The 134,513-nt window shown below is 36.9% G+C and overlaps 3 protein-coding genes across 10 annotated transcripts; 2 read left to right on the top strand and 1 right to left on the bottom strand.

The window, feature by feature from the left end:
• The first annotated feature begins 24,817 nt into the window (after positions 1-24,817).
• LOC6037566 (histone H3) lies at positions 24,818-25,491 on the top strand. Its single transcript, XM_001847412.2, has one exon. The coding sequence runs from the start codon at positions 24,979-24,981 to the stop codon at positions 25,387-25,389; it is 411 nt and encodes a 136-aa protein (XP_001847464.2). The 5' UTR covers positions 24,818-24,978; the 3' UTR covers positions 25,390-25,491.
• Positions 25,492-31,273: 5,782 nt separating this feature from the next.
• LOC6037569 (tyrosine-protein phosphatase 10D) lies at positions 31,274-126,486 on the top strand. Of its 8 annotated transcripts, XM_038264547.1 has the most exons (14): positions 31,285-31,370; positions 31,911-32,530; positions 87,555-88,080; positions 88,562-88,606; positions 88,778-89,878; positions 99,296-99,727; positions 99,788-101,221; positions 105,510-105,530; positions 105,633-105,870; positions 105,938-106,124; positions 106,198-106,455; positions 106,520-106,778; positions 106,837-106,956; positions 124,674-125,302. In XM_038264547.1, the coding sequence occupies exons 2-14, from the start codon at positions 32,447-32,449 to the stop codon at positions 125,165-125,167; spliced, it is 5,199 nt and encodes a 1,732-aa protein (XP_038120475.1). In that variant the 5' UTR covers positions 31,285-31,370; positions 31,911-32,446; the 3' UTR covers positions 125,168-125,302. The 8 variants fall into 8 exon arrangements, with proteins under 8 accessions (XP_038120481.1, XP_038120476.1, XP_038120474.1 ...); XM_038264553.1 differs by lacking the exon at positions 124,674-125,302 and adding an exon at positions 125,781-126,486 and having other exon boundaries at positions 31,274-32,530; XM_038264548.1 differs by having other exon boundaries at positions 31,274-32,530; positions 105,513-105,530.
• Positions 126,487-132,700: 6,214 nt separating this feature from the next.
• Positions 132,701-134,171, bottom strand: LOC6037571 (ubiquitin-like protein 7). Its single transcript, XM_001847415.2, has 2 exons — positions 133,882-134,171; positions 132,701-133,817 (listed from the first exon to the last, which is right to left on the bottom strand). The coding sequence occupies exons 1-2, from the start codon at positions 134,024-134,026 to the stop codon at positions 132,808-132,810; spliced, it is 1,155 nt and encodes a 384-aa protein (XP_001847467.1). The 5' UTR covers positions 134,027-134,171; the 3' UTR covers positions 132,701-132,807.
• Positions 134,172-134,513: the final 342 nt, after the last annotated feature.

Below are 134,513 nucleotides of genomic sequence, written 5' to 3'. Positions count from 1 at the left end.
AGTGAGAACAGAAAATTTTGCAAATTCCACAGAAAAAAAGGGAAAGGAATCATCATTTGGAGTGTTATGTTATACGATTTGATGCATTTTGCACTTGCACGACAAAGTTGGGATTCAATGCACACTGCAATCAATTCACACGGATCAATTTCAGCAGCGTGAACTATGCAGCAGATTTCAAAAACAAACTGCATGCATTTCCTAATCAACCAGCACTTGTATCTTTCTGCTTTTCATAATCTGTTTTGAAACTTTATTCGCCTAATCCATAATGTTTGTGGAATACTTTATTCACCTAATCCATAATGTTTGTGGAAAACTGAAAAACTGTTATATCGAAGCTATAATAGTATTCTTGAGGAAGAATTTTTTTAGACGTTCTATTCGAAATAATGATTCTACTGCATGTAAAAATGTAACGTAAAAAAATGTCTTGTAAAACCTCTCAACTTTTCCAGTTGTGTTTGTGTTTCTTTGATTTTTTGCCCGGAAAAATCTATTCAGTAAAGGACGATCCCTTTATATTCAACCTGTATATTTTTATCTACAAACAGAATCCAATTTTATAAATGCTCAAGATTATTCATCTACACGTCCTTCAAATAATGCTCTTTACTCTTAAAAAACATCATGAAATTTTGTTTTAGAGAATGAATGCAGAATGAATGTATCTTTAGCACTATTGTAAATATTTGTTAGGACTATTAAAAGATATCGTTTTTTGGATTCTTTGATTTTTATTTTTAATCCCTAAAACATGTAAAACAAGTTTAAGGGAACCAAAAAAGAAATCTGTAAAGCCATGGAAAATTACTGGCAAACAATTTTGCCGGCAAGTAATTTCTTCAACAAACAGTGAATAAAAAAAACACAGAAAAAAATTAGTTACGAATATAGGGCATTTCGTGGTTCGCATTAACGATTTCGAGAATTGATTTTTTTCCGTGTAGATGTGTAATCGAAAAAAAAAACTTTTTTGCAACTCCATTGTGACACAATTAACTTTTCCTCTTGTTCAAAATAATATTTAGGGTATATGACCCTATTTTGGACCTAGTACCTATTTTGGACCTATATTTATTAATCGAGGTAGTTCAGGCTTTTAAAGTACGATTTTACTGAATCCAACCAACAGTTAAGTGTAAGCAGGATCGTTTTGTAGCTTACCTCTTCCAAAAATGTTAACATTTTTGATTATTTCCGCTTTTTCTGCCACTTTTTCCAATGCCATTCGTATTTCCTACCATTTATTCGCAAACATATTTTGAAGATTTTTTTAAATCAAAACTGAAAATTTTAAGGGCGTAATAGTGATGTTTAGACTCTATAGAATAGTAGTTTTGGCATTGAAAATTAATTTAGAAAAAAAATTAGATTAGAATTCATAACATAGTAACATAGTTAGAATTCATAACAAAAACACAGTTTTGACAATTGTTACGCAAACGTATATTGTGGATTTAGCTGGTAGCTGGATTTTCTGGCATCTTTTCGCGGTCATTGGAAACGGTCGTGGATAGACCTAGGGGTTCCCAATTGGAGTGAAAAAGTTCAAATCATAAAAAATGGATTATAATTTTGTTTTCTAATCATAAGGTATTGATCGTACAGTATCCAAATAATTGATAAAACAGGATGAGGTGTCCGGGTTTCAAAGTGTCCAGGAATTCGAAGCATTACGTTATTGTACGATCAGTACCTTGCTGGACTCGGTCGTTGGAAACCGACGAAAAAGGTAGCGGGCCAGATGCGGGCATAAAAATGTCAAAACATTTACCCCTCTTACTTCGTCTCACCTGCAGCTTTGTTGACAAGCAAACGGAGCACGCGGTTGCATGATGGCGGCATCGAGCCAGAATTAGGGGTGATCATGTGGTTAAAAATGAAACTTTTTTTTCAAGAAAAATAATATTTTTCCGACTGAATAAAAAAGTTGCGAGCATGTTCAAACAATTATTCCTGATGTCGGAAAAGTGATTAAAAATCTAAATTTTAATCCATAATTTTTCTTTGACTTGAACTTTTTCACTCGAATTGGGAAACCCTAGGTCTATCCACGACCGTTTCCAATGACCGTGAGAAGATGCCAGAAAATCCAGCTACCAGCTAAATCTACAATAACTCAGGAACGAAAAGACTAATTTTCATCGTTTCTTAGACGAACTAAATAAGACATTTTCTGCTTTTTGAATATAATAGTTCCAGAAATGGACTCCTAAGGACACCTAAACTAAAAATGCCAATAACTAAAAAACGGTTGTATATATTTTTTTCAGCACACAGCGAATCATGTGATTGGGCAACTCAAAACCCAAAACAGTGTCGAAAGAATTACTTTTTGATGCAAGTGCTGAACAGTTGAACTTGTGTCTGAAAATTTGTAAATGCAAGTAATGGTGAGATAATTTGTAACCTGAAGTTGGAAGTACTTCACCGATGTTTGTATGGAAAATGTGTATTTAAATAAAGACTGCGCTTGTCACAAGCGACGAACCACCCAATTTATTTAAGCTGAGCAATTCTCTACCAAAACCGGAAATGGATTTTATTTGTATTTTTTTATTTGGCTCAAACTTTGTGGGGGCCTTCCCTATGACCAAAAAACCCATTTTACATCATTAGTTTGTCCATATAAATTTCCATACAAATTTGGCAGCTGTTCATACAAAAATGGTACGTAAATATTCGAAAATCTGTAACTTTTGAAGGAATTTTTTGATCAATTTGGTGTCTTCGGCAAAGTTGTAGGTATTGTTAAGGACTATTTAGAAAACAATAGGTACACGGAAAAAAAATTTCCCGATTTTTTTATTAACTTTTTTTCACAAAAACTCAAATTCCCAAAATGCGTATTTTTTGAATTTCAAGATTTTTTTATATGTTTTAGGGGACAAAAATCCGCAACTTTTGAGCTATAGAGAAACATGGTCAAAAAATCTGCCGCCGAGTAAGTATTTTTAAAAACGGGTGATTTTTGGAAAAAATCGAAATTTCATACATAAAATTTTTTTGACCTCATTTTTTTATGCAAAATTGAATTTGCAATCGCAAATTACTTTACAGATTTCTTGATAAAGGGCCCCGTTTTCAAGATATAGCCACCGAAAGTTTGATTTCAGTGAAATATTTGCAGTTTTTCGATTTTTAAAAATAGTGAACATGAGTGACCATTTCTAAAAATACTTTATTTGAAAAGTTCAGAAAATTTGCTATAAAATTGTCTAAGAGACATTGAAGATTGGACCTCTGGTTGTTGAGATACAGCGGCTTAAAGAAAAAGAAACACGAAAATTGAAGTTTTCTAAGTCTCACCCAAACAGCCCACCATTTTGTAATGACGATATCTCAGCAATTAATGGTTCAATTTTCAATGTTAATACATGAAACATTCGTGAAATTTTCCGATCTTTTCGAAAAAAATATTTTGAAAAAAATTAAATCAAGACTAATGTTTTAAAAGGACCAAACATTGAATATTATGCCCATTTAAAATGCTAGTATTGATTTAAAAATTTTCAAAATATTTTTTTCGAAAAGATCGGAAAATTTTACGAATGTTTCATGTATTAACATTGAAAATCGGACCATTAGTTGCTGAGATATTGACATTAGAAAATGGAGGGTTGTTTGGGTGAGAATTAAAAAATTTCAATTTTCTTGTTTCTTTTTCTTTAAGCCGTTGTATCTCAGCAAGCAGAGGTCCAATCTTCGATGTCTCTTATAGCAAATTTTCTGAACTTTTCAAAAAAAAATATTTTCAGAAATGATCACTCATGGTCACTATTTTTAAAAATCGAAAAACTGCAAATATTTCGCTGAAACCAATCTTTCGGTGGCTATATCTTGAAAACGGGGCCCTTTATCAAAAAATCTGTAAAGTAATTTTCGATTGCAAATTCAATTTTGCATAAAAAATGAGGTCAAAAAAATTTTATGTATGAAATTTCGATTTTTTCCAAAAATCACCAGTTTTTCAAAAAATTATAACTCGGCGGCAGATTTTTTGACCATGTTTCTCTATAGCTCAAAAGTTGCGGATTTTTGTCCCCTGAAACATATCAAAAAATACGTATTTTGGGAATTTGAGTTTTTGTGAAAAAAAAAGTTAATAAAAAAATCGGGAAATTTTTTATTCCGTGTACCTATTTTTTCTAAATAGTCCTTAACAATACCTACAACTTTGCCGAAGACACCAAATTGATCAAAAAATTCCTTCAAAAGTTACAGATTTTCGAATATTTACGTACCATTTTTGTATGAACAGCTGCCAAATTTGTATGGAAATTTATATGGACAAACTAATGAGTTTGTTTGAGCCAAATCAAAAAATACAAAAAATAAAAATGGTCGAAATCGGCCGGTTTTGTAGAGAATTGCTCAAGCTGACCTTAACATTTAACAAAGACAGTATTATTTCAAAAATACTAAAGGTTTTTCATAACCGACATTATTTTTAATGGGAATGCTTGATTTTGTAGTTCTATATTTAACCAAAATTTACAAGACTTCACGAACACTATCATATCCCATCTATTTTATGTGACTGCAACAAAACCGCCTTCTAATCATGCACATGTTCTGTACCCAGACCAGCAAAGGTCCGCTTCTGAAATCGTACGTTATTGTTTTTCACATGCGACCAAAGATCTATCTTCCCATACCCAAAGTAAACCGAGCAAACACGCACCCAATGTTCAGTCATGTTTGCTGCTGTTGTCATGTCTGTATTCTGTGTGAGAAAGTCGACAAGTGAGCAAACTGCAATTATGATATGTTGAACAAAACTCTCTGTGATGTCACACTTTGGCGCTTATACGGTCGCGTTGCGTCACTTTGATTAAGTGGAGTAGTTACAAACACACAAACATTCCTGTCTAATTGTGACCAAAATGTGACGCTATAGAAAGTCGCGCAAAGTATGTGTGTAGATTAAATAAACCACATGTTATGCGCCGTGGACCCATTATTCGCAAATGACCGAAAGAATGTGCTGCAGCACCGGCCACAGCGGCAGTGCAAAAGGGAAAATAAACAAACTTTAAAAGTAGGTAATTTAACCCCAAAAGTGGTTAGTATAACAATAAAAGCCGCCATCATTTTGCATAAGCTCTCCCACTTACACAGATTCTGTCTCCTTATACATCTTAGTTATTTTTTTCTCATCTCATTTCACATGCTCCTGTCTCTCTTCTTCTCTTGGTAGATTAATTTCTTTCTTCCTCTTTTGGCGCCTAACATAATAAGCCGGGGATGGTGCTTAGTGCTTAATGAACATTAGGAGAAACCGTGCAGATTGGCGTGCACCACGTGTCACAACTGGGTGGAGGCACAACCATAGACTGAATTGCTAGACAGGGTTGGTCTCCACTGTTTTGGTACAATTTTATTTCGTGTATGGTTTGGTTCTTGTAAACAACAATTTGACCATATATTTTTCCCACCTTTTTAAAACTGAAGTAAAGCATCGATAAAAATGGGTAAATATAATCTTCAAACTTTAGATCATCAACTTTAAGTCTATGATTGAATCAACTTGAAGGAGCGTTGGCTCGTGCAGCCTTTGCGTTTGCCGGGCTATTACGGACTCCCGGCCTACGCGCATTTTTTGGGCATTAATGCCAAAATAGCCAAAGTCAAAGAAAACTGTAATTGAAAGAAAAGTAAAAAGAGTGGCCGCCCAAATTATGCAACATTGAAAACTGTATCAAACTTAATTAAAATATGCAAAAGACAGGGAAATTCTCCCCGGTCAAAAATCATGCAATTTAAACGGCTCCCAACGAACAGTTAGTCAACGTGAAGTACGGATCTAAAACAATGGAAATCTCCAATGTGATGCACCTTGGAGGAATGCTGTGTTACAAGTCGTGCACAGAGGCGATAACGTATGAAATTGGCCGGCCGAAGCGGTGTGCGCAGTCATCAGCAGTGGCCACTGAAAATCGGAAAAATAATGACTTAACATTGCCCGGGCTCCGTACTGGAGTGGTCCGTTCCCTTACAAAGCTCTCGGCAGCACGTGCATTACAGCAATTATTGCATTCGATCGCACCGGAGAAAGCGTTGAAATGTTTCAATTGATTCGATGACAACGTTGACACAAGCATGGCATTAACAATGACCACTGGCTCTGGTTGATCAGGGGGAAATGATCGATCGATGAATGGAATCTGCGGAAGGTTGACCACCATTAATCATCATTTCTGCGCGCCAATTTGGTTGTTAACAATACGTATTACGTCGGGAACCGATATTGATCAAACAATAGATTATCCTTAGCCAAAAAGCACTCCTTTTTCATGTAATGTCGGAACCAAACTAAGCACAATGATCTAATTGATATCATGCACCTTTGTACTTTAATGTCGTGTTTGATACCTAGAATTGAGAGCTCAAACCCGCCAATTTAGCTGCAAACAAACTGGGGAAAATGCAAACTTTTGATAAATCTCAGTGATCGCATTGAATAGCATTAGTACAACAGCCTTCCTTTGTATGATGCCGGTTGGGCTTTCCAGTTAGTTTTTCAAATTTCATAACACCCCTGCCAACATAATAACGGACAATTGACGGTACAGCATCAAAAGATACAATAAAGAAAGCTGAATCGTCCGATGGTCCAGCATTAGTACACAGGCGCTGGACGTTTGGACATGATGTTATAAACGATAATAAATGACACCGACCGTAAGTAGTTGGTGGCAGTACACTCCCGGGTGACTAAAGATGATGGAAAAGCTACTTTGCCCAGCAGCACTATTAGATGGAATTCAAACTAGTAGTAGCTGGAGAAACATACCGGCTGCTTTCAAGTTTTTTTTCTTCTCCTTTATTCGAGGTTGATGTTTTTGAAGTTGCTGAGCAGTTAGATAAGGTTCTTTTACTAATATCTGACCAAATCCCTCTGATTGAAAGAAGAAACAAACTCTGTCTTCGTTCACGAAATCCGAAAAAGCTGTCCCGACTCATACTACATTTTTAGGAACTTTATTCCGTTTGAAGATATTGTAAGGAGTGGGACTCAAAGATGTAGTGATAGCGTGATTGCCTCTCACCCCAGCTGGCCTGGGTTCAATCCCAGTTGGCTCCGGTGGCATTTTTGCGAGACAATATTTTTGTGAATACGCGGATGTGAAGTAAATGTTGGTCCCAGCCTCACCTAGAGTCTAGGTCGTTAGGTCAGTTCAGATGTAGGAGTCGTCACCCTGGAAAAGGTATAAACCTGCTTCGGGTAGAGTCGCTGGTCGCCAGTTGGAATCACAATCCGTAGATCATCCGTTCAAATTCCTAGATGGATTGTAAGATAAGGTTTGGATTGCCTCACCATTTCAAGCCTTCCAACTAGTGCGTTCATACCGGGAATTTTCGGGATCTTTCCAAAACCGGGTATTCCCGAATCCCGGGATTTTATTTTGTATTATGTCCCGGGAATTCCTGAAATTGAAAAAAAACAATTTTGGTCTGAAAATTCAGATTTGGTTGTGGAAATAGATGAACAGTTGAATACTTAGTAATCGATAAGCATTAAAATTAGTATTTGGCATATTTCAGCATTAATTATGCTTTTGATTTGATTTGATTTGATGTGATAACCAACAGGTCCACAAGGATAACCTATGTAGTGGTTGCCTAGAATTACAGACGGGAGCATCTTCAAATTACTGCCGTATGAAGGGCCCAGCGATGGAATAATCATCATCAAAAGAAAATCATTGAACGTTCATCTCTCCTCTCTCGCGCACGAAGAATCGGTTAAAGGAATCTAAAAAAATCATCATCTTGATTATTCAGCAGAACATCTTTTTCACTACTACACTTGCATGTGTAACGTCAAAAGTAGAAAAATGAACTCCCACTTTCTGTAGATGGGCAATGAGTGTAAACAAAGCGAAATAAATAATTTTAAGTGGTGCTAACAAGGAAATTCACAAAAAAAAATCATCAACATAATGATTTTTTTGAGAAGTTCGGGAGCAATTTTCTTTTGCGTGATTTGCCTCCTCTCTCTTTCGCGGGTGAAAAAAGTTCGCAAGCGAAAATGATTTTTTTTGCGGTTATTCCATCCCTGGAAGGGCCAAAGGGGTTTTAGAACGCGAACAAGCATTAATTTTGCTTTTAAGGGAAAAGTGTTATAATTTTAGTTTACGGAATCGCGAAATGCCTAGCACTTTAAATAGTTTCTATTTAATTTAATTTTAATTATTCTTAAAAAAAAATTCGTATTATATTTACGTTTATTTATAATTTTAAACTTTCAAAACAATAAGAACTCGTACTCGTAAAATCTCCAGTTTGTATTCAGACTGTAGTCCCGATTTCCCCTAGTTGGCAGTAGAGACTTAGAGATACTTTGTGAAATATGCTTATATATATATATTAGGGTGTTTCAACCAAACAAAAAAGTTCTCAGAATCAGGCAAACCGAGGTTCCCCTAGTAGAGGATACCCATAGGGACTCTCATGCCAAATATCAGCCCATTTGGTTGAGAATTGGCCTGTCCCCAGCGGTTTCAAGTTTACATGTAAATTACTATGGGATTTTTATGCTTTTCGTTCAATCGTTCCTACAGGTCTGGGGACAACATAGATTCACTCGGAATAAAGACAGGTGTGTAGGGGATGGTCCAATGAACACATTCCAGAAGGAATTAGGTTTGTCCATTCTGTCCCCAAGGTGCGCATTGGATCGACGTCCGGTGTCTCCAGAATCAATTATTCACCCTTCAAATGTACGCATTGTCCTTAGTATGCTATGACGGCTAGGTGAAAATTACGACGCCCCATGTCAGACGATGAACACGTGGCAGAACATACACTCAAGTTTTGGGTCAGAAACATTCTTTAAAGTAATAAAATTACAATTATTGATGTTCCTGTAACAATTTGAACTATTCTTAATAACGTAACATGATGATTTTGTAATAATAATGCAATCGATGCTTCCCCACGTGTTCACCGTCTGACATGGGACGTCGTAATTTTTACCTAGCCGTCATAGCATACTAAGGACAATACGTACATTTGAAGGGTGAATCGTTGATTCTGGAGACACCGGACGTCGATCCAATGCGCACCTTGGGGACTAGAGGGTGACGATTCTCGAGATTTTCAATTTCCCGGGAATCGAGAGTTGAATTTGGCCATTTCCCGGGAATTCCCGGGACCCGGGAGTTTTTTTTTTCTATGCCAACAGTGGCAATAGTTTAAAAGACAATGTAATAATATTGTTTTTTTTTTTTTTTCAATCTATTAAGTTACATTTATATCATACTCATTCTAAGAAACGGTAACTTCAGTATCCTCTTTATCTGAGGAACTATATCTACCCTTTGATTTTTTTTTCTGAATCTGCAAATACAAGATCGTTTCAATGTCAACGAATCTTTATTCGCACTGAGTGATTTTTAAAAAGTTTCACAAGCTTGTCGCATGATTTTTGTGAAGTAATAACAAATAGCTAATATATAATTTCCCAGTATCGGGATATTTGAATATAAAAAACAACGGATTAAAAACAACAATTTAAACTTTTTTTTCCTTTTAAAGGTTAACTGTAAATATAAATTGAAGAAATATTTACAGTTATCAGGAAACCCTGAATGTTAACAATTGTTTTTCTAAAATATAATTGAATATTGAGGTTGACATGAAACACAAAATGACTTATTGACCTCTTAGAATTAATTAATAAATATAATTTAAAAAAACGTTACTTAATCCACCGGAAGGTGGTTGCTGCCTTCCTCCTAAAAGCCTTGCAACCACACACTACGAAAGCTTTGGCTAACGCTTACTTAGTAAAGACACTATACATCTGAGTGCTGCCATCTAGGTATGATAAATTTAATGAACCATTTGAAAGCACTGCAGTGTTTGTGTGCGTGCACTGAGCGTAAAGTTCCGACAGCTATCCGCCGGAGCTTTCAAATTATGTAAATAATGACCCTTTTTAGTATCAACCAAAACAGTTTTTCAAACATATCTTTTAAAGTACTGCACCAAGCCGGATGAAATTTAAAAAGACTTAAAGAACCTGAAGGCAAATCCAAAAACATAGATCCGGACAAAATCGGTCGAGCCAGTACCGAGAAAAGTGAGTGAGAGAAAAAATTCTACGTCCATCCACACGCACAGACATTTGCTCAGAATTTGATTCTGAGTCGATATGTATACGTAAAGGTATATCTGGGAGGCTTATTTAAAAAGTTCAATTTTTGAGTGATTTTATAGCCTTGCCTCAGTGAGGTGAGGAAGGCAAAAACTTTAGATTTCATTTCTGGGGTGTAACTGCTAAGTATGCTTCAAGATAAATTTTGGGGTCCAATTTATTAATTTTTTGGCTTCTCTCAATTATAGTTATTGGTATTTTTGACAAGTTAAATTTTTAACTTTTTGAATAAGAAGATCAGAGAAGCATTGGTTTATTCGTACTTGGACATCGAACATTGAACTTACAATGTTCTATACAATTAAGAGTTGTATAATTTTGCTTCGATATTTATAAGTTTAAAATTTCCCGGGAGTCTCGACCGAATTTCCCGGGAATCGAGAGGTCCAAAAATGGTCGATTTCCCGGGAAATTTTTCCCGGGAATTCCCGCTCGTCACCCTCTATTGGGGACAGAATGGACAAATCTAATTCCTTCTGGAATTTGTTTATTGGACCATCCCCTACCCACCTGTCTTTATTCCGAGTGAATCCATGTTGTCCCCAGACCTGTAGGAACGATTGAACGAAAAGCATGAAAATCCCATAGTAATTTACATGTAAACTTGAAACCGCTGGGGACAGGCCAATTCTCAACCAAATGGGCTGATATTTGGCATGAGAGTCCCTATGGGTATCCTCTACTAGGGGAACCTCGGTTTGCCTGATTCTGAGAACTTTTTTGTTTGGTTGAAACACCCTAATATATATATATATGTTACATTGGCTGGGTTCATTTTATTTGTTCCCGATTCTTGTTTTTTTAACAGATCAAAGATTTTACATAAATAAGAAACTAATTTATTTGAATCATATTGGATTGAAAATTGTATTTCATTTTAAATCCAAAACACAACAAAGAACAAAAAAAACATTTTTTAATGTTTTTAAAGCTTTTTGAAAACTGCTGTCGATGTTTAGATGTAAGTTAAAAAATAGTATGTTTCCCGTTTCCCGGGAAATTCAACACCTGGAAATTGGACACCCTACTTCCGAAACCTAGATTTGGGTAGAATTCTTGCAGTAGAAACCACCAGGGACATGCTGTAAAGCCAACTTTTTCTAAGGTTGTGCAATACAGTCCCATTATTTTAAACTTATTGTGTAACTTATCAAGTGATTATTTTTTATATCAAAATTGTTAACACTAACTTTATTCACAGCGTGTGTGCAACCAACCAAACGGGACCACGCGGCCGCTTCTTACAGATTGAGTTGTTTCCATGTATTTTTTTAGATCTACATTCTATACATGCAAATAACTCGCATAGGCATTTGGAAAGGGTTAGCGCTGGCTAGCCGAGCGCGAGGTACTTCAGCTTTATCGACAAGCCCCGCCCTGTAGAACGTTTGCATCAATCGGATTCAAACGTTTTTTTAGAACTTCCGAACCCTTGTCAAATGGACAATGACCCAGCGCGTATATAGTTGATAGTAACAGTATTCCGAATTCTAGTCATATCTCACCAAGTCACGATGACCTAGTAGTTAGCCTTTTTGCTTGCCAATCTAAAGGACGGGTGATCGAACCCCGACTCAAGCGACTTTGATTTTTCGTTCATGTTCAGAGTTTCAAGATTTATATTTCCTATACTTTCTCGTTGAGAGCAGATGGGAATCAAACCCAGGACCAAATCGAACACCGTAGCCAGTCAGCCACAGCCGCTCCCTTAACACTTACTTTATTCACAGTTAAGCTAAATTATATTTGAAAAAAAAAAACATGCCAGCATTGCACAATTTGCTTAAAAGTACAGTTGTTATGCCAAGATAAGATTTAGCTCGACATTAGCTATCACGACCCTCCCTTAAATAGATATGCTAAATGTCTCGTGAGACGACGACTCTTTGATGGATGCAAACCGTCCACCGCAGAAACCCTATCATTGCTTAGGCAGACACCGTTTTGTACTTCCAGAGAGCCACATCATCGACAAAACAAAACCATAACCGCCATCAACCAGCCAGACTGTCTGTCGGCCAGTGTTGGTCTTAGTGGTTATTTCGGTTTTGTAGTAAATATAATTGAGAGATCAAAGACCGACGCGCAACCGTTAATTGCGCCGATTGGCGGTGACCAGAGTTTAAATTTTCACAACCAATTTTCAACCAGATGCCCAAGAAGCTCTGTTGGTTTGCAGAAATATCGACATCATCGTCAATTAAGCCCCGAAGAATTTGGTGCAATTTTGCTATATTGATGTCAACTTTTGTGCAAGGATGGGCTGGAAAATCGAACGAAAGGTCGAAATCAAAGTTGTTAACATTCCAAGTAAATCTCTCTCTCTCTCTTTCTTGGGTTGTTGGGCTAATTGGTTGGATATGAATTGGCGGAACAACGCAGCATTAAACTAAGCAATTCCAATCTAGTTAAACTGCGTCCGGACCTACAAACAATGTTCTTTATTATAAGTATACAGTAGCGAGCCCCTCATATCGCTGTGAATGGTCAAGGTTAAGAAACAGTTACGCAGATCTGTTTCTTGCCGGTGGGGCTATCCTCGGTTCAACTTTGGGTTCCCAAACAAACCATCGACCCATGAACATGGCGTTGCTCTCATGACCTCCACCAGATTGTATGCAGCTGATATGAATTAATTTTGCAACTGAGCATTGTTCATTGAGAGTGTCTCTCGAAAAATGGTTTACTAAGAAAGAAACACCACAAACCCACCACCGGCAAAGTACAATTAAAAGTAAAACAATTCCCAGCCTACGATTTGACAAATCATCATCATCAACAACAGATCAGCTATCCACCTCGCCACCCGCAAGAGCAAGGTGCTACCGTTGGCAATGCGTCGTCCATAGATCCGTCATTCCGAAGAGAATCGAGACCACCTCACTGCTTCGAACCCAAAAGTCTTAGTTGCTTTATTTACCTTAGCCTAATGCGCAATGTATGTACTACAGTAGTTTGCTGTGTGAACAGCGAAAAGAACTTGAAGCCTTCAGACCTAGCCGCCAAGCGACGGACACATCTTCCCATCGACCTCCCCCTCCAACCAGCCTCATTTTTTTCAAATGGTGGAGGTCGCCAGTAGTGCAACCAAACCGTAGTAAACTGGGGTCCCCGGGTCTTAGCCGCAACGATGTCAGGCCCTCTACCTGCAACCAACTAACCAACCAACGATCAGTTCGACCTTCAGCGTGACATTTAATGCTATTTTAATCTATTTTTTCCTCACTTTCGTTTTTTTTTCTGGTGCATATTACCATAACAGACGCGGGTCTTACCAGAGGGTTACAGCGTTATAGTGCGGGAGAATTAATCCAACTGCTTGGGAAAATTCGATCTGAAGGTGATCGTGTTTTTAAATTAATTGGAGAAAAATTACTTAACAGAATACTAAACGTTACATGATGTGGTAGCACTAAAACTTTAGATACCAACTATTTGATTATGTAACGTAATGAAATCTCGGTTTAAATTGTACAATACATATCACCATCTCAACTATACACAAAATTTCAAAATTCAAATCAACCTTTCCCTATATCAAGCTTAAACTCGATTGAAGATTACTAACATCAAATCAAACAAGAATCTTGATTTTCATCTAAATCAGACCAAACCTTAACATTCAAACTGTGATATCTTGCAAAATACAAATCTCAGAATGATTCAGGATTTGAATTTGGATTTATTGATTTAAAAATGTTTCAGTGTGTCTTGCGTAAATGGCACATTGTTGTTTAATTTTCACGTTGAGCGCATATTTTTACTCCTTGGGCATTACCATCGTCTTCCTGGCAAAAAAATGAATAGATTTTCCAATTTTGATCAATGTTTTACTTTAAGAGCTCAAATTAGAAATTTTTCTGGTACTTTTGCACCCGCCCCTCTCCGATTTCAATGAAACTTTTTAGACATGTCATCCTAAGCCTACACAGAAAAAAATATGTGAATTTACTCGACACGGAAAAAAATGAATCACATGTACATTCAGTTGATGTAAACTTGAGATTCGATGTGAACGGTTGAATCACACGTAAAATCATGTTTAAACGTATAATTTGCTGCAAATTTACATCAAATTGCATTTGAATTTAAATGTTTCATGACGTGCAAAAGTGTTACATGAGCAATTCTCTACGAAATCGGTCTTTTTTCTTCAATTTTAATTTTTGTATTTTTTAATCCGGCTGAAACTTTTTTGGTGCCTTCGGTATGCCCAAAGAAGCCATTTTGCATCATTAGTTTGTCCATATAATTTTCCATACAAATTCGGCAGCTGTCCATACAAAAATGATGTATGAAAATTCAAAAATCTGTATCTTTTGAAGGAATTTTTGATCGATTTGGTGTCTTCGGCAAAGTTGTAGGTATGGATACGGACTACACTGGAAAAATAATACACGGTAAAAAAATTTGGTGATTTTTTATTTAACTTTTATCACTAAAACTTGATTTACAAAAAAACACTATTTTTAATTTTTTTATTTTTGATATGTTTTAGAAGACATAAAATGCCAACTTTTCAGAAATTTCCAGGTTGTGCAAAAATCACTGACCGAGTTATAAATTTTAATCAATACTGATTTTTCAAAAATCGAAATTTTGGTCGTAAAATTTTTCAACTTCATTTTCGATGTAAAATCAAATTTGCAATCAAAAAGTACTTTACTAAAATTTTGATAAAGTGCACCGTTTTCAAGTTATAGCCATATTTAAGTGACTTTTTTGAAAATAGTCGCAGTTTTCATTTTTAATTAGTGCACATGTTTGCCCAGTTTTGAAAAAATATTTTTGAAAAGCTGAGAAAATTCTCTATATTTTGCTTATTCGGACTATGTTGATACGACCTTTAGTTGCTGAGATATTGCAATGCAAAGGTTTAAAAACAGGAAAATTGATGTTTTCTAAGTTTCACCCAAACAACCCACCATTTTCTATCGTCAATATCTCAGCAACTAATGGTCCGATTTTCAATGTTAATATATGAAACAATTGTGAAATTTTCCGATCTTTTCGAAAAAATATTTTTGGAATTTTCAAATCAAGACAAACATTTTAAAAGGGCGTAATATTGAATGTTTGGCCTTTGTGAAATGTTAGTCTTGATTTGAAAATTCCAAAATATTTTTTCGAAGAGATCGGAAAATTTCACAAATGTTTCATATATTAACATTGAAAATCGGACCATTAGTTGCTGAGATATTGACGATAGAAAATGGTGGGTTGTTTGGGTGAAACTTAGAAAACATCAATTTTCCTGTTTTTAAACCTTTGCATTGCAATATCTCAGCAACTAAAGGTCGTATCAACAAAGTCCAAATAAGCAAAATATAGAGAATTTTCTCAGCTTTTCAAAAATATTTTTTCAAAACTGGGCAAACATGTGCACTAATTTAAAAATGAAAACTGCGACTATTTTCAAAAAGTCACTTAAATATGGCTATAACTTGAAAACGGTGCACTTTATCAAAATTTCAGTAAAGTACTTTTGATTGCAAATTAGATTTTACATCGAAAAATGAAGTTGAAAAATTTTACGACCAAAATTTCGATTTTTGAAAAATCAGTATTGATTAAAATTCATAACTCGGTCAGTGATTTTGCACAACCTGAAATTTCTGAAAAGTTGGCATTTTATGCCTTCTAAAACATATCAAAAATAAAAAAATTAAAAATAGTGTTTTTTGTAAATCAAGTTTTAGTGATAAAAGTTAAATAAAAAATCACCATATTTTACCGTGTATTATTTTTCCAGTGTAGTCCGTATCCATACCTACAACTTTGCCGAAGACACCAAATCGATCAAAAATTCCTTCAAAAGATACAGATTTTGAATTTTCATACATCATTTTTGTATGGACAGCTGCCGAATTTGTATGGAAAATTATATGGACAAACTAATGATGCAAAATGGCTTCTTTGGGCATACCGAAGGCACCAAAAAAGTTTCAGTCGGATTAAAAAATACAAAAAAATCGAATGACCGAAATCCTAGAGAACTGCTCACATCATAAATGATGTAACAATCAGAAATATTTTTTTGTGTGTATTAATGGACGGGCTTTCTGAAAATGATTTTTGTATTTTTTTTGATACCCATACATCTTGGTTTTCTATAAAACCTACGTTTTTAAATAGCAAAAATTACGAAATTCCATACATTTTTGGCAGGTTGCTCAAACGAAACCATAACAACGTTTTTGCCTATGTATTTAAAAACGTGGGTTTTATAGAAAACCTGGATGTATGGGTATCAAAAGATCGGAAATTTTATGCCCTTTCCGATTCCACATAGGTTGACTTGTGAATTGTGGACCGGTTCAGATGCCGGCGGATTTTCCGACGACGTAATTCCGGGTTGGTACGAAATTCCAACAAAAAAATCTATTCTATCGATACAAATACCCCCAAAACGGTGTTATACCCACTCCAACATGTTTATTTAGCAATTCTATGGTAATATATTGACATTTAGTTGAATTAAAAGTTTGCAAAATTAAGTTTAGATAAGTTTTATATAGAATTTCCAGAGTTATATAAACTTTTATACTAAGTAGTTAGTAAACTTTATATTCAATCCAAATTATTTTTTTAATCAGTCAAGGATGCCTATTTGGAGTTGGGAGGGGTTTATTGTGATTTGTCAACAAATAACATTATTTATGTTAATTTTTCGAAAGGTGTACAAACTTTTTTTGCACCTTTTTTATTTTTGTAATAGTATTTGTTATATAACTTTTTATAGAAATCATCTTTTGATGAGCTTTTTGTAGCAAAATGTTTGGCATGAGTTTCTGAACAAAACGTAGTACTAGGTTCCTGTCAAACTTTAATTTTTTTACATGTTTCATCGCAAAATGTGCATAGTGCCCAAGGGGTGTAAATACTTTTTTTACATACTGGATAACATGTCTAAAAAGTTTTATTGAAATCGGAGAGGGTCGGGTACAAAAGTACCAGAAAAAATCCTGATTTGAGCTGGAATTGCGGTATGGTATTAAATTTTTGGTGTTTAATAAAAAAAATACTCTACAGCAAGGTTGTACAATTTTTAGGTTCTATTTCAATATTTTACCGTTAAAATGACATTTCATCTGTTGTGTGCTATCTTATGACAATGACCATTTAATACTTTTCAAGAAAATTAAGTTTAATAGTAAATATTTTCGTAATAATTGATGATAGAGTCAAACTTTTTGAAGCAATCAGTTCGTTTATTATCGCTCACCAAACGCTCCGAATTTCAACTAATTTGGTTATTCCAGTTAAAAGCTACAGTTGATAATTTTAAACAAAATTCAAAAAACACGTGTCACAAGAGTGCCTTGAATGTGAAAAATGTACTATGTGTCACAAGTTGGCAAAGAATTCCCATTCAAACTAAAATAACCTTAAAATTTAAGGTTATTTAATAAAAAGTTAAACCAACTATATACAGCAACGTTTAAAAACAAAAAATGGCATCGCTTTTAAAAAAATGTGTATCAAAATAAATTTGTGAAACATAAGAAATAAATTCCATGGTTCATGTTCAGTAGAGTGTCAAGAAAAATAGACAATTTTGAAAAATCTTGAGAGATACCTCCTGGCTCGATTCTTTAAGCAAACATAAGTAACTGTGCCAATTTTGAATCTAATCAGTTAAGGTTTAAGGGTCGCTTTTTGTCGTTGAAGTTTGTATGGGAAAATTTGCAAAAATGTATGGAGAAAGCAACATTTCAAAATTCCTCCAAAAGCTGGTGTTAAACATCCAATGTGGCACAAAATTGGCACAGCTATGTACATATTTTTGCCTGTGGAATCGAGTCAGAAGGTATCTGATGTCGCTTTTTTTTATTGTCACCCTAATGTTCAGTGTTCTGATTGGTGCGCTGGAAGTGGGGACGCGAAGTCGTGATTATTTAGGTTAATTTTTTGTGTGTGCTTTTGCATCGCTATTCGTATGGGGTGAGTGCATAATTTGTAAAGGTGGTGTAAACATAATTCGGAGTGAAAAGTGATTTTTTTTTTTGCGTGTGACTTTGGTTGTGAATTGTGTGTGTCTTAATTTATTGTTTTGTGATTTTCAAAGCCCTTCCTATATCATCGTTGATCGAAAGGCATGGCGTCGGGTGGATTGTGTTTAAATTTTTCGGGATTTTATTTATTTGCGATGAAAAAGCCATTTCTACATAATGATCGAAAGACGCACTGACAATTTGTATCGTCGAGTTAATAGTGGAGCAAATAACTGTGTGTGAGTGATTTTGTGTGCTAACCAGAAAGACCTTCCCATAGCACCGTTGCTCGGAAGGCTCGCCGACGGGTCTGTTATGAAAGTCCTCCCCATAGCGCCGTAGCTCGGGAGGCATCGAAAAGCCAATACCTTATCCTACTAACCCAAAAAAATATTAATCACGTGATGCTTGAAGGAGATGCTGTGGATTCCACGGTCTCAAGCGGTATCAACAAGTATATAGCGAAAAACTATGTGCTTGATGAGTCTGCAACTTCAACTATCGGACTAACATTCCTCCCTTTCGTTGAACTGCAGGTTTCTTGGGAGGGCGCCGGTATTGACTAATAAAGTAGGGATCTTCAGAGGTTAAACAGTGAACGGATGGTTGGCTCCCACTGATCATTTTAGATTCATTGTTTAACTTCAGCTGATCTGTCAATAACGGAGTAGCAGCTCATTGGCAGTCAACCATGCTCATGCTCACCCTAATGTTCAGTGTTCTGAGTGTTTTAAAGTTCCCGAACATCTTGTGATACCAAAAGGTCCCAGAGACATCACTTCGTTGAATCGTTTTGATATGCGATTGATTCCAAAATCTGTAATCCAGGATTCTTTGGGATGAACTAGAATACCCCACAGGTGTTCGAAGTCTTGGTAGGATCGTGTTGTTACGTTAGTAGACTCCAAGATCTGTATTTCAGATTTTTTTACTGCTAAATTTCTGTAACGGTAATATATGATAATACATTTGTTAAGTTTAGTTTTTGGATTGTTAAAACGAAAACAAGCTTGTTCGCTTTAAATATTTAATGCCTCGATCGGCTAAGATCGACCGTACTAATCGCTCTCAATAATGTTGCGAACAGCGCGAACTGCATTGGCCGATGCAAAACCGGATGAATTGAAACATTGCAATGAATTGCTGTTAGCTGATGATGTTTGCTCTCTTTTTTTACCCCGTTTTGCCGTGAGTATTCTTACAAGCCCATGACGACGGGGCAAAGTAAGGCAAACCAATGGCTTCTCCCAAACGAAGCCCACGGGCCTTGCAGACTTGGACTATAGGCGTAGTGAAATGGGAAGCAATCGCCGCTGCCGTCGCCGTTGAGTAACGTAACTAACTACCTTTTGCATGGGTACATTTAGTTTGCTTCTTTGTGTTTTTATTTTTATTTTTTAACCACTTCCCGCCTTACTTGCTGGCTCTGGTGCTTCGCTTTACATCATAAGACACTGACGGACTACAGATCAATTTCACTTTCAATTCCATTAAAAATTCAAACAAAAGTTCATGTGCGAACTGTGTGTGCGCGCTTTGCGTGTAAGGTACAGGTGAATTTTTGGATTAAATAACGGCAGAAACTGAAAATTATTAGTTTTTTTTCCCCCGAATTTATGCGATCAATCGCTATTTTCTAGAGTTGTTTGAACCACTTTTCCCACCACCTTTTCGGCTGGTGGTGACCCAAAGTACATATTATTTACAATTAAGTTGTGCGTGAATTACAGCAGCAGCAGCTCTGCCCGTGCGATATCTCGCCACGATTTAGAAGAGGAAAATCAATTTTGCTGGCCCGATGCCATTCACAGCAATTTGACGCCAAATTAGCGTTTTGAAGAGCGCGCTCGCACGCCTCCAAAGATAAGTGGTCCGCGTAAATAGAGTTGGTGTTTGGAGGTGCCGATTCGTATCTGAGCTTGTCAGTTCTCAAGAAAAATTTAGCATTTTTTAGAGTTTGAAAATAAGAGCAAAAATCCTTCATGAAAAGTAATTTTGATGTTCGTTTATACGATAATAGTCAGTCATAACAAACCAAATTTCAACACATTTTAAACAGATTTCGATTTTACTAAGAACTGCTCATCTGGTTTAAGAGGAGGGTGTTGCTAGCAACGATGTAGGCCACTGTGGCTCGCCGTGGGTTTCAGTAATGTCTGCTAGTTACAACTTCAGCCGCTTCTTCTTCTTCATCCAAACATGCCACCCAAACCATCGCTAGACGGCGATCACAATTCAGAAGAAAAATTAAAAACAACCGGCTTGCAATCCTATCCATTGACAACGGAGAGACCCAACACTTCATAGTAGAAATATTTGCCAAAGATACACTAACAAAGGGCAAGTCTATCGGATTTTGTCAATAAACAGTTGCAGCACATGTTTGCAGAACTAACAAGGCACGTGTGCTTTGAATTGGTTTCAAGACATCGCGTTTACTAATGCCATCATCAACGGTCATTTTGTTGCAAATGATGCGTTTGATTGGCTCAGACAGTGCTTATTTTCCGAAGATTTCAGCAAGATAACCAGTAAACAGTGGTTTCTCAAAATCAATATCAACCCCGTCATGTCTGGTTGTCAGCACTCGTGCCCAGACACAGTTGCACTGCATTTACACATGATTGATTTATGCTGCTACCATGCTGAACGTATGACAACGCAATCTAATGCAAAACGCACAGCGATCAAACTATCCCGTCGATGTCATGCTCTCTTGAAGAGAAAGAAAAATTAACTTGTTCACAGACATTGTTTTTCGTAAAAATCAAGTTGATTTCAAAGAGACTTGTTTTAGACATTTGTGGAAAAAGTGGCGTATGCGCCAAAAGGTCATACCACTAACAATCTGTAAAATACTTACTTCCTCGTGAAGCCATACAAAATGGCGTACACAAGTTAGTCGACGACGCAAAAACGGATCTACTCATACCGTTAAAGACTGTTACTAGTAACGGCTAACGTTAGTATTTGCCACCACGCCAACTCAAGCCGCTCAGCCGGCGGAGTGTGCCCACACCGGAGCAGGGTGATTGGTAATTTTACCTTTTGCTCTGAACTTGCAAAAACGGAAATGGAATCGATGTTTGCACACTTTTATTGCCAGGGTGGCTAATTTTGCTTTATGGCGGCAAACAAGCGGTAAAACCAAATGGCAGCGTGTTGCTATTATTTGAACTAATTTGCGATGATTCGCTACAGCTTGTGTGCTCCCGTGACCTGTATTGCAATGTAAATAATAGTTTAGTTGCAAAAAGAAGATTTTTTCAGCACGAGCCGTACATTTATCCAACTAGGTTCACCAAGTTGGCTAAATACGGCGAGTGCTGAAAGAATCAAATTTTGCAACGGAAGAGTTAAGAATACATCATTTTTAAATTTATTATAAATTGTTATTCAAAAAACACCCTTTAAATTGTTATATTAGTGAAACATTTGTTTCCTCACTCACACATTCAGATTTGTCGTCAGTATATGTGTCAAACTCCAATATAGTATCGAACAGTATTACTTTTCGATACTGGCTCTGAAAAGTTTAACTTTTCAGCATTGAAATGGATGCAAATTAAGAACTATTAAGTAGGGGAGAATAAGAGGAAAAATAATTAATTTCATAACGGAAATAGTAGTTTATGCAACAAGTTGCAAAAAGAGGATTTTTTCAGCACGAGTCGTACATTTATCCAACGAGGTTCACCGAGTTGGATAAACACGAAGAGTGCTGAAAAAATCAAGTTTTGCAACGAGTTCCATAGGGTATTTTAACCATTAGTGGACCCCGTAGTAGAGCCGAAGCGCATTTTTTACAATTTTTCAATATTTTAAGCACTTTTTCATAACCCTTTGTACAAAACAATGAAATCTGAAGTCTTTTGAACAATTTTGACTATTTGTTTCATCAGCTATTTGTTTTTGAACAGAAAAATAGCCATTTGAAAAAAAAGTTTTTTTTTCCTGTCATGGACCCCCTTTTCCTATAGTGGACCCGGGTCCATAATCCGATAGTGGACCCGGGTCCACTATAGGAAACTGTTATTTTTATACCAACTTTCACCGATATTTGATGTTTTGATGCATGGTGTAGGTCAATGATAGATATAATTAATAAAAGATGAATTTTGCTCACTTTTCCTCATAAACAAATATGTTTTGTTAACAATTTTCGCTTAAAACAACAAAAAACCTAACAGACATTTAAACACATTTATTTCCGTATAGGATCAGAGAAAACGTTTCAAAAACTACTGTAAACATGAAAATGATTAAAAAAGTAATTTTGATGCATTTTTTTTTCATATTAATTACATATACAATTACAAATAGTTGACCGAAACAAAACAATAGATTTGTTTACAGTTACTGATAAAATCTCGCGTGTTTATTTTCCAAATATGTTTTGTTATTGATTTATCATTATAAAATATCATATCAAACTACAATTTTGATGTTTCAGTTGAGTACAATTAAGTATATAGTTTTGATTAATGATAAATTCTTATGGCTTCAACATTTTTGATACTTTTAACATGAAAACAACTATTTATACTCATAATTAAAAAAAATGCAATCAGGTTGGTTACAACAAGCATTTATTGTATGATTAAGAGAAACTTTTGCTTAAATACACAGTTTTCTTCATTTTTGAAGGTTAAATTTACAGGGGTCCACTTTTGGAAAAGTTTGGATTTTCGTTGTCCTATATTGGACCCCCCTATTTTTTGCTTGAAAATGAGCAGTTCTTCGTTTTATTTTAATAAAGTTACTTAAACTTACATTATATCGACTTGCTGAAGTTAAATAATCAGTCAAAAAATGATTGGATAGCTAATTCAATCATAAAATATAAATGCAGTTTTGTTGTGAAAATGCTAGTGGCCTTGCCAGATTTCAGATGTCGAACTCAAAACACTTATTTTGGTGAAAAAGACAATTCAATGTTAGTCAACATTGTTTTAAATGATGCTGAACAGCCCAAATAAAAGATTTGTACACAACAACATGCTTGAAATTGTGATTTTATTGAATTTTTCATCAAAAACCCATCAGAGGGTCCACTATAGGAAAGGGGTCCACTAATGGATAACGTACCCTACCCATTTTTTGCAATTCCAAAAAACACACACTGAGTGAAATTTTATGTTAAATTTTCATGTATTTTGTCAATAAATCGTTTGCATCGGCGCCAACCTAGCTATTGCGAGCTTTATGCTCGGCTAGAGTACGGTCAACTAAGCTAAGCTAAGCTAAATCGTTTGAATCAAAAAAAATGTTGAAAAGTGTTACTTTTCAGCATTTATTTTGAAAAGTGTTGCTATTTGATTCTGTTATTTTTGGTACAGAAAAGTAGGCTATTTCGTCGTTCAAGAATGACAGGAAAAGTAAGTAGTTTCACGACGGAACTGCAAAAAAATGGATTTTACATGTTATTGGTAGCATCATTTTACACATTGTGAATATTTTTCCATTTCAATTTGCTATTTCTGGACACATCCGAACTATAAAGCAACAAAAAATTGAAGTATGCGCGACTTAACCACTTTATAATTTATTCAAACATTGAATACATAAGAGTGTGTCGCGAAACGGATTGGTGTGGGACACTCACAAATCCTCAAAACTACCTTCCTGGCCTCTTTCGCCATCACTCACAACAATTCCTGTTTCACCAGCCCAGCGGGATTTGGCAAATTCCGCATCAAAATCCGGATCGCCAATTAAAACCAAAACACTAGTTTTGCTGCCTCTGATATAACACTTTTTAAACTCGTTGATGGTCGGTTGCTTTTAAATCACTTTTTAACCGTTGGTACAGAGCACACGCACAAAACCCAGATGTAAATGTGGCAAAATATTGGATGTACATCAGCAACATGCTTGTCATCTGAGGACCAGCAAACAAGTTTGCCAAATTCAACCCAACATGTTTGTGGGTTCAGGAAACAGGATTGTTATCATCAAGGGGTAGCTTGTTAGTAATTCCAAAATGTAAACGTATGATTTGAGTTGACGAATATGCTTGTTGAAACTGTAATTGTGGTCGTTTCGTTGCATAATCTGAATTGTTGTTTGGAATTTCGGATCATTCTTTTTTATTGTTTATGATGAATTCAAGAAGATTTTTACATGTTTTTTATGTAATTGCGCAGAAAAAGTTTAAAAAATGTGGTGGAGTTATTTCTTTATTGACAAACAAGATATTCATTTGTTTCGGCATTTTTTATTTCGTTTTAAAAAAAAAACAAGATAAATGATACAGTGATAATAATATTCAACGGAGTGCACACAGATTTTTGTAAAACGAATCAAATAGTTTGATATTTGGATAATTTGTCTAATCATTGGATAATCTGTCTAATCATTGATAAACGCATCTTTTAACTCCCGATTTACACGAAATCAGATCACCAAGAAATCTTCAAAAAAGGGTAACTTCTGTAAAGGATCATGTTTCCTATGTATCAAGAAAACCGTTGCAGTTTTTTTATTTATCACTTATGTTCCTTCAGGGTATACCAATCAGTCCCTTTAAATATCCTGAAAGGTTTTCACTTTTTTTCTGTAAATGCATCATGTAACAATATAGCATCGTCCCTAGAAAATGTCTTCCGAGGAGTGCAAGAATAGAACCCCTTTAAATTTTTGCACCCCAAAATTCTGAAGAACAGATGTTTCTTGAACGGCAGATGTTTCGTCCTTTTTACCTGGGTCTCAATGAATTTCCTCCTATAAATACCGTTGGCACATCCTTGTTCTTCATCAGTAAGATTTGAAATCGTCACCAGTAATCATCTAACGAACCCTTGAAGTGCAACAGCGATGGCCCGTACCAAGCAAACCGCTCGCAAGTCCACCGGAGGAAAGGCCCCCCGCAAGCAGCTGGCCACGAAGGCGGCCCGTAAAAGTGCTCCGGCCACCGGTGGAGTGAAGAAGCCTCACCGTTACCGGCCGGGAACGGTTGCCCTGCGGGAGATCCGCCGCTACCAGAAATCCACCGAGCTGCTGATCCGCAAGTTGCCCTTACAGCGGCTGGTCCGCGAGATCGCCCAGGACTTCAAGACCGACCTGCGCTTCCAGAGCTCGGCCGTTATGGCGCTGCAGGAGGCCAGCGAGGCGTACCTGGTCGGACTGTTTGAGGACACGAATCTTTGCGCAATTCACGCCAAGCGAGTCACCATCATGCCCAAGGACATCCAGCTGGCACGGCGGATCCGTGGAGAGAGAGCCTAAGTCGTTTTTCACGGCGAGTCGGGTAACTATACCAAAAAATGTGTGAAATACTTTTTCTCTGCAGGTTTATTTTCAAACCGGCCCTTTTCAGGGCCCCACAAAAATAAAAGAGTTTGTTGAGAAAAAAATCAATCAATTGAATATTAAATTATAATAATTCTTAGACCAACCTCGGTACCAACCGGTTCATTCAATATGGGCTTCATGGAAGTAGCATACAAGGGGTATGAAAAACATTGAATAAAGCTACATGAAAGAGAAAATGAACAGGCCAACCGTTGCTTCGATTCAAGTCGGTTGAATCACTTTTGTTGCAAACAGCAGTACAATGTTGCATGCAATATCTGTGCACTAGGGTAAATTGGCGCAATGCGATTTTTGAATAATAATTACTATGGGAAAAAAATAGATTTTTACTCTTTTGACAAGAGATTTTTTTGTTTTTTTATGAAACTAACGATGAATAAGTATAGTCTATAATTTCCTGAGCGAGAAACAAAGCGGATAATAGTCAGTAAAAATTGTACTTTCTGCCATACAGTCCCATAAAAAAATCAAACCATCCACTTTAACGACCCCCAGGTCTTTGTGGTCTTTATTGCAAGTTTCTGCTCGAATCTACCCAGTCAAATCAATCCGAATTCTGAAACGGAATCTAATTAGAATCGTATACAAATTCCGTTTCAAACGCAACAACCGGTTCCGTGTTCGAATCGGTTGTTGCGTTTGAAACGGAATTTGTATACGATTCTAATTAGATTCCGTTTCGGAATTCGGATTGATTTGACTGAGTAGGAGTCCAAAAGCAATGGGGAAAGCACCCAAATTCTTTTTACTCCAAGGTACCTTCCACCCCAGGATTCCAACTGACGTTATTTGAGAACCGATTCCATCAAATACTCCATGAAAAACGTGGAACTGTTATTTTGACGGTCAAAAATGTGAAAATTGAGCCAGAGGGGTTGGGCATGGTATAGATATTAGGCCTAAAAAAAGTTCTCAGATTCAGACAGTGCCTGGTCACGAAATACACTCAACCCCCGGTGGTTGATCACTTTTTTGTTTGGCACTTTTTGCCTTCCTCACCTCAATGAGGAAAGGCTATAAAATCACTCGAAAAATGAACTTCTTTATTAGACCTCGTAGACCCACCTTCACGTATACCTATCGACTCAGAATCACATTCTGTACAAATGTCTGTGCGTGTGTCTGGATGTGAGTCCGTGCACCGAAAAATATGCACACGATTATCTCCGGATTGGCTGAACCGATTTCGACCGTTTTGGTCTCATTCGATCTGTCTTGGGGTCCCACAAGACCCTAGTTAATATTATGAAGTTTAGTAAAGTACTTCAAAAGTTATGCTAAAAAAACGATTTCGAATAAAGTCCGGAAGATTGTAAAAAGGGTGGTTTTTGTAAGAAAACCCGTCATGCTATACATTTTTAAAAAGTTATTTAAAAGACCTTTCCAACGAGCCCAAAACGTTGAAGATCTGACAATCCTATCAAAAGTTATAATCACTTAAGTGTTATTTATGCACTTTTCGGAGGCCGGATCTCAAATATGTTGATTAAAACGTTGTCCGGATCCACCATGCGACCTGTCTTTGTATAGGTAATCAAAAGACCTTTCCAATGATCCTAAAAACGTTGAACCCTATCAAAAGTTATAACCACTTAAGTGTTATTTATACACTTTTTTAGGCCGGATCTCAGATATTTTGATAAAAATAAGTCTTATTTATACTCTTTTTGGAGGCTCTGTTGTGTAACTTTATGAAAGTAAGGAAGGCACCACCCACCTAAAGGTGGATTAAGCAACGTTTTAGTTTTTTAAAATCTCAAAATATGTATTTTGGAAATTTGAGGTTGTTGGACTAGATTTTTTTATTTCATTGATGGGTAATTCTCCGCCAACTCACACAGCAGTTGCCCCGACCCCTTTTCGATTTGCGTGAAACTTTGTCCAAAGGAGTAACTTTTGTCCCTGATCACGATTCCGAGGTCCGTTTTTTGATATCTCGTGACGGAGGGACTGTACGACCCCTTCCATTTTTGAACATGCGAAAAAAGAGGTGTTTTTCAATAATTTGCAGCCTGAAACGGTGATGAGATAGAAATTTGGTGTCAAAGGCATTTTTATGTAAAATTAGATTACGCAGAATTCCGAAAAAAAACGTATTTTTCATCGAAAAAAACACAAAAAAAGCTAAAAAAAAATGGCAGACATTTTCAAATTTTTGAAATTGTCTGCTCTACAACTTTGTAGAACATTATTACACTTTAAAAAAAACCCTGCAAAGTTAGATAAAAAAGAAATTTCAAAATGAAAATTTTGTTCCAAATGAAATAATTACCTTTCTGGGATTCGAAAAGTACATTAAATTTTCCTTAAAATGACATGTTCCATTTTTTTTACAGTCAAGTAACGGAAAATGGGAGAATTTTCAAAACTTTTTTAGTGTATTTTTTCGGTGAAAAATACGTTTTTTCGGAATTCTGAGTACGCCATAAAATCGGGATTCTAATTTTACATAAAAATCCCTTTGACACCAAATTTCTATCTCATCACCGTTCCAGGCTGCAAATTATTGAAAAACACTAGATTATAGATTAAATTTTCAAAAGTTCCTATCTGCACAGGAAACCCATGACTACGTTGTTTTGAAATTTTATTCCAGATTTCAGTTAAACTTTTGTTTCCCCGCTTGAATTATATTTAACGCCAAGATAAGTTTCAAACTCAAAACAGTGCTGAAATGTTTTAAAGATTCAGCACTGAAATAAACGTTAAAAACTACATTATAGTACTGTTATATTTGACGATGAAAAGTTGAACGATTCTTTATTCGATAATGACAGGGAATGAGCTACTTTTGCTCTACAAAATCTTACATTGCACAAAACATTGTATTGTTTTGTGTTTTTCTTGTTACGTTGTTGTTGTTGTTAATTGGCTCATATTTTTGCCTTCCTCACCGAGGTAAGGCTATAATCCTGCTCTAAAAAAGAACTTTCTATCAAAAGCTCCTAGACCCACCTTCTTGTATACATATCTACTCAGAATCGAAAACTGAACAAATGTCTGTGTGTGTGTATGTGTGTGTGTGTGTGTGTGTGTATGTGTGTGTGTATGTGTGTGTGTATGTATGTATGTGACCAAAATTCTCACTGAGTTTTCTCAGCACTGGCTGAACCGATTTTGATCGAACCAGTTGCATTCGACTTGGTTTAGGGTCCCATACATCGCTATTGAATTGTTTGAAGTTTCGATAAGTAGTTCAAAAGTTATGCATAAAAATGTGTTTTCACAAATACCCGGATCTCAATTGTATGCATGTAAACGATGTCCGGATCCATCATCCGACCCATCGTTGATTAGGTAATTGAAAGTCCTTTCCAATGAGTCCAAAACATTGAAGATCTGGCAACCCTGTCTCGAGTTATGACCACTTAAGTGATATTTATGTACTTTTTTGAAGCCGGATCTCACTTAAATGTATGTAAACTATGTCCGGATCCATCATCTGACCCATCGTTGGTTAGGTAATTAAAAGGCCCTTTCAATGAGTCCAAAACATTGAAGATCTGGCAACCCTGTCTCGAGTTATGACCACTTAAGTGATATTTATGTACTTTTTTGAAGCCGGATCTCACTTAAATGTATGTAAACTATGTCCGGATCCATCATCCGACCCATCATTGGTAAGGTAATTGAAAGGCCTTTCCAATGAGTCCAAAACATTGAAGATCTGGCAACCCTGTCTCGAGTTATGACCACTTAAGTGATATTTATGTACTTTTTTGAAGCCGGATCTCACTTAAATGTATGTAAACTATGTCCGGATCCATCATCCGACCCATCATTGGTAAGGTAATTGAAAGGCCTTTCCAATGAATCCAAAACATTGAAGATCTGGCAACCCTGTCTCGAGTTCTGACCACTTAAGTGATATTTATGTACTTTTTTGAAGCCGGATCTCACTTAAATATATGTGTACTATGTCCGGATCCATCATCCGACCCATCGTTGGTTAGGTAATTGAAAGGCCTTTCCAATGAGTCCAAAACATTGCAGATCTGGGAACCCTGTCTCGAGTTATGACCACTTAAGTGATATTTATGTACTTTTTTGAAGCCGGATCTCACCTCAATGTATGTAAACTATGACCGGATCCATCATCCAACCCATCGTTGGTTAGGAAATTGAAAGGCCTTTCCAAAGAGTCCAAAACATTGAAGATCTGGCAACCCTGTCTCGAGTTATGACCACATAAGTTATACATTGTGTTCTTTTTTTCTGGATCTAAAAAAATGATGAAACCACCATTTTTGGTAAAAAGTGAGGAAGGCATCAACCACATAGGTGGATTAAGTTAGTTTTTTTCAAAATCGAGATTTTAGCTCCAGGTGATAAAGGATGATCCATTGCAAATTGGGTCCTAAAATGAAGCTTAGATTGCTGATATTATTGTTTACAGCGATAAAGCTTATTTTTCTGAGTACAATGACCCTTTGTACGAGCACAAAGAGTTTAAAATGGATTTTTAAATCAATTTTGAAAAATTAACCTCGCGGTCCTTCTTGACAGAAAAGCTCCTACTTGACAGCTCGTTCCAAGGGGACCATAGTTGATCCATCGGAAAAATGTTGTCTTGTCAAAAAAAAATTTTGCATTAAAATGAAAAAAAAAGTGATCAGAAATGGTTTTTTATCGTGTTTTTTACCGTTGTACATAAAAATTGACATAGGGCTTTAATACCCAATTCTGGAACATGAATTTCACAAAAAAAAAATTTAATTTGGGTTACCGGTCCGAAAAACTCAACGGTCAATATCATTCTAATAGGAAATTGCCTAAACGAAAGTTTGGTGACGAACATTGAAACGTGTTTTTCTCGGACTAGTTGATTCGGCATGAAAGTCGAATTTTCATAATGTTGTAATGTTTAACGATAATGTAGAGTTTAAATTTTATCAATTTTATTTTTTTGGCATTTCTAGTTTATTAACTAATTTTCGCAGTAACGTATTGGTTTGTTATTTGTTTTTCTCGTTATTCTCGTTATTCTCATGGACTCATTTAGAAACAATGCCGACATCGAAAATCGAACCTATCACCCTTGACATATTGATTCCTCGCCTTTGTCCGTTATTTATTGGTCACCACGGATAAATATGTGATGGTTAATTGTTGATCTCTCAGTTAACTCAGTTGTGTAAACTGTTACAATGAACGAATCAACACAATTAATTAAAAGTATGCGTGTGAGTGGTTTATTCGCAAACCAATGCACACTGTCTCTCTAGATTTATTGTTTATTGTTAAGATATATAAATATTGTATTTTCAAGTAAATATCAGTTTTACGAGCATAGTATGTTCCAATACCAACACATTAAAAACACTTATTCTAAATCACCTCCATTACTCAAGCTCGTTGCGTCTATCTTGTTTATCTCCTCTTTCCTTCCAAGTGAAACGTGAACTCGTGAGCAATGAGATGTGAGCTGGTTAGTGCACTCGTTAAAGCAAGTGTACGCTCATGTTGCCAGATGTTTTCATAAAAATAATGTAAATTGTATTTATATCTTGCTATAGAACGGTATTGTTTATCTCTATCAAGCGAATGAAAACATCACAATGTGTTTAAAATTCACTGATGACATGATATCATTCACTGACATACAAGCTGTGAATCACAAATGGGATTCTAATAAGACTATCCGCCCACACGCCACACTTGTTTCACTTGGAATTTTCCCGTAAACTTCATTCAATTTCTCGCCGATGCTACTCCATTGGCAACTCTGTCCGTAACAACTGTCCAAGTGACGTTTCCAATCACCGAGTGAGCCACCCATCGCCTCAGTCAGCTCGTGAGCAGTATTTGCACATCAGTCTGAGAGAAGCACGCGAGCGGAGCTGAGGCCGAATCCGCGTCCGTCGTCGTCGCGAGGAATTCTGTGTATTGTAGAGGTGAAATCTCTCGCAATAAAAAAGAACGAGTCTTTTCGTCCCATTTTTGGGCACTTTAAACGGGGGGCCCGTCGGAGTTTCGTTTTTGGGAAATGTTTGTGAATTCGTGAATTTCACAAGTCGAGTGCGAGTTTTTCCCTAGTTTCGTGTGGGATTCATGCTTGCGTGCGTGAATTTCCCGTGTTTTTGTGCAGTGTGATCCTTCGCCGAGAGCGCCATCATTGAAGGCAAAGTCGGATCGGATCGAAGTGTTCAGCAAATACCTATGGATACGTGATTCCACGCGTACACACGCAGCGTCGTCGTCGATCGTTCATCGTCGTCGAATGGTCGCCAAAGGGAAAATGGCAATTATTCTGCGTGGCGTCGAATAGGTTGACGGATGTGTGTATAAATGAGGCAGAAATGAAAATGAATGAAATATCAAATTTCAATCAAGCTGCTGCCAACAGAGGCAGTCGTGCCCGTGTATTGTCCACCGTGTAGTGTCTGTTGTCTCCTCTCATTCTCTCACCCTCTTCAACTCGCTCACATCATCAGTGCGAGGCGACAGAGTGCGAAAATAAAGAAAAGAAAGCAAAGCAGAGAAAAAAAAAATAAATAAAAAATAGTGAAACAATGAGTGCGATTACGAGCAAAATGAAGAAAAGTGAAAATGTTTTAAATGGAATTTACCAGTTGGATCATTTCTGCGAGGAAAATTTGTACAGCTAGCTATTTGTTAGGCGTAAATAGTGAGAGAATCCCCCAAACCCCCCTCTCTCACCACCAGTCCAGTCAAGTCGCTGTGTGTGTTTTAGTATGTGTGTGTATGTGTCAGGTCAGGTGTAGATCGCACGCCTCTGTTCTGCTTCTACAACTCTGAGCGCTTATGTTTTGTGGCATTGTGCCGTCTTCTATCCCGATGTTTTCTTGTCGCAACGACAAGTCTTGCTGAAAAAAAGAGTCACCAAAAGGAAGGCGAAGGAAAATCTGGAAGATCAAAAGGAAGAAAAAAGGGAGAAAGGAAAAATATAATTCCAACGCACCAAACAACACACACATCTACATACTTAAGTCAACAACAACATATAAACATGTATTCAACTGCTGCCATATTTGGATATAAATCGTCGTGCATCTCGCTCACCCTAGTGGCATTGATAGCCACTTTGATACAGGTATGGTTTATTTTTGTTCATTTTTTTGTTATTCTGACTCAATTGCTGATGTTGTTCCTCATTTGGGATTCCGCATGTTACTCATCCGATAGGGTAGGGTTCGTGGATTGATATTCACATTCGTTGAAAAATGTGTCGTTTGTGGAATCTAAATGGGTGGTGGAATTAAATGATATTTATTACAAACTGGCTGTGTCGTGTATATGATGTATCCATTTAATATCATCCCAAAACGACATAAACTTGTACAATAAAAAGGAGAGCTTAAAGGTTGTGTTGATAACACGTATAATACATTACTAAAAGAAAAATTTGGTTGTCAGGATATTTGAAACGGCAAAAAATATCTGTCTAAAAAAGGTAATTAGAATTTAATACCTGTCAACACTAACGTGCCCAGATCCTCGAGGAAGGTGGTGCAACAATTTGAGCGGTTTGAAAATTTCGACTAATTCTAGAACATTTTTTTGTCCTGAGTCCTAAACAACTCTAAAAAATTTGGGAGCGATTGGTTTTGTCCTCACTTTGCGCAAAGCAATTCAAATTCGTATGTGAAAAACCATTTCTTGGATTTTGATATTTATAAAATTTACGTTTCACGCTACATTAAAAGCGGACTCGTATACGGAAGCTCTAGAAGGTGCTCTACAACTTTCCCGAAGAAAATAGAAACAGCGTCCTCAAAGCTGGTTTAAAACGAGATTTTCGGGCAAAAATACCAATAATTGGAATACCGACATTAACCTACCGCATTGGTGCCTAAAGCATGGCCCGAAATGAATTTTCGTGGCCCGCGGACCCATTTTGAATGATCATGTAAAATACCCGTTGACCACTTGTAAAATGATTTTATACTTTTTCAAAATTTTGATTTATTTTAAACTTTTTTTTTTTTGCTAAGGCTGGTACAAATATTTTTTAAAGTTTTTGTCACCCCCTTCAAAATTGGCCCGAAAAATCAGGGGGCAAAAAAAATATTTTTACAATAAACTTCAAAATTTCAATGAAAATTCAAGTGCAACCAGCTGAAATCAAATTAAAATACATTCTTCTGCGTTTTAAATCATTTTTAGCATGTTTGGGTTTATTAAAAAATCTTAAGATTTTTTGAAAATTTTCGATGCAAAATCTTTTTTTTCGATACAATTTTCGTTTTTGTCAGATCTTAGATTTTGAAAACTAATGATTGCAAAACAACTGAACAAGTGTAAATGCATTTTAAAACACATTTTTCATTTAAATGTGTAGACTATGGCTTGTTATTTAAATTTTTATATTTTTTTATTTTTTTGCCCCCCCCTTGACCTCGGCCAGGGCCGAGGGACAAAAACTTTTTTAAATATTTGCATCGGCCTAATCATTTATTATTTTTTCTTTATTAAAAACTAATGATTTATTATTTATTTATTTTTATATAGTTGCAAAGATATAAGTATTCTATATTTATTTGAAAGTCATAATAACGCTTTTATGAACTGACCCTCAAAATTACTTTGCACTTAGAATCATTCCCTCGGGATTCGAACTCATGGCAGTTGGACAACGAATCTGACTACCATCAAAAAGTTGAAATCGGAGGAATAAGGCTGATGCAAATATTTCATAAAGCTATTGTCGACCAACCTTTTTCTCCCCTCATTAATAAAAATTGGCCCGAAAAATCAAAAGCAAAACTTTTTTTTTCAAAAAACTTCAAAATATTGATGGATTTTTTTTCCTCTGCATTTAGAATCATTTGAGCTCGGGAATGTTCAAAAATAATTTGAATTTAAGTGAATTTTCATGAATCTTACGTATTTTGAAAATGATGATTGCAATTTAACTTTGCGGGTGCTTAAAACTTATTCAAGCATTTTTTACTGTAATGATGAAATTCATCTTAACGATTTTTCATTAGTCACCACTTAAATACAAGATAAAATTAAGCCGTTACATGCATTGTTCAGATGTCAACATTTTCGAAATATGAAAACAAAACTTTAACATTTTATCGAAAACAGTGACACAAGTACATTTAGCTACATTTTTTTTCAAATACATTAAACAATAATATTTACAATACCGAAAAAAAACTGTCATTTTATGCTTTCTTTTATTTTAAATTATCGAAAATATTCAAAAAAATACAGAAACTTATAGATGTATTTTAAGTCTTTTAAATTAAAATATAGTACCGTAAACTGTGGTGGCTTTGAAAGCCCGGGGTGACTTTGATAGGTTTTTCAAATACCCGCCAAATTAATATCTAAACATTTTTGAGAATTTTGAGTATGTAAACATTAAGGGATAGGTTATTATCGAACGTATATGCAAAAATTTGACTGTTACATTGGATGTATCAAAATTGGTGGCCAAATAAAATTTCTATCAATGTCACCCCGGGCTATCAAGTCACCACAGTTTACGGTATTTTTTTTCAATTATCTATTTAGAAAATTTGGCCCGCAAGCTCATTAAAGCTTAAAATTTGACCCGGCTTCTACTGGTGACCTTTTAAAGCGTTAGTGTTTTAGGAAAAAATGTTGAGCTGCTTATTTCAAGAAATTTTGACATGGTTGGAAGACAGGGTGGAACATTTATAAGGTGGTAACCCATTTCTAGCATCTTTTCGACAGAAGTAAGTTTTTCACTAAGAAATGGAGAATTGATTGCGCAAAGTTAAAAACACCGTACGTATTTTGGCAACTTTCCGATTTTTATATTTTTTTATTCCTGCAATTTGGTTAAATTTCAGTTGTTATTCCCTTGTAAAATTGTCTGACCTTTCCGTGTCAAAATATCTAAAAATTTAAAGAAATGTAGTTATTTTGGCCAGATGTCCCGATGATTTTTAACCAAAAAAAAATTGCACTTTGGATGGCAACATAGAGCCTCTTTTCATATTATAGAGCAGGGAAAAAATATAAAAAATTGGAAAGTTGGCGTTTAAAATTAAGATTTTGAAATATCCTCCGAAGTACTGGCAATGTTGGCAAGAAACATAATTTTCTGCACTTATCTTAAAATATCTCTTTTGTAACTCTTTATCTTTTTTCAGAAGCAAGATAGGACTAAACATTCTTGGGGAAAGTTTTAGAGGACATTCAGTACAATACTTCTGCTGTGATAGTTTTTAAATTTAGTGAAGCATGAGAATTATAAAATAAAAAAGGAAAAAAGAAGATTTTCCCATACAAATCCTTACAAGATTTCCATTCAAATTCGAACCGCATTGCGGAAAGCCAGGTAAAAACAAATAGTTGTTTGGGGGCCCAAAGGAAACCGGAAAATGCCTGATCTGAAATATGGATCATGTCGAGCCGGGGACTGGGCCATTCGGCAGAAAATTATTCGGCAGAATGACATTCGGCGGAAAGCCGAACGGCAGAAAAACAATCGGCGGAATGGGTCATTCGGCAGAAAAGGTCATTCGGCAGAAAATACGTTTGGCAGAAAAGCTTGTTTGGCAGAAAATCAATTGGCAGAATGTCATTAGGCGGAATGGTACAAATGGCAGAATAACTCGTTAGGCCGAATAAGTCGTTTGGCAGAATGTCGTTGAGCGGAATAGTACAAATGGCAGAATAACTCATTGGGCCGAATAAGTCGTTCAGCAGAAAACCATTCAGCAGAAAGCTTTGTTTGGCAGGATCTCTTCTTAGTTGGAAACGTTCGAAAACAATACACAAAACAATAATGAATTAAAAAATCTATTTGTTTAGACTCAAAATCAAAGTACAAAAAGATCACATTTTCGCGGTACTTTTGTACACCTTGCTGAGTCCGTCCATCGTTTGTCGTCCGTGCAACCGTACGACGTCAAAATTCAAAATATCAATATTTTTCGACATTGTTAAGCGGTTTTCTAGCGACGACGCACGGTTTTGTTATTCAGGACCATTGTGGTGTGCTGTAATTTCGGTTTTCAGGTCAATCATACAAAACAAATAACTTGTTCGAGCTTCAGCATTATCTTGGCGTTTCTCTATTGCGTGATTTCTACTCGAAACTAGGTGTCCACAGGTTTGAAACGGTAAAGGTAAGAACAAGATTATTCGTTTGACGCAGTGGTGGACGCAGCACTTTGCGCCAGTTCGATTTTTCTGTGATCTGTCAGTTGAACAATCTACAGAGCATACTATGTTCAATGGTCGATGACAGGCAGGCTATGATGACAGCCGCAAAGTTCTGCGTCCATCACTGCGTCGAACGGATAATCTGGTTCTTAGCTTGAGGTGAAGCCGTTGATCATTTTCGAAGAAAATTGATCATCATCATTATAAAATACAAGCCTTACCCGACAAACTTCGTTCTGCTTTTTTCGTTTTTGACGTTTTTGCTTTTTTGCTAATTCAGCCTCCTGTGATCAAAATTTGAGTTTACGTACATTTTTCCATACAATCTGCAGATGCTCCGGAATCGCTCAAAGAGTGGCCAAAGTGGAAATTTTTAGCATATAAACCTTCCTTGGGCTTACACCAACCTAACGCAACAAAAGCACCTCGATCCGACACTCCGTATTGAACTGATTCGCGTTCGAACAATACCGTCGAATTTTTTTATATATATAGATTCTGTATTAAATTCAATTTAACGAATTTCAGCACCAAAAGGAATCAGCATGTGCCGGTTATTACCTTCTTGAAGCCACTGAAAGAATTTTTGATCTAAATCAAATGTGCTTCAAAATTTATAAAATTTTGTGGCACAGTCATTGACGTCCTACTTGGCAGTCATTGATTAATGACGATTTCCATAAATTTTCAAGGAATGGGATAATCGTTACCAAAAGAATCAGCATGTGTAGGGCACTATTCTAAACAACTTGTTGGAGGAATTTTGTCAAAATAATGAAAGCGACGCAAAATTTATATCTTTGAACGAAAAATCATGACAATGATGGAAGTCTTCACGTTAAGATAATCCAAACCTCTCTTTACAATTATTTATCGCTGTCGTGCTGTTTTGTCGTACGTCGTATTTGACGTTCCGAGAAAAACGAGTTTTAAAGTTTGATCTTGAATAAACAAAAACGAGAGCACGCAATGTAAACAATAACAATTACAGTATGTTTAGTTGACCATTCTGTGCATTGCCCCGAAGTTTGGCTGAATTTGGTTGCCGGAGTCCCGAAATATAATTGAAAATGTTTACGGTAGTCGAGCTCGTATCTGTGTCAAACGCTTTCTGACCTGAAATCCCTTTGGCCAATTGGGTCCTAAAATGATGTTTAAATTTGTGATATTATTGGTCATAACGATAAAGCTTATTTTTCTGAGTACAACGACCGCAAAGGATTTAAAATGGATTTTTAATTCAATTTAAAAAAAACCCTTGAAAATGATATTATATATAAAAAAACAAAATTTTCGTTTTACTTGCTACTGGGACTGATAAGCCGAGAACTAAATTTGAGAATTGATCCACCAGTTAAAACATTAACTTCACGGTCCTTCTTGACAGGAAAGGTCCTACTTGACAGCCCGTTCCAAGGGGACCATACTTGAGCCATCGAAAAAATGTTGTCTTGACAATATTTTTTTGCATTAAAATGAAAAAAAGTGATCACAAATGGTTTTTTATCGTGTTTTTTACAGTTGTTCATAAAAATTTACATAGGGCTTTAGTACCCGATTGTCGCACTTACATCAAATTTCAGGCTGTGTCAAGATAGCACGACAAGTTTGAAACTTCTTTCATATGGAAAATGACAAAAATGCACGAAGTTTTTTTGGTTTTGTGGAATATCTCAGTATTTAAAACGAATTTTGGGGGTCTGTTTCAGAATTTCGATTGATTGACTGGGAATAATTTTCACTTGTACTGCACAAAATTTCACAATTCTAATGATAATGGCAAACACGACAATGTAGGTTAGGGCAGAGTAGTCATCAATGAGACACGGAGAACAATGATAAAATGGCTCTCACAAGTAGTAGTTTCAACCAAACAGGCTCATATTTTGGGGAAAGGTGTGTCTACACGATACACGTCTGCCATAATAGTGGCTTTGGTTATGGAAGCTCCTTGAAAAGTTATTCATAAATGTTTGATTCTGGGGTGTAAAGTAAATTATGGACAAAAATTAGTTTTTCGCTCATAGGCAGCCGTAAACACCAAAACTAACATTTCTCCAGATTTTTTTGACGTTTCATAGGGAATGAGTTGGGCTACAATGTCCTTTCATTTGGTTTGGCCAAAATTAAGAATATACCGAGAATCCAGGGCTACCTTATTGTTTCTCACTCCTTTCAGCCCATGGGTAACAATGAGACACTTTGATTTTTCTTCTTTTCAAAATCTATGTAACTAGGGCGATAAAAATCATGGATTTAGCTCAATACTGTTCATTGGTGAAAATCTACTCTTCAATCTGAACAAGAATAGCCGTTTTAAATAGCTTGAAAGATTAGTTTTTGCTCTTTCTTGTGCTTTGGTTTTTAAATGTATCAAAATTTTTAATCCAGTGTGATTCAAATTAAATAAGTCTCTTATTAATACATATTTTTATTTTTACATGACATGACCAGAAAAGCTTCAACAATTTTTTAAAATGTCTAAAACAACAAATAAAAAAACAGCAGATAAAATCATAACAAACAATATTTTACAAATTATCTTAATGTCCCTACCGCCAACTGGAGAAAATCTGAAGTACAAACTGAATAAGTACACGAGATTTCAGAGCAATTAATTTGGAGATCGGTGTACTAATTGTTTTGTTCTGTTTCTGTTTTAACCGAAATCAATCAGAAAAATCAAAACATTATGCAAAAATAAACTAAAACAGCTGTTCTGATTCGATACATTCGTCTTTGTTGCCAAAGATGTTTCATAAAAATATTTAAAATTACTTTTTTTCAATTTAAATTCATGAATATAAAAGTGAAGCGAAAATATTTCAAGCGCTAAGCAATTTACGGCAATTTACGGATCTGACAATTATTCTCTATAAGTAAAATTATGCTTAATATTTTATTTTTATTTTTTAATCGGTGTTCATCTATTCCACAACAAAATCTGAATTTCCAGACCAAAATTTGATATTTTTACCGATTTCGGGGATTCCCGGGATAAAATATAAAAATCCGGGATTCGGAAATTCCCGGTTTTGGAAAAATCCTGGAGTTTTGTCCCGGGAATTCCCAGGATGGACGCACTATATGTAACTTTTCAAAATATGAATTGAAAGTGATTTTTGGCAAATTTATTGAGTTTTAACACCATTTAACAAAAACATAAAGTTTTTGGTATAAATATATGGATTTTACAAAATTCTAATACTTTTGGTATAACTTTTGTTAATTTAAGTTTCAAGTTGGTAAAATTGTTTTAAAATAATTAAGGCAAGTTACCTGCAACGGAACAATACTAAAACATGACATTTTATTAGAAAATAATTGATTTTCGTAGAGTGTCTCATTGTTCCTGCCAAGTGCGTCTATAATGAGACAGTTGAATAACTCGGGCTGTAGACGTAATACCGATGTCATATTTTGGTCAATGTTGGTACACATTAAAAGAAAGTACTGTATGTAAAAAAAATATTTACACCCCTTGGGCACTATACACATTTTGTGATGAAACATATAAACAATTAAAAGTTTGTCAAAACCTAGTACTACGTTTTATTCAGAAACTCATGCCGAACATTTTGCTATAAAAGCTCATGAAAAGATGATTTCCATAAAAAGAAATAAAAAAGGTGCAACAAAAGTTTGTAGGGGAGAGTGGGAGACTTGATCCCCGGGGACACTTGATCCCAAGCCTGTATCTCGTCAGCATGTGGGTAAAACAATTGGCTTTGTTCTAGAAAGTTGTGTGAAATCAACTAAAACTCATTGTAGAAAACAAAGAAAAAAATTAAAAAATGTTTAGATTGAGTTACACACATTTTTCTAAAAGTGCTGCAAAAACTTCCAAGAGATCTTTTTCTTTGTTTTGATAAGTATAGAAAACACTCAAAAATTATTTAAAAAATATTTTTATACATGAATTGCTTGATAAACATATCAACTCCAAAACCCTTCCGCATTTGACGTTAAATTTATCGTCATACTATTTTTACAAACAATTGTTTGAAAAAGTACGTTTAGGAGACTTGATCCCTGCATTTTTACAGTCACTGGAATCAGCCTCAAGATTAATTAATTGAGCTGGGTTTTCGTACATAGTTTCCTTCAGTATAGTTGAACATAACTTACTGCAGTTTGAACCATTTTTCAAAAGTTTTGTAAACAAAAATTACCAGCTTTTGTAAACATGCTCAATTTTGGTCTAAAAAAGAAAATTTTAAGTTTTTAAATATTTTGCATGCTAAACTTGTTATATTTTGAAAACAAACGTACAGGTTTAATGTGAAATTGCTGTAACTTATAGAAAATTAAAAGATTGGATGAATAAGAAACATTTTGCTTAAGATTTCTTCAAAATGTTGAATAGGGATCAAATTACTCCCAACATTTTGAAAATGGCGGTTTAATATATTTTTTAAAACGCTTGGCATGATTCGAAGAGTTTATCTGATGAAATACCCTTATTAGCCAAACATAGTTGTATGTTTAAGCTTTCAATTCTTGCAAAAGTTCATAGTTTTGTGAGAAATTGGCAGAGTTATGTGCGATACAAAAAGGGGATCAAGTCTCCCACTCTCCCCTACACCTTTCGAAAAATTAACATAAATAAAGTTATTTGTTGATAAATCACCATAATTCCAGTCTCCCAACTCCAAATAGGCATCCTTGACTGATTAACAAAATAATTTGGTTTGAATATCAAGTTTACTACTTACTTAGAATGAAAGTTTAAATAACTCTGGAAATTCTATATAAAACTTATCTAAACTTAGTTTTGCAAACATTTAATTTAACTGAACGTCAATATATTACCATAGAATTGCTAATTGTGGGTATAACACCGTTTTGGGAGTCTTTGTATCGATAGAATAGATTTTTCGTTGGAATTTCGTTTAAACCCGAAATTTCGTCGTCGGAAAATCCGCCGGCATCCGAACCGGTCCACGATTCACAAGTCAATCTCTGTGGCATTGGAAAGGGCATACAATTTCCGATCTTTTGATACCCATACATCAAGGTTTTCTATAAAACCCACGTTTTTAAATACTTAAGCAAAAACGTTGTTATGGTTTCGTTTGAGCAATCTGCCAAAAATGTATGGACTTTCGTAATTTTTTTTCTAGTGGATCAAACTGGGCAAAAAGCCCAGGTATTTAAAAACGTGGGTTTTATAGAAAACATTGATGTATGGGCAGCAAAAGATCGGAAATTTTATGCCCTTTAAAGATTTGTCTGGTCACGCCTGCCGTCGGACGGGAAATTGAATGTTGGCCCCGTCGGACCTACAGGTTAAGTCGTAAGCTCAGTCCAGGTTGTCTCACTGGGTTCTGTCTCGATAAAGTTGCTGGTAGGAAGTTAGACAAAAATGACTTTGTCTGCCAAATAATATTCTGCCTTATGATATATTCTGCTTAATGATCTTTTCTGCCATTTGTTTGTCTGCCTTCTGTACTTTTCTGCCATATGAACCTTTCTGCCTTATGTGCTTTTCTGCCAATCGACGTTCCGCCAAATGACCCTGTCTGCCATTTGACCTTTTCTGCCGAACATTTTTCTGCCATTCGTACTTTTCCGCCGAATGTACTTTCTGCCGAATGTTTGTCTGCCGAATGACCTTTTCTGCCTTCTGGTTGTCTGCCGAACGTCATTCCGCCGACCGTCATTCTGCCGAATGGCCCAGTCCCGTCGAGCCGTCCTAATGTATACGTAAAGGTATATCTTAGAATCCTGTTTAAAAAGTTCTTTTTTGAATAATCAGCAATTCCCCACGAAAACAGCATGATTCGAAAAAAAGTTCTCCGAGCGAGCTCAAAATTTTTCTGGGGGTTCCTTGGCCGAAATAATTAGACCCGTATTTTTTTTTCTTTGGCCATTAGGATGACCTACGCCGTGTTAGGGTGGTCCGAAAAATGAAAATTTTCGTCGATTTTCGCAAAAACCACTTTTTTAAAAAATCATATCTCCGCGCCATTTCATCCAATTTTAGCTGTCCTAGGCGCAAAAGAAAGGTGATAGTTTGGATATTTGGGAAAAATAGTAAGAAGTTCCAAAAATCTAGCTTAACATCTGAAAAGGTCGTATGAAAACTTAAAATGCTGTTTTGAAGGTCTCGGGACCAAAGAGCCTACGTCTGAAAATATTTTTATCAGATTCCTCGGAAAGTTTTACATGACATATCAAAAAATGGTGATGTTAAAACTGGGTTTTTCGACGCGCCACGCGCAAAAATGGGAAAATGACGAAAACGGAAAAATCGACTTTTTTCGCAACTGATAAGTTGTGTAAAATTTTTCGAGGAATCTGATAAAAATATTTTTAGACATAGGCTCTTTGGTCCCGAGACCTTCGAAACAGCATTTGAAGTTTTCATACGACCTTTTCAAATGTTAAGCTAGATTTTTTGAACTTCTTAATATTTTTCAAAATAGCCAAACTAATCACCTTTCTTTTGCGCCTAAAGCAGCAAAAATCGGATAAAATGACGCGGAGATATGATTTTTTGAAAAAAAGTGTTTTTTTCGGACCACCCTAACACGGCGTAGGTCACCCTAATGGCCAAACAAAAAAAACGGGTCTATTTATTTCAGCCAAAGAACCCCCTGAAAAAATTTGAGCCCGATCGGAGAACTTTTTTTTCGAATCATGCTGTTTTCGTGGGGAATTGCTGTAATTGTATATCCAACAACTGTAACGTGTTGTAAAGTGCGGGTATTATCTGTTCTTCACTTAAGAATTTTTTATCTTTTCTACACTTAAAAATAAGTGCAAAATATGGCTGCAATTAGGCAATACGCAAAGGACCAATTTGGCACTATAAATATTTATAGGCATTTTTGTACTTTTTGAAAATACCCCTCTGGTATGCAACGGAAGCCTATCTAAGAAGGTTAAACTCATACTTAATGAAGAATTATATGAAATTGGTTGAAATGGAATTTTACGTGGGTGCCAAAATTATGAAAATCTCGGCATAATTAAGGCCATAAGCGATGCATTTGCTACTGGTATAAGTCCTTTATAAAATTGACTGTGTATACTTGGTATTGACAAGTATGTGAATGAATAAATAAATACACTCCGCCTATCCACTCGAAAGCCAAAGGTAAATGTTTGAAAGCCAAACTGGTGTTTAACCTGTCCCACCGGTTGTTTTACGATGCGCTTATCATTCGGGAACTTCTTGTGTTGTACGCGCCAAGAAGAGCAAAAAAACCCATGGATCCCGTGATGCAACTGCGAAAACGTTATCACCATTACGGACTATTTACTCTGACTGTCACTTTGTTATTTGCACCACTTAGGCCACCCTGTTTATTGATGGTGATGATAGCGGGGTTTCCGCGATAAGCCAAATTTACAGCACACGCCATTTACTGGGCGGATTAATTCCAGCTGATAAGTTTGATTGGTTTGATTCACGTGAGTGGGCCCTTAAGGTTATGTGTTTCGAATTGTTTACTTAAACATTTTAAAATCAATATTTACAAATGATAATCTAGCATTTTGCCAAGCGTTTCCATCCAAAAACGCTTAATTCACGGAGAAGAACAGTAATCCAGAAAGGTAAACGTAAGATTTATGCTTTCCCCAATAAAAGTTTTGACTTTGCCGAGCAAACCCAACACAAATCACGACGAGTATTTCCAGAATCCAAATAGTTTAGATTTGTGATTTGTTTTGGTTCTTGTGCTCCCCTTCGCCACAACTTCAATATCGCTCTTACACGGCCTGTACCAGCTGTGAACTGCTGTTCAACCGGATGCCGTTCATGGTTGAAGGCCCGGCCCGGCCCCAAACATGCACCAGGTTCAACCTAAACAATTCGAGTTACTGAAGGCACGTAGTCGGACTGACTTGTTGCGTGCATTCCTTCGTGTTGTTTTTGTTCAATTTTATCTGTCTGTTCTCGTTCTCGATCCAAGCTACTACTACGACTACTGGCGACTAAGCCAAGCCAGTCAAGTGTGTTTCAGCTGCGGTTGCTAGTCATTACATCTCTGATAAATTGAGTTATTTTCCTGAAAATACTCCCTGTAGGGGTCGGTTTCCTAATGATCTTACATTTATAGGTCAGATTATTTCAAACCGGAATCGACAAACGGATAAAATCATTTCAAAATTTGAGTTTGTGTTATTAGAGACTGTCCTCGCAAAATCAGCGGGTTCGTTTCCCCTGTGTCTAATCGATCGTTTAAGTCTAAAAGCGAAAGCTGCGGGCCGACCAAACCTAAACACCTGAACAAAAAAACAATCAACCTGTCACGCCAGCACCAACACCAACCGACTGCCAAAATGACGCATACCTACACACGCCTAGGCGGCGAAGGTATCGCAATTTGTCCGGTTTGGTCCACTCTCCGTTGCTGTTGCATTGGCCGCGAACAAAACAACAGCAAAAAAAAACTAACCAGAGTTGAAACAGTTCACTTTCCACAGCCACAACGCAACCGTCCTGGCAGGTCGGCACTTAAAATTGTTGAGCAGATTTTTTTTCTTTTTGCTTTCTGCAATGTGGAGACTTTAAACCTTGCCACGCACAAATACTGTGTCAACGCGTAGTTGCTTAAAACATTGCGGCAAGTATCTTCCACTACTGACTCAGTTAAGTTAATTCTTACACAACTGTAATAATGCCTAAATTCTCGTTTAAAAAAATGAATCAACATTTCACTTTCTTGCAAGTTTTGGGAAAATTTCAGTTTCGTTTTCAAAATACCGTAATATTTCAAATATTTACGTAACGTTTCAAATATTTTTTGAAGTTTATGTCCCTCGACTCTGACCAAAGTCGAGGGGGGGGCAAAAAAATTGAATTTACGAGCCTCGGTTTTAACATTTGAATGGAAAAAGTGTTTTAAAATGCATTATACACCTGTCCAGTTGTTTTGCAATCATTAGTTTCCAAAATACCTAAGCAATGACGAAAGTTTATTTTTTGTCAAAAATAAAGTTTTTCCGGTGCTGCGCATTGGAATTTCATAAAAATTCAAAATATTTTTAATCCTGCCCAAACATGCTAAATATGATTATCGATGCAGAAAAATGCGTTTTAGATTGTTTTCAGTTGATTTGACTTTTATTTTCAGTAAAATTTTGAAGAAAAAAAAAATATTTTATTTGCCCCCTGATTTTTAGACCAATTTAAAGGGGGGCGACATAAACTTTGAAAAATATTTGCAACGGCCTAATTTATATTTGTCTCGAAAACAACACATGACTCTTGCGTTCCATTGGAAACTGACCCGAAATACATCAAACTACACCAAAACCAAAGACTCATTAAACCGATCCCGTTTGCATGAAGAAAGTCGATTTTCAAAAAGTTCATCTTTTAAAAAGATAAAAATATTTTAATGTTTTGTCTTCCTCACTGAGATAAGACTATAACTTTTTATTAAAAGCTTGAAGACCCACCTTCATGTATACCAATCGACTCAGAATCGAAAACTGAACAAATGTATGTGGGTATGTGTGTGTGTATGTTGTATGTTGTATATGTATGTGACCAATAAATTCATTCAATTATCTTAGCACTGGCAGAACCGATTTAAGCCAAATTGGTCGCATTCGACTCGGTTGGGGGTCCCATAGCTCAAGTTTATCTTTTTTGAAGCTCTGATAACTGATTGAAAAGTTATGCATAAAAATAATGTTTTCACATATAAACGGATCTCACTTAAATGCATGCAAACTTTTTTCCGGAATTATCATCCGACCCATCGGTGGTTAGATAACACTGATCAACAAAAAATCACAAAAATTACTACGCAGGATCAACTCGAGGGGAAGCATAAAGTTTGGGGTCCCCAGAAATACATGCACTTTGATTTTTTTTAATTTGACAGGGACGAATGGTTTTTCTCCAATGTTTGTATGAAAAATTAGGGTGATTCGTCGTTCTTGCATACAACCAAAAAATTGCATGCAATATGTGAGAGTAGCGAACAGCACAGATTCTCCATACAAACTTTAGAGAAAAACCATTCGGCCCTGTCTAAATATTTTTGAAAAATTCAAAGTGCAGGTATTCCGGAGAACCCAAACTTCATGCTTCCCCTCGAGTTGAGTCTGCGCAGAAAATGTGTTGGTCGGTGTAGTCGAAAGACCTTTTCAACGTGTCCAAAACATTGAATATCTGGCAATCCTGTCTCAAGTTATGACCACTTAAGTGACATTTATATACTTTTTTAATGCTGGATCCAACGGTTCCATCGACCCATCGGTAATAAGGTTAAAGAAAAACGTTTCCAAATTGTCCAAAAAATTGAAGATCTAGCAACCCTGGATAAAGTAATATATTTTAACTTTTTTATTTATTATAAAAAATGATAAAATTTTGTGTACCATATCCATCATATCAGCCATTGTTGGTAAAAAGTGAGGAAGGCATTAAGTTAGTTTTTCAAATAAAAATAGGTCAGTTTTTGTAATTAAAACAAAACAAAACAATCTTAAAAGCGATGCATAAAGATGTTTTTAAAGTGTACCTAAACAAATTCTAAAATTTCAAAAATAAAAAAAACTTGTTTTCGCAATTCTACTCTATGTTATGAATATTCAAATAAAAAAGGATTTTTTGGTGAACCATTTTTAAAAGTCCAAATCATAACATTCAATTTTGCCGAAGAAACCAAATCCATCGTCTAAAATCTTCAAAGCAATACACAAAGATGTATTTTTAAAGCCCCCCGATATGAATTCAAAAAAATCTAAAATAAAAAAAACTTGTCTTGGCAATTCTACTCTTAGTTATTCAATTAAATTCAATTAGTTTTTATTAGTAAATAATCAATTCACAATTTCGTAATTCTTATAACCTAATAGAGTTTTGGAGTACCTTTCAACTATGATTTGTACTTTAGTTCATTTTGATGCAATTGGATATTCTAACAATGGATTTGTCAACAGAAGGAAAAATTATTTTAAAAAAACCTTCGAAATTTGCTAAGGAAAAGGATAGAAATAGAAAAGCTTAAAATACTCTTAGTTATGAAAATACAAAAAACAAGATTTGTCGGTGATCCATTTTTAAATGCCTTAGCCTTAGCCGAAACCGAATCGATCAGGAATTCCATTATCAAGATTATATTTCGAATATTCACATGCCCATTTTGAATGACCAGCCCGCAAAGTTGTCTGGAGCTTTGCATGAAAAAAAACTTATAATGCAAAATTGCTCATTTTGACTTAAGAAATGCATGAATAAAGATTTATGCAAATAAAAAATACTCAAAATTAAAAAACTCCAGAAAATTCTAGTGAATTACTCTATTATAGAATCATGTAACAAAATATACACAACATATACGTTTATATTTCACAACTTAAATACATCATTCTCAAAAACATCCACAACCAGACGTGCATCGGCACTCAATAGCACTTGACAGTTTTTTCAAGGCCATGACTTGGAAAAGGCACCATATCAATTTGCTTTGTGCCTAAAGTATGTTTTTTTCATTGCACTATGAGGTTCTGAACGACCGAAACCTTTATCTTCACTTATTCGCTAGTTTTAGAGATGAAGTGCTATTTGAGTGCTAAATAGCACATTTAGCACTTGAAATTTTTGTGATATTCAAATCACTATTAATTTTTTCCTAATCCAAATTGCATAGTGAACAACGATTATTAAAAGCATCGAACTACACGGCGTGTTTTCTGGGCAACTTTAAGGAGAAAAAATAGTCATCGCTACTGTCAAATGTGTCTTATAGGAAATTTTCTCAGCTTTCCAATGCTTCTAAGAGCGAAATGTTGCATCGGAAAATTTCTGAGATATCTATTTTTTAAGTTTTTTGGTCTAAATTCCTTTATTATTTATTGTAAACTTTGTTATAACTATTCTGGAAACTTGTCAAATGATGTTTTTCATGTGTCATTTACACATCAAAATGTGCGAAATAAGACAAGAAACAACTTTGGAGAAGGTTGCAAATCGCTAAACATTTTTTCAAATTAATTTTAACCGAGTTTTTGAATATATGGGATTTATTCAAAAAAGAAAATCATAAAACCTTCTTAAAAATATTATTTACAAGAATTGAAAGATAAATAAACAATTTTTGTGTACAAATATCACGTGTCTGCTCTTATTGAGCTGATACAATCGATTTTTTGCAGGTTTGAGATTGTTAAGTTTATTAATGGATTTTTATGAATAAATATGATACTTCTTAAAGCATACATGAACCGGGAACATGGATTTAGAAGATGATTTAAAATCAAATATGTACTACCAATTACTGTTGCAAGGTTCAAAAGTCATATTCTCATGTGAATGAAAAAACGAAAAAAAAAGTTTACTGTTGAAAATCCATTTAAATGTAGGAGTAAAATTTCTGTGTTTTAACTCTGAATGTTGAAAAAACTGCCACATACATTTTTTGGTTTAAACAAAAATAAAATATTATTTAACAGAAAAAATCAAACAGAGGCTTCCATTCCAACAAAAATTAAAGTATTTTTAAAACGTTTTAAAAAGATAAGATAAGACTTCTATTAATATTGCTGATTCCTAGATCATTTCATACAACATAAAAATTATAAAAATCATTCCATACTCATGAAAAGCTTTTCTCCTGAAGCTCGCCAAAGTAATTTTTAGTTCAATTTTGTATCCATGAAATTGATTAATGTTTGGTTAAGGAAATATGATTTTTTTTTCGTAAAAATCTAGTGATATCCTAACTAATCTCAAACTTGCAACAACAAAATCGGTTTTATCAGCTTAATTCAAGCTAAATCCGAGCAGAAACGTGATATTCGTACACAAAAATTGTGTTATTATCTTTTAATTATTGTAAAAAAATATTTATTAATACGGTTTTATGATTTTCATATCTGAATAAATGTCATATATTCAAAAACTCGGTTAAACAAAATTTTAAAAATATTTAGCGATTTGCAACCTTCTCCAAAGTTGTTTCATGCCTTATGTTGCACATTTTGATGTGTAAATGACACATGAAAAACATCATTTGACAAGTTTCCAGAATAGTTATAACAAAGTTTACAATAAATAATAAAGGAATTTAGACCAAAAAACTTAAAAAATAGATATCTCAGAAATTTTCCGATGCAACATTTCGCTCGTAGAAGCATTGGAAAGCTGAGAAAATTTCCTATAATACACATTTGACAGTAGCGATGACTATTTTTTCTTGAAATGTTTGTTCTAGAAAACACGCCGTGACTAAAGCTTGTTTTGATGCACAGTGAGCAAAGATTCACTTTGCCGGTTTACGAAGGCAATCATCTCAAAATGTGCTGAAGTGCTATTGAGTGCCGATGCACGTCTGTCCACAACTAAAATGTGCCTGATAGTTCTGCTGTCACAAGATAGCACACAAGGGAAGAATAATGATGCCTAAATCCCTTATATGAGCTCGGTATTATGAAAGTTCGAGCAGCCCAAGCCAAATTCGTCGATGCTTATGTGCACTCTTATGCTAACTGGATAGGAATCTCAGCAAGTTTAGTACAAGACAAGATTTTGTATGGGGAAAGTCAATTTTCAGTTAACATGAAAATAATGAGCAAAAATTCTCATTTTATCATGGTGCGGTTGCAACCCATTCAGCAGCCACTTCTCCAACTACTTCAAAACATTGCACAGAACATACACCTAATGCATGCAAAACCAGCCAGTACAACTTCCTCCACCTTGTCTCAAACTGGCCCAACCCAGCTGAGCTGGAAACCCCCCTGCAATGCTTTACGACGACCCTGAACACAACGCCAAATTGCCCAATCATTATATTTTCTGCACAGAAATGGCATCGATCCGATTCGCCCACCGGCAAGGTTATGTATCGGAATTTTGCGCCATGTGCACTGACTGTTGTCATCGCGCTTCAAAGAACATCCACCGCGTGATGCACATACTGCACACGGTAGATGATCCGAAATGAGCTCATCACCGTCGTTCATCATCATCGTCATCATCTGGTACAAGGTACGCCACGTGAACCATCAGACAACAAGTTCCCCAGCGTCGTCGTCCGTTTTGTACACGTCTAACCAGACCCACAGCTAGTGCTGCTACCTGCTTGAACGTTTTTTAATTATGTGGGAAAATAATAAATCGAACGTCACATGAGTGCATTGTTCCGGTGCATGGCCACTTGGGGAGGAATTATCACTTTCCATCATCCCTTGAATATTGAAAAAAACCGCACCGGGTGATATCATCTAATTATGTACGGCTCATTTGAAAAGCATCCCATCGCATACACGATAGTCGAGACGAGACGAGAGGAGAGTGAGTTATGTCGTACTACCTTTTGGTGACGGCACAGCATCACACCCATAATAATATGCTGCCTGCACCATCTATGCGATCTCTGAGAGTATGTGTGCAGCATCAGTAGCAGCAGTCAGCAGAAGACACTAGAGATCAGTTTAGTGTTAGTGTCTGCAGGCGACCGCGTACGAATTCCAGTACGATTTTTACTGTGCGGTTCATGCTAGCGAGTGTAGCGGCAAAGAAACCTGTCTGCAAGACTATAAGGCGAACTAAGAAAGGGCACCCTATGGGGGCGCATGATTAAATTCTTCAGAAGTTAAAAAAAAACGTCGCTTGACATCCGAGAAAAACGCAATGTAAACAATAACAAACACGTTTTGATGAGCAGATTTTTCTGTGCATTGTAGGGGAGAGTGGGGAGACTTGATCCCCGGGGACACTTGATCCCAAGCCTGTATCTTGTCAGCATTAAAACAATTAGCTTTGTTCTAGAAAGTTGTGCGAAATTGACTAAAACGCATTGTAGAAAACAAAGAAAAAAATTAAAAAATGTTTAGATTGAGTTACACACATTTTTCTACAAAGTGCTGCAAAAAACTTCCAAGAGATCTTTTTTCTTTGTTTTGTTAAGTATAGAAAACACTGAAAAATTATTCAAAAAAATATTGTTTATATATGAATTGTTTGGTAAACATATCAACTCCAAAACCGTTACGCATTTGACGTTAAATTTATCGTCATACTATTTTTACAATCAATTGTTTAAAAAAGTGCGTTTAAGGAGACTTGATCCCTGCATTTTTACAGTCACTGGAATCAGCCTCAAGATTAAATAGTTGGGCTGGGTTTTCGTACATAGTTTCCTTTAGTATAGTTGTACATAACTTACTGCAGTTTGAACCATTTTTCAAAAGTTTTGTAAACAAAAATTACCAGCTTTTGTAAACATGCTCAATTTTTGACTAAAAAAGAAAATTTTAGGTTTTTAAATATTTTGCATGCTAAACTTGTTATATTTTGAACACAAACGTACAGGTTTAATGTGAAATTGCTGTAACTTATGAAAATTTAAAGTTTGGATGAATAAAAAATATTTTGCTTAAGTTTTCTTCAAAATGTTGAAAGGGGGATCAAATTACCCCCAACATTTTGAAAATGCCGGTTTGAAATATTTTTTAAAAACGCTTGGCATGATTCGAAGAGTTTATCTGATGAAATACCCTTATCAGCCAAACATAGTTGAATGTTTAAGCTTTCAATTCATGCAAAAAGATCATAGTTTAGTGAGAAATTTACAGAGTTATGTGCGATACAAAAAAAGGGGATCAAGTCCCCCCACTCTCCCCTACACATATTTTGTTGAAGTTGGTTCCCGGACTCGAGAGTTACAATCAAAAATGGGCATTTAAATGTGACAAAACTTCATCTGGCTAAATATTCTTTGGCCAGTTGTCGCATTGCACGGGACGGGGTTTACCGGTTTTGATTGAATCTCTCAGTTTTGAAATCTAATTTTGTGGACCTCTGAAGGTCAAAACGTGAGACATAGAAAGCTGAAGCTGCACAATATTGCGCTCTTTACTCAATTTGGCTCAAAATGCACGTGTGGCAAGATGGCACAAGCAAGACAATATATAAACATTTTTTTACTTGTCACACTCTAAGTCTACAACTTTGTAGAACGCAAAGCGATCCGAGATCATCAACAAATAAAATCAGGAACATTATTAACGATTGAATTGAATGAATACATTTTTTTACAATCTGAAAATTGAACCTTAAGCGCTTAACCACTTCATGTATGCTAATCTTTGGTACAGAATCTCTACTGCATTTTCAGCAGGAACAAAAAACGAGCTTGATAGTTTTAAACATATGTATCATAAATTTCAAAAATGTAATAATTTAACTGTGAATTCATTCAACAAGGATCTCAAGAAAAACATCGAACATTAAATTATTCGCTCTACAGCATTGCCTTGGCGTTCTCGATTGCGAGATTTCTAAACTAGGTGTCCGAAGGCTTGATTGTTGAGGCAATTGCAAACCTCTTTTTACACCTAAGCTTACATCCACCTCGGGATTCGCCCTGACGACCTTTGGATTGATATATGTAGTCCAACTGCCTACCAGCGACTCCACCGAGGCAGGACCCAGGGAGACGACTCCTACACCTGGAGTGAGCTAACGACCTAACCTCTAGGTTAGACCGGGACCAACATTTACTTCCCCGTCCGACGGAAGGCGTGATCTGGGATCGAACCCAGGCCGACTGGGTGAGAGGCAACCATGTTTACCCCTACACCGCGGGTCCCGGTTAGGGATCATGCTCTTGTTTATGCTTTTCTAAAGTTTGTACAAATAATTTACCCGTGAAGAGACTACCTCGAAAATAGTATCACTAATGACATCTCGACTAATATCTCACATTGACAACACTCCAATAGAGTTGTGCCCCTTGTACTGCCTTGTCTTTGTGCTCAAATCATAACAGTGCTGAGGCACCACAACACATAGAGGGGAAACAGAATGAAAAATATGTTTCGTTTAGTCGCCCTAGTGGTGCCACATGCCTAACATATCGTCGCTTGTGTGCTATCTTGCGGCAACAACCATTTTTGTCGAAAATGAGTTCAAGGTGATATTTTGTAAATCGATTTATTCTTCAAACCTGTTGAAACTAGAAGCGTTTGTTTAGCGATGAACGTTGTCACAAGATAGTGCACAAGCGACAACATAGTACCAGACTAAAGGTGGTACGTACATCTTGACTGACTGACTGGCTGTGCTGTAGCCCGGCAGTATGTGAAAACACGAACGCCAGACATGTTCCAGCTCTTGACTGCTTTATTACGGAGTACAAATATCTAGCCCGTGGAAAGTGGAAAACCATGAGTGGTTGTGTGTGCGAGTGAGCGAGACGAGGAATTGTCCTCTTGTCTCTAGCTATGTCGGTGTGTGCATTGAACAATACAGTGCATTGTGCAAGTCAAGTGCAGAACGTATACCTATCTACACAGCAAATACCGTGCGTTTCTTAGCATAGGGTAGGATAGCCATCAATGAGACACTTTTATTTTTTAACTTTTGACGATTTTTGTATTTTTTTTTACCAGCATGTTTTAATGAACTTTTTGTTACATTTTATATATTTTTAAATTTTCTAACATTGACCAAACTATGAGATCGATCTTATTTCTACAGCCAGATTTATTCAACTGTCTCATTGTAGACGAACTTGACAGGAACGATGACACAGCTGGGGAAAAAAGAAACACTCTACGGAAATCAATACTTTTCTAGCAAAACATCATGGTTGTGTGTTGTTCCATTGCAGGTGACTTGCCTTGAACATATTAAAGCAATTTTGCCAACTTGAAAATTTAATTAACAAAAGTTATGCTTAAAAGTATGCTTAAAAGTATTAAAATTTTGTAAAATCCATATATTTATACCAAATAACTTGATATTTTTGGTGAAATAGAGTTAAAACTCAATAAATATGCCAAAAATCACTTTCAATTAGAGCTTCCAATTTCTCGTCCAGGGAAAAAAAATCTGGGAAATTAGTGCATAATTGGCAAAGGGAGCGCGTGGTCGCAAAAAATATTCGGAGTGAAGAGTGATTTTTTTTGTTTGTGCCTTTTGTTTCGCATTTTTGTCGTGAATTGTGCGCTGCGAGGAGAAGATTACCCTCTGAAAATGCAGCGTCATCAGTGCATAATTGGCAAAGGGAGCGCGTGGTCGTAAAAAATATTCGGAGTGAAAAGTGATTTTTTTTTTTGTGTGTGCCTTTTGTTTCGCATTTTTGTCGTGAATTATGATATAGTTTTCGATAAAAACGATCCGAGTTCGTTAGGTTTATCGCGTAACAAAATTATTTTGATTCATCAAGAACGTCGTGTGGTGCGCGAGTCTTTTTTGTGTTGAAAAGACCTTCCCATAGCTCCGTAGCTCGGAGGGCTCGACGTCGGTTGTTTGTGTGTTAAGCCCTCTCCATAGCATCGTAGCTCGAGAGGCAACGAAAATCAATACCTTTTCTAGCTAATAGAAAGAAGATAGGAAGGCACTTCATGATTGAGTTCGTCGCGTCTATTCCGTAACAAATTCATGAACTAAATGATTATATAGTTAAAAATCAGACTACGCTATCATTGCAGCATTGCGTTTAACACCTCATACTATAAACAAATATTATTTGGTTTTATCTTTCCACAGCCGGCTGTATAAGATAAATCCATTTCAATTAAAAGTTAACAGCCGATAAACGGGAAATGACTCATCCGCAGCATCCGATTGCTTGCCTTGAGAATAAAACATAATACCTTTCAACAAACACTATGATTTTGGGTCGCATCATCATCTTCTATGATGAATCCTGACCAAACACCCTATCCTACTAACCAATTTTCAGGTTCCTGGCGCTCGTGGGGTGTAAGCACAGAGTAAATCAGCTGCCCTAGTAGCAACCTGCGCTAACTAACATTCCCGTCCCTTAAACTCGAGGTCTACAAACTGACATGGCGGGCGCCGTTGGTGGCCAATGACTGTTACCTATTCGCAACTGATCTTGCTTTAGCAATCATGGTGTTTTATCTTTTCAGCGCATTCATACATGCTGTTGATAAGGGAAACACCACTAGATCGTCGAAGCCTATGATCAGTATTGCTGAAAGGATATTACGGTTCTGTTCAGCAACGGAGGGGCAACCATGGGTGATCTCTCATGCTCATGCTCATGCTCATGCTCAGGGAAAAAAAAATCTGGGAAATTCCCGGGATTTACCGAAAAAAAATATTTCCCGTTCTAAATTTCCCGGGATATCAGTTCGACTAAAAATTTCATGTCAAGGTTTATTTCAGATGATATTAATTTCTGAAGCATTCACAACTAAGAATAGATCTTGTTTATTTGTTGGGCAACAATAATTGAGATATTATGAAATGAAAATAAACTATTAAAATGTGTTAAATCATTTGAAAATAAGGTACCTCTTCCCCCAACATTTTTTTGCGTTTTGTTTACCATGACCAAATTGGAAGAAAATTGAATTGGTATCATTTAATGTCTCTAAGAGAACTTTTGCATGAAAAATAAAGTTCATTTGTTTAAAAGTGTTTGAGAAATTACAGTTAAAAGTTGAAAATTTAAAGAGCACCTGAGCCACCAAAGGCGTGAAATTTAATAAAAAAAAAACTTCTTCGTATTAAATAAAAACTGCCCAAAAAATGCAAACATATTTCAAATACTCGCTCCAAACATTTGCAAACTTTGAGTTGTGATAACATAAAAATTGTATTTCAAGTGAATAACAGATTTTTAAAGTAAATTCAGTGCTTATCGATTTATTCATGAGATTAAACCAGTTAGATTTGTTGTGTATAAATTATGTGTCATGAAAAACATATTTTCTTTATTATATTTTTTTTTTTCATTTCAATGTGCTGCCATGAAAAACACATTTGCTGCATGATTTTTTTTTTCATTTAATTTAAATCATCAATTTTATTCTTTATCATATTCTGTCAAACTGGTCACAGAGACGTGTTCAAAAGCAATTTTAGCGTTTTGGAGAATGGATTCATTTTACTCACTTTTCAAACACTTTGATTTAAACATTATACCTAGCTACTTCTTATCAATACAAAATTATAATCATTATTTTTTGGTACTTTGAACGAATTGAAAGACAGATATTTAGATTTTTTTTATATTTCTTGAAGTTGCATGTTTTTTTACAAGCAGTCAAAACAATAATTGAACCTAACACTTATTTTGACCATTAAAGTTGCTATTTTATACTTTTTTGTTGCAAAATATTTAAAATTTAAAATTTATTTCCCGGGAAATTCAATTCAATTCAATTTATTTTGTCAGTAAATAATCAATTTACAATTCCGTATTTCTTATAACCTAATAGAGTTTTGGAGTTCCTTTCAACTATGGTTTACACTATAATTCATTTTGATGTAATTGGATATTCTAACAATGGATTTGGCAAGAGAAGGAAAAATTAAAAAAAAAACCTTCTAGATTTTCCCGGGAAATTTGTTGGAAATTTCCCGGGAAACTTTCAGTTCATGTTTTGAAATATTTACATAGATTTTGAAAAGTTTTATGAAAATAAAATCAAAGTGTCTCATTGTTACTCATGGGCTGAAAGGAGTGGTGAACAATGAGACAACCATAGATTCTGGGTATATTCTTAATTTTGGTCAAACCTAATCAAAAGACATTGTATGGCAGACGTGTATCCAGTAGATACACATTTCCCCAAAAAATGAGCCTAATTGGTTGAAACTACGACTTGTGAGAGCCATTTTATCATTATTCCCCGTGTCTCATTGTTAACTTCTCTACCCTACACATGGCAAGGCGTTTGCCGCTAAGGGTGACTTATTATTTTAGAAAATAAAAGCTCACATTTTTGGATTTGTTTTAGTTCACAGAAAAAAATAATGTTAATTTGGAAGCTGTAATTTTGGAAGGTTGAATATTACCTCTTTTATGATGTAATTTTACCTCAATTTAGACTGAAAAAGTGACATTACACCAGAAAAGTGGTAAAATTACACATTTCCAGAGGTAAAATTACACCTTTTTTCTGACATAAAAGATGTACCCCTTCCCAGATGTAATATTACCATGATTTTTTTTTCTGTGCTGACAAGCTAACATTCAAAGGAAATTTTATGTGTGACTGAAAAAAAGATATCAAATTTAGCCAAAACAAAAAAAGTTAAATTATTAAGCATTGTTATGTGTTATAATTGTTGAACAGAACTAAAAATAAAAATATACGAGTAAATCATAAATCATGTAACTATCACAGAACTCATAACCCTTCCCATTGCGGCAGAAACGTTGTTGTTTTAAAAATTGGTCTCCCTAATCGCTTTTAGGAAACAGATCCTCTGCTGCAATCATTATGAACTCAACTGTCAATAATGATTTGTATTTGAGTTGTGATACTTTGTCGACAATTATTACAAAAATTGTTTTCACTGTGCGTTCCTATTAAAAGTATGTGGTATCAATAATATCAAACAGTATTACAGTATAGACGCAGTTTAAAAAAATACATAATCGGGCGTGACTTTAGCCAACTCATTGGTAATTGTTACTACATATTAATAACAATGAAAATCACAAAATTTAATTGTTGTGCTGGATAAGTTTTATTGTATTTTTTTTAAATACCACAGACCACAGGTTAATCTTAGTTTTTAATACTATGGCAGAAAGATATCATTTATCACCTCTATAAATGTGTAACAATACACTTTTTTTTAATTGCATTTAATTCAAAACACTGTTAGCGAAATTGTGGCGAAATCCCCATAAATCAATCCACTTCTGAATCGCAATTTGTTTACAAGCTTCAAATCCCATCGTCACCCGCTATTCAAATCTCGCGCCATTATTTTTCCCGATAACAAAAAAATCCCACCAGAAATCAAATCCGCCATTAGCCGATTGTCATCACAAAAGCCGGAAGTTGCGAGCACCACAATTCAGAAATGCCAAACCCTCCCGGGGTGGCATTTCTGCTGATTTACGTATGTGTGAACAAATGTGTGTTCAACGTGCTCTGGAATGACAGGTATGCCAGCTGGCACCGCACAACCTTCGCGCTCCATCCCGGGCCCCGGGACTGCGCCATGTGACCTATAATAGCACTTTATTGTCGCTCTAATTTAAGGTATGTGCACCATTTTTAGATTGTTGGCATTTGAAGAACGGAATTCTTAAACAAAACAAATTGCAAAACATTCAGTTTAACCTAACTAAAAAAGTGGTCGAATCTAGAAAAAAAAGTGTCACCACGTACCGGAAATGCTTCCACAAGCTTATCATCAAAAGCAGGCAGGCAGCAGTCAGTAGCCAGCGAGGCGAAAAATTTAACACTTTTTAATAAATAGCATTCGCCCGAAGGCACATGCGCACTGCTCCGCAAACTTCTCTATTCTTCCACTGCCTGTTTGTCTGCCGGAACTTGTGCTCGAATCGAACTGATGCCCTGAAGGAATCGGATCAATTTTTATGAACTTGGAGAACTCTAACGAGCCGTGAGTTTTCTTTTTGTGCCAGCCATTTATTGCCAAATGTTCTAAATTAAGCCAAACATTGATTCGCGTTTATTGATTTTTTTTTGTCTTGACAGTGCTCACAAATTTGGATTAGTTTGGAGTTCTAGCAAAAGTTTCTTTCAACTTTTTCGTGTTCAGGAAGTAATTTTGAGCAACTTTTTTATTCTTAAAATAAACCTTGATTTTCTTAACCAAATCTTAAGTTATTCCAACATTTTGTTAAACTTTTAAATGTTACGAATGTCAATCTTTTAGGAACGATACCGCTTTTAGTGTTTTCACGACTCGCGTGAACATTTGTTAATTCAGATTTTCACAGGTCTTATCAAGCTTTTAATCAATGGGAAAATCATCTCAATCCTCTGGACTTTAAAGAACCTTGCCTCAATCATTTTTTTGAAAATAAAAACAATTTATAATCAACTTTTCACTAATGAAATCTCGAAATATAAGCCAAAGTCTTCTTTCTTATCTATTTCTTATTTAAAATCAGAAGTAAAGTAAAAAAAAAATGACCAATTAGCAAAAGCCTTGACCAATGCAAAAAAGCAATTGAATTTTAAAAAGTTATTATTGTCATCAATGTTGTTGTTGGTGTTGATTTTATTAAGGGAACTTTAACCCTATGGGTCATTCTTTCTCGTATTGTCATCAATAAATCCATATAAATCCTTATTATACAAAAAAACGTACAAAAATCCGGTTTGTTAAAATTTCGAAAATTCGTACAGTGAGGCAAAAATCGTACACATGGTAGCCTTAATTATGAGAAATTCTCCGAAATTTCGACAATCAATATATGTTTGTATTTTGACGTAGACTACGTCTTACTCGAAGGTACTGGGGTGCCATTCCAAAAAACCCGGGCCAAAGGCCCTGGATTACTGCGCCATCCGTCAAACGCTTCAAACTTCCTTCCCTCAAATCGAATCGGCACGATTTCTGCTGCATTCGATTCGAAAAATATTCAGCAATTTGCTATTAAATGTTCAATGTTGGCAAAATAGTTGTACTATTGAAAAACCTCAATGTTTTAAAATGTTTTCAAAATGCAGAGATTTTCCAAGCAAAATGAGCGCTTCTCACTCACGGACGGGAATGTCAGTTACCTATTTTGAGGGGAAAATCACCCGAGCACCGCGACATTGCTAAAAAGGAGGGGAAGCAGAGAGCCAACACCATATATATAAGAACGCGCGCCAGAGCCCATTCTATCATTCACGTCTCAGACGTCGGACCGGCAGCAGCAGCAGCAGGAGAGGGACCAGAACTGCAAAAGAAGCGCGAATCGCATTTTCGTGATTCAGTTGCCTCTCGATGGCCGGACCGTTTATATCTTCTGAGAAAGGGGGTGAGGACTGTCCAACTCTTCGTAGTTGCCCTCACTCCCCGAACCTGCAACGAGATGAGGCGCGCGCCTACTGCCTTCCCACCGAACAGTTGCCTCTTGATGGCCGGACCTTGGTCTTCTGAGGAACGGGGTAATACCAGGAAGGTGCTGTGTCCTATCCCTCGCCTAGACCAGACCAAAATCCATGATAAAGCTGACAGACCAAATCTGTCAGACCAAGACTGTCAGACCAAAGAGCAAAAAGTAAACAATCTTGGTCTTCGACGTAGGTGCACACAAATCAACAAAAGAAAATTTGAAAAAGATTTTATTTTTCCAATCCAATGACTGGGTTAGGACTGCAAAATTGAATGGACGTCAGAAAATGATTAAACAGTGCGGCGTCCTGTGCACCGACATCTAAATAAGCAGTTAAAAGCTTTATTCTATCACTTTAATTTTTGATCGCGTTTTCGGTTTACACCTGAAAAATCTTGAAATTATTTATACGGATTTGTGATTCCTCTCTTTCCACCATTACCTTGGGTAATACAATTTTAATTTCAGGAACAAATTTTGGTCTTCGGGGGCGACGGACTGCACAGCTTTCTGAGGCTGCTCTCGCCCTCAACCCCTCTGCCCTCCCCGTCATTCTGCTACCAAACATTCATTCGGTTCGCCAAAAAATTGTTTTTAGTTCTTCTCTTTCCTCCCTCCATTCGATGTTGTTGTCTAGTCAAAGATTTACCAACACATTCAATGTATGTTTACATGGCAGCTGCGGTTTTGTTCGCATTAGATTTGCCATCTCTTTCTAGTAAAAGTTAACTCAATCGGAATTCAATTCGAATCGTATACGAATTCCGTTTTAACAACCGGTACGTACACGGTCCGATTGAGTTTACTGGCCTAAGAGTGTGTAAGTTCTGTTTTGGCGGGAGGTCCATCTCCCATTCACGATCTTATTCCGTTAATGTATTTTAAGTATCTAGCTAATTCTTCAACATTAAGATATGGAAAACTCTGTGTCCACATATTAAACCTTTACGTAGTCTACGCCATCCCAGTTATGTCTGTGACATAACTACTTTGACTTTTTTATTTGCTTTACACTTTGTAGATACAGATTCTAGCCTTCCCTATGGCCATAGAAGCCATTTTGCGTCATTAGTTCGTCCATACAAATTCCCATAAAAATTTGACAACTGTCCATACAAAAATGGCATCTAAATATTCTAGAATCTGTATTTTGAGAGCTGAATTTCTGATGAATTAATTCTTTAATAAAGCTGAAAATTCGGAAAAAATATATGCACTCTAAAATAGAATTGCTCTTTTTAAATTTGAGCAAAAAATGTATTTGAAAATTTTATTTTTTTTAAATGTTTTTGAAGGTTAAAAAAGCCAACTGTTGATCTATGACCCAGCCAGGGTATAAAAATAGCAGTGATGCCATTTTTTAAACTACAATATTTTTGAAAATCTTTGAAAATGCAACAAAAAAAATTAAGAAGCAAAACCAAATTTGAAATAAAAAAAACCATTCAGAAATGTTAAGGGGGCACCGTTTGCGAGGAAAATGCACCTAAAGTTTGTTTTTTTGCGAAAATTTTGCAATTTTTCAGTTTATTCAATACCATGATCAGGGGTGACATTGGGTCCGGGGGTTGAGTATGTCCCAATCTCATCCCCCAAACCCAATGTCTCCCCTGATGACGGTAGTGTTTATGGTTGCCCAAGATATTTTTCCGAGAAGTACAGCATTTTTTCTTTCAGCTAAAAAACTTTGAAGATTGGACCTCTGATTGCCTAGGTACAGATACAAATGAAAAACTAACTTAATCCACCTATGTGGTTGTTGCCTTCCTCACTTTTTACCAACATTTGGTGATATGATGGGTTTGGACACAAATTCTATCTATCTTCTATATATATACAAAATTTCGACGGTTTTGTTCGAACGCGAATCAATTCAACACGGACCGTCCGATCGAGGTGCTCTTTGTTGCGTTGGGTTCGCATGGTAAGTTCGTGAGTGCCAAAAAGTTACAACCGATTCCGGAAAAATTGCAGATTGCATGGGAAAGGTTAAAATTAAGTTTTGATCACAGGAGGCTGAATAAGCAAAAAAGTCAAAAACGTCAACAAACGAAAAAAGGCAGAACGAACTTTGTCAGGTAAGGCTTGTTTCTTAATAAAAAAAATACACAAATGTCACTTAGGCGGTCATAACTTGAGACTGAGCGTTGTCTGATCTTCAATGTTTTGGACTCATTAGAAAGGTCTTTTGATTACCTAACCAATGATGGGTTGGATAATGGACCCGGACATAGTTTACATACATTTAAGTGAGATCCGGCTTCAAAAAAGTACATAAATATCACTTAAGTGGTAATAAATTGAGACAGGGCTGCCAGATCTTCAATGTTTTGGACTCATTGAAAAGGTTTTTCGATTACCTACCCAACGATGGGCTGGATGATGGATCCGGACATAGTTTACATACATTTAAGTGAGATCCGGCTTCAAAAAAGTACATAAATATCACTTAAGTGGTAATAACTTGAGACAGGGCTGCCAGATCTTCAATGTTTTGGACACATTGGAAAGGTTTTTCGATTACCTACCCAACGATGGGCTGGATGATGGATCCGGACATAGTTTACATACATTTAAGTGAGATCCGGCTTCAAAAAAGTACATAAATATCACTTAAGTGGTCATAACTTGAGACAGGGCTGCCAGATCTTCAATGTTTTGGACTCATTGGAAAGGTTTTTCAATTACCTACCCAACGATGGGCTGGATGATGAATCCGGACATAGTTTACATGCATTTAAGTGAGATCCGGCATCAAAAAAGTACATAAATATCACTTAAGTTGTAATAACTTGAGACAGGGCTGCCAGATCTTCAATGTTTTGGACTCATTTGAAAGGTTTTTCGATTACCAACCCAACGATGGGCTGGATAATGGACCCGGACATAGTTTACATACATTTAAGTGAGATCCGGCTTCAAAAAAGTACATAAATATCACTTAAGTGGTAATAACTTGAGACAGAGCTGCCAGATCTTCAATGTTTTGGACTCATTGGAAATGTCTTTTGATTACCTATCCAACAATGGGTTGGAAGATGGATCCGGACATAGTTTACATGCATTTAAGTGAGATCCGGCATCAAAAAAGTACATAAATATCACTTAAGTGGTAATAACTTGAGACAGGGCTGCCAGATCTTCAATGTTTTGGACTCATTGGAAAGGTCTTTCGATTACCTACCCAACGATGGGCTGGATGATGGATCCGGACATAGTTTACATACATTTAAGTGAGATCCGGCTTCAAAAAAGTACATAAATATCACTTAAGTGGTCATAACTTGAGACAGGGCTGCCAGATCTTCAATGTTTTGAACTCATTGGAAAGGTTTTTCGATTACCTATCCAACGATGGGTTGGAAGATGGATCCGGACATAGTTTACATGCATTTAAGTGAGATCCGGCATCAAAAAAGTACATAAATATCACTTAAGTGGTAATAACTTGAGACAGGGCTGCCAGATCTTCAATATTTTGGACTCATTGGAAAGGTCTTTTGATGACCTATCCAACGATGGGTTGGATGATGGATCCGGACATAGTTTACATGCATTTTAGTGAGATCCGGCATCAAAAAAGTACATAAATATCACTTAAGTGGTAATAACTTGAGACAGGGTTGCCAGAACTTCAATGTTTTGGACTCGTTGGAAAGGTCTTTTGATAACCTAACCAACGATGGGTCGGGTGATGGGTCTGGATATAGTTTACATGCATTTATGTGAGATCCAATTCGCAATTCTGACACTTTTTTATACGTAACTTTTGAACTACTTATCGGATCTTCAAACAATTCAATAGTGCAGTATGGGGCACCAAACCGGATCGAATGCAACTTATTTGACTCAAATCGGATAAGCCAGTGCCGAGAAAACTTGGCAAGAATTTTGAGCACCAAGGGGAATACGCACACACATACACACACACACACACAGACATTTGTTCAGTTTTTGATTCTGAGTCGATAGGTATAAATGAATATAGGTCTACGAGCTGTTTTTCAAAAATTCATTTTTCGAGCAGGATTATAGCCTTACCTCAGTGAGGAAGGCAAAAGAAAACAGGAAATTTGAGAAATTTCATGCATTTTTTTTTGTTTTTTTTTTTATCTGGATCAAAATGTTTGGGGCCTTCTCTATGACCAGAGAAGTAATTTTGTGTCATTGGTTCACCCATACAAGGTTCCATACAATTTTGTCAGCTGTCCATACATGCCTTGTATCGTGACAATAAGATAAAATTTCTTTTTTTGTCATAGGAAGGCCCCCCAAAAGTTTGAGCCAATTTAAAAAATCTAAATAAAATCCATTTCCGGTTTTGGTAGAGAATTTTTTGGTTAACACTCAAATTAATTTTGGGCCAAATTGAGTGAAGCTTTTAATGCCTCACAGATCTCCAAAATTTGATTTCAATCCTGAGATATTCAACATAAACAGAAAAAACTCCGTGCATTATTGACGCTCTTCATATGGAAGAAGTCCTGAAAATTGCTGCAAGTGCGACAACTGGCCAAAGGAAATTTAGTCAGAGGACGTATTGACACACGTACATGCCCGACTACTTTAGTCATTTTTAATTATAACTCGGGTAACCCAGTTCAACCAAATTTTGGGACAGTGCACATAATGGGTTTTGTTTCTTCAAGTTCAAACATTAAAATACGTTTTTCTCGGACAACGTAAAAAGACGAGTGACAAGATAGAATTGATTTTGCAGGCTACAAAATAAAACTTAAGGACAAAGTTACACGAAAATCGAAGAAAGGTCGGGCATTGAGAGTTGACAGAGAATTAAAGGCACAATTAAAAAGTCCTAAACTTGCAAAAATCAAATAAATTAAAATCAAAATAAACAGAAAAGGGCTTTCCAAATGATGAAAAATCTTCCGTAAAATAAAACAAGTTATTATCCCACAAAAAAAAAATCAGGAAGAAAACCCACCTCTCCCAGAATGTAACCCTCAAGGATGCCCCACACCCTCTTTTCACTGACACATGGCCATTACGTCCAGCATGTTCACTGCCACCGTCGTTGGTCGTCCCGGTTTCGTGATTGCATGCGTACAACCAACGGGTAGGTACCTACAATCCGTATGCCGTCATCAGTGCGGCCTTTGTTCCTTGGCTGCTGCTGCTAAGGAGGAGGCTGCAACGGAATCTATTGTAGGTCCTTGAAAATCTTGAATCACCATCAGTCTCTCAGCCTCAGTCACCCCTCGCAAGAAGCAAGAGATGGGAAACACTTGGCACTGTGTAGAGGTTGCATGTGTGTTTGAGCATGTGTGAGTGTGACCAACCACATGTATAATGCTCGAGTAGCAATGAAACAAGAGGGCAACCGAAATAAGAAAAAAACGAGGGAGTCACACCGCATCTGGAGGATGTCTATAAACTGTGAAACTGAGGGTGGAATGGCCTTTTAATGTAGACCAAGTCGGGTGATTGAAATAGAAATACAGTCGATAATTGAAACACAACAAGAACTCTGAATTACAACACCCACGTGATTTGGGAATGACCCCTGAAAGCAGTGCTTTTTGTGTACCTGTGCAAGACAACTGACGACCACAGAAAAATCCCCCAAATTAATCTTGCCAAATGTGCGCAATTTTTTGTCGTATTTGTTTTCAGGGCGTTGCTTTTAGTACAGTCATCCCACATATGCGGAACACCCACAAATTCGGAACACTTTTGTGGTAATTTGTCAATAACATGCCAAATGCAGCTTTTCTGCCGACACTACTATTTTTAGGACCTTCATTTGGACATTCTCTTGCTATTTCACTAGTAAAAGTAGTACTTTTTGAACAAACACCCTCATTTAAAGACTATTTTATCCAGAGCAGAAAAAATCTGCCTCCAAATTGCCTGTTCCATGATTGTGGAATGTTATTGTGCCTCCCACAATTGTGGAACACCTGAATTGAATTGATATTTTTTACAAAAAAGTTATCAGACCATTCATAAAACATAACTAAGCTTAAGTTTCGTTGGTTTCAGTGCGTGAAATCATTATTTTGAAAAAAATGTGTACTCCTGGAGAGAATCAAAGTTTGTTTACATCCGTAAGAAAAAAATGTTCCGAATTTGTGGATTTCAAGGGTCAAAGTTTTTCTTCAAAAACTTGATGTAAAAGTAAAAATACAGCAAGTTCAATACAGCATTCGAAAGATCGCTAGAAAAGCTTTCAAATGAAGGTAGAAGCGAATAATTAAGTTCAATTATCGATTTTCTATGATTTTTTGAACATTGGCCGAGCTGTAAACTGTTCCGATTATGAGGGATGACTGTATGATTTTGTACTTTTATCCTCCATTTTCAAAATCTGTGCAACAAGCCGAATTTCAATTATCTCAATATTTCAATTCCAGAGTTTTATTTAAAAAGGTCCTATAAACATACGAGACAAACTAGCTTATAGGACTTTGTAACTGACACACTTTTCGAAGCAACTTTGTTACAGGACTGAATTTTCTTTACGTTGAATGTACTGTTTACCACCTTGGTCACATACCCTAGCGGCAAAACAGCTTTAAGATGATAATAATCCTCTTCCAGCGAAATGCGTCTCATTGTGCAAGTGGTATTCATCATCCAGTCACGTCAGAAAAAAACGGCATACGTGTAATATAAGTTGAAAAGTCAAACTCTGAAGAGGGAGGCGCTGCGCCAGCAAAAACCTGCTAATTTCCATATCCAGTCAGCCGACTCCGGTTCTAAAGGCAAACGCGCGCGCCATAGGTGGTACAAAACATCTCTCGATGGGGCTACCCCGGCAGCAGGCTCCACTGGAGAACCGGAAAAAAATCGAAACAAAACAGTCATGTGACAAAAGCTGACGTCGTTGTCGTCGGTTGGCGGCGATCCCCCAAGCAGTCGTGACGGTCTCCGGTTCTTTCGCGCGCTTTATAATGGTTTCCCGCCCGAATGAAGACACGGCGCTTTCCTGGTTCTTGAATTCGTCGTGATCGTGCTATCTTGCCGCACGTACATTTTGGGCCAACTTGAGTTAAGGACGCCATTGTTTAAGCTTTCAATGCCTCGTCTTTTGACCTTCACAGATCCCCAAGATTTGATTTCATTCCTGAGATGTTCAATATGTTGTGACTATTCATAAGAAGCTACGATCTGCTCGTGCTATCTTGTCCCACCCTGCAGGTGCGTCAACTGGCCAAAGGGAATTTAATCAGGGGACGTTTTGTCACATGTCAACGCCCGACCACTGTACACATTTTATATTGTAACTCGGAAATCCGGCAACCAAACTCAACCAAATTTTGGGACAATATACAGAATGTTGAACCAACCAAAACTTATTTGTTATTGTTTACATTGTGAGCTCTTATTTTTGTTTAAGTAAAGTAAATCTTTCTCTGTTCCTGAGGGGAACACCCATGAAGAGTATCGGGGCCGGCATTAACAAAACGGATTCAGTGACAGTTTATTAATCAACTTAATATTACGAGGCGGAAGCGTAATACCACTGGGCTACGTGGCTCGGTCGAACCTAAAACCACTTTTTTCTCGGAACGTCAAAAAGCGACGTGTGACAAGATAGCACGATCACATCGAATTGCTGAGCGCTTCAGTCGAATATTATGATGAAGCAGCGAGTGCACACATACACATACAGGAACTGACTACGTGGATATGAAAACCGCTGTCAAACGTTTTGTATGTGACAATATTCATTAAACGGGTTAAGCGAGCCGAGGTATGGAGAGATTACGGTGGAGTCGTATTATGTGCGAACTTTGCACATCGAAACTATGGAATATTACTATAATTTTAAACTAATTCTACGTAATTTCAATACGACATTTTTTTTGAGTAAAATAATAAATACATAATTTTAAGAGGCAATATTTGTAGATTTTGCTCGGTTTGTCCGTTTGTTAGGGTATTCCAAAATTGATCATTTTTGTCGATTTTCGAAAAGACATTTTTCAAAAAATCTAGACTTAATTTAATTTATTTTCATTTAAATAACTAATTTATTTATTGTGCGATTGCCCACGCTCCATACAAAAAAGATTTGTTTTGTTTGAAAATTGTCCACGAGGGAGGGAGGGGGGTCTGAAATGAAAAAAAAGTGTCCACGTGGTTTATGTAAGGTTTATGTACCACAGTTATGCTACTGCCGGACGATTTGCCAAATATCAATGAAAAAAACATTGTTTACTAAAAGTGCTAAATGCAAACAATAACATCCAAAACGTGGTCACTTTTTAAAACCTTTTAGATTTTTTGCTTTAGGAAATAGGTCTTGATAGATAGGCTTGATTGTTTTGTTCCTCCCCCTGGATCTCAACCAAGAACAAGGAACAAAAACTATAAATTAAATGTGTAATGGGCTAGCTTGAATATATGTGAGACATTGAATGTGTGATACGGTTTCTTTTGAAAATAACTTTTTAATTGCATGCTTTATGTCGGATGTTATAACTACAAAAAGCTCAATTTATTTTAAATTTGGCTAACACTCGATCAAATATTTGTAACAAACCTACGTAGGTTTTTTTTGCGATCATCCGGCATTGCGTAAGCTTGAACAATAGACCCAAAATCATCTCAGTTTGGGCCGGCGCAGCTTACGGCGCGTGAATGACTTAACCGATTGCGGCGCCTTTTTCTGAGATCTGCCCAGATTGGCCCCGTGCAAAACCCATAACCCTACTGCCCTAATTAGCAATCAAATGCAAATTTCAGTGGTTCGCGCGCCGCTCGTCTGCGATCTTTGCATGATTATTAGGCCTAAAACAAAAACACACACTCTTCGAATCGAGTTGTTGGCAACAAGGTGCCAATTGTCGGCGGCCTTATGTGCTGCAATTATGTTCACTCTGACAGTTGTTGTTGCCGCACCACAGCCAACCACTTTGATCGAGGAAATTGGTCGCCCGAAAAAAAAGAGCTATTTTGGATAACAAGATGTACAACACGTTGCTGGAGCAGAAAGTGTGGACTGTTACATATTGTCTGTTGTCTTTCGTCGGTGTTCGAACATCATCTCCCAATCACACACATGCTCCAACCGAATCTTTTGGACTTTGCTTGTTTTTTTTTTCAAGCTCTCGCCGAACGTCGAGCCTCTCTTCAAAGCAAAAACAAAGCGCTGAAGCAATTCAGCTTAATTGATTGCGTAAATTATGTAATTGGGTGCGGGACCGGCAATACCTCCCCCCATAGAGAAAGAGATCTGATCGAAACTTGAACGAGCTCAGAAGCAGTGCGAAGCTTTTTTTTTGCATCATTCCTGAAACTCTCTGGCATACCGATACACCAGTTGCTGGTGTCAGTACGTTTGTGCGGCGATCGAAAGATATCCGTCTAGGCTAGATTCTCGACGGTGATTGCTGCCGCGCCGCTACATTGCTTGATTTGTGTACTAAGTTAGTGAACTCAATTAGCCACAGTGTCTTGTACATCGGTGCGGTGCTGCTCGGCAACATAGTAAAACGCACTTTGATTACGCATGTGGTTTTGATTTTATAACATTTTCCCTCTCAATATTTTGATAATGGTTTTAGAATGCATAAGGTAACTTATTCAATACTATGTAGCTAGATTTGGCGAATATCATCGCGATGTTTTTAGTAATAAAGGTAAAAAGTAAACTTTAGTTTAGTTAACTTTTTTTATTCAAATGTTGAGACCCTGATTTGGACCACCCTAGTGTATAGACATTTTAAGTTTAAACTCGCTCTTTTTGAACAAAACAAATTTAGAAGGTAGATTTGACGAAAGTGTATTCTTTCCTTTCCTCCTTTGGTTTCTTGTTTACACATTTTTGGGCCAGGTTTAGTCTTCGATTATTTTTTCTCTTTTTTTTTTTGGACGTTTCCTACAGAATGCCGAACAGTGCTTGAATCTTTTAAAGTAAATATTTGGCCAAAAAAGCTCTTTAACATTAAAAAAAATAAAAATATGTAAATATTGAAATAATAAGCCATAATTTCAATATTTGCATGGAAAAGAGTTTTAAAATGCATTTCATACTAATTCAGTTGTTTTGCAATCATTAGTTTTCAAAAAATATAAGATTTAACGAAAACACAAATTTTAGCGAAAATAAACTTTTTGCGATAAGAAACATCGAAAATTTTCAAAAATTCATAAGATTTTTAAATCAACTCAAACATGCTAAAAATGACATTAAACGTGGGGGAATGCATTTTAAATTGATTTCAGCTGATTGCACTTAAATTTACATTGAAATTTGGAAGTATTCAGATAAAAACAATTTTTGCCCCCTGATTTCACGGGCCAACTTTGAAAGGGGAGGAGACAAAAACTTTTAATAAAATTTGTACCAGCCTTATTATAGAAAAGTATAACAAAACTATTTCACAGAAATCGATACAAGAAAACCCATTTTTCAATTAACTGTTTATGTTTGTGCAGGGCAAAAACTCACGAAAAAAATATTTGTGTTGAAAAAATGCAAAACAAGAAAAAATATAAATAAAAAATATCTTTTTTCAAAGAAATTATTCATGATCAAAATAACATAGAGACTTGTATTCCTCCGAATTCGCTTTCTGCACAATTCTACGGAAAATTTTATTTGTCAAACCATTTCGAATTTTAATATTTTTTTTGCAATTCCGTCGTGAAACTACTTACTTTTCCTGTCATTCTTGAACGACGAAATAGCCTACTTTTCTGTACAAAAAATAACAGAATCGAATAGCAACACTTTTCGAAATAAATCCTGAAAAGTTCTACTTTTAAGCACTGAAATGAGTGCTGAAAAGTTGAACTTTTCACCACTTGTTTCGAAAAGTAACACTTTTCAACATTTTTTTGATTTAAACGATTTATTGACAAAATACATGATAATTGGACTTAAAATTTCACTCAATGGGTGTTTTTCGAAATTGCATAAAATGTTGTATGGAACTCGTTGCAAAACTTGATTTTTTCAGCACTCGTCGTATTTATCCAACTCGGTGAACCTCGTTGGATAAATGTACGACTCGTGCTGAAAAAATCCTCTTTTTGCATCTTGTTGCATAAACTACTATTTCGGCTATATTTTTAGCCACTTTAAAAGATGATATTCAAGTAAATAGAATTTGCTGTTTTTTACATATCAAAGAAAGTCACATCTGTTCAAAAATTATTGAATGCTTTAAAGTTTCACTGAAAGAACCAGATAAGGATTTAAGATTTTGCAAAACGTTCAAAAACATTGGATTTCTTTTGCATCTTCATTTCCCCCAAGAATGGCCGAATTCCTCCCCCCCCAGGGGAATTCCTCACCGGTTGGGAAACACTGTAGATCAACCTCAGTGTGTACCTAACGAAAAACGAAGTTGACTTTATAGCTGTCGGCCACCATTGCTAGTACCAACCACTAGTGTCTTCCTTTTTATCTACAAGGACTTCACCGCTCTGGGCTCCTAAGTGTATGAAAGTATGGCACGGAGCGACGGCGCCGAATACCCATATTTACACAAAGAATTTTAGAGCGCCCGCCGCGGGATTCGAACCGGCGACCTCTGAATTGTGAGTCCAGTGCGCGGTCCGATTGATCCACACGGGCGGAACCTGTGTGTACCTAACGGCTCAGAATAAAAAACTAAACAAATGTCTTAAGAAATGAGATAACCGCTTAAGTTTATACGGGTAATTCTCCGCCAACTCACACAGCAGTTGCCCCGACCCCTCTTCGATTTGCATGAAACTTTGTCCTAAGGGATAACTTTTGTCCCTGATCACGAATCCGAGGTCCGTTTTTTGATATCCCGTGACGTAGGGGCGGTACGACCCCTTCAATTTTTGAACATGCGAAAAAGGGGTGTTTTTCAATAATTTGCAGCCTGAAACGGTGATGAAATAGAAATTTGGTGTCAAAGGGACTTTTATGTAAAATTAAACACCCGATTTGATGGCGTACTCAGAATTCCGAAAAAACGTATTTTTTATCGAAAAAACGGTAAAAAAGTTTATAAAACTCTGCCATTTACCGTTACTCAACTGTAAAATGTTTTGGAACATGTCATTTTATGGGAAATTTAATGTACTTTTCGAATCTACATTGACCCAGAAAGGTCATTTTTTCATTAAGAACAAAATTATTCATTTTAAAATTTCGTGTTTTTTCTAACTTTGCAGGGTTAGTTTTTAGAGTATAACAATGTTCTACAAAGTTGTAGAATAGACAATTACAAAAATGTTGATATGAAAGGGGTTTGCTTGTAACCATCACAAGTTATCGCGATTCTACGAAAAAAAGTTTTGAAAAAGTTACTATTTGCGTTTCTCTTTGTTTCGTTGTCCGTGACCATGAACGGCCGTGATCCACGAAGACCAACTTTTTCAAAACTTTTTTTCGTAAAGTCGCGATAACTCGTGATGTTTATAAGCAAACCCCTTATGTTTATAAATCAATATTTTTATAATTGTCTGCTCTACAACTTTGTAAAACATTGTTACACTCTAAAAAATAACCCTGCAAAGTTAAAAAAAACACGAAATTTTAAAATGAAAAATTTTGTTCTTGATGAAAAAATGACCTTTCTGGGTCAATGTGGATTCGAAAAGTACATTAAATTTCCCATAAAATGACATGTTCCAAAACATTTTACAGTTGAGTAACGGTAAATGGCAGAGTTTTAAGAACTTTTTTAGTGTTTTTTTCGAGGAAAAATACGTTTATTCGAAATTCTGAGTACGCCATCAAATCGGGCGTCTAATTTTACATAAAAGTCACTTTAACACCAAATTTCTATCTCATCACCTTTGCAGGCTGCAAATAAGGCTGGTACAAATTTTATTTAAATCAGGGGACAAAAAAACATTTTTTCAAAAACCTTCAATATTTTTATGAAAATTTAAGTACAATTAGTCAAAATCAGTTTAAAATGAATTCCTCTGCGTTTAGAATCATTTTTAGCATGTTTGGGTTGATTTAAAAATCTTTTGAAGTTTTGAAAATTTTCGATGTCTGCTATCGCTAAAGTTTTGTTTTCGCTAAAATTTTTGTTTTCGTCAAATTTTACATTTTTTGAAAACTTTTATTGCAAAACAACTGAACTAGTGTAAAATACATTTTAAAACACTTTTTTTTTTGAAGGGGTCGTACCGCCCCTCCGTCACGAGATATCAAAAAACGAACCTCGGATTCGTGATCAGGGACAAAAGTTATCCCTTAGGACAAAGTTTCATGCAAATCGAAGAGGGGTCGGGGCAACTTTTTCCGATTTTGTGTGAGTTGGTAGAGAATTACCCATACATGTATACTTTTTGAAGCCGAATCTCATTTCTCTGTGTAAGTAACACTGACGTACAAAAATGCCTGCGCAGGCTCAACTCGAGGGGAAGCTTGAACTTTGGGGTCCCCAGGAACATGTGAACTTTAAATTTTTGAAAAAAAAAATTATAGGCAGCCCCGAATGGGGTTTCTCCAAAGTTTGTATGGCGGTTCGTCGCTTTCGCATACAATTAAAAATGTAGGAGAACCGAACAGAGCTGATTCTCCATACAAACTTTAAAGAACAATCATTTGTAGTGGACACATTTTGGAGTGAATATACCACACCGTTTTCGGGGTTTTCGTATCGATAAAATTGATTTTTCGTTGTTATTCCTGATTGGCTCGAAATTTCAATGAAAAATCAATTTTATTGATAAAAAGACGGTGTATCTGCTCCGAAATATTTAACTAGGAATTCTAAGGAATTATATTGATAGTTGAATTGAAAGTTTGCAAAATTAAGTTTAGATAAATAAGCGGACTTCGATCTAAAAAATCGCCAAACATTTATTTTGCAACCGAATTTCAATATTTGATATTTTGATAGCGTTGGAAAGAAGAACTCTCAAAATTAAACAAAACTTGAAGGTTGGAAGTGTGACTTGTTTTGTGCGACTGTGTCAATGTTTTTAAAAATGTATTTTTTTTCTAGGGTCAACCTTGGCTGTGTTTCTTTATGTCAAGCTAAAATATTAAAAAATGGCTATAAAAACATGAAAAAACTATAGACAAAAGGTGTTAGAATTAGCCTAAAACTATCAGGAACAAACATGAACTTAACAAGATAAATGCAAATATAAATACTAAAAATGAAACCAGAAAAGCCTAAAACAAGAGTAGTTAAGTTTTTCATAGAATTAAAGTTGCTAAAAATGGCCAAACGCGGGAAAAATAAAAAAATCGAAAGAAAAATTTGGGCAGTACAGGGTTAATCTAAATTAGCCGACCATATAGTCGGACCATAGAATGAAATTATGTATCAAAGGAAAATTACCCAACAGGAAAAAAATATATAAATAATAACATGTAACTATTGTTATATGTAACTATTATGTTAACTTGTCAGTTTTTTTTTTCGGGTGCCCATTCACTGCAAATAACTTCAAACAACAACCTGATCCCGTCGAGCACAGCCTGACATGATGCGGCAAACTCCGCTCAGAAAATAAGTGAATCACGCACACCACGCTGCTCTAACCTTCACGCATCGATTGTTTCAATGTAAATCGATTGGCAAGCCGGGCCACCCGGGCAACTGTTGAACGTTTTTATTGACTAGACACGTTAAAGTTAATTGCCTTTGCTTGCTGAGCTGCGTTGATAGGTATTGCTCAGCCAGCTGCGGTTGGGATATCCCTGCCGAGGTGTCCGCGGGTAAAATTTACTGTGGGGAACTTTGTGAAAAACTGGAATTTATTGGTGTTTTAGATCCCTCGAGAGTTATCAAAGAAGAATCATTAAGATAATTTCCATTTTTTTTATTCGCTGAAAGTTGTTTGATGATGAGGGCCTCGTGGCGCGGTGGTTAGCGGCTTCGGCTGCAGATCCCTAAGTTGCTATGAGGCGCGGGTTCGATTCCCGCCTTATCCTCCTGGCCTTCTATCGGATGGGAAGTAAAACGTCGGTCCATTTGCGTAATAGAGGTTTTGAGTGACTCACCACACATAACCTTCGGACGCCTAGAAATGAGCAGAAACTTGCAACAGAGCCCACAAAAGGCCCGGGGTCGTTAAAGTGGATTGCTTTGATTTTTTGCCTTCCTCACTGAGGTAAGGCTATAATCCTGCTCGAAAAATGAACTTTTGAAAACAGCTCGTAGACCTATATTCATGTATACTAGCCTGTCCCATTTTGAGGTCATGTCGAGGAATTTCAGGTGCTCACTTCTTAAATGATAGATTATGATGTTAGGAACAATGTTTTCTTAGACAAGAAAAAATAATAAAATACTTTCTCGCACCCCCTAGTCGATTTACTGAAAAAAGACACTTTTTTGAACAAATTTTCTAAAATCGCTTGGAATCAATACAAAAACTGTTTCGATCAGGTGTGTATTATCTTCAAACGATAGGTTTTTGTCCATAGATTAAGATGCACTATCAATATTGGACCAAAATTTAAGTTTTTGGACTTTCCCAGGCGGATTTGTGTCGAAAAAATCGCATTTTTTCGAAACTTTTTTCAGAAATGTTCATTTAATTTAGGGTAGCCTATTTTTCCCAGTCAAACCAATACATGCAACTTGTAGGAAATTTCATGGCGAACATTTTTCCCTCTGAGAAAATGCAATTTCGACACTCCAGAGCCGAGATATTTGAGTTTTAGTGAGGAAAAAAGTGCCAATTTTCAAAATTTCTCAGAATTCAGAAGCAAGGCCTACTAATTACACGATGTAGCAAGCATATCTCTCAAAGGTCAGGGTATGCTTTTTTATAGTAATTTTGGCCGCTGAATCCAAATCTGAAATCAAATTTCGTGTAAACAGTGATGTTTTGGAGCTACACCCTTTTGGAATGCTATTTGCGTGTTTAAGAGGCAGTTTTTGTAAATATTGCTCGGTTTGTTCTAGAGGTCGTATCGAGGTGCTCCGATTTGGATGAAACTTTCAGCGTTTGTTTGTCTATACATGAGATGAACTCATGCCAAATATGAGCCCTCTACAACAAAGGGAAGTGGGGTAAAACGGGCTTTGAAGTTTGAGGTCGAAAAAACATAAAAATCTTAAAATTGCTCGCATTTCCGTAAAACTTCATCAATTCCAACTCTCTTAGATGCATTCGAAAGGTTTTTGAAGCACTTCAAAATGAGCCATAGACATCCAGGATTGGTACGACTTTTTCTCATAGCTTTTGCAAATTACTGTAAAAAATGTTTTTTTAAACCTCAATATCTTTTTGCAACAGCCAGCAACACCAAGTTAGGGAATTTCATGGACTATAAGCCTACGGTAATAACTTTTTGGCTAATCGCAGTTTTTCGCATAGTTTTTCGATTTTTCTATAACAAACATTTTACAACGTTAGTTATTGTCCTGTAGGCATCCATAGCGGCACTTTTTAGTCTCACTTTTGTCATATTCGAAATCCTCGGAAAATTCAAACTTCAATGCCCGTTTTACCCCACTTCCCTTTGTCGTAGAGGGCTCATATTTGGCATGAGTTCATCTCATGTATAGACAAACAAACGCTGAAAGTTTCATCCAAAACGGAGCACCTCGATACGACCTCTAGAACAAACCGAGCAATATTTACAAAAACTGCCTCTTAAACACCCAAATAACATTTCAAAAGGGTGTAGCTCCAAAACATCACTGTTTACACGAAATTTGATTTCAGATTCGGATTCAGCGGCCAAAATTACTATAAAAAAGCATACCCTGACCTTTGAGACATATGCTTGCTACATCGTGTAATTAGTAGGCCTTGCTTTTGAATTCTGAGAAATTTTGAAAATTGGCACTTTTTTCCTCACTAAAACTCAAATATCTCGGCTCTGGAGTGTCGAAATTGCATTTTCTCAGAGGGAAAAATGTTCGCCATGAAATTTCCTACAAGTTGCATGTATTGGTTTGACTGGGAAAAATAGGCTACCCTAAATTAAATGAACATTTCTGAAAAAGTTTCGAAAAATGCGATTTTTCGACACAAATCCGCCTGGGAAAGTCCAAAACTTAAATTTTGGTCCAATATTGATAGTGCATCTTAATCTATGGACAAAAACCTATCGTTTGAAGATAATACACACCTGATCGAAACAGTTTTTGTATTGATTCCAAGCGATTTTAGAAAATTTGTTCAAAAAAGTGACTTTTTTCAGTAAATCGACTAGGGGGTGCGAGAAAGTATTTTATTATTTTTTCTTGTCTAAGAAAACATTGTTCCTAACATCATAATCTATCATTTAAGAAGTGAGCACCTGAAATTCCTCGACATGACCTCAAAATGGGACAGGCTAATGTATACCTATCGACTCAGAATCGAAAACTGAACAAATGTCTGTGTGTGTGTGTGTGTGTGTATGTGTGTGCGTATTTCCCTTAGTGCTCAAAATTCTTGCCAAGTTTTCTCGGCACTGGCTGATCCAATTTGAGTCAAACAAGTTGCATTCGATTTGTTTTGGTGCCCCATACTGCACTATTGAATTGTTTGAAGATCCGATAAGTAGTTCAAAAGTTACGTATAAAAAAGTGTCAGAGTTGCGAATCAGGTGCTGGAATTTTGATGCCGGATCTCACTTATCTATATGAAAACTATGTCCGGATCCATCATCCGACCCATCGTTGGTTAGGTAATCAAAAGACCTTTCCAATGAGTCCAAAACATTGAAGATCTGGCAACCCTGTCTCGAGTTCTGACCACTTAAGTGATATTTATGTACTTTTTTGAAGCCGGATCTCACATAAATGTATGTAAACTATGTCCGGATCCATCATCCGACCCATCGTTAGTTAGGTTATCAAAAGACCTTTCCAATGAGTCCAAAACATAGAAGATCTGGCAACCCTGTCTCAAGTTATGACCACTTATGTGATATTTATGTAGTTTTTTGAAGCCGGATCTCACTTAAATGCATGTAAACTGTGTCCGGATCCATCATCCAACTCATCGTTGGTTAGGTAATCAAAAAACCTTTCTAATGAGTCCAAAACATTGAAGATCTGGCAACCCTGTCTCGAGATAAGACCACTTAAGTGATATTTATGTACTTTTTTAAAGCCGGATCTCACTTAAATGTATGTAAACTATGTCCGGATCCATCATCCAACTCATCGTTGGTTAGGTAATCAAAAAACCTTTCTAATGAGTCCAAAACATTGAAGATCTGGCAACCCTGTCTCGAGATAAGACCACTTAAGTGATATTGATGTACTTTTTTAAAGCCGGATCTCACTTAAATGTATGTAAACTATGTCCGGATCCATCATCCGACCCATCGTTAGTTAGGTTATCAAAAGACCTTTCCAATGAGTCCAAAACATTGAAGATCTGGCAACCTTGTCTCATGTTATGACAATTTAAGTGATATTTATGTACTTTTTTGAAGCCGGATCTCACATAAATGCATGTAAACTGTGTCCGGATCCATCATCCGACTCATCGTTGGTTAGGTAATCAAAAGACCATTCCAATGAGTCCAAAACATTGAAGATCTGGCAACCCTGTCTCGAGATATGACCACTTAAGTGATATTGATGTACTTTTTTGAAGCCGGATCTCACTTAAATGTATGTAAACTATGTCCGGATCCATCATCCGACCCATCGTTAGTTAGGTTATTAAAAGACCTTTCCAATGAGTCCAAAACATAGAAGATCTGGCAACCCTGTCTCAAGTTATGACCACTTATATGATATTTATGTAGTTTTTTGAAGCAGGATCTCACTTAAATGCATGTAAACTGTGTCCGGATCCATCATCCAACTCATCGTTGGTTAGGTAATCAAAAAACCTTTCTAATGAGTCCAAAACATTGAAGATCTGGCAACCCTGTCTCGAGATAAGACCACTTAAGTGATATTGATGTACTTTTTTAAAGCCGGATCTCACTTAAATGTATGTAAACTATGTCCGGATCCATCATCCGACCCATCGTTAGTTAGGTTATCAAAAGACCTTTCCAATGAGTCCAAAACATTGAAGATCTGGCAACCTTGTCTCAAGTTATGACAATTTAAGTGATATTTATGTACTTTTTTGAAGCCGGATCTCACTTAAATGCATGTAAACTGTGTCCGGATCCATCATCCGACTTATCGTTGGTTAGGTAATCAAAAGACCATTCCAATGAGTCTAAAACATTGTCGCTGTCTCGAGATAAAGTGAGGAAGGCGCCAACCACATAGGTGGATTAAGTTAGTTTTTTGTTTGATGATGATTGAAAAGGATTCTATCAAACCATTAGTAAATCTGTTAACTCAAAAGGAAGTAAAATACTGAAAATTAGTTACGCAAGAAACCAAATCACGTAAGCCAAAAAATGGACATAAACTATAGAGCAAAGTTCACTCTCTTACAACACACACAGACTATCTTTTGTATGACGTGTTCACAATTACTTTGCCAAATTTCGATAAATCATTCCACCCCAGATGCAACGAACCAAGCTAAAAAGCTCACCTTACACAATCGAACCGTTTAATTTATCCACTGATAAATACACAGGGGAAGCCTCGCTCAATGCACATGACCGGGGTCCGTCCATTCAACTTGTACCATGCTGCACAGATCAATGGTTCGAGGAGCTATCGAAGATTCAACCAGCAGAGCAGTTTGGTTCGTTGTTTGGTTTTTTTTTCGCTTCTGTTTTGTTTCAACTAGCCTCACACACAAGACTACACAAGACGCGCATGAATGAGATAAGAGAAGAAAGAAAAAAAACTCAAAACAAAAAAAACGAAACCCACCCCGCAACACTTTCACTTGCACGAAAATAATGCATCAATTTTTGATTGATTTCTAATAATCTGCATCGTGGGCCGGCACCAGGCATAGCAGCGGTAAAATGTTGCGTTATGTGCGCCAAAGACCGGAGCAGCAGCAACACATGTGCAGAGATGATGATGTTGGGGCAACATTCGCTTTCATTCGGAATAGTTGGGGATTGGCCTCTCTTTTTCTGTTTTTGGAATTCCGCCAATTGCTGCTCGATTGAGGGTGTGTTCGGTGATTTGGTTTTGCAATCTATGATGTGTGTTTTGAGTAAAATCTCTGCGGTTTTGCCTTCCTCACGTTACTGAGGAAAGGCTATAAAATCACTCGAAAAATGAACTTCTCAATTTGACCTCCTAGACCCACCTTCATGTATACCTATCGATTCAGAATCAAATTCTGAGCAAATGTCTGTGTGTGTGGTGGGATGTTGATCAAAAAATTGTCACTCGATTATCTCGACATTGGCTGAACCGATTTTGTCCGTTTTGGCGTCATTCGATCTGTCTTGGGGTTCCATAAGTCGCTATTAAAAATTAAGCAGTTTAGTTAAGTACTTCAAAAGTACTGCTAAAAAAACGATTTTAACAAAAGTCCGGAAGATTGTAAAAAGGGTGGTTTTTTTAAGAAAACCCGTCATGCTATACATTTTCAGAAAGGTATTTAAAAGACCTTTCTAACGCGTCCAAAACATTGAAGATCTGACAAATCTATCAAAAGTTATAAGCACTTAAGTGTTATTTATACGCTTTTTGGAGGCCGGATCTCGAATATGTTGATGAAAACGTTGTCCGGATCTCTCATGCGACCTATTGTTGAATAGGTATTCAAAAGAGCTTTCAAATGCGCCCAAAACATTGAAGATCTGAAAACCCTATCAAAAGTTATAAGCACTTAAGTGTTATTTACGCACTTTTTGCATTTTGGATAGCACCCTTTAAATGTGAGGAAGGCGCCAAACACCTAAGGGTGGATTAAGTAACGTTTTTAATTTGACAACCAAAGTTAATTTTCATTTGTTTTTGAATGGGTTTTCAGTTATTATTAACTTTATACTTCCCATTTTTTTCTGTTGCTAAAAGCAATTTGTGAGACCATTTAAAAAAAGAAACGAAAAATGTTTGCACTTTTTTCAACCTCTATTTGTTGCTTGATTTTTGTTAGCTTTGACCCGCTAATGACCATGATTGCCCGAGAGCAAAAAAAAACATTGAACCAAAAAAAGTACATAAAAGTTATCTGGTATAAAAAAAGGGAACAATGCATTCTAGTGAACGATAGTTTAATTATTTTGTTTATATGTTGAGAGTTGTTTTTAGTTTTGCTAGGAGGATATCGAAAAAATCATAGTTATTACTGCAAACCTATAAATCATTGCCATCAATGACAAAACAACAAGTTTTAAACATAGTTCAAAGCTTTTTCGATCAATCGAAACCATCCAAATTAATAAGTTTAAATTTGTTTTCTATGTTGCCCAAATGATTTGGTGCATCATTTCGATGCGATGTTTATTCCTGCAGTATATTACCAACATTTTACCATCTTCTATTTTTACTAGTGCCTGTATTCCGAGATTTCCCGGAATTATCCTAAAACCGTCATTTCCCGGATTAAGGTTTTTTCTTAATATTTATTGGATATAAATTTGGATTATTGAGGATTATTGCTAAATTTGTATGTGTACATATCCGTAAATTTCCTAACTGTTTAAGTTTAATCTATGTAATATGATATTATTTTAATAGGATTGGGTTTTACATTTATAAATATTCATGTTTTTTATTCCAAAATAAAATCTCATTATTTATCATTTTGCTCTAAGTACCGGCATCTGGAGCGTGAATTTTAGCATTTCGTTTAGCAAATCGATTTCCAAAATGTATGCTGTAAAATATATTATCCCTATTCAGACTTAAGTGTGCGGTAGCGATAAAATGTAGATAAAAGACATTTTTAGAAATATTTATTAAAGTTAACATTGACTGATGGTGATTTTCTTAGTTTCCGTAAAGGTTTTTTTTTTTGCAGGCATTATCAAAAATCAAATCATTATATTTTTTATTATTTAGGCCGCTACAAATATTGCAAAAAGGAAATTCTAATTTAGCGAATAAAATAGTTTTGCCGTGCTGTATCTCAACATTTCGTGATTTTTTGTAACACGTACCGTCAATCGGGACGACATTGATATACTTGAGATTTTGCCGCAAAATAAAGAGTAATTATTTGTAAAGTTTAAAAAGTTTGTTTACTATATTTAAGAAAATATTGATAAATATGATTATTTAAGTATTTTCAAAGAATCAATGAAAATTAGTTCGAATCGAAAAACGGAATGCAATATCACACACATACACACAGACATTAGTTCAGTTTTCGGTTCTGAGTCGATATGTAAATACCAAGGTGGGTTTTCGAGCTTTAAATAAAAAGTTCAAATTTAGAGCAGGCTGTAATAGCCTTACCTCAGTGAGGAAGGTAAAACGGAATGCAATATCGGATTCTTTGGACAATTTTCCACTAGGAGAAGATAAAATTAGTTCGTAAATAACAAATTTTATACGTTTTTGAAACACAATTCTACTAACATTAAAATTTACAGGCATTTTCAGTACAATAAATTTCTTATAAAATGTGAAAACTTTTGCTATTATTAATATTATTAAAATCTAAATTAGTTTAAATGAAGTTTGTACAAAATTCATACATTTGAACAATTTTAAATAAAATGTATATGTATTTTGTTGAAAAGCTTATAAACTTAGTTACCTAAACAAACCCAATATTTTTCTTCAAAACTGTAGCAGCTAGAAAATACATTTCTAGAGTTTCTTTTAAAAAACGTCGTTGAAGCTATTGTGTTTCATATGTTGACAGGACATACATACATGTAGAAAATCACAAAAAATCATATTACAGAAAATTTATTAAATGCACTAACATGATGATTTCAAACACTCGAGAGTTCCGTGAGTACCTTGGTCGAGTGCGGGCGCGTTTGCTGTGTCCTCGAAAAATAGTGATTTCTATGGGTTTTTATTAGTTTTGAGGCTCAAAATTAGTTACATATCAAACGTGAAGTTGCCGTCTTTGAGAAAAACGTCGAGTTTTCGAGTTTTGCGAGGTTTCAAAAGAATTGTCGACAGTTGAAATTTGGTTTCTGTCACGACGCCTTGGCCGCCATTGCTGTGGCGTTCCGCAGTTTTTTTTTCCAGCTCGGGGGAGTGCTTTGGTGTGTTAGTGAAGTGTTGCTCGGACTATTGTTGGATGTGTGATGACCTGGCCGAAGATGTAAGTGTGTAATTGTGTGAATCGCAGCCAAGCTCTGCTTTGATGTAGGTACTTGTGCTGCGGCGGGATTCCAACTGAAACGCAGCAACAGGGAAAATTACCGCAGCCGACATTGGAAGGAGCAGAGCGGTGAGAATGTTCCTTTTCTAGATAAGAGTTATCTACGTGCGCATGTATTGCGTTTTTGTACACGAAGGGTTTTTAGGTTAAAATTTGTACCCGCCAGCAAAAACAAATGGTAAGCTAGTGTGCGTGAGATCGGGCTTAGATAGCTCTATTGGTGCTTGTGTGAATGAGTCTGTGTGTCAGGATTTGAGCGTGAAAGAGATAAAAGCGGCGTGACAGTTTTCGCTGAGATGAGTTCTTGGTTTGACATTTGGTGAGTTACTACGATCGAATGAGTGGAGCGAGTGATAGCGAGAGTGTTTGAGTTGTGGATGCTGTGGACTGTGTGGTGAGTTCAGTGCAGTGCTGCCGATTTAATTTATTTGTCATTTTAATTAAATTTATTTTGTGAGTGCACTTTTTTATTTTGTTTATAACTGCTACTCTAACTTTTTTGACGTAAAGAAGGGAATTAAACTAGAGGTTCTTTTCATGTTTTGTTTTGCTTCTCGTCTTGAATGGAAAAGTGTCAACAAATTACAGGCGCTGTTCGTAATTCATAAATCCGATGAGCTCGTTCCAACTTGGAATAATTTATGCTTGTTTTATGCTGGCTAACAGTTGTGTATGCGTGAGTGAGAGAGAAATAGAGAGAGAGAGAGAGAGAGAGAGAGAGAGAGAGAGAGAGAGAGAATGCATGTTCGAGAGTGTGTTTGAGTGATATGTTGGTTTAAGTGTGTTTTCTCTCTGTTCTGCCGAATCTTTCGCAGATTTTTTTTTAATTCTTATAAGAAAAGAGATGCGAGCCGTCTTGCGCTGAATCACGTGTGCGGATTGCTATATTAGAATGTGTGAGAACCTGACAGTTTAAAAGTTTCCTGAAATTATTTTCAAAATTATTTTCTATATGCAGATTTATCTATTTACTATTTGATTTGCCTAAATGTTCATATCTTTCCTAATTCTATACCTTTCCTGTAAGATACCATCTCCTCATACCATATATGATTAAATTGCATAAAATAACACACTTTCTAAAACAGCAAGGGAGCCATCTGGAGCATTTGTATTTAAAATTATTGCTATTTTTACAGCTTCCTGGACTCATCTTGATTATATTTATTTTATTTATTATTTATTAACATTACAAAACCATATGCTTATTAGATAATACACTAAAGACTCACATTTACACGTACAAACTTCCAAATCATTTAATACATTACGCATTCAACCATTTTCATCGGCCCGATGAAATTCCACTAACCCCCATTCCAAACCTCCCAAAAATATTCCGTTCACTTTTAAAAGTCGCATGGGTTCCCTGCACTTTTGCCACTAGTGAACAACAAAAACATCCCCCCTCCCATATCCCCACGGGACTGTATGGGCGTAGCCTTGGAGCACAGTGTGGAAATTTACGTTCTTAGATATTTTTGGTTGTACCGGGCAACAATCAAATTGTCTAAGAATATCGAATTGACCATTGTGGCACCCCCTACAGCGTGGTGCAGACCCGTTATGCTATGCTATGCTATGCTAACATGATGATTTCAAACACTCCTGAAAGTTGCATGATGATATTTCATGATTATACTGAGTTACAGACGATTTAAGCTCAATGTTTTACCATGCGTAAAGCAAAGTGCCAAACTTTGTGAGCGTTTTTCTCTAAACACCGAGTTGATTTACGGGTGCCACGATATCTCGAGATGAGATGGGCAAAATTGGCTGCAATTTCGGGTGGAGACTCTCAAGACATATACCGTGTGCATGCCGAAGCCTAATTTTGATATATTGCTTTTAAAAAAATACAAAAATCAAAACTAACGAACTAACGAAAAAATATTTTTATTTTTATGTATTTTTTAAATTAAGTTTTTTAAAATCGGCATTCATCATGCACACAGGACCGGTTTAACGAGTCTTAACCAAAATTTTGAGCTGATTTGGTCAAAGCAGTGTTGAGATATCGTGGCACCCGTGTTTTAAACTGCAAATAGCTATATCTCGGCGAAGACTCAACCAAATCTGTTCAAATTTATTTCATTGATAGATGAAAATGTATATTTTAATGCCCTGAAAAGAGATTTGAAAAAAAGTTTAAGCGTGTGCTCAAACCAACCTCTGAAATTTATACCGATTTACATGTATGTAACCCCTTAAAACAAAAACTCTAGATTTGATGTGAAAATAAAGTTTGAACACTTTAAACCTACCCCAGAACTTGTTTTAAAAATAATAATCGAGAGACAAGCCATATCAATAGAAAAATAAATATTATAATGAGGGGTTATATACATGTAGAAAATCACAAAATTTTATTTTAGAGAAAATTCATTGAATCCACTAAAAAGATGATTTTCAATCACTCCTGAATGTTTCATGAGTATATTACATGATTAAACTGAGTTAGAAACGATTTTCAGCTCATCATTTTGCCGTGCGCAAAGCGGATTGTCAAACTTTCTGAGCGTTTTTCCTCGAACCACGATATCTCGAGATGGGATGGACCAAATTGGCTGAAATTCGGGGTGAAGACTCTCAAGACATATCCCTTGTGCATGACGAAGCCCTATTTTGAATGTTGGCTATTTAAAAAACTAACTTAATCCACCTATGCGGTTGATGCCTTCCTCACTTTTTACCAAAAATGGGTATATGAGTGGTTTCATCATTTTTTTAGATCCAGAAAAAAAGTACATAAATATAACTTAAGTGGTCATAACTCGAGACAGGGTTGCCAGATCTTCAATGTCTTGGACTCATTGGAAAGGCCTTTCAATTACCTAATCAACGATGGGTCGGATGATGGATCCGGACATCGTTTACATGCTTATAATTGAGATCCGGGTATTTGTGAAAACACATTTTTATGCATAAATTTTGAACTACTTATCGAAACTTCAAACAATTCAATAGCGATGTATGGGACCCTAAACCAAGTCGAATGCAACTGGTTCGATCAAAATCGGTTCAGCCAGTGCTGAGAAAACTCAGTGAGAATTTTGGTCACATACATACATACACACACACATAAACACACACAGACATTTGTTCAGTTTTCGATTCTGAGTAGATATGTATGTATGAAGGTGGGTCTAGGAGCTTTTAATAGAAAGTTCATTTTTAGAGCAGGATTATAGCCTTACAGTGAGGAAGGCAAAAATACAAAACTCAAAAACTGACGATTTTTTATATGAAAAACACAAACATATTTTTATCTATTTTTAAAATGAGTTTTAATGAGACCGGTTTAACGAGTCTTTACCAAAATTTTGAGCCGATTTGATCAAGACAGTGTTAAGATATCGTGGCACCCGTTTGCCCTGAAAACAGATTTTAAATAAAATTAATTGTGTGCTCACAATGTAGGTAACCCCTTAATGTTACCCCGATTTACGGTTATTAAAGATGATCTTTCAGCTTTGATTTTTCATCATAATTTGTGTCGAAACAGTTCAACTGAAATAAGAAAAAAACATTGTTGTTAAACAATTTCATTTATGTTTTTCATCAATGCTTTTTTTGCAAATCATTAAAATGAAAATGAAAAAAGAGAAATGTTTACTATCCATATGCACACAACAACTAACCTATAGAAATTGCACTGCTTGAATGTAATGAACTAAAATTTCCATAGATCACCGCACTGATTGCCAATTAAAGTTCCTCGTCGATACCTTATTAGCGGCACCAAATTCTGCTTTCGGAAGCTGCTGAGCTGTCGATTTCGCTAGTTGCCGTCATCTTTTTTTTTTCTTCGCATCTCAAATTGCTGTGAAGAACTTTCTCGTACCATCATCATCACACCCTAGGCTCTGCTGCTGGGAGCCTTGCTGCTGTGGTGTGGCACGTTCGTTCACACCGTTTAGCACGCTTTGCATAAATTGATTCCAATTTAGCAGTCCGAAGTATATTAATTTCGGAAAGTTCGTTTCGTTGGAGCAGATGAAATCTACGCACAGACACCACTTTCCGTTTCTATTTTGTTGTTGGAATTTGAATTACTAAAGCGGGACTGTATTTCATTGCTCAAGTTTTAAATTTATATTGAATTTAAGTTTGATTAGTATTCTAACCAACACGTTATTTCCTTCCCATTTCCAGGTGTGTCGAAGCGCGGACCTTGTGATAGAAATCCCGGGAAACCTCGGCGCCGATGACTCGTACTATCGGCTCGATTACTACCCGCCGGTGGGTAACCCGACGCCGAACGCGACGATCGCGTCCCGGGACGTCGGCGACGAGATTCAGTTCTCGAACGGGCTGCCCGGCACCCGGTACAACTTCTGGCTGTACTACACCAACTCGACGCACCACGACTGGCTGACGTGGACGGTGTCGATAACGACCGCGCCGGACCCGCCCTCGAACATGTCGGTGGCGGTCCGGTCCGGCAAGAGTGCCACCGTGAGCTGGAGCCCGCCGTCGCAGGGCAACTTTTCGGCGTTCAAGCTGAAAATCCTCGGCGTGTCGGACAACTTTGTCACGAACCAGACGATCGCCGTCGAGGAGAGCCAATTCCAGTACAGCCTGCGTGACCTGACCCCGGGTGCGACCTACCAGGTGCAAGCGTACACCGTGTTCGACGGCAAGGAGTCGGTCGCGTACACCAGCCGCAACTTCACCACAAGTAAGACTTGAAACCATTTGCTTTTTTTTTTTTTTTGCAATAACCACCTCTTGGGGTTTCGGGCCAAAATGGTACAACTAACCCAGTTTCTCTTGCTCACCGTGGTGAAAGGATATAAACAACTAACTTTGGTTTAGCTCTAGTTTAACGTTCAAGGTCGACCGACCGGATTGCGCGTGGAATCGCAGCGACCCGAAACGGAACAAGTGCTGATGCTGCTGAGACTATGGCGCGGCGTGTGGGAAGACGCTATGCTGAACCCAGCGAGAGAGAGAGAGGGAGAGCGGATGTTTCAATTGAATAGCATATGCACAAATTTATATGTTTCCATATTATAACCCATCCGCGAGGCAAAACAAGTTTACTCAGTCACAATTTCTGTTTCTTTCTTTTCCACTGGCTAATCCGTAACGGTTAATGGCAATACTCACGCTCTAACACTAACAAATAACTCAAACACATCATGGGGGACACTGCGCAGAACGCTATCGTCATAAAGATCTGTTGGACATAAAAATTCTGCGAGGTAATACTGGTAGTAGTTAGTAAACGTATATTTAATATCTGCATGTCTGTAGTCTGTAAGTTGTGCGCTTGTGGGTAAATCCACTTGCTTAGCATATTAATGCATCCCCACATTTGCGTTGACATTTCAAGCCTCCTTAATCCTCACATGCCAATCGTTTCTTTTCCCCAGAACCCAACACGCCGGGAAAGTTTATCGTGTGGTTCCGCAATGAAACCACGCTGCTCGTACTGTGGCAGCCGCCGTACCCCGCCGGAATCTACACGCACTACAAGGTGTCGATCGAACCGCCAGATGCGCTGGGCAGCGTTCTGTACGTACAAAAAGAGGGCGAACCACCGGGGCCGGCTCAGGCCGCTTTCAAGGGATTGGTCCCAGGCCGGGCATACAACATCTCCGTGCAGACCATGTCTGAGGACGAAATTTCCCTCCCTACAACCGCCCAGTACCGAACGGTACCCCTCCGACCCATGAACGTAACCTTCGACAGGAAGGCCGTTACGGAAAACTCCTTCAAAGTTATGTGGGAAGCCCCGAAGGGCACCAGCGAGTTCGACAAGTACCAGGTGTCCATCGCGGCCACACGACGCCAGCAATCGGTCCTGCGTAACGACAACGAAAACATGGCCTGGGTAGAGTTCAAAGACAACCCGGACCCCGGCAAAACGTACTCCGTGGTAGTGAAAACCGTCTCCGGCAAGGTCACCTCGTGGCCGGCGAGCGGCGAAGTCACCCTCAAACCGCTGCCAGTGAAGAACCTCTACTCCTACACTGACAGCAAAACCGGCATCCTCACCATCTCCTGGATCCCGGACAATGCCAGCACGCAGGACGAGTACAAGATCAGCTACCACGAGCTGGAAACCAACAACGGCGACTCCAGCACGATGAACACCGACAAAACCACCTTCGCCCTGGAATCCTTACTCCCAGGCCGAAACTACTCCATCACCGTGCAAGCAATCTCGAAAAAGATGGAATCCAACGAATCAACCATCTTCGTCGTCACCCGGCCCTCGTCCCCCATCATCGAGGACCTCAAGTCGATCCGCGAGGGTCTCAACATCAGCTGGAAGAGCGACGTCAACTCGCGCCAGGAAAAGTTCGAGGTCACCTACACCAGGAACGATACCAACGACGGCAAAACCGTACTTACCACCGAATCTAGATTAGTGTTTACCAACTTATATCCGGGAGCGGGCTACGAGGTGAAAGTGTTCGCCATGAGTCACGGACTGCGCAGCGAGCCGCACTCGTACTTCCAAGCCGTCTGTGAGTATGAATTTGAATGTTTGAGTCGAGCCAACGACTGTGCTAACAAAATATTTAAGAGAAAAAATCTTGTCACTTCCCCTTTACTTTATTTCATAATATCAAAAAGCGGTAAAAAATTGGAAACTACTGTTTCATTAAACAAAAATGATAGATTCTACATTGACTTATAATTAAATTAAAGTTTGTTGATTATGTTCAATTACCCTTGAAATAGATTTAAATTTCAATTTCAAACACATAGATATTTTGATATTGCCAAAACCATAAAAATCACTTTTGGCCCAAATCTCCACATCAATAATAATCAACAGACACGAATTCAAAAAGGTGCTTTTTTTTTTTTTTTTGAATTAAATATACTTTATTGAATCTTTCTTATAATAATTACATTTGGTTTACATAATAAGTGGTCAGCTGTGGCTCTTCAGCTTTAGTTTGCTTTTCGTGATTTAAACACTGTTCATATTCATAACTTTAAAAGTATATGATTTATCATTTTTGTAACACTAGGTACAATGAAGAAAAAAAAATTAAGAAAACATAACCTAACCTAAAACTAACTTAATCTTACCATAAACTAAACCAATCCTTGAATCAAGGGGTATTCAGATATAGCACATTTTTCCCTGAATTTCAAACATTTTTCTTGAATCTTCTGATCCAACATTTTTACTTCTGCTAATTCATGAACCTCACTTGATCTAGTCCAGCCAGGAACATTCAAAACCATTTTGAGTACCTTGTTTTGGACACGCTGGAGCTTCAATTTATGAGTTCTAGCGCAACACTCCCAAACAGGTACTGCATACTCAATAACGGGGTAAATTATTTGTTTGTAAACTGCTAGCTTATTTTTCAAAGATAACTTTGATTTTCTGTTAATTAAAGGATACAAACACCTGATGAGAATGCTGCACTTGTTCAATATTTTATCTACATGCTGTCGAAACAATAGTTTCGAGTCAAGTATGAGACCTAAATATACAACTTCCTTTGACCAGGGTATTGAAACATCATTCATTTTAATCAAAACATCATCCTTTGGGACAAATCGGGCCGATTTGGAAAGTGGAAAAATGATGGTTTGAGTTTTGGCTGCATTTATGCGAATTTTCCAGTCGCCAAAGTATTCGGAAAGAACGTCAAGACCCTTCTGAAGACGGCCAACTAAATATCTGGTTATTTTACCCTTATAAATAACGGCAGTGTCATCAGCAAAAGTGACAACACACCATTACCAGGAAGAGTAGGCAAATCAGATGTAAAAATATTGTACAGAAGTGGGCCAAGAATACTTCCTTGGGAACCCCAGCATCAATGTTGAATAATCCAGAAGCAATCCCATTCAGAAAAACCCTGAACGATCTCTCCGAAAGATAGTGCTGGATAATTTTGATAAGATACATTGGAAAACCGTATAAATACAGTTTATGTATCAAACCATCATGCCAAACATTGTCAAAAGCCTTCTCAACATCCAACAAAGCCATAGCAGTTGATTTAGACTCAAGCTTGTTCTGCTTGATGATTTTAGTTACTCTCGTAAGCTGATGAGCAGTATTATGCCCTTTCGGAAGCCAAACTGCTCATTCAAAATTATATTATTATCGTTGGTAAAATCCAAAAGCCTTGAATAGATGACCTTCTCAAAGAGTTTGGACAGACTACTCAAAAGACTAATGGGACGATAACTTGTTGGCGATGTTGGATCTTTTGAGGCTTCAAAATTGGTATGACTTTGCCCAGCTTCCAATTGGTGGGGAAGTAAGCAAGTTGCAAACATTTATTGAAAATATTGGCTAGATGTTGAAAGAACTGATCACTCTGTTTTTCAACACTAGATTAAAATGTTATCAAAGCCAGGAGCTTTCATATTTTTCATTTGTTTAACTGCAACTTTGACTTCCTCACCAGAAACATGGGAATCTGCAGGAAATTCAAAGGTAGAGTCATTGATTGTTGAAATACTATTGGCAACTGATGTTTCTTTACGGCTGGTCATGGAAGCGCCAAGATTATGTGAACTAACAAAATGAAGCCCAAGTGCATTTGCCTTTTCCTCGGATGTAATCAAAGGAGAATCCTCAACAATAAGAGGAGGAATAGGCTTTGGTTTGTTTTTAAGAACTTTTGAAAGTTTCCAAAATGGTTTTGAATAATTCCCAAGCTGGCTTACATGTTTTGAAAATTCTTGATTTCTGATATTGTCAAGTCGGTCTTGTATGATTTTGTTCAAATTGTTAACTGAAATCTTTTGTCATAGTCCCCAGTCCGTTGATATTGTCTCCTATAAACATTCCTAAGTCTAATCAAGTGTTTAGTATCTACGTCAATATCAGTTACCTTAAAATTAACAGGAACCTCCCGAACGTTGGCAGCCTCTGCTTGGTTGATAGCCTGCTGGATCACCTCCAGCGAACGATCAATATCAGCAGAAGTTTCCGGGTGTTGATCATAGTCGATGTTGCTGTCTACCACTTGCTGAAACTGCTGCCAGTCAACGTTGTGGTAATCTTTCCGGGTTGGTTGCCGCTGCGGAGTAACGGAAGCTCCAACCTCCACAACCACCGGATAGTGATCAGAACTCAACTCTTCAAACACCTCAGGATGAGCCACGTTCTCAGCCATATTGGTAATGAAGAAATCGATGATTGAGTGATTCCCAGACCGAGCCACCCTCGTTGGACGATCCGGACTCACAACGTTGTAGTATCCGTTTTGCAGATCGTTGTGCAGAATCACTCCGTTCCGATTCCTCCTGCTGTTGCCCCAAACTTCATGCTTCGCGTTGAGGTCACCAGCGATGATGTACTTTGCGCTCCGCCGTGTCAGCTTCTGGATATCGCTCTTCAGTTTTGCTGCTGAACCATCTCTGGCATTCACCTGACGTGGACAGTATGCAGCAATGAAGAGTACTGGGCCAACCGAAGTGGGAATTTCCACCCAACGGCCTCGATGATGTCCAGCTTAAAGTGTGGCAGCCGGCGTGGCTTGAGATCACGATGAACAGCGACAAGCACACCTCCTCCTCCAGAGGTGGTCCTGTCGAGCTGCGTCGCGATCTTGTAGTTTTGCAGATAAACTTTTTCACCGGGCTTCAGATGAGTTTCCGTGATGGCAGCTACGTCGATCTCCTTCTCGCGAAGAAAATCCACCAGCTCTAAGTTCTTCCTCCTAATGGAGCAAGCGTTCCAATTCAGCAGCTTGAGGGACCTACGATCCATACTGGATGACGAACGAGGTCAGCACTTCAATCTGCTGGGTCTTGGTTTTGCATCCACGCAGTGCAGCGGACATCTGTTTGAAAATATTGAGGAGTTCGGTTGAGGTGTAAAGATCATTACCATTTTCCTCAACTGCTGGTTCTTGGGTTGGTCTTGGCTCCTGGCTGAAGCCCGGTGGTGGCGGTCTCGGCTCCTGGCTGGAACCCGGCCGTGGATGATTCATCTCAGCTCTCTTCCTGGGATCCAACGGCAACGGTGCCAAGTTCGGGACCTGGCGTCGCGGTTGAAGAGGTGGAAAATTTTGCTCCACCAGGGCTGGAGGAGTTCTACGACGCTGAGGCTGATTCTTCGTCGATGCTTGCTGCCGAATTTTCACGAACTCAGCTCTCTTGGGGCACTTTCGGTCGGTTGACGAATGCTCACCGTTGCAGTTGAGGCACTTCACCAGCGAATCTTGGATGCACTGGGACGTGATGTGCGCATCAGTACCACATTTGGCGCAACGACGCTTCAGGTGGCAGTTCTTACCTCCGTGCCCGAAGCCCAGGCAGTTGAAGCATTGTGTGACGTCACGATGCACTGGTCGGTATCGCTCCCACGACACGATAATGTTGAAAACCGCTCGGATTGCCTTCAGCTCAGGAAGCGTCGTCGATCCCTTAGCCAAATGCAGCAGGTAGAGCTGGTCACGGTACTTGATGTCTTTGTTGCGTCGGCTCATTTTGTGCACGGCCAACACATCCAGTTTCAAAACTTTTAGCTCGGCAGCTAATTCCTCCACTGGCATGTCGTACAGACCTCTGACGACGATTTTGTACGGCTTATCCATGACGACATCATGGGTAAAGTACTCCGCCTCGTTTTCGGTCAAGTAATCCTTGACCAGTTGATAGTGCTGCCTGGATTGCACCAGCACCTTAAATCCGTCCTGACACAGACGAATGTTGCCTTGGACTTTCCCAGACTTGATGAGTTCAACCAGCCCCGCACGAAAGTCGATCGTTGCTGCTGATTGCCTCACATAAAAAGGAGGCAGTTTCTCCTTTCGCTGTTTCACTTCATTCTCCTTTGCTTCCGCTACCTGGTCCTCGTCAGGCAGTCCAGCAAACTTGTTGTTCTTCAAAAGCTGCTCCTCGTGCGATGAAGAGTTCTCCTCCTCCTCATCCATCGGTACAGTACCGTCGCTCTTTTTCGTCTTTTTGCTGTTCGATGTCACTTCCAAAAGCACCTTCCTTTTGGAAATTCCCGGTTTTTGGCCATCAGTTGAGGCCTCAACCTTCCTTTTGGAAATTCCCACTTTTTTGCCTGCTTGAGCCGCAGGTAGGGCAATATTGCCGGCGTTTTGCGCCGGGACGCGACGAGTCATGTTGATTCAGACAACCTTCACCAACGAATGCTCGGATAACAATGAAAAAAAGGTGCTCATTTTTCGTGTCTAGAAGCAAATCGTGTAACAGGATAATTCTTGATTGATCTAGACTAGTAGCGTGAACAGGATCTGACATAAGGGAACAAAACTAGAACAAATTTCTGTCGAAGGGGGTCCCGGGCCTGCTGAATCCGAATCTGCCTGTTGATTTCCCCGATTCTCAAAAAGAACCGAGATATTCAAGATGGCGTCCAATATGGAGGCTGAATGGTAGAACCAACAATTAACTACCCAAATTTACCTTATTTCGGATTGCTGAACTCAAATATGACCCCTAGAATACTCAAAAGTACGCAGGGAATGTGTAATCCAAGTTGGCAGCCAATATGGCGAAGCTAGCATTTTTGAAATCTTTATACAGAAATTTAACAGGTCAATCTTAACTAATTTGCGATTGCCGAACTCGAATATGACTTCTTGAGTACTCAAAAGAATTGATTGATTTAAAATAAATCTTGTTTATGGTGGTTTTAAAATTCAGCCACCATATTGGACGCCACCTTGAATATCTCGGTTCTCTTTGATCTGTTACACGATTTGCTTCTTGCATCGCTATTTTCGGGTGCCTGGACTATAAGTAATCATGCGTCTCCATCGACAATTGGGTAATTCTCCACGAACTCACACGAAATCGGAAAAGTTGCCCCGACCCCTCTTCGATTTTCGTGAAACTTTGGGGTAATTTTGGTCCCTGATCACGAATCCGAGGTCCATTTTTCGATATTTCGTGACGGTGGGCGGTACGACCCCTTTCGTTTTTCTGGTTTTTAACTAAGACACATTTTTCAGTGATTTGTAGCTCGCAATCGTGAATAGATAGAAATTTGGTGTCAACAGGACTTTTGTGTAAAATTAGACGCCCGATTTGATGGCGTACTCAAAATAAAAAAAAACGTTTTTTTCATCAAAAAAAGGTAAAAAATGGTTTTAAAATCGCTGCCATTTCCCGTTACTCAACTGTCAAAAATCGTGAGACATGTCATTTTACGGGAAATTTAATGTTCTTTTCGAATCTGAAATAACCCAGAAGGGTCATTTTTGCCTTCCTCACCTCACTGAGGCAAGGCTATAAAATCACTCGAAAAATGAACTTCTTAAATACGACTCCTAGATATACCTTCACGTATACCTATCGACTCAGAATCAAAGTCTGAACAAATGTCTGTGGGGATGTGTGTAGACATGATTTTTTTCCACACGATTATCTCAGAACTGGCTGTACCGATTTTGGACGGATCCGCCTTATTCTGTTCGTTTTGGGGTCCCCTAAGACCCTATTAAATTTTATTCTGTTTAGTGAAGTACTTTTAAAGTTATGCCAAGAAAAAGTTTTTTTGTAGCTACAAAAAAGGTGAATTTTACATAACCTCAAAGGCCGGGTATTTTTGCTTTTTTGACTTTTTGACCACGCGGGGGATTGGCAGCCACACCCACTTGCATGCGTATCGCCCGGTTGCCACATCGCTTAAGCAGGGTCTGCGTTTCTTCTGGAAAAAATCTGTATTAATTATGTTGCTGCATCATTTTGTCTCGACAAAGATTTACACGAACTTTTTACTGAAATATATAACTCATGAGACTTTTCACCTTTATTTTGAAGAGTTGGTAAAAAAAGAATTGCTGTTCAAGTAAAATCAATAACTTAAAAAAAACAAATGAAAAAAAAAATCAAAAAAATAAAAAAAACTCTGAAATCATTTTTTTAACCTAAAATACAACATGAATGCGAGGAAGGCACCAACCACCTTAAGGTGGATTAAGTAACGTTTTTCATTTAGAACAATTGTTTTCATTTTAAAATAACGTGTTTTTTCTAACTTTGCAAGGTTACATTTTAGAGTGTAACAATGTTTTACAAAGTTGTAGAGCAGACAAAATCAAAAATTTTGATATGCAGACATAAGGGGTTTGCAAGTATTCTTCACGAGTTATAGTAATTTTACAAACAAGTTTTTTGAAAAAGTTATGATTTTGACAATTTTTGACCAGTTTTTCGAATTTTTAACCCCAAAAACTCAATCGTGTGCTTTTGAAAGTATTTTTTCGGAAAGTTCAGCTAATTTTGCATAAGAATGACCCCTTGGACGATTGTTGTGGCTTGTGCACTGCTTGTATGTGAGGATTTTTCGAAAATAAAAAAAAACAAACCGGATACACTCACTCATCAGAAACATATTTTTTTTTTTAATATGATTCTCGCAATGCACGAGTCACAACAATCGTCCAAGGGGTAATTCTTATGCAAAAAAAAATGCACACGATTGAGTTTTAGGGGTAAAAAATTCGAAAAAACTGGTCAAAATCATAACTTTTTTGTAAAATTCTGATAAATCGTAAAGAATACATGCAAACCCCTTATGTCTACATATCAAAATTTTTGTTTTTGTCTGCTCTACAACTTTGTAGAACATTGTTAAACTCTAAAATGTATCCCTGCAAAATTAGAAAAAACACGTAATTTTAAAATGAAAAAAATTGTTCTAAATGAAAAAATGACCCTTCTGGGTTATTTCTGATTCGAAAAGAACATTAAATTTCCCGTAAAATGACATGCCTCACGATTTTTGACAGTTGAGTAACGGGAAATGGCAGCGATTTCAAAACTTTTTTTTTTTGATGAAAAATACGTTTTTTTGGAAATTTTTGAGTACGCCATCAAATTGGGCGTCTTATTTTACACAAAAGTCCCTCTGATACCAAATCTCTATCTCTTCACGGTTGCGAGCTACAAATCACTGAAAAACGTGTCTTAGTAAAAAAAACCAGAAAAAACGAAAGGGGTCGTACCGCCCCACCGTCACGAAATATCGAAAAATAAACCTCGGATTCGTGAGCAGGGACCGAAAAACCCCTTTGAGCGAAGTTTTACGCAAATCGAAGAGGGGTCGGGGCAACTGCTGTGTGAGTTGGCGGAGAATGACCCAACTGGAAAATATATTTTCATGGAGGTACATGGTACTTAGACAAAACCTGTAGGCACTATAGATTAGAGTGTAACAAAAATGACTTTTTGGCGGGCATTCAGGTGTTTGTTCCGGTGGACATACTGTGCCCAAATCCCAAATATGAGCTTGGTTGGACGTAACAGGAGCTGGCGCTTTGCATTTGAATGTTAAATGGGATTTAACCCGTAAAAAAGATTTTCGTTAAATCGGTCCTAGCAAAATGGCGTCTCGGGCGTCGCGAGGTGCGACTCATGTCTTTTTTTGCCGGGGCCGATTTTCGAAAAAAAAAATGCCAAACTTTGACTGTACCGAGCTTCAGGGTGCTCCAAACTTCAATGTTATATATACCAAAAGATGCGCAAAGATCTGGCCTACACGCCAGTAATGTTGAAAATAAACGCTCCAATGGCCAAAGTGCCTTAAAAAAGGTCATTTAAAAAAAAATCTTTGTTATGGGTTTAATCCCATTTACAATTCAAATGTAAAGCGCCAGCTCCTGTTACGTCCAATCAAGCTCAAATCTCGACTTTTTTTCATTAGGCCCTATAAACACATCAACAGTTTTTTTAAAAAGGTTCAATAAACCAAATTTTTAGTTTTTGCTTTTTGGGTGTTTTTTAATACCTCTGACTCAAGGCGGTTTCAAAAACACACAAAAAGCATAAAATTGGAAATTTGGTTTATTGAACCTTTAAAAAAAAAACTCTAGATATGAAAGACAATAGCTTATAGGACCTTTTCAAAAAAAAACTCTGGATATTTGATAATTTTGCTCAGTATGCCCAACGGAACAAACCCCTGAATGTCCGTCAAAAAGTCATTTTTGTTACATCCTGCTACAGATACTATATCGTCGCCATCGTGCTAACTTGTCGTACGTGCATTTTGGGCCAAATTGAGTTAAGAACGCCATTTTGTGCAGCTCACAATGCCTCACCTTTTGACCTTCACAGATCCCCAAAATTCGATTTCAATCCTGAGATATTCAACAAAAACCGAAAAAACTCGGTGCATTTTTGTCACTTTACATAGAAAGTAGTTTCAATCTTGTCGTGCTATCTTGTCACTCCATGAAAATTGATGTAAGTGCGACAAAAGGCCAAAGGGATTTCAGGCCAGGAAAATCAGGATGCGTTTGTCGCACGTACAAGCTAGACTACCGTAATCATTTGTATTTATAACTCGGGACTCCAGCAACCAACTTCAACCAAACTTTGGGACAATGCACAGAATGGTGAGCCAAACAAAACGTGTTTGTTATTGTTTACATTGCGTGCTCTCGTTTTTGAATATTCAAGGTCAAACATTAAAACGCGTTTTTCTCGGAACGTCAAAATGGCGGGTGCGACAAGATAGCACGACGACGTCGATATCTTAAACTATAGTTTTAATTTGTTGAGTTTTGTTGAAGTTTCGATATTGAGCTAACTGATTCAGGCATACAAAGCAACAGAGATCTTTTAAGGGAGCGTTCTTTTATTCCGTAACGCAGTAGAAGGGAGGGGGGGGGGGGTCGGAGGCCGTGTTACGCTCCATACAAAATTTTTAAAATTTGTATTGAAATTTTGTTACGAGGGGGGGAGGAGACCTAAAAGTCCGATTTTTTGCGTTACGTAATAAAAGAACGCTCCCTAAAATAAATTCAATAAGATAAATTACTTAGTGTTCATTAAATTCATGTTAGAGGGCTCGTCAAGGTTCCCAATTTGAATGTTTGAATAGATTTGTTTATAAAGAACAAGAATCTCAGCGAGCACGACTGCCATAAATTCACACAGAAATCAACCAAATTAAACCAACTCCCTTTCCCTCGCAGACCCAAACCCACCGCGCAACATGACAATCGAAAAGGTGACCAGCAACTCAGTGCTCGTCCACTGGAAACCCCCAGAGCGGTCCGAATTTACCGAATATTCCATCCGGTACAGAACCGAAAGCGAAAAGCAATGGATCCGTCTGCCCTCGGTAAAGGCAACGGAGGCCGACGTAACCGATATGACGCCGGGTGAAAAGTACACCATCCAGGTGAACACCGTTAGCTACGGCGTCGAGAGTCCCAACCCCCAGCAGGTGAACCAAACCGTTCGCCCGAATCCGGTGTCCAATATTGCTCCGCTGGCCGACTCGAACAACATTACGCTCGAGTGGCCACGGCCCGAGGGACGTGTTGAAACGTACATCATCCACTGGTGGCCCACCGAGTTCCCGGACCAAGTTTCGACCAAAAATGTTTCCGAGGTTAATACAAGTAAGTTGGTACAACCGCGGTAAGTTAGAACTGTTTGCCTAACGATTTCCTCAATTTCAGTTCTGCCATACCCAGGAAGTGGATTGGGCGACGAAGAGAAACCGGCCGAGGAACTGCCGACGGTGCGAATCCTCGTCGGCGACTTAATGTCAGGGGTAATGTACAACTTTAAGATTCAAACGGTGTCGTACGGTTTGACCAGCGATGTGACAAAACTGCAAACGCGCACAATGCCACTAATCCAGTCCGAGGTGTTGATCGTAAACAACGTCCAGATGCGCGATGCGGTCACGCTGAGCTACACACCGACGCCGCAGCAGTCGTCCAAGTTTGATCTGTACCGATTCTCGCTGGGCGACGTGAGCATTTCCGACAAGGAAAAGCTCGCCAACGATACGGACCGCAAGGTGACGTTCACCGGGCTGATACCGGGACGGTTGTACAACATCACGGTTTGGACCGTCAGTGGAGACGTTGCCAGTCAACCGATCCAACGCCAAGACCGGATGTATCCCGACCCGATAACGGTGCTAAATGCTGGCAACATTACCGACACGGAGATCGTGTTGAACTGGGACATTCCGAAGGGTGAATACAACGCGTTCGAAATCCAATACCTCAAGAACGACTCGCATTACGTTCAAAACTTTACCGTAAACAATCATATTACAATCGCCGACCTGAAACCACATCGGAACTACACATTCACCGTAGTTGTCCGCTCCGGAACCGAATCCAGCGTGTTGCGCAGCAGTCTTCCAGTTTCGGCCAGCTTCCAAACTAAGGAATCGGTTCCAGGACGCATGGACAAATTCGCACCCGTAGATATTCAACCAAGTGAGATCACCTTCGAGTGGTCTCTTCCACCGAACGAACAAAACGGCGTCATTAGACAATTTACAATCACTTACGGCCTCGACGGATCGCAACACACCCAAGCGAAGGACTTTAAGCCGACAGAACTGCGCGGAATTATCAAGGGCTTGCTGCCGGGAAAAACGTACATTTTCCGAATTCAAGCCAAGACAGCGATCGGCTATGGTCCCGAGCAAATGTGGAAGCAAAAGATGCCAATTTTGGCCCCACCGAAACCCGAAACTCAGGTCGTTCCCACCGAGGTGGGCAGCAGCGCGACGACAATCGAGATCCGCTTCCGTAAGCATTACTTTAGCGACCAGAACGGCGTCGTTACGACGTACACCATCATCATAGCCGAGGACGACAGCAAGAACGCTTCCGGCCTGGAGATGCCCAGCTGGTACGATGTGCAATCGTACAGCGTGTGGCCACCGTACCAGGTCATCGAGCCGTACTATCCGTTCAAGAACAGCTCCGTGGAGGACTTTATCATCGGCACCGAGAACTGCGATACCCGCAAATCCGGGTACTGCAACGGTCCGCTCAAGTCGGGCACGACGTACAAGGTGAAGGTTCGTGCCTTTACCGCCCCGGACAAGTTCACCGACACGGCGTACTCGTATCCGATTCGAACAGGTAAGGACATTCTCTGATTGAGAAGCGAATTTATGGTCGAGTTGGTACCAAATAACTTCTATAACTCGCCCTTGCGAATTTTTTTTTTAAAAAGGCCCAACAAATCAAATTTTCAGTTTTTATTTTTTGAGTTTTTTTTAATTCCCCTGACTCAAGGCGGTTTCAAAAACACCCAAATAGCAAAAACTGAAAATTTGGTTTATTGGACCTTTTAAAAAAAAAACTCCAGAAATAAGCTGTCAACTTTTCCTTTCCTTCTGGAGAAACGAAACGGCCTACTTTTCCCGACCTAAAATAACTGATTGGAAATTTAATACCAGTGCTAAACTTTTCAACACTAGTATCGAAAAGTAAAATTTTTAAATATTTTTTTTTTGTTTTGAACGGTAAATTTACTAATTAATTTACTAATTTAATTCAAGAAGTCGTATTAATCCGGGACCGTGGTGTAGGGGTAAGCGTGGTTGCCTCTCATCCAGTCGGCTTGGGTTCGATCCCAGACGGTCCCGGTGGCATTTTTCGAGACGAGATTTGTCTGACCACGGCTTCCGTCGGATGGGGAAGTAAATGTTGGCACCGGTCTAACCTAAAGGGTTAGGTCAATAGCTCAGTCCAGGTGTAGGAGTCGTCTCCCTGGGTCCTGCATCGGTGGAGTCGCTGATAGGCAGTTGGACTTACAATCCAAAGATTGAGTTGAGGTTTGCAATTGCCTCAACAATCAAGCCTTCGGACACTTAGTTTCGAGTAGGAATCTCGAAATCGAGAACGTCATGTCAATGCTGTAGAGCAGCCATTCTCAACCTTCTTCCAGGCTGGTACCCCCTACCGTGTAAATCAAGTAGGCTCGGTACCCCCGTTGAGAATCGCTGCTGTAGAGCGAATAATTTGATTTGATTTTGTATTAATCCAACTCGGTTAACCTAAATTGTACGACTGAAAAAATCTCTTTTTTGCAACTTGTTGCATAAACTAATATTATGGCCTACCCTCTACAACCTAACCCCGCCTTTAGACGGGCTTTGATCTAAAAAAATCGTCAAAAATCAATTTTCCAACCGATTTTTGATCTTTAAAAAGCATTGGAAAGAAGAACTCATAAAATTTTAGAAAATTACCGGGTTGGAAATTTAACTTGATTTATGTGACTTTGCCAATGTTTTAAAAAATGTCATTTTTTTAGGGGTCAACTTTGGCTGTGTTTTTTACTAACATTTCCTATATTTTCAGTAAAAAGAAGTATGCAGTAATTTTTGTAGTGTCCCAGACTATGCCTCTACGCATTTTTTTTGCAATTTAAATGATGATTCTATAGGAGAAAATGTGAAAAACATGCAAAACCCCGATTTAATATCGCCAGAGGTGAAATAGAGCCTTTCTTACAAAATGATGAAACTCCGAGAAATTTATTGGTGCAATTAATTTTTCAGAAACATAATGATACCACCCAATGAGAATTTTATCTAAAGCTTCGAATCTTGTTAGGCTAAACCTCGAATGCCATTTTTTTTTTTTTTTTTCATTTCAGAGGTACATTATTTGTCGCAAGATATTTAAATTTAATTAGGAAAAACATATTGGATTGACATTATTAGAACAAAAATTAAGGGTACTCAGTTTTCAATGTTAGTATATGATTAACTTAAAAAAATATGTATCGCTATTGCACTTTGTCGAACTATTATGAGAAGCCAGAAAGAAAACTTTCACGCGCAAGCGTAAAAGCGCTGGCGTTGAAGCTTCGACTTTGAATTTGATGTTCAGTTTATGATTTTGTATAAAACCAAAAATTTAATAGGAAAAAATAGGGTAAAGGTAAGACGAAAAACACTAATATGGCTATATCTCTGGAAATACATTTTGGAAAAGCTTCAAATTTTGAGCCCAAGCAGTTTATGGCGCATGTTTTCGAATGGCTTTTTGTTTGAAACTGAATTCGTTAAATTTGACAGTATTATCTGTAAAATAGTCCAAAAATACCTCTAAAAATGGATTTGGCCACATTTATTGGTCGAAAATTGTGAATCGAAAAATAAAATGTTCGTCTCCGACCCCATGGCTACAGATCTGAAATATAAAAATTGTGGGTTTTACAAGCGGTTTTCCAGTGATGGAAGACACAAATGTTTAAGAGCGGATACAGACATCGCTCATGTATTTCAGTAAAAGAGCTCTCAAAAATCAGACTTTGAGTTCCGGGTTTCGGGCCAAAATTCAATCGAAAGAGCGCATCTAAACCTTCAATTTAGTAAAAGGATTTTTTCCTGGGACGAATCCTCGCCGTGTACGATTTTTTTAAGATTTCTGAGAAAAGCGTTTTTCCAAAAGCAAACCTTAAACCTTTCTTTTGTAAGAAAGGCAAGAATGAAAAAGTAACTGTAAAAACGTGAAAAAATAGATAGGCAAAATGTAATTATAGTAGGTGGTAGAATAGGCCAAATACTATCAAAAACAAACATAAACTGAACAAGATAAAGGCAAATTAATATACTAAAAATAAAACAAGAAAAACATCAAACAAGAGAAGTAAAGTTTTTCGTAGAACAAAACTTGATCAAAATGACCTCCTAAACACGGGAAAAATAAAAATTTTCGAAAAAAAATGTGGGCTGTAGAGGGTTAAAACATAAAATATCTGAATAGGGCAAGGTTTCTTTTATCAAAGTTGTTGGTTATGATCAAGACAATTGGAGCCTAACATTTCAAAAGGGCACATAACTTTTGTAAACAATAGTGTATACCTTTCACTCGAATGACAGTTTACATAAGGTGTGAAAGGGACACACTCTTGTCCAAAAAAGTGATGTGCCCTAATGAAATGGCAAGCACGCATTCCGAAAAAATATAACAATCCACAAAAATCACATTGTTTTTAAATAACTTATAACAAACGATTTTGACATACTTTCACTATCTCGATTTTTCTATTTATTTTATTTTTTTCAAAAGAGTGTCCACGTGGTTTGTGGATGTTCTTGTACTGTTCTTGGACGAATTGTAATTTTCTAAAGAAAAATGTTTAAAAAAAATACTGGTAAAAATGTTCAGTATTATCGAAAAGCGAGAGATGGCTGTGCAAATTGTAAATTATGAATAAAAAATCTGCAACCCTAAAGATAATTATTTTCCCGGACATTCTATAGAGCCCAAACGGCCTTATTATCATCACATAAAATAACAGAGCTGTAAAGTTCATTACAGCACTCATATTAATGGTAAAAATTTAACTTTTCAGTTGACAATTTTTACTGAAAAATCCTATTTTGTTTTCCGGAATTGCAAAGAAAATGTTGTATGCAACTCGTTGCTAAACTCGATTTTTACAGTACTCGTCGTATTTATCCAACTTGACAAAGCTTTGTTGTATGTACGACTGCTGAAAAATCATCAATTTGCGTCTTGTTGCATAAACTACTATTTTTAAGGGCTGTGGATCAATTCTCATTTGCAATATCTTGTAAACTTTAAGCGAAATTTAAATTTCAAAGAATTTTAAAAACTCGTCGAAATGAAAACTTAATAAAAAAAAATATAATAAATAATACAGATCCAAATTTTCGAGATTGCCTCAAAACTTGTAAAAAGGCTTGTATGGGAGACCGAATGTTGCATCATGGCTACTTTGGACATATGGAATAAATGTAGAATGTTGCATTACTCCCCTTTCAAAAACTCAAAAGTTAAATTTTCTTATTATTGCAATCGAACACAAGTCGGGCACAATCTATGTATTTTTACAAATTTAAGCAAATTTAGGAGAAAAATTTCCATTCATTTAACGAAATCTATAGATATGCGTTGAGAATTATCATTATTCATTTTATTCATATTCATACCTATCTAATCATTCTTCACCTGAACAATCACAATGAAAGCGTCTTTATGCCGTGCCGACACACGTGACGCTAGAGACTTCAATGCCGTAAGAAAGAAGCGGCTTAGAAACAGCGAACCCAACTCGTCATCGCAAACTCAATGTTCCAATGCAAATATTGACAATTACTTGTTATTTTCACAGCTGGGGTTCTAATAAGAGTGCTTGTTAGCCCTTTGTTAACAACAAAGAATCTAGAATGTCATTAAAATCGTACCAGTTCTTCCTGGTGTGCATTGCGTTCAACAAGAGCTTCAAAAAAGCTTGAAATATGTGTTCAATGAAATAAGAGATATTTATTTGCCTTTTTTTAAATAATTCATCAAGTTATTTAATTAAATTTTCAAATTTTGATTGACATTTTCTATAATTTTAAAAGTAATAAATCTTCTTTCAATGCACGCTACTCATATGAAGCAGGATTGCTATCAGTCGATGGTAAGATCTAAGAAATTCTTCTTTTCAACTGATTATGACGTTTGCTTCATCACAGTTTATTCTAACTATGTTCCCTCAAACAATCCCCCCTCGATTCCGCAGCCCAAGACAACACGTCGCTGATCGTGTCGATCACGGTGCCGCTGTTCATCATCCTGCTGCTCGTCGGCACGATCGTGTTCCTGCGCCGCCGGCGGCACACCGGCCGCAAGAAGGCCACCGAGCAGCGCGCCAACGACAATATGTCCCTGCCGGACAGCACCATGGAAACGAGCCGTCCAGTACTAGTTAAGAACTTTGCCGAGCACTACCGCATGATGTCGGCCGATTCGGACTTTAGGTTTGGCGCACTTGGAGAGGGTTGAACTGTCGGGCTGGTACTGATTGGATCTTTTTCGTCGTTACAGGTTTAGTGAAGAATTCGAAGAACTGAAACATGTTGGCCGGGACCAACCTTGCACGTTCGCCGACCTGCCGTGCAATAGACCTAAGAACCGCTTCACCAACATTTTACCATATGACCACTCTAGATTTAAGCTGCAACCGGTTGACGACGAGGAAGGTTCGGACTACATCAACGCGAATTACGTTCCGGTAAGTTTGGGGATCTTCTCGATACGCCGTCAAAAGGACCAAGCTCAAGACTCGCCTCGCCTATTCCTCACAGGGACACAATTCGCCCCGCGAGTTCATCGTGACGCAGGGTCCGCTGCACTCGACGCGGGACGACTTCTGGCGCATGTGCTGGGAAAGCAACTCCCGGGCGATCGTCATGCTGACGCGGACGTTCGAGAAGGGTCGCGAAAAGTGCGACCATTACTGGCCCCACGACACCGTGCCCGTCTACTACGGGGACATCAAGGTGACGCTGCTGAACGACAGCCACTACCCGGACTGGGTCATCACCGAGTTCATGATGACGAGGGTGAGTTGAAGCACCGTCAGGGAATATCTTCAGAACCAAACTCATGATCTTCTTTTCCGCACAGGGTGACACGCAGCGCATCTTGCGTCACTTCCACTTTACCACGTGGCCCGACTTTGGGGTGCCGAACCCGCCCCAGACGTTGGCGCGCTTCGTGCGGGCGTTCCGCGAGCGGGTCGGGCCCGACCAGCGGCCAATTGCGGTGCACTGCAGCGCCGGCGTCGGCCGGTCCGGTACGTTCATCACGCTCGACCGAATCCTGCAGCAGATCCAGGTATCGGACTACGTCGACATTTTCGGCATTGTCTGGGCAATGCGAAAAGGTACGTGTTTTTTGAAAGTCTCAAAGAATGTATTAATAACTAGCGAATATTCGTTCAGAACGTGTCTGGATGGTCCAAACCGAGCAGCAGTACATTTGCATTCACCAGTGCTTGCTGGTGGTCCTGGAGGGTAAGGAAGGTACCGAGCGTGAAATTCATGACAACCCCGGCTACGAAGGTAAGATATTGTCGTTTTGCGGTGATACTTCTAGACTCTTTTTCGCTCTATATCACGTGGTGGCTTATCTACTTTCTTTTTTCTAATAACGGTTTGATTTACGCGCTAATAATCGATTCGTTTGTAACCGGAAAGTTCCGCCAGATCTGAGGCAGCCTTCAAGTTTGGTTTAGTGTGGTTTTCTGGTGCCTTTAATTCGAGATTTACTAATATTTCGTGTCCCGTAAATTAGCTTATAACTCACTAACATTAGCGTAGGAAGGTTTGAAATACTTCAGTAGGGACAAATCCACTTGGAACTTGGAACACAACTCAGAGCATAACAGTTTTGGTCGCGATAGGATAAAAGTTCTTCAAATATTCTTCAAGAGTTTGAAAGAACATGCGAAGAGAGTTTTTTTCTGCCACCCTCCAAACTGGCCCTAGTTTTCGGTTCACAGATCAGAAATCACTCACTCATCGCCGAAAGAATCTTTGCCGACTGAAGCGCGCAACCATTCGTGAATGAACACGACTCGCTAGCTGCCAGCGACTTGGTCAATCGCTTCACACAGTGAATTATTTGAAAAATACAAATAAAAGTACCGTGAACCAAGTCGACATTGAAAGGCATTCAAAATATTTGTCACACATTATTCGACCGGAAAGATATGTCATAAGAGCAATTCTCCGACCGATTTCGCGCGCATTTTTTCTGTATTTGTCCTAGCGTGGTTCACTGATATATGAAAAGACAAAAGTATTCAATTTCGCTTGCATTAACCGGAATTTTAAAGTACTATGATCCCAGAAGCTAGCCTGAAAATTTGAGCTCATTTGGTTAAGAAAAAAAAACTTTGTAGAACATTGTAAAATGTTAGGAATTGATCCCGAAAAATAACAGGTTGGTTTTTTGGAGCAATTTGGCAAAATTTCAACACATGCTCAAAAAATTAACCTGTATCAAAGTTGTTTTCCGGATCAAAACCCATAAGAAATCTCTTACATAATAAAATGTTGACAGGTTGAAACAACTTTGTAGAACAAGAGTTGAAAAGTGAAAAATATATCAATTAAATTTATTGAAATTCTATTCTAACCTTAGAACAAAACTGGAGCAACTAAAAACCTTAACCAAATAAGCTCAAATTTCCAGGCTAGCTTCTGGGATCACTTTGAATATTTTTAAATTCCGGTTGATGCAAACGAAATTGAACACTTTTGTCTTTTTCATATATCCGTGAAGCAGGAAATTTGATGAGAATTTGATGGTTTTTGGTTCTATTTGTTGTAGAACGTTAATAAACTATTTGATTATAAGTTTCCACAAGGTTTTTATCATTTACGTGTTCATTTTTTATAAAATTTTGCGTTTTTATAAAGTCCTCTGAAGAGCCTATTTTCGCCCCCCTAAATCCAATTTTCGCCCACCCTTGGAACCAGTTTTCGCCCACGACAAAAATCAAGAAATCAAATGAAATTATGACTCAAAGCTAAGCAAATATGGTCTCCTATTGATACACAACATGTTCCCGAAGATAAATTTCATTGATGTGCACATATTTCGTCGTACATATTATAAATTGAGGTTCAAAAAATCCTAGGAGTTTTTTTTTTCAGATATCCTACTTATTTTGAGATTCTCTGTCTATTATAACTAAAACCAAAACATGTTCTCACTCTCTCTAAAAAAATATGACTGAATCAAAATTTGTGATAGAACTCATGTGTCCCTGTTCACCCAAGAGGCACACAGTTACAATTAGCTCCATGTTGTTGTTGATGTTGTTAGGGAAGCTTTAACCCTATGGGTCATTTGCTCCCGAATTGACTCAAAAAACATAAAACATCGAGTACCGTAAACTGGGGTGACTTTGATAGCCCGGGGTGACTTTGGTAGGTTTTTCAAATGCCCGTCTTATAAGTATCTAAACATTTTTTGAGAATTTTAAGTATGTAAGCATTAAGGGATAGCATATTATTGAACATATATGCAAAAATGTTACTGTTACATTGGATGTATCAAAATTAGTGGCCAAATCAAATTTCTATCAATGTCACCCCGGGCTATCGAAGTCACCCCAGTTTACGGTACCTCTTAATAAAAATATTAAAGCACATGTGTAACTACTTCTCCATCCTCTGCTTAATTTGTTATCCTATGTACCAGTAAACTTTTACAACATTTGAACCAAAACCCCTTATGAATGAATGTAATTAAAATGATTATTTAACCTTTACAAATAATCTAGAATGTTCCACATATATTTTCAAGCACATTTCGCTGCGATTAGATTCGTTTTTATGGTAAACGAAAACTGGTTCTAGATAAAATCTGAAAACACAATACTAGATTTCGCCCTGGGCGAAAATTGGATCTCATGTTTTTTCATGACCCCAGAAATCGCCCACTTTATTTTATTGAAATAACCTTTGGTAAACGTTTAAAACAGGTAAATCACTAGATTTTCATGAAATTCAGACATACAGTGAACTAATGAATTATTCATTTACATTATTTTCGGACAAAATGAGTTGTTTTCCCTCATTAACATTATTACCCGCTGTAGTCTAAATAGACAAAAATATGGCGGCTGCTGTAAGGCTTTTTTTGAAAAGCTTATAAATAATTAATAATCAATAGAAATTCATTAGGAAAGTTTCAATTAGTACTAGAAATGAATGAATATGTAAACCTGCATAATAAATTCAACCAAAAAACGGTATGAGTTTGCTAAATACAGATTAAATCTAGTAGGTGGGCGAAAACTGGAGCAGGGCGAAAACTAGGTCCTCTACCCTATTCGAAAATCTGTAAATTTTGAAGGAATTTTCTTATCTGTTGAAAGAATTGTCTGATTCCTTTTTTTCGGTTTGGTGTCTTCGACAAAGTTGTAGTTGAGCAATTCTCTACCAAAACCGGAAATGGATTTTATTTGTATTTTTTGATTTGGCTCAAACTTTGTGGGGGCCTTCCCTATGACCAAATATGCTATTTTGTGTCATTGGTTCACCCATACAAGTCTCCATACAATTTTGGCAGCTGTCCATACAAAAATGGTATGTAAATATTCAAACAGCTGTAACTTTTGAGTGAATTTTCTGATCAATTTGGTGTCTTCGGCAAAGTTGTAGGTATTGTTGAGGACTTTTGAGAAAAAATAGGTACACGGAAAAAAATTGCAATTTCCCGAAATACGTATTTTTTGATTTTCGAGATTTTTTGATATGTTTTAGGGGACAAAAATCCGCAACTTTTGAGCCATAGAGAAACATGGTCAAAAAATCTGCCGCCGAGTTATGAATTTTTAAAAAATAGTGATTTTTGGAAAAATCGAAGTTTTATGCAAAAACAAGTTTGACATTACTTTTTAATGCAAAATTGAATTTGCAATCGAAAAATACTTTACAGATTTTTTGATAAAGGGCTCCGTTTTCAAGATATAGCCACCGAAAGTTTGATTTTAGCGAAATATTTGCAGTTTTTCAATTTTTAAAAAATAGTGACCATGAGTGACCATTTCTAATTTTTTTTTTTTTTTTTGAAAAGTTCAGAAAATTTGCTATAAAATTGTCTAAGAGACATTAAAGATTGGCCCTCTGGTTGCTTAAATACAGCGGCTTAAAGAAAAAGAAATACGAAAATTGAAGTTTTCTAAGTCTCACCCAATCAGCCCACCATTTTCTAATGACGATATCTCAGCAATTAATGGTCCGATTTTCAATGTTAATACATGAAACATTCGTGAAATTTTCCGATCTTTTCGAAAAAAATATTTTGAAATTTTTTAAATCAAGACTAGCATTTTAAATGGCATAATATTCAATATTTGGCCATTTTAAAATGTTAGTCTTGATTTGAAATTGAACATTGAAAATCGGACCATTAATTGCTGAGATATCGTCATTAGAAAAAGCCCGGATAAACGAAAACTATATCGATTGCAGTGTGGAACTTAAAAAAACCTTATGAAATATGGTCACCATTTGTAATAATGTTATTTGGCAGACCTTGATGACTATTTGTCAAATGGTCACCATAAGTAATAGAGTTATTTTAATGTTTGTAATGGTAAACAATTTTCTTGATAACTTTAAAAAACTATTTGAGGATGTTTACTCAAATGGTTACCCTAAATCATAAGGTAATTTTAAAGTTCAAATGATTCAACTGGCGGACCTTCATGACTATTTATCAAATGGTTACCATCAGTGATAGAGTTATTTTAATGTTTGTAATGGTCAACAATTTTCTTGATGACTTTAAAAAACTATTTGAGGATGTTTACTGAAATGGTTACCCTAAATCATAAGGTAATTTTGAAGTTCAAATGGTTCATATTGATTCACGAGTACCATATAGAAACATTAAATAACCATTTGAAAAAAATAGTTACATTTGCAAAAGCGTTTACCAAATTTTAATAAGTTTCGTTTTCAAATGAAAGAATTAAACTTTTTTGTCTACAGCTTCTATAGCTGATCAAATCAGGTTGATCTGGCTAAAACTAATCGTTCTGTACTACGAACAAAAACAAAACATTTGAAAATTACACCAGACATAGACTCAACAGAGCAGTATTACAAAACTGTTTCGATAATAAAAATATTTTGGCGACTTGAACTGACTATTTTGTACAAGAAGGTGATGATTGCTATACGGAATATTCTTACCTAGTGGAAAGCAGTCAGCTGATAAACTTCGGATTTGGAAAGCTTTTGCCCGACGGTTCACTCCTTTGAGCCGGCGGTCTTGATTCTGCTGCTTCTTACCCGTTTTGTTTGCCGGCTGCCTCGGGGATTCCGATGATGATCTGCTGATGAGCTTAAATCTTCTGCTGACTGCTGTTGCTGATGTGCAACATGATCAACTGATAAAGGTGCAGTTGCCATCTTCATGCCTGAAGCCGGACTTAGTCGCGATCTCCCGTCTTGTGTCACCCGGGGGATCTTCAAATGTGGGATGAGCAGCTTCTGCTCACCATGGCCATTCACCGCGAACTGTTCCTTGATTAACGCCAAGGTTTCGTTGGCGCGGCGTGCATCCGCCCGCTCCAGAATAGCTTCTTCTGTTTCGTCCACCCTTTTGGTCATGGCAGTTGGAGTTGGTGGAACACATTTCAGTCTCAGCAGAACAGAACTTGCTCTGAGGAAGAATGCGGAAAGATTAGGTTAAAAAATAATTGGGCAAGAAGATTTTGATACTTACGACTCGAAGAGAACTATCACTAACAATACACACGATGCACTCACAACAACAAAAGTTGAACTGGTTCGAAAACATGGAATTTATTACGAAAACTGGTTTCAGGCAGATTCGCTGCTGTTCCACTTTTTAGCAAACGTTTTAGTTCAGGGGTGCTCAAAGTTTTTGAAGGCTGGGCCAAATTTGAAGCTCAAATGAGCTTGCGGGCCAAATTTACAAAATAGGTTATTTAAAAAATACTTTATTTTAATTTGAAATAATATGTCAGTTGAAGTTTTTTTGTAATTAATGTTATTTTTACATAACATTAATTAATAACATTTTCGTTAATTAAAATTGTAGAAAACACAAAATGACAGTTTTCTATAAGTGTTATTTTGAGTGTTTTAGGCATATGAAAAAAAAATAATTGAGTGTACTAGTGTTTTCATTAAATTTTAAAGGTTTTTTTTATATTTCGAAAATGGTGAAATGTAATCTGAACAATTTATGAAACGGCGTAATTTTATCTTTAAATTGAGTGTAACTAAAGAAAAGCCGTTGAGAGCCAGAAATTCATCATTTTAACAACAACAATTTAAAATGTTTAAAACACTCGTAAAGTTTGCAATTTCAATATTCAAAAAATGTAAGATTCGACGACAAAAACAGTTTTAGATAAAACACTTATTGCAATTTTAATTGATTTCAGCTGATTGCCCTTGAATTTCCATTGATATTATGAAGCATTTTTTAAAAAAACCTGAAGCGATTTTTTAAAAATGGGGAAGGAGGGAAGGGTCAGCAAAAGCATTGTAAAATATTTGCAACAACCTTAATTCTCCGATTACAACATTTTGTCAATCAGATTCGTTATCCTGCCAACATAAGTATGAATCCCGAGGGAAGATTGATAGTCAGATCATAAAAATGGTCATTATGACTTTCAAATTAATATAGAATACTTTTGCAATTATTACAGATTTCTACCTTAGTCAAATTTGAACGTTTTATAGACATTTCCAAAGATGCTTTTTTATTGATGTTCTGACGATCAGGGCTGCGGAGTCGGGTCATATTTCAAATGACTCCGACTCCGACTCCGACTCCGGCTTTCTCAGACTAGCCGACTCCGACTCCGACTCCGGCTCCGGCTTTCAACAAATGGTTGGCTCCGACTCCAACTCCGACTCCGGCCTACCACCTCTAGCCGACTCCGACTCCGACTCCAGCTTTCAACAAATGCTTGGCTCCGACTCCGACTCCGACTCCAGATATTCTTAAATGTATCAAAAGTTAGTCAACTATTATTAGTTAATTATTTTTAAAACATTGATAAATAGGATTATTTAAATACTCTCTAAGCGTCATGTTTTTCTCATGAAAAATAAGTACGAATCACAAAACAAAAAAAAAATTCTAGGTTACAAGTTTTATACGTTATGGAAACAGAAATCAAAAAATAACTTCAGTTTTAGAAGCATTTTGAGAAGAACAGTTTTGTAAATAAATTTGGATTTATTTGCTTAACCTCAAATTTGCAAATAATGTATTCAAAGCTAATAAATTTAAATATTAAATTGTTATTTTTGAATGAATAATTAAAAGAAACCTGGCCTTAATGATCTATTGAACATAAAAATTCAATTTGCTCTTTTTCAGGCTGACATTTATAAGAAGCACAGTGACAGGCACCTTGTTTTTTAAATGACAATTTTAAACAAAACATTTTTTTTGTTTTTTTTAAGACGTACATGGACATCACGCCATGGCTGAAGGAGATTATTGTTGCAAATCAATGTATCTGAACAGATTCTTCGTGGAAAGGACGCTTACCTCTTTTTCAAATATCTGTGACAAGGAAAATATTTTACCCTGGAATTTTTTAATTTATTTTAATTTTAAAAATTAATACACATTGAAAAGGAGGCGCACGATACTTCGTAAATCTTCACCTAAAACGAAGCTTTATGAATGATCTTACGACTTCATCAAAATATATGAAAAAACTTAAAATATAATAAAAAACAAATATCCACTAGTAAAATATTTTCACAAGTATTTAATTTTTTAAGGTACATTGATTTGCAATGATAATCACCTTCCGTCATATTAGCGTTTTTTAATAATATTAGAAAAATACATTAAAATCCTACATTTTCTTCTATACATTTTTTTATTTGTTCATTTTTGTTCTGAAGTCTTGAGATTTGTTCAACGATGATTTGCAACGATATCGTAATAGTTTACCTAAAATCAACATCAACATTCAATGATTATTTCAAAATTAGTTGCAAGTTCTTTTGATATTTTTTGTTAGTTTCCAATTTTTTAAATGCAACACTTTGATTTTCTTGTACTCAGTTATAAACAAAATGCGCATGTTAAGTTCCAAGTAAGAGATTGTTATTATCGTTGATTATTTGTTACAAAAGTTATACTGTCAGTTACTCTTTTTCGATTTCCAAAAACAGTTATTACTATTTTTAATCTTTTTATGTACCTCGTAATTTTTTTTCCTAAAAAATGATTTAACTTTAAACCTCCAAGACATTCGCTATCGGGGTAAAAGATGACTGTGTGTGTTCTTTTTTCAGAAAGAACTGGATGAAATTTGGTCAAATTTGAATTGCAAGGGCACATAAATATAAGCAAAAGGAAGCAGTAAAGAATCAATTAGATATGTCTGACTACATAACCAATATTTTGTATTTTTTTTTTAAATTATGATACTACATATTTAGGTAAGAGGTTATCATTTCGTGATTATAGTGAAATAACCCAATTAGAGCTTTCCAATCACAATAAAAAGCTTCAAACACATAATGGCATCTGATAAATCTTTAAAAAAATGAAAAATGGCGACGCATTGCATGCGACGTAAAAAAACAATTAAAAACATAAGAAGTTTTGTAAGTTTTGTAAACACTGAACAATAAAAAAAACATATTTTTTGTTGAATTTAAGATAACTCCGACTCCGACTCCGACTCCGGGTTATCAGGAATCTTCGTCTCCGACTCCGACTCCGACTCCAGCTCTTAAAATTAAGCCGACTCCGGCTCCGACTCCGACTCCAGCTGTTCGAGTTTTGACGACTCCGACTCCGACTCCGACTCCAGGTCCCCAAAAAGACCCGACTCCACCGACTCCGGCTCCGACTCCGACTCCGACTCCACAGCCCTGCTGACGATATTTACTAGTTTCACTCACATTGAATCGTGTGAAGTTGTTCTTATTATTAAGATTTAAAAGAAATGTGTCTCGATAAATGAAGATCAAAATATTAATAAATCATTAGTGTTTACATTACAAAAAAATAAAAACATAATCTTAAATTTTAAAAAGTATGAAATCACTTTACTTATCAAATTTAGAAGGTTTTTTTTATTTTTCCTTCTCTTGAAAAATCCATTGTTAGAATATCCAATTACATCAAAATGAACTATAGTACAAATCATAGTTGAAAGGAACTCCAAAACTCTATTAGGTTATAAGAATTACGAAATTGTGAATTGGTTATTTACTTATAAAAACTAATTTAATTGAATTGAAATCACTTTACAAGTGTTCCACGGGCCATTTTACATGATCATTCAAAATGGCTCCGCGGGCCACAAAACAATACCTCGCGGGCCACGTTTGGCCCGCGGGCCGTACTTTGGTCACCCCTGTTTTAGTTGCTTACCAGGCTTATAGGTGTAGAAGTGGCCACGAGTCGAACACCATCTATCGACGTTATCTATGGGTTTGCCCAGATTGGCTGCCGGCACCAACTTCATCATTGACGCCCGACCGCGAGCCCCACAGCGTGAAAAATGCTTCGCTCATCTATGCCTTTCCGGCTCGACCTCTCGCTGACCTAGACCGGATCAAACTGAAAAAGCGAATTTGATCACAAAATTTGTTAAAAACAAACCATTGAGTTCATTTAACAATTTAACACTTACCGTTGCTTATTTAAATTGATATCAGCGTAAGAGATAAAACTTTCGCCTATCGGTCATGCAAATGTGCTTCATTTAGAGAAAAAATAACTTATTAAATAATTTTAGTCACTGAATCACAAGGAAATCCTTTTGAACCGTAACCTCAGCAAAAAATCGCTTGAAGAGAGCAAAAAGTCAACAAAGTTTACACGTTTCAAAATAATCAATCAGGTTTTGGGTAATCAAAGCAAATTTACCCTATTTCATGGGTGAACTATCAAAAGAGTAAAAAGAGCTTTATGATGTTTTGCGTACTCACAGCTGCGCACAAAGTTGCGCTCCTTTTTTTTTTTTAAGTGTTTACAATGGAGTACCCGACGCGATTGGTAGTGAGCAATGTATTTCTTATGGAGCGAACTGTCAAACTACCACTCGAATCGGGTATTCCATTACAACCTCACTTTGTTTCGTTTAATAACACGCAATAAGTTCCAGAGTTTTTTTTCTGAAAAGATCAAATAAACAAAATGTTTTTTTTTGCTTTTTGTGTGTGTTCGAATGCCCCTGATTCAAGGCGTAGCATATAATTAAATATTCAGATAATCCTGCTGATTTAAAATAATTACTGCTTTAAATTAAATGTTAATGGCGCTTGAAGCAGGTCCGTCTCATATGTAAAATTTTGAGTCAATCATGCAGTTGGTTTCGAAATCATGTGAAGTTTTATAAAAATAAATAAAATTGAGTACTTTATTCCAGCAAACCGCACATAATCCACTTTTTACAAGTGGCAGTATATGTAATGATTAAACTACGCTTTGAGCCGATTTTCAAAAAACTAAACAGCTTAAACAACAGCTTAATACATAGGTCCAATAAACCAAATTTCCAGTTTTTACATTGTGAGTGTTTTTGAAACCGCCATGAGTTAGAGACCCTAAATAGGGAGACTGGTCTAAGCTTGCTAAATCGATCTGGCAACGTATGTTTTGAGCTTGGCAACACTGAAAAGTTTTGCTGGGCGTAAAGGCCAATGCTCGTTTGGATACGTCGTGTGTCGTGTCTGTTTGGGTACGTCAAATTCACTTCGGCCAGTCTCCCTATTTAGGATCTCTACCATGAGTCAGGGGTATCCAGGTTTTTAAGCGAAAATGGCGTTCGAATTATGAACGCCGGAATTGTCAAAATCGCGCAGTAGCACCAAGATTACAAAAAAAGTATGGCTGTCATGCCATGGCACACTTTTTTCGTAGTGTCGGTACCACTGCGTGATTTTGACATTTCGGGCGTTCACAATTCGAACGCCATCTTCGCTTAAAAAAAAGTCTGCATTAAAAAACACCCAAAAAGCAAAAACTAAAAATTTGGTTCATTGAACCTTTTCAAAAAAAAAAACTCCAGATATACAGTTGAAACTAGAGTTGAAAGCAAAACAAAATTTGTTCACAATAGATCAGAAATAATAAATAATTAAATTTGCATTCCGTGTATAACCGTTTTGAGAGGTACTAGAATATACTAATTTAAACTCAATAGAGCTTTATGACGTTTCGCGTACGCACACTAGCGCACCATCTGATTTTGCTGGCCGGACAAAATTTAACCTCAATCTTTTTTGTGTACGTACACGGAATAGTGCTATCTAAGCCCGATCTCGCGCACACCAGCTTACCATTTGTTTTTGCTGGCGGGTACAAATTTTAACCTAGAAATCCTACGTGTACAGACACGCAATACATGCGCACGTAGATAACTCTACACAGCAAATTCTGATGTTCGTTTTCAGTTAATATTTACTGAAAACTGCACTACTGAAATTTTCAGTTAGTTTTTCGCTGAACTTCAGTTAGAATTTGTATGGAGCTGTCAAAGTTTGCTGAAATTTCAGCAAGTTTTCATTTACTGAAAATTTCAGTAGTGCAGATTTCAGTAAATTTAACTGAATTCAGTAATGAGAAATTGGTGTGATACATGCGCACGTAGAAACCGTACACTCAAAGTCAGAAGTATCCCTCAAAAGGGTACTTTCAATCCTCAAAAAGGATACTTTCTATCCTTTTTTAAAGTTCACCCGGCGTCACCCTTTTAAAAGGGTATGTCAAATTCAGTACATTTTCGATACCCTTTTAAAGGGTGACGACGGGTGAACTTGAAAAAAGGATACTTTTTACTTTGAGTGTAGAAACCTCTATGCTTGACTAAACCCGTATTCAATTACTTTTATTTTATGAGCGTGTAAATATGTTCGCAACAAATTTTTGACGTTTTGATTTGAAAGTTTTTGTATGCTTTTCAATATCAAGAGACAAATTTTTACTAACTAAACCGAAACCTGAATTACCTGTTTGGATGCGTCCTTTTTAGTTGCTCGGTTTAGCTGAATTAATTCGCGAAGTTATTCTTTCTGTAGTGCGTGACAAAAGGTAACTACATTCGTCAAAAATCGTAAAAGAATCTCTGTGCACGTCGAACAAGCCGGAAGCTGTATTTTCCGGACTCTACAGCATGGAAACCAGCTTGACAGACAGATGTTCTCGGATAAGATCATCGGCGTTTGGTGCGAATCCGGCACCGACAAGCACGATCACATTTACTAGGAATCGATATTGATGGTGGACAGCACCGCCAGCTGTTCCGGATTGATCACCGTCAAGGAGGATGCTGCCAACAACTACGCCCGTGGCCACTATGCATCGGCAAGGAACTCGGAAACGGCTGAACTCGGGCGAAAATTGGTTGGTTGGTTTAAAAATCTCAAAACGACCTCACGTTCCGGCGCTTTGGTCGCTTAAAAGAAGTTTAAGTTTGTGCTAAGTAACGCTTAAACAAAGGAAATTTGCGTTGTTTTGTAACTTACCATGGAAAACTTCAACATTTACCGGTGACTACTGTATCATTCAGCCTGATGCTACATGAATTTCCGACGACAAACCCAGCGTTGGTGCCGTATTTGATTCGTTACAACTCATTTTGGAACCCTTCGCTTATCACGTTCATGGTCCACGAAACTGATCTGTTCGAATTTTAAGTGGACGTCAAATTATGTCCGAGCTGGATCAGAATTTAATGAATTCGATCCTTAAAAGTATAATACGTAAACAAACTTTTCATTAGAAGAATTTAAATAAAACAATGTCTAGCAAAACAATGTAATTGGACCAATGACGAAGTGTAAACAAAGAGTCTATCCTGTTTGTTCCCAACGTAAACATCAACTGTTGTGAGCAGGATACACTCTTTGTTTACAAACTCACAATGGTTCATTTACATTGTTTTACTTGAACTGTGAATTACCTTACTTGCCAATTTAGCACAATCTGGATTCGACATTTAGCACAATTTACATTATTTCGACTTTAACATGCCTTTTGTACATTCAAATTATAGAAATAATGAACGAAAATATTAATTTCAATCTGTTTTGTCAATTACATCTAATTTTATTTTACATTATGGCTCTTTACGTGTAAAACAACAAGTTAAATTACTTTTCAAATTTTAATTGACAGAATCTATACCAACAAAACAAACGGAGGATCTCAAGAACAAAAAGGCTCGAAAATGCCGGTTCCTTTTGATGCGCTACAATTTGAGTTTTGTTGACGTTTCAATTTTAAGCATATCATGTTTGTGATAATTGTTACTTAATTTCAATTGTATGAGCGAATCATTTTTCAACAGTTGATAATTTTGGATTTACGGCATATTTGCGAGAGCAGGTAACGAGCGTAGCGAGAGAAGAGAAACGAAAGAACGCGCCAGGCAGAGTATTATTACTCTGCTTTGCGCGCTCTCTCGTTTCTCTTCTCTCGCTATGCTCGTTACCTGCACTCGTTGCAGGCTGGCGCAGGCAAAAACAGTCTGAAGTGAAACGTTTGTGCGGCTGGTTGTTGTCTACGTTTTGTACGCAGGTATAATTTTCAAACAAATCATTTGATTTACCAGATACTTTGTTTACATTTTTCTTGTTGATCATTTCAGCGCCGTGGAGAACTTGAAACAACGGAACAGCTGATGTTGGAGGATTCGATCGGCAATCAAAAGAGATCTTGGCGGCAGCCGACCGACAAAACAAAATCGAAGCGAACGCACGATTGGCATTAATCAAGGAAATCATTTGAATCATCAGATAAGTACACATATTTGAATGTTACATTCTACTCGATACTTTGTGATTTTTTTTCTTATTTTTTCAGGTTTGGACGACTTTGGCAGTATGATCAACTGAACAGAACCGGCAATCAAGCCGAAAAAGTTCTAATATTATTGTTGTGAACCATCCGTCAAAAAGTGAACAATTCTGTAAAAAATAGGTAGGTAAAAAATGTAAGAAAAACTTTTAAAAACTATTTCAAAACTATTTCTCAAAAAGTAGTAAATTTGTATGATAACTTTAATTTACCATTTGAAAACTATTTCTGAAATAGTGAAACTGGAAAAAAATGTAGGATTAACCTTAAACAACCATATGAAAACTATTTCCAAAATAGTGGCGCTAGGTAAAAATAGCAAGAAAAACCCTAAAAAACCATTTACAAACCCTTTCTTAAATAGTAGACGCAAGGTTAAATTTTTTAAGAAAAACCTTAAAATACTATTTAAAAACCATTTCTCAAACAGTAAAAACCGAGAGAAAAAGGTCGCTTTTTCGCGAAAATTAACTTTATTTTTACCATTACACTAATGGTAATTTGACGAAACGTTGTTCGAGGATTTTTAAGGTTACCGTTGCTAACCACCCTCATTTCAGATGGTCGAACTTTATGAAAAATGGTTTGGTACCATTTCCGATATGGTATTTTTAAGGTTTTCCTACCATTTTTCAAATAGTGGTTACAATCTCTGAAATGGTGAGAAAACCATTTAACACAAAGTTTTTTTAAGGTTCTCGTTTATGCGGGAGGTGAGTTGTTTTGGTGAGATTTAGAAAACTTCAATTTTTGTGTTTCTTTTTCTTAAAGCGGCTCTATCTCAGCAACCCGAGGTCCAATCTTCAATGTCTCTTAGACAATTTTATAGCAAATTTTCTGAACTTTAAAATATTTTTTTTAGAAATGGTCACTCATGGTCACTATTTTTAAAAATTGAAAAACTGCAAATATTTCGCTAAAATCAAACTTTCGATGGCTATATCTTCAAAACGGAGCCCTTTATCAAAAAATCTGTAAAGTACTTTTCGATTGCAAATTCAATTTTGCATTAAAAAGTAATGTCAAACTTGTTTTTGCATGAAACTTCAATTTTTTCCAAAAATCACTATTTTTTCAAAAATTTATAACTCGGCGGCAGATTTTTTGACCATGTTTCTCTATGGCTCAAAAGTTGCGGATTTTTGTCCCCTAAAACATATCAAAAAATCTCGAAAATCAAAAAATACGTATTTTGGGAAATTGAGTTTTAGTGAAAAAAAAAGTTGATAAAAAAATCTGCAATTTTTTTTCCGTGTACCTATTTTTTTCTCAAAATTCCTCAACAATACCTACAACTTTGCCGAAGACACCAAATTGATCAGAAATTCACTCAAAAGTTACAGTTGTTTGAATATTTACATACCTTTTTTGTATGGACAGCAGCCAAAATTGTATGGAGACTTGTATGAGTGAACTAGAGCGTCCAATTTCCCGTCTCGGGAAAAAATTTCCCGGGAATTCCCGGGATTTCCCGAAAAAAAAATATTTCCCGTTGCCCGGGAAATTTGTAAATTTCCCGGGAATTCCCGAAATTCAAGCGGAAGTATACATTTTCTTAAATTTGTGAAACTGTTTTTTTTTTTAAATGCTCTGAAAAAAATAAATGAACAAACTCAACATGATTTTGTTCAATTTAATGTATTGTTTGGTTTATATATAATTAATCAGATTATCAGAAATTATGTTATCAGAATAATTTCTGATAATATTTATTTTTGAAACAACTGGGAATAGATCTTGCTTTATAAGTATTAAATTATTACAATTAGGTAAGCTTAACAGATTGATGTTATTTTATCAAAACAAATTAAAATTGAGATATTTTACGTTTGTGTTTACCATGATCAAATGAGATGAAAATCGAATTTGTGCAAAAAGAATTAATTCATTTGGTTAAAAACCTAGTACTGAAGAAATTACAATTTGAAGTAAAAGAATTATGGAGCACTGGTGCAACTACAGGTGTTAGAGGGTTAAAAGTGAAAAAATTGAAGACTTTTTGTGGAATGATGTTAATTCATCGTATAATTTAAATCATATTGCATATTAATACAAAAAAAAATCATTGAAAAATTACTTTCTATTGTTTGTTCTCCAGAATTGCAAAAATATCTTCAAAGCTTGCTTCAAATATTTGAAAATTGGGTTGTTTGGAGTAAAACCAACACTAAAAAGCTTTACCATTTGTTCAAGAGCTGAAACCAGTATTTTTCATGAAAAAGATAATTTCTGCATGTTTTTTTCTCAATTCAATAAACTGATCACAGTGGCAAGTTTAAAATTTCTCACCAAAAAATACCAAAATACATTTTCTTCTAGTTGAATGATTTTTTACATGCAGTCAAGCTGTTAATTGATCTTTACACTTTTTTAAACCATTGATGTTGATATCCTTAACAATTCTGTTGCATAATATTAATCAAAACCAAGATCATAACAATTTTTACTAAATTTAAAATTTCCCGGGAATTCCCGGGATTTCCCGGGAAATTGACAGAAAATTTCCCGTTTCCCGGGAAATTTGTAACCCCGGGAAATTGGACGCTCTAGAGTGAACCAATGACGCAAAATAGCTTATTTGGTCATAGGGAGGAAGGCCCCCACAAAGTTTGAGTCAAATAAAAAAATACAAAAAATAAAAATGGTCGAAATCGGCCGATTTCGTAGAGAGTTGCTCAGTTGAGAATTGATTTTGATGATTTTTATTTTTTTTCACAAAAATTCAATTTCCCAACACAATTTTTTTTTGTTTATTTTTGAAATGTTTTAATATGTTTTAGAGGACAACAAACCGCAACTTTTGTGCCATATATGTATGTATAAGTATGAACAACAATTTTGCCTTCGAGTTCTGATGTCTTTTTTTTAAGAATAGAAATTATACTCTTAAAAATGTTGTTGTAATCAAAATGCGTAATATGTATGGGACTATCCATAAACCACGTGGACACTTATGGTCCCTATTCAATATTCAATATTACCCCATTTTAACATGAAAGAGTTGATTCCAAAATTTTAACAATATTTTTGTCGAAGGGATCAGTAAATTTTACAAATGTTTCAGTTTTTAACATTGAAAATAGGACCATTAGTTTCTGAGGTATTGGTACTAGAAAGGCTGTTTGAATGGGACTTTAAAATCTTCATTTTCTTTTTTCTTTTATTTGCTGTATTTCAGTTAGCAGAGGTCCAATCTTCATAGTCTCTTAGGCAATTTTATTGGAAATTTTCTCAACTTTTCGAAAAAAATATATTTAGGAATGGACAATCATGGACACTATTTTAAACAGTAATTTTCAGTCAAAATTAAACTTTGAGTCGCTATGTTTTGGAAACGGCGAACTTTATTAAAAAATGCTTTTATATTGCAAATATAATTTTAAATTAAAATTTAAGTCCAACCAAAATTTCTATTTTTCCAAAAAATACATTTTTTTTTTCAAAAATCCTAACTCGGCGGCAAAATATTTGTCCTTGCTTTATATGGCTCAAAAGTTCCGTTTTTTTTGTACTCATGTGTTTTAAATCTACATTTTTTTCTGTGCAGTCCTCATCAGTACCTACAACTTTGCCGAAAACACAAAACCGAACAGAAAATTCCTTCAAAAGATACAGATTTTCGAATATGTACGTACAATTTTTGTAGAACAGCTGGCAACATTTTATGGAGCCTTGTAAGAGTGAACCAATAACACGAAATGGCTTCTTTGGTCATAGAAAAGGCCACTAAAAAGTGTGAACCAAATAAAAAAAATACGAAAATTAAAAATGCAAGATATCGGCCGATTTCTTAGAGAGATTGCTCAATTTTAAACTCAAAAAAATACATGACATTATTTAAAAAAAAGTGCATGCCTCACATAAGTACTTGGACAATTCTGTACATCATCTTTCAAAATCAAAAATATACCGTTGCATGGTTTTGGTAAAAGCACCGACTACGTTTTAAGTGTGGTTTGATTTATTTGTTTAAAAAGCAGCTCGTATTTTATTTTTATTTTTTCATAAACATTATTTTCTTATCTTTTCACAAGTGCTCGAAGAAAACACACTAAACCAAGTTGAAGAAAGCCCCCTTCTGAGCAATTCCACAACTAAGCTCACAGTAGTATGATGATGTAGAGTGCAATCAGTAGATCAAGTGTAAACTTAGCTGGTGAAACGTATACATATATAAATCCAACAACCAAAAATGCTATTTTCTTATCTTTTCAATGCTCCCTTCAAACCAAAAACAAACCCTCAATCTGGAAATACTGAAATTGCAAATACAAATGCACACCTGGTGATGGAAACTTTAACATTTTTACCTTCCTTAAATCTCGGCTAACCAAAACTGCACAATTGTACAACAACTCTACACCAAAAACCTTCTTAACAAACCAAAAACCTATCGCTACGCGTGGTACGTACGCTTGCGCAAAAAAAAACTTAGAACCGGGTGAGCAAGAAGAGGCTTCTGAGGAGCGGCAGCTAATCGATGGCCAAGAGGTGGAAGCTATCGGCGACCAGTTGGTGGAGGCCGCCAGCGCCAGTGATATGATCGATGACAACGAGGAGGAGCAGCACAACGAGGGCGAGGCTGAGCAGCAGGAGGACGCACAAATAGCACAGAGCAATACTTTAAGCAACAGCAGCAGGACTGACGATGCCAAAGATAATAATACAAATCATTGCCAAGAAACAGAGGTGATAGCCGTCGAAGTACAAGCATACACTAGAAGTAACAGTAGAGAGGCAGCGGCAGCTGAAGAATCGGCTGAGAATAGCAATGAGACGAGCCGCGAGGACAGTGGCAGCAGCAGCAGTGGAGGACAGTTGATCGAATCTGTCGAACCGAAATCGGAAGGTATTAACAACAGTGAGCAGCAGCAGCAGCAACAGCAGCAGCAGTCAATTGGCAATAAGCTGTGGAAGGAGGAAAGATGACAGTTGGAGAACGATAGCGATAACAGGAGCAGCGGTCGAAGCAGCATCGTTATCGCTATCAACGACGACAGCCACGGGGCAAACAGTGCGCACATGGCCGAGGATCGCAAGGACGACGAAACGGAAATCGACGTCGGCATCGACTCCGACGAGGAGGAGGAGGAGGAGGAAGAGGACGACTCGAACGAGCAGCGCGAACTGTTACTGCACAAAAAGAACGAAAAGAACCATCTGAACGGGGAGGCCGGCTGCGAACGCATCCGTTACAAGCACAACTTTGTCGAGGACGAGGAGGACGAACAGGACGATGACATTATCGTCATCGTGGACGAGGATAACAATCTCTGTGGTGGTGGTGGTGTTAGTGACGAACTCTATTTGAAGCTTAGAGAAATGGGTTGGTAGTATACTTACTTTTTACAACATTAATATCCCTTTGCAGCAGTCGTTGTTTAAGCTAACCCCCACATGTCCTTCCCCACCTATTTGCTATATCTCCCACCAAAACTCCTAACGGGATCAGTTACTAACAAAAATAGCTAAATGTTGCACGTGCTGAACCAAATCTCCCGCCAAAAACCTTCTAACCTGGGTTTCGTTCGTTTCACAACAGATGACGAGGGCATCGCCGAATCCGGAATGTAAGCCACCAACCGGAACAACCGCGATCGTCATCGATTCGCCACCGAAATGATCTGACGCGCGCAAGGTCACAAACAAAAAAAAAACTTAGTCCAAGCATCTTAAAGAAAGAAACAATCCACTCTCGTCATTAGACAATTCGAAACGTATAGACACACACACAAAATCAAACGCGAAATTTAAAACAAAAAAAAATGCAACAAACTCCATCGTAGACTCTCGAACAACTTTCGTATATTCGTGTAAATATGGGTAAAACGGTCTCGCTTCCCTTTAGAGAGCAAAACGCAAACAAAAAAAAAGAAAACAATATCAATGTACTACACTGTGTATTCTACCTTTTTAAATGTCGATAATAATGAAAGTGCATGCGCGCTAATGTAATCAAGAATCCTTTTACGTTCTTGGTGACAACACGACACACGTCATCACACAAACACACACGAAAATCAAACCATTAAAGAACAAGAAATAAACCCGCAAAAATTGTGAACATTTTATTGTATTTATGCATGTGCAATGGAAAACAAGAAGCAAACAAAAACGATCAGATCTTTTTTAAATTCTTTTTTGTTGTACATAATGTAGGGATTTATCATTGCAAATTTTAGTTACACAATATTTTTAAAACTTACAATAAAAAGAAGGAAAAGATATCATATCAACCGGAAGCAGTGGCAAGTGTATGTGTGTTTTGATTCAAATCCGAAATATGTCCTTATCGGGGATGAAATAATCGTACAAGTTTCATTTTCGCTAGCTAGAAATGAGGCGAAACGTGCATGAGAAAATCGCTCCCGAACATACAAAAGAAAATCAATCAGTCGAAGATTTTTTGTTAATCTCACTGTTAGCACCACTATTTTTTGCCTTCCTCACGTTACTGAGGGAAGGCTATAAAATCACTCGAAAAATGAACTTCTCAATTAGGCCTCCTAGACCTACCTTCATGTATACCTATCGACTAAGAATCAAATTCTGACCAAATGTCTGTGTGTGTGGTGGGATGTTGATAAAAAATTTTGTCACTCGATTATCTCGACATTGGCTGAACCGATTTTGTCCGTTATGGCGTCATTCGATCCGTCTTGGGGTCCCATAAGTCGCTATTAAAAATTATGCAGTTTAGTTAAGTACTTCAAAAGTTATGCTAAAAAAATCATTTTAACAAAAGTCCGGAAGATTGTAAAAAGGATGGTTTTTGTAAGAAAAACCCGTCATGCTATACATTTTCAGAAAGGTATCAAAAAGACCTTTCCAATGCGTCCAAGACATTGAAGATCTGACAAATCTATCGAAATTTATAAGCACTTCAGTGTTATTTATACGCTTTTTGGAGGCAGGATCTCAGATATGTCGATGAAAACGTTGTCCGAATCTATCATGCGACCTATCGTAGGATGGGTATTAGGGTGGGTAAGGATTTTGAAAAGTTCTCAGATCAAGTTCTGGTGTGGTTCCCCTTGTAGGGTATACCCAAAGGGACTCTCACGCAAAATTTCAGCTCATATGGTTGAAAACTGGCTTGTCTCAAGCGGGTTCAACTTTACATGGAAATTACTATGGGAAATTTTGAATTTTCGTTCATCCGCTCCTACAGGCCTGGGGAAAACATGTAGAAACTTCTAGGATGGCCAGAAATGAGCGGAATCGTCTGGAGAACAACTTTCCCTAAGCGACCAGGTCGATTCGTTAAACCCCCATCGAGCTCAACGGCAATACATCCGGGGTTTTCGGAACAAACGGTTTTCCCCAGAAAAGCATCAAATTTTCCTTAGCATGCTATGAATGCTTGATGAAAACCGCGACGCCAACCACCTAACGTTTTTAATTTCGCTTTGTTGACAGGGTTCTAACAAAATTTCTAAAAATTTCGAAAATTTTAAAAATTCTTACGTTTTAAAAATTTCTAAAATTGTTCACAAAATTTCGACCAATTTCAAAAATACTTTTTTTTTGTTTTGTTTTAAACAGACATGCATCGGCACTAAGAGCTCTTCTTAACGGCACTCAGCTTGTTCTAGATTGCATTTTCGTACAATGTAATGTTATGCTTGGTCCCCGTTGTAAACAATTTTTTTTATTAAAAATAAAAAAAGAAAACATTGGTTCATTGGAAAAAAAACGATTTTAACTATAGGCGTGAGTGGGGAGACTTGATCCCCTTTTTTGTATCGCACATACTGCCGTTCTACGCATAATTGTCCCATGTCAGTTTTGGACGATTTTGACTCTATGACATTTTTAAGTTTAGTTTGATGTGTACTTTAGGAAAAACACATTAAATTTGGTACTTTGTTCGGAAACTCATTAAAAACAACACCAAGTCTGTTTGTCCCATCGGTAAACTTCTACGCATAATTGTCCCACCAAGTATTTTCTTACACGGAATCATTAGTTTTACTAAGCATTATGTCTTATTTATCTGTTGTATAGCAAGAGAATCACAAATAAGGGTGATAAACTGCTAACAGGGGTGATTAGGGACACATAGGGCGAATAGGAACCCACGGGACAATTATGCGTAGAAACACAGAAATCGGTCGACAAATTTCAATCGCGTTTTTCTCGGTTGCACTTTTTTGAACATGGGACAATTATGCGTAGAACGGCAGCATAATTCTGTCAATTTCTCACAAAACTATGAACTTTTTGCATGAATTGAAAGCTTAGACATTCATCAGATAAACTCTTCGAATTATGCCAAGCGTTTAAAAAAATATTTTAAACCGGCATTTTCAAAATGTTGGGGGTAATTTGGTCCCCCTTTCATAAAAAAATATAAAAATTTAAATAACAAGCCATAGTCTTCACATTTAAATGAAAAAAGTGTTTTAAAATGCATTTTACACTAGTTCAGTTGTTTTGCAATCATTAGTTTTCAAAAAATCTAAGATCTGACAAAAACAAAAATTGTATCGAAAAAAAAGATTTTGCATCGAAAATTTTCAAAATTTTTTTAATAAACCCAAACATGCTAAAAATGATTTTAAACGCAGGAGAATGTATTTTAATTTGATTTCGGTTGGTTGCACTTAAATTTTCATTGAAATTTTGAAGTTTATTGTAAAAATATTTTTTTGTCCCCTGATTTTCCGGACCAATTTTGAAGGGGGGTGAGAAAAACTTTTAAAAATATTTGTACCAGCCTAAAGTGAGGAAGGCAAAAAGTATTTACACCCCTTGAGCTCAATGCACATTTTGTGATGAAATATGTAAACAAAATAAAGTTTGGCAGAAACCTAGTACTACGTTTTGTTTAGCAACTCATGCCGAACATTTTGCTACAAAAAGCGCATGAAAAGATGATTTCTATAAAAAGTTATATAACAATAACTACTACAAAAATAAAAAAAGGTGCTAAAAAAAGTGTGTACAGTGTACACCTTTCGAAAAATTAACATAAATAAAGTTATGTGTTGAGAAATCACCATGAAACTAGTCTCTCAACTCCAAATAGGCATCCTTGACTGATTAAAAATATAATTTGGATTGAATATAAAATTTACTAACTACTTAGTATAAAAGTTTATAAAACTCTGGAAATTTTATATAAAACTTATCTTTTTTGTTTTTTTGTATCGATAGAATAGATTTATCGTTGCAATTTCGTACCAAGCCGGAATTACGTCGTCGGAAAATCCGCCGGCATCCAAACCGGTCCACGATTTACAAGTCAACCTATGTGGCATCGGAAAGGGTATAAAATTTCCGATCTTTTGATACCCAAAAATGTAGGTTTTCTATAAAACCCACGTTTTTAAATAACTGAGCAAAAAGTAAGTTTGATCCACGAGAGCAAAAATTACGAAATTCCATGCTTTTTTGGCAGGTTGCTCAAACGAAACCATAACAACGTTTTTACCTAGGTATTTAAAAACGTGGGTTTTATAGAAAACCTACATTTTTGGGTATCAAAAGATCGGAAATTTTATACCCTTTCCGATGCCACATAGGTTGACCGTTTCGGATGCCGGCGGATTTTCCGACGACGTAATTCCGGGTTGGTACGAAATTCCATAGAAAAATCTATTCTATCGATACAAAACCCCCAAAACGGTGTTATGACCACTTCAAAATGTTTATTTAGCAATTCTATGATAATATATTCACATTTAAAATGTTCTATTGATATAATATTATATTCTACATATGTCTACTCAACTGAAAACAATCTAAAATCCATTTTTGTATTGAAAATATATTTAGCATGTTTGGGCTTGTTTTAAACTACAGTCATGCCTCGGTTTAGCACCGCATATGGGAGATGCCAAACCGAGGCGTGCATAACTGAAACACAGAGCTTATGGGATTTTGGCTATATGAGAGACATTGGCTATAATTAGGGTTAGTGAAATTTCACGATTTCGCGGACAGCGTGAAATCCGCGAAATTTGGCTTTTTCCGTGAAATCCCGTGAAATTTTATGTTTGTGTGAAACTGTAACGATATTTCTTATAATAATTTATCAAACTCAAATAGGAATGAAAATAATCTTATGAACTACTGTTGAATTACGCGAGTGAATACCCTGGTTTAATTACTAATATAAGGTATTTTTGACGATTTTGTTGACGGCGTGAAATTCGTGAAATTTATCAATTTTCTCAAATCATTTTTTTAAATGACAACATCATTATATCATCCATAAAGACATATTAAAGTAAATTTAATTAGATTTCAATTGAAAAGCATGCTACGTATCATCTAAAGAATTGTTCAGTTTTTTTCAGTTTCTTTTAGAAACTAACTAAATTTATTAATATCTTCATTCGCTGAAATACCAATTTTACTGCTATTTTATTTGAAACGAAAAAAAATCAAATAAAAAAAAGGAAGAGTATTTTTTAAAAACTTTAAAAAACATTTCAGATTTTTGTTCTGAGTCCTGTTTAATTTTAACGATATTTGTTAAAAAATACTACATTTTATGTTTTCTGTTCCTATTAGGAATAAAAATTTGGACTTCGTTGCAAATCACATTATTTTGGCCTATTGACTTAAAATTTAATTTTTGTTAGACTTATGCTGCCGTTCTACGCATAATTGTCCCATGTCATTTTTGGTCGATTCTGACTTTTGTTCATGTTTAGTTTTAGTTTGACGTGTTCTTTTCGAAAAACACATAAAATCTATTACTTTGTTCAGAAACTCATTGAAAACAACATCAAGTCTGTTTGTCCCATCATTGTACTTCTACGCATAATTGTCCCACCAAGAATTTTCTTTCACGAAATCATCAGTTTAACTAAGTATTGTGTCTTGATTACCTATAGTATAGCAAGAGGATTACAAATTAGTGCGATAACCTGCTTTCTGGGATGATTAGGGACTTATGGGGTGAATTGGGACCCACGGGACAATTATGCGTAGAAACATAAAAAACGGTCGAAAAACTTCAATCGCGTTTTTCTCAGTTGCACTTTTTTGAACATGGGACAATTATGCGTAGAACGGCAGTATGTTAGATGAAAACTTTAAAAAATATTTTTTATGTGCTAAATGTCGCTGAAAATTAAAATTATTTTACTCTTTATGGCTGGACAAAATTTTTAAATCTTGGTTTGATATGAAATTTAAAAAAAAATGTAAAATGATAAAACAGAAGCAAATCAGCAAAAAAAAATTTAGCAGTTAAGCAGTTCAGTAAATGAGAATACGCATGCCCTAGATTTTGTTTCAAAAAATATATAGAGCTCATCCATAAACCAGAATAACATATAATGAAGCATAAAATATAGTTTTTGTGATTTAAACATAAGATTATCAGAGTTATTTTGACTTTTTCCACGTTCCGCGAAATTTGCGTGAAATTTGGTGTTTTGAAATTGAGGTCCCCGTGAAATTTGCAATTTTCAAGCGTGAAAAATCACTAAGCCTAGCTATAATCGTATGAAAATCATGCAAACATATTTGTTTAGTGTTTTGGAATTGGAATGGTGGCAGCTATCCATTGCAATTACATGATAATTTTCACAAAAATACGTTTTTTTTTCTCGTATTTTGAAAATGCTACCACAAAATAATTGTTATTGCAACCAAATGATCAGATTTTTTCATACATTTCGAATGTAATACCATAATTTTTAATGAAAATGCTCAAAATTTTCACAAAACTACGTATTTTTGAAAAAATACTCAAAATTTCAGTTTTTACAATATGGGTATCAAACGATCGGATTTTTTCATATATTTGAAATAATCTTTTTACTACATTCAAAATGACAAAATTTCGATCGTTTGCTACCCATATTGTAAAAACTGATACAACTAGTCGAAAAATATTTAAAATAAACACGCAAAAAATTAAAAAGTGTCTGTAAAAACATGAAAAATCTAATAGACAAAAGGTAATGATAGGAGGTGTTAGCCAAATATTATCAGAATAAACATATACTGTACAATATAATTGCAAATATGAATATTCATTAAAAATGAAACAAGAAAAAACATAAAACAAGAGAAGTTAAGTTTTTCATAGAACAAAAAAGTTGCTCAAAATGACCTCCTGAACACGGGAAAAAAGTCGAAAAAAATTTGGCCAGTAAAGGCTAGTACACATTTTGTTCGTTATTTCTCGATCCACGATCGAGATTCCTCGATGATAAAAAAAATCGATTGTACATAATTTCTCGATGGTAGATCGAGATTTGTCGATGGTAGGTCGTAATCTACCGAGACATCTCGACCAAGAGACTAGAAATATTGCCATTACAGAGTGCGGAAATTTTTCTTTGAATCGGCGATCGAGTGCATTAATAACCACGTACAACAAGCCAAGTATTCAAAAATTCGCCATTTGGATACCCGTTAAGAACGCGGCTCAACAAGTTCTGTCTCAGATCATTTGCTGTCGTCTGTCAGAACCGGACCATACATTAAAAAAATGAATTTTGTGATTTGATTTGTAAGTAGTTTTTTTATTGAATCAAGGTTAACAAAGGTTACTGACGATAATGAATACGCTATAAGTCCTGCACAAAACGCTCTTCCCCGTCCTAGTTGTTCATTCCGCTGAACACAAGATTAACGGCAGTTTCGACGTTTCCGTTGCAAACGATCAGCGCCTGCAGATTCGTCTCGGTGTCGGTAAGTCCCATTTCCCTCATCTGTTCCAGCTCGGCGCGATACTGGCTGAGGCTTGCCTCCAGCGTCGAGTGTTGGGACAACGTTTGCGCGCCCATGTCGCCGGGAGCGGCTGCCGGGGGTTGCACTGTAGCAGCCGTCGCCGGGGACGTGTCCATCGGTTCCGGCTCGTTGGAGTTTGGTTCGCGCTGCCGCTGGGACTGGATCACTTCCGAGAGGGCGTTCATAAACATCGAGGAGGTGATGCGATTCGATGCCGGGGCGCTGCCGGAAGTAGAGGGTTGGCTGGTCGGGTCTGTGGTCTGTCGATTGTCGGCATCTCGCTGGGAAATGCTGTTTAGAGAGTTGTAAGATGATCCGGCGAAGGCCAGGGCCGATGCAAGTTGGTCGGCGGTAATCCGCCGTGCCGAACGAACCCCGGTCGATGTGGTTGGCGATGTGTTGTCCTCGCTGGACGACGAATCCGACAGGGCGTCTTCGAGGGCACTTTCGATAGTGGGCGAAAAAGTGGTCGATTTAGAGATCATTTTTGAGTTGAGCAACTGCACAATCGACCGGGATGCCTTGATCAGGATGTAGTGCTTTTCGGCCACCCGACGGATGGTCTCCGGTTGCTGCATGGAAGACAGTAGAATAGGATCCTTCAAAATGGAGAGAGCCCACAGGTCCTGGCGGATGGCCGGATTTGCGTCAAGAACGTTCTTCATGAACTCGGGATGGCGGACCTTCTGGAAGTTGGACGGATCAACGGTTCGCCAGATTCCCAAAACTTGCTGCACGTCCGCTTCGGTAAAGTTGTCCACCTGCGGCAACGACGGAAGATCTTTCTTTTTCTGGATCAGATGAACTACGGATCCATTTTCGACTCCTTTCTCTTGAAGGACGTCATCATTTTGCAGCAAGTCTCCGCAGTAAATAAAATCTGGAGAAATAAGTCAATTGATTCCTTAATTCTTTGTCAAGCAATTCCCACCACAGGTACGTACCAAATTCCTCCGCAGGAAGCTCGCTGATGGCTTTCCGTGCCTCCTCACGGAGTTGTTCTGTTTTGTTGCTCAGGTCAAAGTTTTCGACCTTAATCTTTCTGTACGATTTGAACGGAAGGTGCACTCCGAGATACACGAACGGCATTGTGGTAGGTTCGCCGGTACGGATGCTTTCACTAAAACCGGAATAAACGAACGAACGTATTTTTTTAACAAAACTTTTCCCGATTTTAGAGGACGATCCGCGCAAGCAAAATGACTTGTCAAATTCAACAAACAGTTCTGACAACGGGCAAGGTTTGTTGCACTTGCAAGGTTGGTCAGATGTGGCACGTTCAACGGAAACTACCAAGATTTTTTTAGTGTTTAAATTCTGTAGGTACGCCGAAAACTGGGTTATATCTACACGTTCATAAGAAAAACTAAAATCTGGGGTTTCTTCACACAGACATTACGCATTTTAATTGTACTTACACTCTTACCAAAAATCATGATTTTTTGAATTCAATATCCCACTTTTCATACGATTTTTTGAGTTCAGGTACTACAACCATAAAAATGGTTATATGGGTTGAACTGAAAAAATCGTATGAAGAGTGGGATATTGAACTCAGAAAATCATGATTTTTGCT

The sequence above is a fragment of the Culex quinquefasciatus genome, chromosome 3 (assembly GCF_015732765.1).
Source record: "Culex quinquefasciatus strain JHB chromosome 3, VPISU_Cqui_1.0_pri_paternal, whole genome shotgun sequence".
Classification (NCBI taxonomy): Eukaryota; Metazoa; Arthropoda; class Insecta; order Diptera; family Culicidae; genus Culex; species Culex quinquefasciatus.
This window is presented reverse-complemented; position numbering and strand designations above follow the sequence as displayed.

Bases quoted from the DNA above. Each gene is read 5' to 3' on its own strand.
- LOC6037566 (XM_001847412.2), top strand. From the start codon at position 24,979: ATGGCCCGTACCAAGCAAACCGCTCGCAAGTCCACCGGAGGAAAGGCC.
- LOC6037569 (XM_038264546.1), top strand. From the start codon at position 32,447: ATGTATTCAACTGCTGCCATATTTGGATATAAATCGTCGTGCATCTCG. The intron at 101,222-105,509 runs GTAAGGACATTC...ACTCATATGAAG, and splicing joins CTCGTATCCGATTCGAACAG to CAGGATTGCTATCAGTCGAT. The intron at 105,871-105,937 runs GTTTGGCGCACT...TCGTCGTTACAG, and splicing joins TCGGCCGATTCGGACTTTAG to GTTTAGTGAAGAATTCGAAG.
- LOC6037571 (XM_001847415.2), bottom strand. From the start codon at position 134,026: ATGCCGTTCGTGTATCTCGGAGTGCACCTTCCGTTCAAATCGTACAGA. The intron at 133,818-133,881 runs GTACGTACCTGT...TTATTTCTCCAG, and splicing joins GCTTCCTGCGGAGGAATTTG to ATTTTATTTACTGCGGAGAC.